The sequence below is a fragment of the Trachemys scripta genome, chromosome 1, assembly GCF_013100865.1.
Source record: "Trachemys scripta elegans isolate TJP31775 chromosome 1, CAS_Tse_1.0, whole genome shotgun sequence".
NCBI lineage: Eukaryota > Metazoa > Chordata > Testudines > Emydidae > Trachemys > Trachemys scripta.
Window position 1 is genome coordinate 88,607,887 of NC_048298.1, and position 141,777 is coordinate 88,749,663.

The 141,777-nt window shown below is 48.4% G+C and overlaps 4 protein-coding genes and 1 non-coding gene across 11 annotated transcripts in view; 1 reads left to right on the plus strand and 4 right to left on the minus strand.

Annotated features, from left to right (window-relative positions):
* Positions 1–1,551, plus strand: part of SHISA8 (shisa family member 8) — a 27,935-nt gene extending 26,384 nt beyond the window's left edge. The window contains exon 4 of the mRNA XM_034757552.1: positions 37–1,551. Coding sequence (XP_034613443.1) covers positions 37–419 — 383 coding nt within the window. The 3' untranslated portion in view covers positions 420–1,551. The remainder of the gene's footprint in view (positions 1–36) is intronic.
* A 13,804-nt stretch (positions 1,552–15,355) lies between these two features.
* SREBF2 (sterol regulatory element binding transcription factor 2) lies at positions 15,356–51,484 on the minus strand. 3 transcript variants are annotated; one of them, XM_034775201.1, is made up of 19 exons: positions 51,423–51,484; positions 45,215–45,598; positions 43,914–44,095; positions 39,028–39,174; positions 37,548–37,769; positions 36,039–36,153; positions 35,657–35,838; positions 34,554–34,746; positions 33,474–33,655; positions 32,053–32,326; positions 30,225–30,394; positions 28,565–28,733; positions 27,799–27,919; positions 25,383–25,492; positions 24,046–24,178; positions 22,797–22,965; positions 20,837–21,022; positions 19,453–19,564; positions 15,356–18,536 (listed from the first exon to the last, which is right to left on the minus strand). In XM_034775201.1, exons 2-19 carry the CDS (start codon positions 45,594–45,596, stop codon positions 18,316–18,318), a joined length of 3,270 nt encoding a protein of 1,089 aa, XP_034631092.1. In that variant the 5' UTR covers positions 45,597–45,598; positions 51,423–51,484; the 3' UTR covers positions 15,356–18,315. The 3 variants fall into 3 exon arrangements, with proteins under 3 accessions (XP_034631092.1, XP_034631075.1, XP_034631085.1); XM_034775184.1 differs by lacking the exon at positions 51,423–51,484 and adding an exon at positions 51,209–51,405; XM_034775194.1 differs by lacking the exon at positions 51,423–51,484 and adding an exon at positions 51,209–51,404 and having other exon boundaries at positions 39,034–39,174.
* Positions 51,485–60,170: 8,686 nt separating this feature from the next.
* CCDC134 (coiled-coil domain containing 134) lies at positions 60,171–82,184 on the minus strand. 2 transcript variants are annotated; one of them, XM_034775216.1, is made up of 7 exons: positions 82,032–82,184; positions 68,653–68,765; positions 66,400–66,521; positions 65,879–65,963; positions 64,103–64,284; positions 63,780–63,851; positions 60,171–62,596 (listed from the first exon to the last, which is right to left on the minus strand). In XM_034775216.1, exons 2-7 carry the CDS (start codon positions 68,753–68,755, stop codon positions 62,471–62,473), a joined length of 690 nt encoding a protein of 229 aa, XP_034631107.1. In that variant the 5' UTR covers positions 68,756–68,765; positions 82,032–82,184; the 3' UTR covers positions 60,171–62,470. The 2 variants fall into 2 exon arrangements, with proteins under 2 accessions (XP_034631107.1, XP_034631117.1); XM_034775226.1 differs by lacking the exon at positions 82,032–82,184 and adding an exon at positions 80,459–80,509.
* Positions 82,185–89,660: 7,476 nt separating this feature from the next.
* Positions 89,661–89,732, minus strand: TRNAD-GUC. The gene has a single exon. It is a non-coding gene; the product is annotated as a tRNA-Asp (tRNA).
* Positions 89,733–90,574: 842 nt separating this feature from the next.
* Positions 90,575–141,777, minus strand: part of MEI1 (meiotic double-stranded break formation protein 1) — a 56,526-nt gene continuing 5,323 nt past the window's right edge. The window contains exons 3-31 of one of the 4 annotated variants that reach the window (XM_034775150.1): positions 141,651–141,701; positions 139,646–139,719; positions 138,911–139,016; positions 134,881–135,084; positions 133,049–133,179; positions 132,388–132,502; positions 131,046–131,162; positions 130,107–130,206; positions 127,345–127,479; positions 125,711–125,825; positions 123,862–123,953; positions 122,525–122,666; positions 120,984–121,095; positions 120,559–120,619; positions 118,606–118,703; positions 117,645–117,819; positions 117,394–117,541; positions 116,582–116,866; positions 112,767–112,932; positions 110,811–110,915; positions 108,590–108,700; positions 107,788–107,969; positions 104,011–104,092; positions 102,859–103,049; positions 102,329–102,410; positions 93,694–93,857; positions 92,874–93,005; positions 92,327–92,442; positions 90,575–90,799 (exon numbers count right to left, since the gene is read on the minus strand). In XM_034775150.1, the coding sequence (XP_034631041.1) occupies positions 90,754–90,799; positions 92,327–92,442; positions 92,874–93,005; positions 93,694–93,857; positions 102,329–102,410; positions 102,859–103,049; positions 104,011–104,092; positions 107,788–107,969; positions 108,590–108,700; positions 110,811–110,915; positions 112,767–112,932; positions 116,582–116,866; positions 117,394–117,541; positions 117,645–117,819; positions 118,606–118,703; positions 120,559–120,619; positions 120,984–121,095; positions 122,525–122,666; positions 123,862–123,953; positions 125,711–125,825; positions 127,345–127,479; positions 130,107–130,206; positions 131,046–131,162; positions 132,388–132,502; positions 133,049–133,179; positions 134,881–135,084; positions 138,911–139,016; positions 139,646–139,719; positions 141,651–141,701 (3,638 nt within the window). In that variant the 3' untranslated portion in view covers positions 90,575–90,753. Of the gene's footprint in view, positions 92,443–92,873; positions 93,006–93,693; positions 93,858–99,299; positions 99,615–102,328; positions 102,411–102,858; positions 103,050–104,010; positions 104,093–107,787; positions 107,970–108,589; positions 108,701–110,810; positions 110,916–112,766; positions 112,933–116,581; positions 116,867–117,393; positions 117,542–117,644; positions 117,820–118,605; positions 118,704–120,558; positions 120,620–120,983; positions 121,096–122,524; positions 122,667–123,861; positions 123,954–125,710; positions 125,826–127,344; positions 127,480–130,106; positions 130,207–131,045; positions 131,163–132,387; positions 132,503–133,048; positions 133,180–134,880; positions 135,085–138,910; positions 139,017–139,645; positions 139,720–141,650; positions 141,702–141,777 lie in introns of those variants that run through there. The other 3 variants (XM_034775161.1, XM_034775142.1, XM_034775170.1) reach the window with 3 other exon arrangements.

The following is a 141,777-nucleotide window of genomic DNA, read 5'->3' on the forward strand; positions in this document are numbered from 1 at the left end:
CTGACTGCCTGCCCTTTGCTTTGTTTTCCCCTGCAGAGAGCGCACCGGAAGAATTCTACAAGCGGTTTCCCATGGTAGACATGCCTCCGCCTGGTCCTCTGTCCTTCCCACCCATGGGGCTGCATCAGAAAGACATGCCTCCCCTGCACGACAGCTGTGCCTTGGTTGGCTTGGCTACACCCGGGCAGAAGGCCAAAGTGGTGAAAACCAACACCCACCCACTGGTGGCCAGCCCTGCCTTCAAGGGAGGCTGGGACCCCAGCCATCACCATCCCCCTGATGTCCGCCGACAGATCTATGCCAACAAGCGCCAGTTCAGCGTCGAGAAGCTGCCGGAGGTCTTCAGCCAGACGCCCACCCACTATGTCCAGCCCTCGCGGCCCTTCTCCACCAATAGCAAGACTGAGGTCACTGTCTAAAAAGAACCTTCATCTTTTCTTTTTATGTCCCAGCAGCCTCTGGGGCTAACTGTCTTGCCAGTCCAGACCACCTGCTAGAGAAGTACTAGAGGTGCTTCCCCATTATAGCTGGTGGCACTAGGGTGGGTGTCAGGAGGGGCGAGGAAGGTGGGGGAATACCCACCAGCACAGGTGCCCACACCTCCTGAGAGTACGCGGATAACGTGCATGGTGAAACAGGCATGCATGTTGCCCTGTGATTGATGCACGGCTGTTGTTTCCAGTTCACCTGTCCATCACATCACACTTGTACCAGAACGGTCAATGTTGACGGGAGCCGGGGGACTCACGTCTGAGCCCAGCTGGCGAGGGGGAAGGCACCCCCCCCCCCACCCCGCGGGGAAGGACAACAGGTGGGAGATGTGAGACAAGCAATTGCAATAGCCATTAAGGTCCATTGGGTTAGCACATGTAACCCGTCCCCTCCCTCTGCCCCTCCACGTGGGTTTTAAACAAGGGCACACAACCACCAGTCATGCCAGTATAAACAAACTGTACAAAAGGGCAGCTGGCAAGGGCTCACAAGGAGTTTTACGTTTCCCTTCACTGCCAGCTCAGCTCGCTCCCCTGCACACGCTAGGCACCAGCGCTGCGTGGGGTTGGGGATTTTTCTTACACCCATTTTTGAATGTTTCGAATGATGGCCTGGCTGACCTTGCAGTTCTTGTTGCATTTAGCTCCCGCGGGCCAGGGCTGTGGGTCAGTAGGTGTATGCAGGGCTGCCCCTGCTGGCTGCAGAGTAGCAAAATATAGGTCCTACCTAAACAGTGACTGCTGGCTGAGGTTGGGGGCAGGCTGATTATTATTTTTAGTTTCTGTGGGACATTTCTGCCAGCAGGGGCAAGGCTGAGCACTGGCTTTGGCAGTCAGGCAGGGGCTGATGGGGGCCCGGTGGTTTAAAGGGGTGCAAAGCTGTCTCAGTGGGTAGGCTCTATGGCCTGGCTGCATCACATTTTCCATGGAGCCTTTCTGGCTGCAGCTACTGCCCAGCACCAGGCCCTGACGGTCACTCCTGCCAGGTTACAGCCCAGCAGAGAGTGTGGGGCTTGGGGTGGAGTTAGGGTGACCAGACGTCCCGATATCCACCGGCAGCAATGTGAGTGGTTTTTTTTTTTTTGTTTGTTTTTTTTTTTTTGCGCTCTGCCAGTGGGCTCCCCCCATGTGTCCCTATATTTCCTTCCCTTCATCTGGTCACCCTAGGTGGAGTTGTGGCTCCAGAGCAGAGCCTGACCTCTCCCACCGCGCTGGGTGTGATGGCCATAAGTGTCACGCGCTTCACTCCTTCCCCCTCAACCTTGTGGCGTTTCCCCCCTACGCCCCTGCCCCGGGCCCGGCCATGTTCCCCTCGCCACTCGTACAGGTTCCAGCACAGGCAGCAGTGCCAAGCTGGCCACTGGGCTTGCTACTAGTGCTGGAGCTGCTGGGCCTGTGGGGCTTCAGTCACGCCCCTACCACCCGTTATTGCACACACCGGCTACCTGTGTCACAGCCCCACCCAGAGGCTGCTGCCCAGCCCCATGGAACTGTATCCACAGGGTCTCAGGCTGGGTCAGCCCATGTCTCCCTGACCATGTTCAACCACTCATCATGGTCCACCATGGAGGTGGTCAATCTCCTTTGTGCCCACGCCGTTTAGACCCACCCCCGGCATAGGTTTGAAACGCCACTGCAGCTGTCAGCCTGGGGAAACGGCCACATTGCTCAACCCTTTGTAGGGGCTGGGCTTTTCTAGTCACCTGTGTGTTTCACTCAGTTGCTGCCCTTGTTGATTTTTGTTTCCTTAATTCTGCTCCATTCCTTTTCAAAAGGGCTTTGTACCACTGGCACGTGTGGCTGTCTGCCAGGCAGAGTGCTAGCCCTCTAAGGGTGCCACTCCCCTGAGCAGTCCCTCTCTGGAGCTATATTTCTATTACCTGGGCAAGAAGCACATGCTTGGCCATTGGCAGGGCCAAACCACAGATACACCTTACTGGTGGGTACAGGTGACGCTGGTGAGGTCAGGTTTGAACTGGGGACCTTCAGCACCAGAATAATGAGCCACTAATGCTTGAGCCAGAGGACAGCTCCGCTAATGAGCAGCAACAGCCACATAAACCTCTTAGCTGGACCAGCTACTAAAGGTAAACATGCCACACTGGGTTACCTTCTAACCCCCATCACTCCCCCCTCCCCTGCTGTTCATCTGTCCACAGGACAACAGTGAGCAGCAGAGAGACGAGCGGGAAGAAAAATGGAACAAAAACGTTCTATTAGTCCTGGCTTGCTTCCCCCCCTGCTGATTTGAAGTTCACACACAAACTTTAGGGCCCTGCAGGAGCTGACAAAGAGCCACCAGTTTTCCTTCCTGCTGCGTGCTGGTTGCTGCATGGTGGCAAAGGCGTCGGTGGGGAGGACCCAGTGCATGCCCTTTGCGCAATGCACTGAACAGCCTCCAACAGGCCTGGACCGCTGCTCAATCCTGGGGGGGCGGGGCCGTGTTAGCACCATGGGCTGCCTCTGCTGGCACCAGCCCATGCGGCGGGCCTGTCATGTCTGCTTCTGGCTGAGGTGCACACAGCCAGTGCAGACCACCACCAAGGGCTGTAACCCACTTCATGCTGAGGCCAGGCAGGGTGCCTACCTTCATCCCCTCGTTGAACTAGGGCTTCCATATTGTTTCTGATGCCTGGATATTAAGTGACTTTAGGCCTTGTGCCAGCCCAAGCCCTGCAGTGGGTGAGGCTGGGCTTAGCCCTGCAGCGCAGGCTGCCACACCACACTCTCCCCCGCAGCCCAAACGGGCCTTTTTTGTAAACCAAGGGGCTTTGCCTCGTCAAGGCCCACTTGGCTCTTGGCCTCTGCTGAGGCTGCGAACATGGAGGCCAATCAGTGCCAATTGCCAGGTGTGTGAGACAGAGAGCGCTGCGGCCACCTGGCCCCTCCGGCAGATGCTGGAATAAAGCCATTAACGTGTTTCACGTGGGCCACCAAGCAGCAATCAGCTGGCAAAGCTTCCAAGTGGGGGCTGGGGGTTGGACTGATGCCCCAAAGGGGAAAGGCTCCTCTCCCCCCTTCTCTTCATTCCAGCCCCGGGTCCTTTGAGCCACTGGACCCCTTAGCAATAAATACCACCCCCACTCCCAGGAGCCTGAGCGGTGCAACTGGCTGTGATGGGGCAGCGTGAGAGAGGGCTGGGTAGGACAGCCCGGCCCATGGACAGCAGAACCAGGGCACTGGCTGCATGAGGGGCAGGGCCGCATGCCAGGGGCAGGGCCACGGGGGCTCAACCCTTGTGTCCTGCCAGCCCTGGGTCATTTTTGTTTGTAAGTTCCACTTTCTCCCCCCACCTCCTACAGAAATAAAATGCCCCCGTTGCCAGACTGAGTGTGTGTCCAGTGGCTGTTGTGCATATGCAGACCTGGGCTCCCAGCTTGGGGGCGGGGAGTGTGCGCAGCATTTCTGAGGGACCCTCTTTCAGATAGACACATCCAGCCGCCCCTTTGCTTCTGGCAGCTTTAGGCCCAAGGGCTCAGCCCTTGGGCGTGGCCTTAGGCCCAGGAAGAGCTACACCAGCATTGAAGCCTTGTGGGCTTTAGTAAGGGTCAGAACAGGACTTCTCTGCCCCACAAGGGCTTGTGACACAGGGCCACACGGCCTCCTCTCCACCCTACTGGCTTGGGGCGGGGGAGCAGGGAGCACATAAGTTACTGCAGCCCTTCAGCCCAGCTGTGCTTCATTCAGTGTTTCTCAGCACTAGGCACCAGCCCCGTCACAGTAACACATGAGCAGCCTGAGGCTGAGGCGTAATGGAGCTGGGTCAGTGGGTGCAGTTGGGATGCTTCCCCCACGCTGATTGCTGTGGGGAAGTGGGACTGTGTCAGTGACTAAGGGTAGAGCTGTCCCTTCCCCCCCCCCCCTTATGTACAGGGAGGGTGATGCATGCCCAGCCTATTAGGAAGGTTGTAGTATGGGTCAAGGCAGAGATTTGCACTCTGGTCTCCCCTGTGACCTCCATAGGGCAACGGAGTCGTGGGCCTTGTGCTGTTCCCAAGGGCTCATTTGGCCTTGGTCTCAGCCCTGGGACGGAAGAAGACGAGCAGGCCAGCAAGCCCTCCTCCCCAAGAGCCGTGCCCGGAGCAGCGCTATGGGTCTGTGTGGCAATCAACACCCGACTTCCCCCAGCGCCAGCTGCTTTACACGCCCCATAACTCTGCTTCCCCAGTGCAGCGTGCTCGGCGGAGAGTTTCCACCCACTTGGGGCACCCAGGATTAATCATGTCCCCCAGGGGGTGGGTCTGTTCTTTCTCCGCTTGTGACAAATGGAGCAACACCCGCAGGGAAAGCATTCTGCATTTTAAACACATTCCTGCCAGCGCCAGCAACCCTTGGACAGATGCCTTCGAAGTCCCCACCCCCACACCGCAGCCAGCCACGGCCACATCAGCCCCCCTCCGAAGGAGCTCTGGCCATGGGTAGGAGCCAGCGCGTGGTCAAGCTGCAGCAGCTTTAAGCTCCGAACATAGAGAAGGGCAAACGCGGGGTTGCTGCTAATGGGAATGGACGGATCAGTGCAGAGTTTGTATGTCCTGGTCGAGCCTTGAGGGTCAACACAGGTGCAGCTACACCGATCACACAGCCCCAGTTCAGCCATGCCCGGAACTAGCCCTGCACGGCCCTTGGCTACGCCTGGCCCCTGGGTACTGTCAATCTGAGCAAGGGGTTTCCAGCTGATCGGCTGGGGTCAGGTTCCTCCTACGAGGTCCGAGCAGCAGCCAGGCAGCACTACAGCACGCAGGGGCCAGCTGGCTGTAACTAGTGTGGTCAGCTACTCCGGTGCTGTATAAACCCCCGTGTGCTTTTCATTTTCCATCTTCCGCTCCCGGGGGAATGACTGTTGGGAGCAGGGAGAGGTGGGGCGAGAGCAGTGACAGATTGGCTGGACTCAGGAGCCATCCTTAGCAATGTGGTAGGACACAGCCTCTGCTCGGTGCCATATGTAAACCTACATGGGCTACAGCAGGACGTGGGTCAGGTATGAACGTTCATCTGAGGCCCAGCTCACCCCCTGGGCCAGCACCAGCTTGGGGCCCAACCCATGGCCATAGTATCAGCTCACACCCTGCCCCATTGCCAGCCCAGCACCTGCTCACGCCCTGCCCTGCCACCATGCGGGCCCCTTGCCTGGGCCCCTTTAGATTACAGGCATCTAAGTCCCAGCTCCTGCCTTTGCCAGGGACAGCCTGAGCCCAGCAGTCCCCCACCATCAGCTCACCTCCAAGCCTGGGCTAGCCCATGCACACCCTAATGCAGGGCAGTCAGAGCTGTGTGGGGCAGGGCTGCGTGCTCCCGCGTGGCTGTGTGTATGGCTCCACGCTGAGCCAGACGCTGCTAGAAGCCTGAGGGGGATTAGACAAGGGGCAGGGGCAGTCGGGGGACAGGGAGCAGGGTGGGTTGGGCCAGGGGGTGGGGGTGCTCTCACCTCAGGGGCAGCTCCCCCCTCCCCAGCATCCCTGCGTGCAGAGAGAGTCTTGGCAGAGGCAACGCTGCCCCCTGCCTCCCTCCCAGCGTTGACCCGGTTCCCAGCACATTGGCCAGGAACCTCAGGCCATGGGAGCTGTGGGGGGGGGGGGTGCTAGAGCGCCCTGCCTATGCCTCCCCAGCAGGGAGAGGGAGGGAGCTGCTCCAGTTCCTCTTGCTCAGCCCGTCACCTCCGAGGGCTGAGGCGCCTGGGACCAGTGCAGGGGCCGGGTCATTCTCGGCCAGCATGGGGGGGAGGGCTTATCTGGACCCCAGGCAAAGGGGTTGTGAGGGGGGCAGCCCCCCTCCCCCCCCCCCCACACACACACTGATTCCGCCACCAAGCCTGGCTGTGATGCTGGCTCAGGCAGGCAAGGCAAATAGCCCCTGCCGAGCAGGCCGGTGAGTGTGGCTGGGGGGGGGGCAGGCAGGCAGGGGCGCTGGGGGTCTGTGTGGGGTACTCCTGGGCCCCAGGGGGAATGAAAACAGCCCAGGTCCCCCTCCTGCAGTGTTCTTTGCTTCCCAGCAGAAAGTGAAGGAGAAACAGGGGTGTGTGCAGGGCCGGCTCCAGGGTTTTAGCCGCCCCAACCAGCCAAACAAAACAAAAAAAAAAGAAAACAAAACAAAAAAAGCCGCGATAGCGATCTGCGGCGGCAATTCGGCGGGAGGTCCTTCGCTCCGAGCAGGAGTGAGGGACTGTCCGCCGAATTGCCGCCGAACAGCTGGATGTGCCGCCCCTCTCCGAAGGGGCCGTCCCAAGCACCTGCTTGGTAAGCTGGTGCCTGGAGCCGGCCCTGGGTGTGTGATTGGGAATGTTCATGGCATAGTTTGGAGGCATTACCCCCCAAATAGAGGTGAGGGGTGGGGGCCACATGGGATGCACGCCCCTGCCCCCCCATTTCTGTGAACACAGAGTTGCTGCAGCCCCACTGAAAAAAGGAGGTGCTGCTCAGCTCCCCGGACTTTGCAGGTGGACACGACCTTCTGGGACCTAGTGCTGGTTGAGCTCCCTTCTGTGTGCTGGGAGCCATCCTTCATTTTGTACAACAGTGAGTTGTGGGGCGGGGTGGGGCGGGGCAGGGGGGAAAGAAGGGGGTGGGATGCAGAGGAGATGGAGCAGTGGGGAAGGGGCATGGGATGGGGAAGAGGATAGGGGAAGCGGGGGCAGGGGGAAAGAGGCAGTTTGGGAAGGAAGGGGGTGGGATGCGGAGGAGATGGAGTGGTGGGGAAGGGGCATGGGATGGGAAAGAGGTGGGATTGGGGAAATGGGGGCCCAGGGTGCAGATCCCCTTGGCAGCAGCTGGGGCTCCCCTGTTAAGCAGGCCCCTCAAACCCTCACTCTGACAAACCCCACCTCCTCTGCCTCTGTACCATCCTCATGAGCCCCCCCAGACACCCTCCCCCCTGAGCCCCAACCACCTACACCCAGACCCCCACCCAAATGAACTCCACCTCCCCTGCACCCAGACCCCCCCCCCGCTGAGTTCCAACCACTTTCACTTGGTCCCACCTGCAGACTCCCCTTACCCCTGCACCTGAAATCTCCCTGTACATCCAGATCCCCCACTGAGCTGCCTGCACCCAGACTGCCCCACACAGAACCCTCTTACCCCTGCCCAGCCAATCACTGCCTCCCCAGCGCTACACATGACCTTTGTTGACTTACATCAGTCATAGCGCTCTTCCACCACTGCGCTCCAGCTTGGTTGGCGCTCTCTGCACCTGCCCTGTAATTGCCATCATGCCGTTGGTCAAGGGGATGTCCAGGGGGTGGGATTTGGTGGGGACTCTGTTCTGAGCTGCGGCGTGGTAAGGGGGCTGGGCCGGGCGGGTTGGATATGGGCCAGAGGGGCTCGGGGAGCGGTTGGATAGGCATGGGAGTCCATCTGGGGGCAGGGGTGTGGTTAAGGGTCAGGGCAGTCAGGAGACAGGTAGGGGGTAGGGTCCTAGGAAGGCAGTTACATTATGGGGGGTTATCAGGAGGGGGCAGTCAGGGGACAAGGAGGGGTTGGGGGTTCTAAGGGGGGCAGGAAGTAGGAGGGAGTGGATGAGGGCAAGGCCAGGGCTAGGGTGGGGCTCCCTGGATGCACACCCTAATGAAATGTGCTGTGCATGCCTATGGACCTAGGGTACCTCATTCCTCACCCTCCAACCATCAGCTGCCCCTGCCTTTGTTAACACACCGGTTCTCCAGGGAGGAGACAGCCGCATGGGCCCTTTGCATCACAACAGCTTCCTCCTAAACCATGGCAGGTACAAAGCACCTGACACTGGGGCACCTGGGAGCACTTCACCCGCCCTGGCTGAGCCCTTCACCGTGCTCTGCAAGGGACAGTCAGACGCACTCCACGGAGGAGGAACTTGTGGCAGGCAAGAAGTTACGTGCTATAGTCACGCAGTGAATCACTCTCAGGCCGGGAATAGAGCCCTGCTCCCCCCCATTAGGCCTTTGATGGAGAAAAGGCCCAGGGGAGGATTCTTCAACTCCCCCCCAAGGTTTGTGCGAGGCATAAGTATTGCACCGCGCCATACAAAGCATGTCCCAGGAGCAAGGAGCCATGGGGAAGGCACGTGCTGTTCTAATCAGTCATTTCTCCCTCCTTCCCCTTCCCCATCCCCCTCCTATCTGGATCTGTCCCCTGCCAATTCGTGGTGGCAGAAATCAAAGGCTGGCATTGGCACCAGGCCAGCACAGCGTTCAGGCCTCCCGGGAGCGGCTCAGTGCCCCTCACCCACACGTATCAGCTGCCAGGCAGCTGCTGCCCTGAGGGTGACAGCAGGACCCTGCCCCATCATCTCTATCAGGGCAGCTGCACCTTGCTGGTGGTTTCCTGCACAGCTGGGACTAGGGAGCAGCAATGAATCACCCCCCACCCACCCCCGCCAAAAAAATCCCAGCAACAGAACCGAAGTCAGAGCGCTTGCAAGCGCCCAGAGCAGCCTGTCCTCATTCTAACATCTTACAACAGGGAGTCCCCCAGGAGTATTAATCTTTAATAGCAGAACAGGCACAGACCCTCTGAACAAAGAGCGACATTGCGCCAACCTGATTTCGCTTCCTGAGTGGGTGGGAGGGGACGGGGGGGGGGGGTCTCAGTGGAATCCCACAAGAACGCTCCCGTCATCTCTTAATGAGAACGGCTTAGAGTTCAACGGCGCTTTCCATCCCACAGCGCCTGACCCACCGTGCAGAGTAGGCCGGTGTCCCGAGATGCAACCACCTCTGGGGGAGCAGGCTGCCGCCCTGCCCCGTGCGGTGCCGCTGCACAGCAGTTTGGAGCAGGAAGTGAGGTCTCCAAGAGAGCTAGCTGAGGGGCTCTAGGCAGACAATGGAATTACCAGAGCAGGAGACCGATGGCCAGTTCTGCAGGGCTAACACACCAGCCTGGTGAAAGTGCCATAAAATCTTTACTGGCAAGCCAGGGTCAGAGGCTGGGTCCCAGCTTGTCCCTACACACAGCACCGCTGGGAGCAGTGCCCCTGAATGAGCAAGCTCCTGCCTCAGTGCGCCTGAGCATGAACTGCCACCACCTCTTAGGAAGTACTTGGTTTGCAGCACAGCTCTCCCAACCAAGATCTAACCAGGCACCACCCTGCTTAACTTGAGAGTCCACAATCAGAGCACAGAGGGTAGGGCCTGGGCAGTCACCAGAGTTAGAACAAACAGCTACACACACAAATCTGGTGACCAGGGCTCTCCTACCATAATGGTGAGCCCAACCTAAAACTCAACTTGCACAGCTGAAGCATTATTCTGCACCCAACAACAGAAGCCCCAGCAGGGCCGGCTCCAGGCACCAGCCCTCCAAGCATGTGCTTGGGGCGGCACCTGGAGGGGGGCGGCACTCACCCGGGGAGAGCGGGGCCGCAGCCGGGCTCTCCACCCTCCTCCCGGCGCTCTGGCCGGTCGGGGAGAGCAGGGCCCTGGCCGGGCTCACCACGGGGGAGAGCAGAGCTGCGGAGGGTTCGCCACCATCCCCCGGCACTCCAGCCAGCCGGAGAGAGCAGGGCCCCGGCCACGCTCCCCGCCAGGGGGTGGGAGGGTGGGGCAGCGGGAGGCTTTTTTGGCTGGGGTGGCAAAAAAGCCAGAGCCGGCCCTGAGCCCCAGCTACATCAGCCTCCTTGGAGACACCTCCACTCCTCCCAAGCCTTTGCTAGTGTCCTGATCATTACTGCTCTGAAAGCCCAAGGGAGACCTGACTTCATGCTGGTGCAGCTCCAACCCCAGCTGTGTAGATCATCACTGATCCATTGCAAACAAGTTGGTCACTGCTGCAGGGCGTTCAGACATGCCTGTTACAATGTACAGCGCTGTAGTAATCAGAAACCCTGAGATGGGCATGGGCAAAAGCCCAGATTCGCTCAACCCATCAGCACACCGGTACCAGGCACAACTGCATTCTTATGTCCCTCAAAACCATCCCCAGAGAAACATCAGATGTAGCACAAGCTCTTCCTTTCATGGTAGTAGCATTGGAAGTCTTTAGTAGACCTGAGTAGGAAACTTTTCCCATTCCATCAAAAACTGGGATTTTGAAAAAAAAAAAAAAAAAAAATCAAGAGCTCAAAAATTTTCTTGAACCAAAAAAAAAAAAAAAAAAATTGGTTTGGGTCAAAGTGTTTTGGTTTGATTTAATCACTTTTGTTTAGTGGTACTATTAGTATAAATAGATACACAAAAAGTAGTTTTTAACTAGAAAACTGGAGCTTTTCATTTCAAAAGATGTCAAAACTAAACAGACAGTTGCAAAAAAAAAAAAAAAAAAAAAATTCAAAAATGTTTTCAAGTTGAGAAATTCATCAAAACCAGCCCGTTCCAAGAAAGTCACGATTTCAACAAATCAGCACTAACAAAACAAACAAACAAAAAAAAGTTGGTGAAAAATTCCCAGCTAGCTGCAGTCCTTCCTTTGCAGTGTTCACATGCTATTTCTTTGCTAGAGTTCTACTGCCCTCTGGTGGCCACAGACATAGCAACTGTAATTACCTTTGATACTCTCCCCCACCCCTCCACCCCCCTCCCTTGCTGCGTTTGTCTTATAACACGAGCGAGGCTCTTTCAGAGTGGCCCTTTTACCAGTACTTTGTGTTAGGGATGGTCTCTGCTGAACTAAATGCCTGCTGGATTATGTACTACAGCAGAGAGAAGTACTCTGTGTTGACCGATATATGCTGGGCTTATATATGTATTATTCACACCACATATTAATATAACATTTTTCACCTGAAGTGGCCTGTGGCTTCTTATAACCCTTTTCACTTATGCCAAGTATCCCATAATACCTGGCATTAGCTGACGTAAGTTTTGGCGTAAGTAGATAGGAAGACTGTCAGGATCAGGACATACGAGTGTTTTACCATAGCAAGAGATAGGGGGTTATTCTCATAGGCCAGTACTGGAACCTCCCAAAGGACAAGTGGTAAGTGTTCTATCCTGGTTCAAACCTGGGAGGTACTTTTACACCCCACCCCCCCTTGGTATGGGGAATGTATGTGTTCAGAACAAAAATATAAGCGGTACAGCCTAGTACCAGAAAGACAACATAGAAAGCGGATTGGTTAAATCTCATTTCAGCTAATGCACACCATAGCTTTTATGGTAAACAGATTGGTTATAAAACGAATAGCTTTTAGTGCTGTAACTTTGGGAGCCTATCTTCTCTTTAAGGTTAATTTAACAACACGGCACAAGATAGCTTCCTGGAAACTATCATATTGAGCCTTCCTCATCGGTGGCAGGTATAATAGGCCAGGGGAGGAAGTTGTGGAGTTTTGGGGGGGAAATTTTTGCTTTATGCCCCATGCAGGCTTCAGGGTGGCTGAGGAGGTGGTATGTGCTATTTCGCTTCCTGGGTTCATCAGTAGTCTCTCTGGACTCCAGGGACATTGTTGATGGACCCAGGAAGCTGAGTAGCAAATACCACCTCGTCAGCAGCCCCGGACCTGTATGGGGCATATCAAAAGTGAGAGGCAACTGCATGTGAGGAGGGACAGGGCTTTTCCTAGGGCTGTTGTTGCCCTGGGAAAGGAGAAGAGAGCAAGGGGCATTGTTGCCCAGTAGGGCGCTTTGTGTTGTGTAAGCTGGCCATAGCTGGTCTGTAAGAGTTCGGTGGAGGGAAAGGTTCTGCCCTGTTCCTTGTTAGTATAATAGTGAATATCCCTGCCTGGCACGTGGGAGATGGGGATTTGATTCTCTGATGGGGAGGATGTTGCCTTTCCAATGAGGAGAAAGAAATGCCTTGTCTGCCAGCACATTCCTCATTTCCTCTGGTACTCTGTGCCATGGCTGCAGCAACCTCATCCGAGGCACAGCATTGCTTTCGGGTGGGGGATCTGCTGACAAGCACCCAGTGGCTCAGCCTGATTGCGTCCATTTGCAAAGCGAGCCAGCAGCTGGTGCCTAGTTGCTGCTTGGTAAAGGAAAGTCAATGAGGTAAATCCATCAGGAAAAGAGTAGCAGGGAAGAGTAACAGGAATTCTTCCTGGGCGCCAATATCCGGAGGCAGCGTATTCCATCCTGGAAAGGGCTGAGTTTGGAATGTCTGGCCACTGCGCATTGAAAGGAAGGATCTGCAGGCCTGAGAAGCTGCAGCCCTGAAGAGGTGCTCTGAAAGCCAAAGGGGCCTTGCGTGAGTTTGTGAAGGCATGACTTTGAGGAGCATGTGGAAGAGGGAGGGTAGAAAGAAAGGATTGAGAGGAAGAAGGTGCTGAACAGCCCGTCAGTGAGGTAAAGGTCCCAGGCAGGTGTGGTGGGGGGAGCTGTGTAGCCCCCACAGGCAGCCTACTGAGACTTTTCCCTGCAGCGGCTTGGGATCGGGGAGGGGAGGTGCGGCAGAGGGACTCCTCCGATCTGGCCAAGGGGGGGGCACTTGGGACTCCTCCAGGCAGGGGTGACTCACGGCCCCAGCCGCAGGAGAGGGCACAGGTGTTGGGGCCTGGTCCTGCCCTGCAGCTGAGAGATTTCAGAGAGGAAGTCCCGAGTTACAAACCAAGGACTAGGCTGGAGATCATTTCACCAGGGAAAAGAGCCTAGAAAGCGCAAATGCTAATTGTTACTGTGTCTGGCTGCAGTTCAGAAACCTGCAAGAAATGCAGAGGTCTCTGTCCAGCTTTAGTGTGGAGCTTTTCCCACCACCCACACAGCACCAGTGCAATGGACATCAGCACCCAAGAGTAAACTGTCGGAGCTACAGCAGGTTTCTGAAGGAGAGAGGCACGTTGGCAGGTTGCACCTGACGTATGTACAAGTAGAATCAGACGCCGACTGCTGTAAAGCTGCAGAGCTGGCAAACGACTCTAGGTAAAAATCCAACCCAAGATTTCACCCAAAACTGAGACTAGCTCTTTCTTTGATGTTTGGGGGGGGGGGGGGAGTTAGCTACCGTCCTAAGGGCCCTCGCTCACCAACCACCTGCCACCTCATTTTCCATTTACACAGGTCCCAAGAGTCCCCAGCACTTGAAGAAATAAGGTTCCCGAGGGAAAGGAAATGCTGTAGTATCTGCATGGGTACAGACCCCAATAAGAGCACAAACGTACGGGGAGGGTTATACCACTACCTACTCAGGAAAAGAATAGCAGATGCACCCTGTTAAGATTGATTGACAAGGGAACTAAGTCAAATATAACAATGGGCAACTCCAGTCAGCCGCTCATATCTGGTTAAATCTCCCAGCCAGACAAGGGCTAGAGAAGCAATTTCCCAACAGTTTCTGGAACAGCTAGTTCTAAAGCACCCAAGAGCAGAGGTTACTCTTGAGTTGGTTCTAACACAGGAGTTGGTTTACAATAGCAAACCCACTAAGGAATAGTGATCACAAAGGCCCACATCCCCAAAGGCATTTAGGCTCCTAACTTTCATTGAAAGTTAGGAAAATAAATACCTATGTGAATCTGAGACTATTTAATTAAGTGCAACACTCTTAGGGAAAGAATTAGACATAGCACAGACAGCTTTAGAAGTCTCATTTTTTTGTTTAAATGAGGAAGCTAGTCAAAGACACAAAAAGGAAATTAAGACACCTGGAGTCTGCATGGAGGCTAGGTCAGCAACTCTAACAGAGTCACAGAAGTTAGGCATACCCCTAACCAAACAAGGAAGTAGGAAGGCAAGGAGAATAAAACCAGTATGGCTAAATGGAAACTTCAAGAGGTTATTTGAGTCAAACAAGCATCTTTCAGAAAATGGAAATCCAGCCCTAGTGAAGCCAATAACCAAACAAACAATGGCAGGTCAAATGGAAATCTGGTGGGTTACAAGAGAATTTTGAAGAATAACCGACATTAAAATGAGAAAAAAGTGTGTGTGTGACGTGTGTCTCTGAAGCAGGAAGCCTGGGGATCAATCTGCTTGACTCCCAAAACATAAAGGGAGAAATGGAGAGCAAAGCATTTCTTTGCATCAGTCCTCATCACTTAGAGGCGGTTGGGGGAGATGTCTATCCAAAACTGCTCTTCATGTGGCTAAGATGAAGCACAAGATATCCAAGGAGAAGAAGCCAGAACAATGGCTAGATTCAAGACCACCAATTCATGAGCTCCAGAGGATACACACTGTATTTAAAGGTATTTAAGACTGAAGCAGTTGAGCTGCAAACAAAAACATCCGCTTGTTAAGATCAGCTACTATAGCAAATGCTGTGCTTACCTTAAGCACTGAGGTGATCCTAGGAGTTTCATACCACCAGGACAACAGGTTGAAAGCTATAATTACAAATAAAATGAAGACGTAGATTTATGGGACAAGCCAGCAGGGCTTTCAAAAAGGAAAGTACAGCCCTCGTCAACTAGGAGTCTTTGAGCATGTGAACAAAACAGTGGATAAAGGAGAAGGCGTTGTTCTAATTTGGATTTTTAAAAGCTTTTGTCAGAAGCCCTTCACAAGGGGCTATAAAAGAAACTAAGGGATCAAATAAAGAGCAGGAGTAACAGGAGTTATGCAAAAGTTTCCCCTATGAGCATGTTATTTCATAATTGTCCATTACAGGGTTTTACACCTACCCCTGAAGCATTTGGTGATGACCACTGGCAGAGACAGGATCCTGGACTAGACGGACCACTAGTGCAATCTGGTGCGCTGTACTGGCAGGTTCCACAAGAAGCAGGAACCCCAAACTACCAGGAAATGCTGCTCTTGCTTACATTCCTGGTGTGGTGAGCAGTAGGAAGTCCTTCGAGGCAAGATTTCCAGCCTAGTTTAGCAGACAAGATGTCAAGATAAGCACTGGGGCTTGTAGATACTTCTATGAAGCGACTCCCCTTTAAAGAACTTTGGTGGTTTGGCCATTTCTAGTCCAACCCCTTTCATTGCGGAGTTTAAAAGCTATTCAGTTTTACCACTGCCAAAAGGCAGCATGGATGGAGGGGTGGGGGGGCACTAATAAATACACCATACACAGGGCCAGGTGGTACCATCGGTCTTTATTAGGCAACAGTTGCTCTCTAGCACTGGGACAGGGTACATAACTGGGCACCTCTCAAAGAGCAGAAATGGTTCCTTAGAGCCATCACCAGCTATAACTTTTACAGTGAAGTGTCCCTACTCCTAATATCAGTTGGATAAATAGACAGTTTTTTCACATCATCCATAAACACACCCCCCCCCCAAAAAATATTACAGTGTATACATGGAAAAAGATGGGGGGATAGACAGACAGCGGGTCCATAAATAACAGCACACAAACAGGCACAGAGAGGAATCTCACACCTGAAGAAGTGCCACAGGTGTAAAGAACAAACATCATGCATGGACCATTTGCACAAGGGCAGCCTGCACTGTCCTTAAGCTATCAGTACTGCCCTCGACATCTTCTAGGTGTCCATCCCACTCCCCCCCCCCCCCCCCCCCGCTAACACTCCGGTACAGTGTTCTGTTCACCTTTAAATGAAGTGACCAGGGGAGGAGATGGTTCACCACTTCCCATGAGTGCCTGGACAAACAGGGATGGGTGTGGAACTCCTCCCCTCCCTAGTAAAGTACTGTAGCCATGGCAGACCAACCAGTGGAGGTCTGAAATGACATGGAGGATGCCATGGGCAGATACATTCCTGAACAGATTAAAAAGTCTAGGGCTTTAGAGCAAGAAGCTTTTATGGGAGTAGTTTGTTTGGAAACCAGGGTCTTAGTTTCATCCTGCCTTGGAGGGTGGATGGGCATTAGCCTCTCCACAAACAAGCTGTATCTCTGTCCCATCTGACGAGCCAAGAAGCTGTGGTGCTGAGCCATAAAAAACAGCATCTGTTCTTGTGCCAAACTCCCAAGGTACTCGTATCACCACGTTATTGTACTCATGTGGGTTTAACGCAGAACCAGCCAACACGATCAACACATAGGACATCTCATGTACACTGATCTACCGAGATATCAGGAGCCAGAAACCAGAGGCAAGAAAGCCACTCCCGAGTGTCCCACTTATCATGGGCTGCTGACGCCAATGCGAAGCAGGAGTTCTAAGTGGAGCCTTTGAATGCATCCACCCACACGCTGGGAAGACACAAAGGACATTTTCTTTTGAGGAAATAATTACAATTATGACTCTTCCATTAAATGCCCCCCAAAAGGGGTGGGAGAGATGCGGGGGCAAGGGTGAGGCATTTCACTGCAGAATGCCCTGCGGTTCAATAACGGTGAGCATGGAACCACTGTCAAAGTGTGGTTTGATGGCAGGAGGAATTACGTCAGTAAGGTTTACATCTTAGCAAAGCTGTGGTGGACAACATTCCCAGGGTGTTTAGTTCTGTGGCATTTTAAAACCTTCGCCAGGAGCTCGCTGCAAAACAGAGGCAGAAGGTCCCACGTGTATTGTAACAGCCTTTTCTTTGCAGTAACTGAAGCTCCAACGGCGGTTGCTGCAGAAAACCGAATAAATCTAGAAAGGTTTAACAAAAATTTTGAGTTCTGCTTCTGCAATGAGACACCGTGCTGGGTAACGAAGGGCTGCAGGCACCTGCTTGGATAGGATTATATCCAGTACCACTGTATTTCTAGCTACACACAGCACACGCACACGGAGAGCAGCAGCAATGCGTTCCTGCCAAGCGCTAGCTTCCGTATTGCTGGTGTGACCAGGAATGATTTCACACAGTCTTTGGACAGAGGCAATGTGAACGGTGGAGCAAAAAGGAAAACTGGGTCACTCCCACACCCTACCCTCTTTCAAAGTCACATGACTTGGCATTAGTACACAGAGGATCCAGCCAGCTCCAGGATCCTCCAAACCGTGACAGACATCAGGTTTATGTAAGCTCCCTCCCATGGAGGCACATCCTGACATGCAGATCAGACTGACGGGTGTGCAGGTGAGGACAGACAAAGGGGCCTGGAGCTGGGGGGGAACCACCAGGTCTAGGATTTTGAGTAATGAAGTATCAAACCTTCTCTTTTTTAAAACCCGTTTTAATCTGTGCCAATGAAGAGGGCCCAGCAGGGACAGTTCTCTCCCTTCGTCTCAGCCCAGGTCTCTGCACATCCTAGGTCTCTCACCCACATGAGCAGCCCAGAAAAAAGCGCCCTTGTGCCCTCATTATGGATGCTGCTGATTTACACTAGAACTCTGCCCTCCCCCGGCCCCAACAGAGGCAGGAGGTAGCTCTGTGACCAGAGGGGGGAGAAGCACATGGGGCAGGGGGTGCTGAGAAGAAAAATCTACTGAAACTGTTCCCGACATCTTGTAAAGACACAAACATCCCTATAAAAAAAACTGTATAAAAACCACAGGGAGATTTCCTGGGTGGGGTGGGCTGGCCCCAAGCACCACCCCTCCCCCAGAGCTCCCCACACACGCAAAGTCTATAGAAAAAGGCTCCCATAAAAACAGCGTCATTAGCCCCGCCTTGAGAACGCGCTAGTGCTCTCCCCTCCCCATCCCAGCCAGCCCGGAGCAGGCGGGCAGCCAGCCTGCAGGTAGAGTTGCCTGAGATGCTGGTTTTGCCTGGGAGGGGGTTCCAGGTGGCTCCCCTGAGGGGTCTGGGAGAGGGGAGGGGAGAGCAGCCCCCGGAACACAGACCCACCCAGCACCAGGAAATGGCACTTTTCTATCCTCAGGGCTTGCTGACCCCTCCTCCTGAGCCGGCATCGCTTCTAACCCCAGCGAGGGGCAAGGGAGTGGGGGAGCTGCTAGCAGCCGCTGGCCTGGTTATACAGACTAGAACAGCACTAGCCAGATTCCAGTCCTGCCACCAGGCCTGAACGCAGCCAACCACTAGGAAAGCTAACCCTGGGCTAGTCCAGAGCCCTCCCCGGCCTAAGTGATTCCACTTGCATGGCCCTAATCTAGAACGGTCTGCTCTAAAGAGGGACTATAATGGGGGAGAGTCCAGTCTGATGGCTCACAAGGCTGGCTTTGGCCGCACGGCCCCTGGGCTAGGAGGCGGCAATAGCGGTGCCTCCGCTCAGTTTGACGATCATTTGCTGGCAGTCGTTGCAGGAGCGCTTGTCCCCCACTTTCTCCAGCGTGCGGGCTGCTTCTGCCAGCAGGACTGCGCGCTGGCCTGGGGACGAGAGGAAGGAGAGGGGGAGGTGGCGGCAGGCCAGGAGAATCGCCGTGGCTCGCTCTCTCTGTCCTGGCAGAGTGTCCAGCTCACCTGTGCAGGAGAAGAAAAAACATTGCAACCAAGCCTGGCATAACTCTAGCCCAACCCCGGCACTGGGGATCCTGTTGGTCACCATAAAACGCAGCCTTCTCCGGGCTGGCTGACCGCTGCGGAGGTCAATACACCACGCCTGAGTAGGATGATAGGAAACCTTCAGGGAGTTATTTTAAGGCAGCAAGGTGAGGTGGCCCAAACTACAGTTTGGCCAGGATCACAGCCTTAACACCCAGATCCCAGGGAAAAAACAGACTGGATCTATTACCAGGGGCCAGGCCCTCAGTTCCAAATTTAACTTGTGCCAATATTCGTAATCTCGGATGCTCACTGTGACCTGAGCAAAGACATTTGCTTGCTAAGAGGAATTTTTTTTTTTTATTTTATTTTTTTTTTAAGCTGATGACTTTTCTTTAGGAAATCAGCACTTTAAACTTTACCCTGATCTGTGAATTCCCGGCTTCCTAAAGGTAGCTCATTAGGTTACTTCACTCCCCTTAAATTCAGCTCAATGATGGTTTTTAAGAAGCATTTTAAGGCTTGCCCTGTGACCTGAAGCCCCGGGGCCTGGTTTCCGTTGCTAGAATATAGGCGTCTCCAGTGAGATGCCATCTTCTGCTGGAGTCTGTGTAGGGATCCCAGGCTCTGCTGGGATCTATTTCCCTGAACCAGAGCACCAAAGCCCCACAAACCCCAGCAGCTCAGCTACGGACTTCAGGAAGACCTAACAGATCCTGCAGCCTGCCTCCAACCCCTGCATCGTTCAGCAAGGTCACTGCCAACACGCACCATGCCGGGCAGCTCAGTGCCAGACACTAAGCCTTGCCAAATAACCCCCTGCTTGCCAAAGAGCCCACGGCACAAAGAATGCTACAGACCCCTCTCCCAGCAGGGAGCTTGTTCCCACACCGACCTTGTTTGCCGCTCTGGGGGGTGCGTCGCCTCAAGCTGTGCTCCAGCAGCTGGTGAGTGCGGGTGGGGCTGGCGCCTGCCATCAAGCGCACAGTAGCCTCGTGCAGGAACACCTGGGGGGAAGAGAGCAGAAGGCAACGATGGGCAGCCTCACGCTGGGAAGATCCTACGTCCATACTGCATATCCCATGCTGCCGCCACGTGGGACAGAGCTCCCAGCTCACAAGCAGGGACATGGTTTCCCCTCGCGCCAGGCCTCTGGCACTCCCTACTGAGTGGTCCCAAAATGAGGGCAAGAAAGGAGTGAGAAGCAAAGCTGTTACACTGCCAGGGTACAGGAGGGCGAGGAAGGGGCTGGGTGGAAGAGGCTGGCAGGAGCAGATCAACACAGGAACCAGGGCAGAAAATGGAAGAGGTGTGGCCTTATCTCAGAGAACAGGTCTGATGTCCTGGGAACAGAGCTGGCCATGAGAACCGGGACAGTGGGGTTAGCTGTTTAACACACGCTGTTTACACACATTTAGAACTAGACAGGATAAAGCTCTGCAGGTTAGAACATAAGGAGTAACCCTGCACTGACTAGGGACATGGAGTGGGAAGAGAGGGAGGACCCCGGATGAGACACGAGGGGTTGCACCGTACTTCTCAGCCACTGTTTAGCACATGGGTAAACAGAGTCCCACATTGCACAGACTCTTCCCCAACCCGGCTCTCCAGTGGCCCAGCCTGAGCAGAGAGATCACAGGAATTACAAATGGAAAACCCCAGGCCTTCACCTCCGTCCCTTCCATATGTCACACACATCCCCTCAGGACACTACAGGACTCTGTTCACAAGATGCTCCCTGGTGCTTTGTCCAATCAGTGAAAAGCATCCAAATGACAGAACCCAAGTCCTCCATTTATCCACAGAGCAGGAGCAGCATGGACAGACAGGGCATGGTTCCCTGTCCTACCCTCTGCCAATGGCCTCAATCCAACTTGCAGTCACCTCTAGGGACAGGAGGGTTAGTCTCTCATTGGCAATCTCAGCAGTGTATACCACAAAGGAGGCCAATTAACTAATATAGACACCTGCCCATTGGGAACAGGACGGATACTGCCAGCTCCCCACCCAGCTGTTGGAGGGGAGTGGCTCTCGCTCACTAAGTGCCTGGGGAAAGACTGAATGCTGTTGGAGATGTGAGAACTCCATGCGCTATCTCCAGCCCCTGGGCCATTCTGTCCTCTTCTGCACTTCAGGTTTACAAACTCAAGTGATGAAGCTTCTTTGGGGCGACTATTTGGAAGTGTGGTGCTGTGCAGAGCAGGCTGAAAACGAACACTGCTTGCTCTGTGGGACCGAGGGGAAGGCAGATGGGAATGAGAAAAGAGGCAGAACTTTACCTTGCGATAAGCGGGCCTGAAGCCATGGGCCAGTTTGCGCAAGCTGCCAAGGTCTCGCTGGAAACCCGTCAGCTCAGAGGCCGAGGCGTGGTAGGTCTCACCCAGGACCTGGCTGGAGTTCGCCTGCTTCTGCCACAGTGTGGTGCGGAGTGAGAGCAGTAAGTCACAGGTCAGCAGCTGGATCATCTGCAAGGAGCCCCCCAAGAGAGGACGGAGAAGATAAGTGACCCAACAGCTGCCCACTGCAGAGTGGCCAGGATTAACCATGGCTGGGAGCAGCAGTGCCCTCTAGCTGCGAGCAGGCAGAGTGACCAGCCCACCTGAGCAGAACCACTTTGCTAAATGCCTCGAGTAATTTTGAAGGGGAATTTAGTGCTGCCGAGAGGTGCCCAAATCAATGGCTCTGGGGACCAAAGTCCTCTCCTTCGTTTCAGAACAGGAAGGACCATTTCTAGAGGGCGAGTGCTGCTGACATGGTGTTATGGCTCTGCGATGTGGTGCCAGCTCAGCAGATCAGCCACCAAAAATCCAAAACAACCTTCAGTCACTATCAAGCTGAGCTGGATTCAAACCACCAGCCGAGGCAAAAGGCTCCACATTTGACCAGTCACCTGGAGCCATCCTGCCCCAGAGAGTTAGTTACTCCCGAGCCAGGCTGCCGTAACCTGAGACCCTTAAAGCTAGAGGCTGCAGGACAGCATGCCTAAAGCAAGCAAGCACTTGATGCGCCCTCCTTCAGCACACCACAACCTGCTCTGTATTGTTACACTGAATCACAGAAAGGAAATTTTGATGATCACATTTGGCTTGATCCATTAACCACATCAGTGCCCTCCACAGCTGCACAGTGACAGGCCGGCCCGCTTGCAGATGGCTATGGGAGAGCCACCAGTCCCACCTCAGAGCTCCATGGTGTCACCCAGGGCAACACCACCCTTAAACACACACTCTAGTTACACACCAAGAGGCTATTCCAAATGGAATCAGCAGCGCCAGGCTTCCTTGGCGGTCTTCCCATCCAAGTACTGACCAGGCAGTAGCTTACTGAGATCGACCAAGATCTCCGCCAGAGGCAGAATGCTACAGGCCAGAGAGAGCTCTACCACATGCAGAAAAGGGAGGCCTTGTCCCCGCCCAAGCTCCCTGAATCCCACCCGTTGCTGCTCCCAGGCAGGGGAGATGGGGTGTTATCCTAGCCATCCTTCGGAGAGTCTACCTGCGCTGCAGAAATGGAGAGTGCCTCTGTACTGCACTGCAGAAACATTGCACAAGTACTGCCAGAACATGCAATGCAACTACAATGCACTACAGCTGCCCCCCAGGAATAACAGAGGGCCAGAACCCAGCATCCCACATGTCCTGCAGGGAAGCCCGCGCTTTGCGGTGCTCTGAAAAGTAAAGATACGAGAGATGCACCGATGCAGAGAAATGGCTTTGTACAGTCTCACTCCTGTTCAGGAGGGGAACTAACCATTCAAATGATGTCAAGTGCCCCGAGCCAGACCAGAGTGGACATAAGCAGTCCCTACTTTACAGATTTATCAGTGGCCTCAGAGCAGACCAGAGATGGGGGCTGCTACGGGAACAAATCAATAAGGAGGTGACTAAGAGAAGGGGTGGCAACAGGCAAGATGACACGGCCAAGCACTGAGCTGCGACCATGTGCCCCCAGCATGGCACTACAACAGACAGTCACCTCCACACCAAGCAGGAGGGGTGGGAAGGCTGGATGAGGTGCCCATCTCTCCCTCTTCTCCAGTCATAAGCATGGGATTCTGGGGGGAAGGAAATCCACTCCAGCCTGGAGCAGAGCAGAAGTGGGGGGAAGTGTGACATTCCTTGAACTCCTCCACAAGGGCAGACGAGAGCGACATTCTGGCCTTAGTGAAAACTACATGGTAGTTCCCTGCAGGAATCAGGAAGGAAGCACAAGCTAGCAGAGGGCACCCTGGACCCTTACATTGTTGAGGCCAGTGTTAGAGACACCACTGCTCATGTTAAGGCTGTTCCACAGGTGGCTGCTGGCCCTCTCGCAGTGACCAAAGGAGCTCTGCTGCCCATCTGCCTTCCCCGACAGGGAGGCCTGCATGGCTTTGCATACATGGAAGATCGCTTTCACCAGGGCATTCCTGAAAGATAGAGACAGGGCAACGCTTTCAAGCAGTGCTGTGTCCAGGCCTGTCCAGCAGCTGCTCTAAAGCACCTTCCAGTTCTAATCAAACAAGCCTTGAGCCTCCAAGGACCTTTACTGAACCGACCTTAAGTCTTAAGGGAAATGAGTTGAATGGTCTCAGCCTTCTCCCCACCCCAATCGGTTCAGATCACAAAAAAAACCATCACATAATCAGGCATAAGAGGACTGCCAACCCGGAGAAGTTGCAGACTGGTATAGACTTGTGCAGCACAGGCAGACCCAAGGGCATGGGGGGCACCCATCACAAAGCCCGTGTCTGTACATGTGCTAGTAGTTCTAGGACCACTGAGGGCTTGTCTACACTTACAGCAGTGCAGCTGGGCTGCTGTGGCACTTAGCGAAGACACTATCTACACTGACAGGATAGCTTCTCCCATCGGCGTAGGTAATCCACCTCCCCGAGACGCGGTAGCTATGTCGACAGGAGAAGCTCTCCATAGCACTGTCTACACCTGAGCAACATAGTTATACCAACATACGTTTGTAGTGTAGACCAAGCCTGAGTTTCTGTCTACAGGAGCCCACATGCAGCTAGACGAAGGGGCTTTCATCAGTGAGGGGCACTGCTGCTGCTTTCAGTGTTATTAGGAAAGGTTTACATCCTTTCCCCTCACACAGGGCGTCAGCCTAGGGAACTCAGAGAGAAAGGACCCAGAAGAGGATAACCTTCCCCCACAATTTTTCGTTTAGATAGCCCGTACAGGGGGGTTACATTCCCACGAGACTTTCCCCAACCCACTGCCCAGAGATCTGCAACACAGACACTGATCAACATGAGAATGAACACTTCTACGTGTTGGACGTTTCCACATCATGCCATTGCATCAGCAGGCACTGAAGCAGTCTCCCAGCGTGACACTGCAACCACCTTCTGATGCAGCACTAATAGGGTTAGCCAACAGGACAAGTGTCAACATGTGCCTGGCCCCACAGAACATCTGCTTTCAATTGGGCCATTGATATAGTCATTTCTGGAAAGATATGGTGGTTTGACCAAGGTAAAAGGCCCACGCACTCAGACATCTCCAGGGATTTGGGCATCCGCTCCACTTCTGTGAAACGTGACCTCACGCCTGCATCGTCCCCTCTGAGCCAACTGATTGCCATGCCGATTGCCGCTGACCACCATCTGCACACCAAATCAGGGCCTATGGAAACAGTAAGACAACACTGCAGCCAGGGAAAGCACAAAAAACTGTGCCGAGATCATATAAGTAGAAGGATAATGCCTGATATTTCTAGTGCCTTCCACCTTGATGAATCCAGAAGAGCTTTAGGGAATGTATGGATAGAAGTTATTTCACCCAGCACTGAAATGCAGCCGTCTCTAGGGTGAAATGCCGCAACTTCTCGACAGCACATAATAATGCTACACAATAGGCTAGGAGAAGAAGTGAAGAACACTGTACTCACTCAAAACTGCAAGGGGAATTTTTGGCCTTCAGAACATAGTCAGCCTAGCCAGACTCTCTCCCTAATGAAGGAGGGGCATGGGATCTTCAGATGACAAGCTGTCAAGATCTCAGTTTTCCTCTCTCATCCAAAGAGCAGCTACTCCAGCAGCACACAGAATGCTCGCACATTGGTTCCCGCTGACTGAGTGGAGTTTACTGAATCACCTAACTTTGCCTTGAAGATCTCCCATCCGAGTACAGACCAGACCCAACCTTGCTAGGGTAAGGGTGTTTGCTTCTACTAGCCTGACCTATTTCCAGCTTCATAGACTATCAGGGTTGGAAGGGACCTCAGGAGGTCATCTAGTCCAACCCCCTGCTCAAAGCAGGACCAAGCCCCAGACAGATTTTTGCTCCAAATCCCTAAATGGCCCCCTCAAGGATTGAACTCACAACCCTGGGTTTAGCAGGCCAATGCTCAAACCACTGAGCTATCCCTCCAGTGACTGTATCACTAGCCAACCCTATTCCTGGGGGGGCAAGAGGTCTTCCCCTTGTGAGATCAGAGAGTCCTGCCCACTGCACTTGTGTGTGTGTATGTTGCACCCCTTTGCCCTGCACCCATTTGCTCTCTGACAGCTGGAAGCTCTCAAGTGCAGGAGTGGTCCTTCCGAGGGTTTGGAAAGTGCCTATCACATCTTGGGCACTGCAGCAACATACACAGCCACCACAATCCACTCCGTCCACCTGAAGTTGCCAGTGGAGTTTCTATTCCGTGGAGCTGAACTGCTGTAGGTGGTGTGCTGCTGAATAGCTCTGTCCCAGCCCAGAAGGGGCTGCACGTCAGCAGAGGCTGATTCCCCTGTAGTTAGTAAACCCCCAAGAAGACGGGTGCTTCAGAAGCTGGGCTATCATTAAGACTCCCAGAGATGGAGCAGCTTTGAACCACGACACTCACCCAGGGCTGACTTCAGCACCGAACTGCTATTGAAAGGTGGTGTCCCGCTTCCCATCGAGTCCACAAAGGAGTTGACTAATTTCAGGTACTCCAAAGCACTGGAGAATTCACTGCAAGCACAGGCAAGACAACGACATTCACTAGGCAGCAAGGCATGAGATGCCACATTTGCAGCGTGTGACAATATAATCTGGATGAGTCGCATTCATAAGCTCCACTGACCCATTAGGTTAGTGAGTTAGGGGGCAGGTACAGGAGTTCAAGCTCGGAGTAGTGCTGCTTTACTACGAGCAACCTTCCCCCAGCCTGGAAGAATACGACTGGGTCAAGACGAAGCCGGCTGGGTACGTCTACACTGCAGCTGGGCGTGTGCCTCCCCGCACAGGTAAACAGACTCATGCTAGCTCGGGCAGTGTGGACATCACAGCTCTGGTGGAGACTGAGACGGACACTAGCCACGTGAGCTCAGACCCAGGGCTCGGGCAGGCTTGGATTTAGGTGGCTAACCTGAGCTTTCACCGGAGCCGCATCCACCACACTTCTCTTTTTAGTGCACTAGCTCGAGTGAAGCTAGCTTGTGTCTGTCTACCCATGCTGAGACGCGCCCTCCCAGCTGCAGTGTAGACAGACCCATCCAGGTTGTGCTGGGCAGAGGAAGAGAGGCCAGGTTTAAGATTCACCCAGAGCAGTGAATTAACCTCCGGTGTAATTGCAGAGATGTTTGCACTCAGGGTCTGTCTGGACTTCAAGCTGGCGGGGGTGCGGGGGGGGGGGGGGGGAATGGTGTTAAATGTCCAGCTCGAGGAGACATACCCATGCCAGCTCTGATCGAGCAAGCACACGGCATACAAGGGGTTTCCTACCCTGAGTACGATCCTGACTGAGACCCAGGTGGCTAGCCCCTCCCACCACTGCAGCTCCCATTCTGTTTTTAGCATGCTAGCTCAATCAGAGCCGGTTCAGGTAGGTCTCCTCAAACTGGGAATTACTCCTTACGGCTTCAATGTAGTCAGATCCTCAGTCTCCAGGGGGCAGTGTTAGCTAGTGCTTCACTGTCAGTGTCATCAGGGCCAGGAGTACACTCAATATTAGCCCCAAGGTCTCAACCAACATGCTCTACCTGCTCTGTAAGTCAGTTGATAGGTGGGAAAACACAAACCCTAAAAACGCAATTTATTATGGGAAGGACTAGTTGGAACGAACAGAGGAGAATTACTGTGTGTAACAAGTGACGTTTATGGGAAAGGCAACATTTGCTCTAACATTTTAATTAGCACTTTAAATTTTATAGATGCTGTCTGGAAGCTGCCAGCCTTCTCTCCAGTATGACACCTGCTGACATTAGGTGAGACAATATTACGAGTCCTTTATAGGCTCCTTTCCATGCGTGGCTTCCAAGACAATCTGAACTACATTTCAGCAAGTCACAAAAGCTATCAAATGTTCTCAACCTTGGCCAAAGACAACAGCACATGTTGTACTTATCCAGTTCCTTTGTGTCTGTCACAGAGGATTTGGGGATCCTGTCCATGGAAAATGTATTTGTATTAGGAGAGACCCCTGCCAATTAGAGACATAGGGCTACCTTCTCACAGCAGTCCACGCACGGTATACAACACCTTGCAACCTTTCCGCTTCATTAGCAGTAGCTGGTCATACATCGATTTCAATGAGCTGGATCAAGTTGTTTGTCACCCACTGGGACTATACCAGTACTTAGATTTACAAATAAAAACGTAACTAAACCTGCACTATAATAAAAACTACACTTTTTCCTAACTGATCGGGGGCTGGGGAGGGGAGAAGTGTGGTGTCCTCTTGGACCAAAGCCCTCTTTTGGGGGGCAGATCACTACAGAACTTCACAGATTTGAGAGAGACAATTAGGACTGGTCTAGGACAAGGCATGACCATAGTTCAGTCCTAAACTAGACAACTCAGAGAATAAAAAGCAACTCTTTGCTTTCCCTCAGATGTGGTGACAGAGACCAATGACAAAGACTGCAGCCAAAACCTGCTCTGCCACTCACACATCTATGTATTTTGGTTTGGTTTACACTGCTGGTAAATGCAACTTAACATTTTTTATTTAGCTATCAAGATACCAACAAACAGATGTTAGGCATGGAGCTGGTGTATGTCCCCAAGTCTCTCTCCAAGTGTCTGGGCCCAAAACTGTTACAGCTAAGTTTTCTCCTTCAAATTCAAGTGGCGGGGGGTTTGGCAGGTCCTGAGTTCAATCCCCACTACTGATCAGTGGCCCTTATTAGTTACATTAGGGTGGTAAGTTTGATTGAAAAGATGTACGTTAATTTACTAGGAGCCCTGAGGACAATAACTATGAATGCAGCCCTTGATGCCCCAGAGTATTGGGTCCCCCTCATCTAGACAGTAATAACCTAAGCACTGAAACTCACCAGGGCTCCTCCTCCTCCTGTCCCGTGGACCCTTTCCTGGCCTGAGGCTTCACGAGGGAATCCACAGCTCTCTCCAACAGATTCTCACAGAAGGCCTGGTGAACCTGGGCTATGGGATCAGCTGGAAAAGAGAACAAGAGTCTTGCTCTTTTCTTATTCACAAACCCAAGCATCTCCAGACACAACAAGACCAGCTGGAGGAGGGAAGCAGACTCCAAGACAGAAACATTAGGAGCCAGCAAGAGGGATGTTCTTGAGGGACTGGTGCAGGGACCTAAAAGATCCCCAAAATTCAAACTTTTGACTTATTCAAAGTGACCCTCCACACCTCTGTTGGTTTGTTCATTATTAGTGATCTAGCTCTGCACAGCCAGCCCACAGATCCCAATCTGGAATGCAACTTCACCCATGTAAAATAACAGGTATGATACTGTTCTAAAGAGAAAGGACCATGGTTTTACCCCTCTTAGTCACTCAGCCCTTCACCTTGAGGGAATGCTGCTCCGTTATGTGATTGGAGAACAGAGGCGGGACTATGTGCAGAAACACAGCACACGATAGGAAATGAAGGGATTAAACTTGCCCTCTCAGCTGCTAGCAATGGAGGAAATCAAGTGATCTTGACTTGGGGGGTGTGCAGGAATTGGAGAAGCTCTGGGATCAGGTACTGTAAGCTGTCCCAGATATTAGAGGCGAGAAAAGAATTCCTGTGCAAGATGTTGGACGGTCATGCATTTGAAAGTGTCAGACACACAGTGGCTCTTACCTGGGTTCCTCGGGGCACAGTACAGACTCTCCTTTGTAGCAGCTTTCACTGTCCAGCTCCGTTCCACAAAAAACCTCTGTCCCAGCGGGTGACACAGCCAGCGCAGGGAGTCGGGAATGGCACTCCGCTCTGCGCTACACAGGCTCTGGGCCTTATTTAAGAAATAACCCTGGGGAGAAAGGAGAAGGGTGCCAAGAAGAGGGAGACAGACATGCAAACATCATGCATATGGCTCAGTGACAGCAAGCACAAGGGCAAGGTTCATTACAGGCCAGCGCATAAGAATTCCAATTCAGTGGAATTGTTGGGCACCACTGTGAGAATCAGGGGCCAAACATACCAGGGGGAAAACAGAGGGGTCTAAACCCCAACGAACAAGCAATTGAATCAGCTGATTGTATACAGTATTACTGTACTATAAAAGCATAGAGTAACATCTTATGAAAGCAGGTCACCCTGGTGATTAATATTACACAATGTGGAATTATGGATACTCGCTGATATTATGCTGTGTATGACCAAACAAAGGGAGAAACCTGTTTTCTCCCAGACAGGAGGAAAGGCAGCTACCTGTCTCCAGTGTAATTTAAGCAGCGTGGAATCAAAACAATGGAAGCCCCCTTGACATGCAAATCAGCAAGGGGATGGAAAGTGACTGGAACAGCAAGAAGCCTTACTGGCTTTTGATAACAGAGACAATGAATATTATGGGAGGCAAAAAGGCATTTGAGTTACCCATCCCTTGGGCTTCAAGGGGGTCAGAGCTCTTGAAAACACAGAACATTGGATCCTTCAAGCAAAGGGGTTGAAGTCTTTGGGAATTGAGTTTAGGTAAGGATTGTAACTTGCTGAAGTTAAGTTTTAGTCTTAGAAGCGTATTTTTTACTTTTGTTTGCTTGTAACCCTCTCTCTTTGTGCCGTATACTCGGTAACACTTAAACTTGTGTCCTTTAGGTAAACAAACTTTGATTTACTTTTACTATAACCCTTTCAAGTGCACTGATTGAAATAAGAGTGTCAAACCCAAGTTAAATTAATGAGCTGCAGTGTATTGTCTTGCTGAAGGAGCAACGAACTGAAGCTTCTGAGGGTGTTCAGTAAAGGGGGAGACGTCTCTGGGGAACTCAGGAGTTGGGGTTCACTGTTATCTGCAAGGCAAGGTTTGGACTGGCAGAGCCCCGAAAAGTTTGCTGGCAAGGCAGACAAACTGGTGCATCAGGGAGCTGTCACACAGCTTAGCTGTAGCAAAGCTCTCACTGGCTGAGGCTGAGAGGGGGAACATAGTAACGCTCGGTTCTGGGAACCCCAGCAGATTGTCACAGGGAGACAGTTTGGGGGAAATTCAGGACTGGGAGGGTGTTGGGGTCACTCTGTAAAAAGTAACCAGGTGGTAGAAGACAGGATGTGTGACCTGCATGCCTGTAGGCTGGCTGTTGTGTCAGGCTGTGAGCCATGGCAGCATAGCACTGAAGGCACCCAGAGCCGCAGGGAAGGTGGTGACCACCCCTCACTGGTCTGGGTTGAACCCCAAAGCGTCACAACCACCAAGACCTAACTATGCGCCCTTTGGCTAAACAGTGACTGACTGGAGATAAGCAGGCCTTCCCTGCTCAGAGCTCTGCTGGGAGGCACTGGGGGGAGAACAGTGGGACTCACTCACCGCCAGGAAGCCCAGCTTGCCTCCGCAGCGGGTTTTCAGGCCGACAGCAGCAGTCAGGTGGATCTCTGCCATCATGCTGGGTGGGATCTTCTCCTCTGCGCACTCAGCCAGATTCACAGCGCACAGGGCCATGTGCAAACCTGAGTAGGCCGAGCTGGATGGAAGTTTACCTGTGCCACGGAGAGAGGAGAAGAATTCACCTCTCCTATACAGTCACCATGCAAAACAGATCCTAGTGCAACTAATATAATTACCGTGTATCTCACAGCCTGCACCCTACACAGTCTGGACCATCTTGGCAGAAAAAGTTTATCGTGCCATAGGCATCATGACCCAGTACTCTGCGTACAGAGCAGCTACACCTGAACTTCTCTTCCTGGATTCTGTGAGCTACAGCCACAGCTCTGTACTTTCCCTGCTTCCCCACCCCAGCTCTCCAAGAGCCAAATAGCCATGGAAGGAGTCATGTGCTGCTGCACGCATCATCGCTGGAATAGCCAGCTTCCTTCGGGGCCCAGAACTGTACAGGTATTTGAATAGCACAATCAAGAAGGGTGGAGAATTGCTCAGGGTGGTCCAATGGGGCCTAACCAGCATTAATTGGATAAAATTGGCAAAAGGAAGCTTAGGCTACACATTAGGATGTGTCAGAGGTTTGTTAGACTGTGAATTATTCTACCAAAGGAAGTGGTGAAAGCTCCACTAATCACGTAACGATCCCCAAAAACTCATCAGTATGTGTGCACATACACGTAAGCAGAGTTTCAGAGGTGTACCACACCTACTGGCTGATGCAAGCCTGAGTGTGTTGGTGGTGGTCTCTGCTAATCTACTCCTCCACCCCTCTGATTTTAGGGTCTTCTTCCAGTGATTAGCTCGGCACCTGCTTCCACTTCCCTTGCTTAAGTGACATGAGTGAATTTGAACCTCAGGATCGCCACTAGCAACAGCGAACACTGACGAGACTCAGGTCCGTTCTCAATCTGCTGCTGCATGGGAAAGCTCTGAGCAGCAGCAAAGACTCCAAGCTGTCTTTCTGCAGACGGCATGGCATCGGTCCCTGCTGTTCATGTCTAGAAGATTGTCTCCACAACCGGAAGGGCTAGAAACAATGTTTATCATTTCCATGAAAGCTTAGGTTCTATAGCAGTTAATGGCAGCCACCTGGGAAAGCCTCTTGCTCCCCAGGAACAAGCTGATTTTTCAAGCCAAATGTACATGGATCACTTACTACGGAAACCTGCCAGGTGGACTGCGTCAGCTGTGTAACAGCATACAGCACTGCCACCCAGCAGTTCAGGGGAGGAGAGTCAGAGAAACCCCAGGTTTTATTTAAAAAACATGAATTTTAGGGTGGCATAACCAATCTGGAATTTGTCCAGGGCACCTGCTAACAGCTTACTCTTGCAAAATGTGCCCCGGGGAATTCTGGAGGCCATCCACGGTACAATTACAACTGAGTAGGGTAATCAGCTTACTACGTGGTTAACCCCCCACTCAGTTCGACACACTTCCACTTTGTGGTGTGGACAGGACCTTATAACAATGTTCAATCATGCCAACTAAAGCCCTGGAGGTGCCTTACAAATCACAGCACCCCAGAGGCGATACTATTACCCCTGGAGAGGGGACGCCTACTGAGATGTTCTTCTGGTGTTGTTCCTTTGTGACATTTCAAGTCAGTCTGTGTGTAACTTGTCCCTTGAGCTAGTAGCAGATTTGGGGAGAGCAGGACAAGGAGCCCTGCCAAGGACCCAATGAGAAGGGCAGCTACGAGCGTCCTCATTTTGTCAAGGGAAGACAGTTCTGTTGCAACCTCTGCCCTTACCTGTGATGTGGAGCTGATGGAGCTTGTGATATGCAAGAGCTGCATCCCGAGCACTGGTCTTGGCCTCCTCCTCAAAACCGGCAGCAGCCTCTCTTGCTCGCTGTCGCCGTGAAGTCCTCTTCAGTAGCCAGCGAACCAGCCCCAGCTTCTGCAGACTGTAGCGGATCACGTTCCAGGACAAGCTGCAGGCCAAGTCCAAGCGGGACGCAGGCAGCGCTCGGCCCAGAACTGACAGGCAGATCTGCAGATTTGATGCAGCAGCCGCAAAATCCCCCTGCAAATGCAATGGTGAATGGTTAAACAAAGATCATTTAAGCTGCTGAATGGGGCTGCATTGACAGCCCTTGAGACCACAGGACTCTATTTACCCCCAGAACATGTACAGTCTGAGCAGAGACAGTGCAAGCTTTTTCCATGCACCTCCACACCCATTTACACCCCCTTCCCCTCCCAAGCCCTGGAGCCTCCAGGAACCAGAAGAGTTAAGTCTCCATGGCCCATGCAATCTGACACCTCTCAGCTGAGTGCCAGTGTAGGGACTTGTCTACACTACTAAGTTTTGTCGTCAAAAGTTATGCCGCTTTAATTAAAATCGCTGTTGCATGTCCACACTAGCTCCTATGTTGGCAGAGTGCATCCACACTAGCAACTCTTACATCGTCACAGAGAGAAGTGCACTATGGGTAGCTATCCCACTGTGCAACTGGACGCAGGGTGCTTTGGGAAGGGTTTGCAATGCATCATGGGGCAGATACAGTGTCACATGATGCAGGTTTCTCAATCCCATTATTCCAGGGAGATCCTAGTAGATCGTCAGCCTCTTTTTCAACGGATGTGTGCGGTGGGAGGGAGAGGAGAGTGGTGTGGGACAGGGGAGACAGCAGGCTGACCGACCTATCCTGAGGAAGGGGGAGGGGGACACCCCCCCCACTTTAGCCCCCAGCTCTGCTCGGCACAGCAGTCTCTCCCGAAGCAGCCCGTTCTGCCTGCCTGCTTATGATTCTGTGATTCCCTCCGAGTTCTCCCACAGCCTCCTCAGCCCAGGAGCGGCATCCTGAGCGGCTCTGAGCTCTCCGTGCTGAGGAATGTCATTGCTGCCAAGTACTGAGCGGGAATGAAGACTGAACTCCCCTCTCCCCCCAGAGGCTGCCCTGCAAGGCAGGAGTGAGGCACAGATGCAGGGGCTGTAGATGGGAGGCTTACAGCGCTGCTGTCTGTGCTATACATGTTTAGTTGTTTGTCTCGTGCAGACTGGTGTCCTTTATCTGGCACCAATTCTCTCCCTGTTTTCCACTTCAAACTGCACAGGAAGGTTAACCCTAGAAATGCTGGCATTCTCCCAAGTGCCAGCCATCAGGACCGCCAAAGGGTTCACTGGGGGAAGAGCAGGATTTGCTCTGCATAGTGCGGGGTTGCTTTACCCTTGCCAAATCCAGGTCAGCCTGCTTGCGATGCCGCCAGAACATTACAGACGAGCGGGAGTGCAGCCGGGTCACTGGCTCCCCATGCACAAGGAGCTTTATACACACACTCAGGACAATTACGCCATTCACCAGCCACAGCAGCAAAGTGGGCATCATCCAGCCAAACCAGCCGCCAGCACCTGGCAGAAAGAGAAATACAGAGAAGTCAGCCGGGATAGCACAAGCTCAACAGGCAACATGTCACTGTGACCCCATTTAACGTCCTGAATCTTGGAAAGATTTGATTTTCTTCAACTGACTGTAGTTACTGATTTCTCGACATCTGAACACTGACTTAGAAGCTTGCAACGTCAAAAAAAAATCTCGCTTCACAAAGTTAATTTTAAAAAAAACAAACAAAACTAAACTTCCCCTTGAGGGGAGGACAGCGCAAGTGGTTCTAGTGAAGAACTGGGCATCCCAGGATGCTTGATGCCTGAAAGGAACACAGTAAGATATTAATTAAATGCACAAAGGTAAGCTAGTGCAACATGACGGCTGCACAGTTACAAGTCAGGGAACTGCAGAGGTCCCTATAGGGTTCCTGGCCCTGGTTAAAAGTGTAATTTAACACATCTGTGTAGGCTGTTAAACACACACCATAAACCACACAGTCTGGGAAGCATGGCCAAGTTAACATTGTGGCAGGAGCCATGATTTCTGCACTGATTTTCACAAATGACTTGATTTGTAAATTATGAAAAATGACCAGAGAAATAGCTCTTTGAACTTCATTAGAAAGTTCACCCTTATGGAAATAGAAAAACATGACTTAGTTCAAAACTCCACAGCACCTGTCCAACCAGGGTAGTTTGTGGTGATGGGCTACGTACAGGTACCTTCTGGTAACCCACTGGACTGTTTGATTTTACTGCCCCTAGTTTTCCTCTTGTAAGTAAGTACTAATCATGTCAAAGCACTCACTAGTCTATTCAGGTCTCTGACCTCCCCCTTTGCCGGGGTTCTAGCTCACTACTACAATACTTTGTAAACAAAGGAGGCTTGATGCACTCTGAAAGTCTGTTTTTAAATGGTTACCTGACTCGATGGCCAGCACATTCCTTCCAGAGCCATGGTATACAGGGCTGTCTGATTCGGGCATCCCTCGGCCCTCCAGGAGGGATGTCAGAGGGTTGAAGGAAAGGCAGAGGAATGTGAGAGCACAGAGAAGTATTCGAGAGCGATCCACCATGCCAAGGGCCACAGGGGGAGAGTCGGGTTCGTCTTTAACCTTCACAAAGGGCAGGGATGGAGAGGAAGAGCAGGAAGAGATATAACTTTAAACACACTGTAAAACAGCAAGTGGGTGCGTGTATATGTGTGCGCACACATATGCATGACGGGGAGAGCACGAGTTTCAGCATATTTGACTAATGCCACCAAGAACTCTGGGGCAGCCATTTCTGGCTCAGTAAGAGGGGCCTGGAGTAGCAAAGTGACTAACCTTCCCTCTGGCCCCCATCATTTCAGTTTCTTTGATTCCTTATTTTAGGCGAGCACTAAGCTTCCATCAAAGCCACATGTAGCCACCTTGCCCACCTTGGTTGTGATGCCTACAAAATCCTTTTATCTGATGATAACTAGGCAGGTGGTGAGTTAATATTGCAACTACTCATGGGCTTATTGCCTGTAGAAATTAGGCACACAGCTAGTTTGTGTAAATACATGCTATTACTATTAACCCATCCTCCCTTCCTTCATCTCCTATTTCATCCATGTCATGTGTCTTGGCTTCAAGACTAAAAGTTCTTTGAGGCACGGTCTTTTACTACATATATATCTGTACAGAGCTTAGCATGATGCAGCCTGGCTTGGTTGGAACCTGTATGTGCCATTGCAATACAAACAAACAAGAGCAAGCATTTGGCTCTCCCCCTGAAGTAGAGCCCTTTTAGGTGAGAGTCATGTCCCGTCCAGAGAGTATCTTGCACCCTTTATGACAATCTGATTTTCCTCCCACACCATCCCTTGCCCTACAGAACCTCTCCGTTCCCTGCAGCCCTACCCTTCAGAGCTCTGTCAGCACTGCTCCTGAATGATAAGCAGCTGGCACTGTTGAGACTCACAAGGATCTAAAGTCCTGGCCATGACGTACCCCTGGAGAGGATAGCCCCCCTTGCTCTCCTTTTAACTACGATTACCTTTGCATCATCCAGGAGCGGGCTTCCCGGCTCAGAGTCAATGGAATAGGGGGAGAAGCCCTCCTGGGACCCCGAGTCAGAGGCCGGGGGAGACATCAAGAGAACGTTTTGGTTGAAGTCATCCATCTTCAGGTCCACATCGTTGTCCACGAGACTGCTCAAGTCAATGCCCTTCAGCAGCTCTGCAAAGATCAGAGATTCCATTTACTACACACCTCTTGACCATGCCCTGTGCCCTGCCCACTTTGCTCAGCTTGCCACAGAGATATGGGCCAACGCTGATGTTATTTCACATGCAATCTTTCACCACTGGTGCAAATGGGCAGGAGGAAGCACACGCTCCTGCTTCCTGACCCACTCCTGCCTGGCTCTGATAACTTACTGTTTTTCTGGTTAGCCAGCTTCAGAAGCATGTTCTCCTGTCTCAGCTTATGGTTGACCTGCTGTAGGTATTTAATGTAATCAATGGCTTTCCTCAGTACTCCAGATTTGTGCATCTGCATGGAAACAACACGTGTGGAAAGCAGTTTATAAGAACAATCACATAACCAGAGGCCCATCCACCTTAAGCAGTGCCACACTCTTCGCCGTGTGATATACAGAGAGGGTGGAAAAATGACCATCCAGTAGCACCAACACAGCCACTGAAAGGGTCAGCACTGAGGTCAGGAAAGATTACACTTTGAGAAGTGCAGAGTGGCTTGCTAACTAGAGGGGGAGTTACTGTGTCTGGGAACCAGAGGGGTGAATTAATATTTATTGGAAACAAACATTAAAAACAGTTTAAGAACCCCAATCAGAGTAACAGAATTCAGGTCTAGCCTTAACCAGAAAAGATACAAGTGCATAGCTAGTAAGTAAAGGGGCTCTCTTCAGGAGGAACACGCTTTTATGGATTAACACTACGACCATTTCTCACTCTTCCACTGGCTCACTAGGAGATCCTCAGCCAGTCCCATAACTTCTTCGTGCCTCAGACCTCCTAACCCACCTTCATCGGTAGAGTGAAAATATTTGCCTGCTAGGGGATGCTGCTAGGTTTAGCTTGTAAAGCACATGGAGCCGCTCAGACATACAGCTATGGAAGCACTGTGTATCGCCTGGTTTTTCAAATCTCAAGTTTCCCGTTTCCCCAGGCAACAGCTGATGACCTCACTAGCACCAGAAGCAATGTTAAGAATTGCAGCTCCCTTATCTGCAAGAGTGAGGTCAGCAAATAGCACGGATGAAAGGGCATAACCCTGAATTCGGGTCTTATTATTTGCCACCATAACACCTTTAGCATTTGAACCAATAGTAGTTCTCTCAAACCAAAGCAACAAGGAATCAAATTGCCCAGTTCCGTGTAAAAAAAATAGTTTTATATTTCTACAGCTTTCATTCCAAAGCTCTTTTGAGACAATTTATAGGATTCATCTACCCATCACGGAAATTCAGCCGCTTCCAGGTAGCTATTTAACAGCACAGTACAGTTAAGAAAGGAAGCAAAGACTACCGTATTGAAACTACTGGGGAACGGTGTAACACTGTAGTTAGCCAGGTTGGGATTTGACCAGAGAGTTATTTAACACAACTCTTACAAAAGGCCCAGAGAATCTTTAACCACCAAGACAGGTTAGGTCATGTGTTTTGTTACCTCCGTCTCCAGCAACAGTGCCCCTAGCATCACCGTGGAACACTGAGCCAGTAGTATTCTTATTCATGTGTTTTCCTTGGCAGCCTACCATCCCAATCAAATAATAATTAATAAAAACAACTACTACTAATAGCTTGCACCAGCTAAGGTCTCACCAACGAAGCAGTCAGACAGGATTCTTCTTATCTAACACATCTGGAGGTGAGAGGGCTGCAGACCACACAAGCTTAATGACAGCAGCTTTCATCTCTTTACCTTGGCATCTGTTCCCATGACCAGGTCCTTCAGCTCAATGATCTTGTCATTTATAGATGACCGATACCGCTTCTCAATGATGTTATGGGTCGTCCTCCTCTCTCCTTCTTTGGGCGGTTCCAGCTGCTTGACCCCACCAGGCACCTGTTTGAGGGGCATCTTTTCCTGTCCCATCATCATGGGCATCGTGGTCAAAATGGTTCCATTGCTGCCAACCAAGGTCTAAAAAGGCAGAGAACAAACAGCATTAAGAGTAACAGCTAAGTTACACACGATATATGTGCCACATGAGAAAAAGGAGTCTGAAAAACAAAGTGTGGAATCAGGAAATAAAAGGGTTACAGCGACCAAGGAAATACACTCCCTCACCTCAATACACACTCCATCCCCAACTCAAGGATAAGACACATTAGTAGAGCAATGCCATCAGCCATGCCAATATCTGTATGGAGAGGAAGTACTTTATTCTCCAGGATTGCTGACCTAAGACTTTTCACCAGTGTTGAGTCACTTTCATTTGAACATGTGAAAAACAAACTCAAGATTCTGCTGGCTCCCAAAATCCTTTGTACTAACCAATGGCTCTCCAAAACTACCTTTATACAATGAGAAATAAAGCTCTTTGAGAATCCCTTTGTGGGGGAAGTGAAAAAATGCATAATTCCACCACCTAGCAAGTATGGCCCAAGGCTTCTATTTTACTACCCCTTCAAATCTTTGTGCTGCTTGGCCAGATGGTCTTTTGCAAGCTAGGATAGCAACTCCTTTTTTAAAAAGGAGCCAATATTTTGACAATTCTATTTACAGTTTGCTCACAACTACCCAATAAAACCAGCTACCATGCCAGAGCAAGCCAATGGTTAATCTAGGCTTGTAAAGTTGTCTCCAACTGTGGATGCTTTGGGAGAAAAAGAAACATTCTCATCATGAACCAGTCTATGCAATACTAGAACCTTTCCAGGAGATTTTCTTTTTGAGTCAGTGATCTGTTTATGCTATGGAGCATGCCTGACAGTTCCTGTAATCGCTATTACAGTTAAGTGTCACTGAGGATGCTTTTCACATAGACACCTGTGTTTGAAATTTACCATGCCATCTGCCTGAATAATATCTAGTAGTAGCAAGTTTCACAGAGTATGCATTAAGATTTCTTTGAGCTATTTTAAGTTTGCTACCTTGTAATGATGAGTGCTCTCCTGTTCCAATGAGCTTTAAAATGGCAGTGGATTATTAGTTCATGTTCCTCTCCAGCTAATGCAGCAAAAAGGTGAACAGCAATCTACCCTTGGTCTTTGCTCTCTGGTCAGCAGATACTGCCAAAAATGCACAAATTGCATATGTAGCCTTGGTGGAAGAGAGAGGCTATTCCTCATCTCGGGCATGACCAGGACAGCACTCCAACTCCCTCCCATTGTCACTTATGGAGAGCACTAACAAACACTTAAAAGGAGAGGCAACAACTTAGAGAAAATGTTCATACCGGTACCTGCAGTGCTGTTGTCTGAATAGGGGTGGTCAGTGTAGTGAGGGCCGGATTATGAACTGCAGCCATAACTGGATTACCATCTGCCTTCAGAGTTGTCAAGACAAGAGAATCTGTCTTTATGATCTGAGGCTGGACCAGAACCTAGGGAACACAGCAGGTGAGCATCAGGAAATACATCTCCATCTCCAGAAACCACAAACTTGTCACATAACAGACCTATCCGACTGCATGAAGAATTGGTAGGTAGCAAAAGCCTGGGATCCGGAAACCCTATTTCCCTCACCCCACACCACCAGGACTTTCTCTGAATGTCAGAAGTCAGCGCAAACTCCACAATGAGACAACCTGTACGCAAGGCTGGAAGATGGGAAAGGAAGAAACAAGACTGCCACTGGTTTTCAAGTCATGTCTATTTCTATGGGGAAATGAACATGCAAAAATAAAAGGGTGGGTGTAAGTCTCCCCTCTGCAGTGGTTGCACCTATAACTGGCTCCCCTGAGAACATACCCTATTTTACTGGGGTGAGCACTCTAGCAGCCATTCAAATGCTGGTTTGAACACAGCATTTCCGGCCGTATTATAGACCACCAAGTCAGGAGGATGCGATGGCGGTGGCGAACAAACAGAAATATCCAAAACACAAGCCTGATAGTAATGGAGGTCTTTTCCAATATATGTCTGGGTAGTTAAAAGTAATACAGCAACACACAAAATCTCTAGTAAGTTCCTGGAACATACTGAGGACTACTTTTTATTTCAGAAAGTGGAGGTCATAACAGGGACAGCCATTTTAGATTTGATTCTTGGACACAGGGAGGGTTTGATTGTGGAGCTAAAGGTGGAAGGCAATTTGGGTGAAAAGTGATCATGAAATGAGAGATTCATGAGTCTAAGGAAAGGAAGGAATGAGAGCAGCAGCAGAAGGACAATGGACTTGAAAGAAGCAGATTTTAATAAACTCAGAACTGGTAGGTAAGGTCCCATGGGAAGACAATCTAAGGGAAAAGGAGTTCAAGTGATATGGCAGTTTCTTAAGGAGACAATATTAAAGTCACAACTGCAAACTATCCCAATGCAAAAGAAAGATAGGAAGAATAGTGAGAGGCCAATATGGCCCACCAGGAGCTCTTTAATTACCTGAAAAATCAAAAGGGAATCCTAAAAAATGTGGAAACGTGGATAAAGTGCTAAGGAAGAGTTCAAAGAAAGTACAGGCATGTAGAGACAAAATCAGAACGGTCAAGGCACGAAATGAATTCCACTAGCAAGGAACATAAAAGGCAGTAAGAAGAGGTTCTTCAGACACAGTAGGAGCAAGAGACAGACAAAGGAAAACGTAGGTCCTCTTCTTAGCAGGGAAGGAGAGCTAATAAGCGATGACATCAAGAAAGCTGAGGAGTTTAAAACCTATTTTGCTTCAATCTTCACTAAAAAGTTAATGGTGAACAGATACTCAACATAATATTGACAACAAAGGGGAAGGAAAGCAAGCCAAAATAGGGAAAACAGGCTCAAGAATATTTAGACAAGTTAGATGTATTCAGTCAGCAGGTCCTGATGAAATTCATCCTACAGTCCTTAAGGAACTAGTTGAATCAATTTCTGAACAGTTACCAATCATCTCCAAGAATTCATGGAGTATGAGTGAGATCCCAGCGGACTGGAGAAGGATAAACGTAGTACCTATCATTAAAAAGAGGAACAAAGAGGTCTTGGGGAATTATAGACCAGTCAGCCTAACTGATACCTGGCAAGATATAGAACAAATTATTAAACAATCCTTGTGTAAGCATCTAAAGGATAATAGGATTATAAGTATACCCAGCATGGATTTGTTAAGAACAAATCATAACAAACCAACCCAATTTCCTTCTTTGACAGGGTTACTGGACTAAGAGATAGGGGAAAGCTGTAGACATGGTATAGCTTGATTTTAGTAAGGCATTTGACACAGTCCAACATTAAATTCTCATGAGCAAACTAGGGAAAATTACTCTAATGTGGGTGCACAACTGGTTGCAAGACTGTACTCAGAGTAATCATCAACCATTTGGTGTCAAAATAAAGAGGTACCTAGTGGGGTCCCACAGGGGTCAGTCCTGAGTCCAATACAATTCAATATTTTCAATTAATGACTTGGACAATGGTGTAGAAAGTACACTTATAAAATCTGCAGATGACACCAAGGTGAGAGTGGCAGCAAGCGTTTTTGGCATACAGGATTAGAATTCAAAACAACCATGACAAATTAGATAATTGTTTTTAAATCAACAAGATGAAATTCAATAAAAACAAGTGCAAATTATTACATTGAGGAAGGGAAAAAATCAAATGCACAACTACAGAATAGGGAACAACTAGCTGGGTGGTAGGACTTCTGAGAGGATCTGGACGGTATAATGGATCAAATAATGGAATAGGAGTCAATGTGGTGCAATTGTGAAAGTCTAATAGCATTTGGTAACTGTTCTGCTCTACTTGGCAGTGGTGAGGTCTCAGCTGGAGTACTGCATCCAGCTCTGGGTGCCATACTTTAGGAAAGATGTGGACAAAGTCCAGAGGAGAGCAACAAAAACGATAAAAGGCTTAGAAAACTTGACCTATAAGGAAAGGTTCAAAAACTGGGCATGTTTAGTCTTGAGAAAAGATGACTGAGGAGAGCCTGATAACAGCCTTCAAGTAAGTTAAGTGCTGTTATAAAGAGGATGGTGGTCAATTGTTCTCCATGTCCTCTGAAAGTAGGACAAGAAATAATGGGCTTAATCTGCAGCAAGAGAGATTTACATTAGATACTAAGAAAAACTTTCCAACTATAAGGAGAATTAAGCTCTGTAATAGGCTTCCAAGGGAGGTTGTGGATTCCCCATCATGGGAAGTTTTTAAGAACAGGTTGTACAGACACCTGTCCAGGATGGTCTAGATGTACTTGGTCCTGCAGGGTGCTGGACTCAATGACCTCACAAGGTCTCTTCCAGCCCTACATTTCTAGGATTCCATCATTCTCACCTATGGCCTGAGAATTAAGGTCAGGTTTTACCTCATTTGGCTGAAATAATCAGTTAACCCAAACTTCACTCAAATTGAAGCCAACAGTAAAGGCTGGTTACCCTTTATTCTAAAATATTCTTCCTTGCTTTTCCATTTTTGCAGCTACTTCACCATTCCTGATCCTGGGTGGGACAATAAGTGGCATGATACTGTTTTGCTTAACCTCAGTAATCTCTTTCATACAGAGTGTATACCCTACGGTGAAGCACTTCACATAATAGCAAAGGGAGAAAACAGATCCCTTTACTCTTGTGGGTATATTTTCAGAAGAGATTTGATAAAAGATGAAGCAGCAGAGAAATACTGGATGATGTTCCATATGGCAGACATTCACAGTGGAAAATGCTCTAATAGCTGCATCGGTGAAATTCTAACAGGAACAGAAGAAGCACACAGGTTATTGGCAGCCTAAACAAAAATAGGAACAATTAGAAATCTACCATAAAAGACTGCTAGCATGAGATTTCCAGTTTGGTTTGGCTGACCAAAGCAACTTAGACACACAGGATAACGTGCAACTATGCAGCCAGACTTTTGATGCTTAGTCAAACTTGTGAAGTTTGCCCAGTGCTACATCTAATCATGCTATGTGACAAGACAGATATTCATAGAATATCAGGATTGGAAGGGATCTTAGGAGGTCATCTAGTCCAACCCCCTGCTCAAAGGAAGACCAATCCCCAAAGAAATCATCCCAGCCAGGGCTTTGTCAAACCTGACCTTAAAAACCTCTAAGGAAGGAGATTCCACCACCTCCCTAGGTAACCCATTCCAGTGCTTCACCACCCTCCTAGTGAAAAAGTTTTTCCTAATATTCAACCTAAACCTCCCCCACTGCAACTTGAGACCATTACTCCTTATTCTGTCATCTGGTACCACTGAGAACAGTCTAGATCCATCCTCTTTGGAACCCCCTTTCAGGTAGTTGAAAGCAGCTATCAAATCCCCCCTCATTTTTCTCTTCTGCAGACTAAACAATCGCAGTTCCCTCAGCCTCTCCTCATAAGTCATGTGCTCCAGCCCCCTAATCATTTTTATTGCTCTCCGCTGGACTCTTTCGAATTTTTCCACATCCTTCTTGTAGTGTGGGGCCTAAAACTGGACACAGTACTCCAGATGAGGCCTCATCAATGTCAAATAGAGAGGAATGATCACATCCTTCGATCTGCTGGCAATGCCCCTACTTATACAGCCCAAAATGCCGTTAGCCTTCTTGGCAACAAGGGCACACTTTTGATTCATATCCAGCTTCTTGTCCACTGTAACCCCTAGGTCCTTTTCTGCAGAACTGCTGCCTAGCCACTCGGTTCCTAGTCTGTAGCAGTGCACTTAGGACGAAAGAATCCTATGCAGGACTCTGCACTTGTCCTTGTTGAACCTCATCAGATTTCTTTTGGCCCAATCCTCTAATTTGTTTAGGTTCTTCTGTATACTATCCCTACCCTCCAGCGTATCTACCACTCCTCCCAGTTTAGTGTCATCTGCAAACTTGCTGAGGGTGAAGTCCAAAACATTCCAAGTGGTATGTTCACAATGAGGAGCTCTTTTGCCTGGGCTAAATAAAGCAAGATGTTTTTGGAAAGATTTGTTAGAATCACTTTCCACACCCAACAACTCAGGATCCCAGAGGAAGCCCAGCACCAATCAAGCAACTAAGCTTCAGCCAGCCCCACCCGCCACACCCAATTCCTGGATCAGTCAGCAACCAAGCCTGCTCCTGCCTTATCCTCCCTGATGGAACCTGGGGAGTTCTGCAAATTGTGCCCTCCACACTGCATTTGCTGAGGGCACTAGGCACACCCTTCTTTGCATATTCCATATTTTTACTTACTGGAACTTGCTGGACCTGAGGAGCAGCTACTGTCTGGACTGTGGCAGGGGTTAGTGTTTGGATGGTGCCATTGGCAGCCTGTGTGAACACTCTCTGAGCCTGCACAGTCTGCACCTGCTGCTGGATGGTGACTGGCTGAACTTGGGAGGACGTCACCAGGCTCTGAACCTGAGGCTGAAGCACTGAAAAGAAGAAAAAGATGTGAGGGATAGCACAGCAGAGAGGCGCTCAGTCTGGGGGTTGTGAGTGACACCCAAGAAGATTGTAAATGGCTGAGTAGGTAACTCATGGCACCACCACTACCTTGTGAACTACCTTACAAATTCCCTTGATGGCACTGGGCCTAGCACATAAGAATCTGAGATGCACTGGGAACCAGCTGAATGGCAAGAGCATGGGAGGAAGAGGTTGGGCACCCTTTTATCTGCTGAACGTTTTAATTATATCAGAGTCTCTGGCCCAGCCTTCCCTACTATGCTGCCATTAATACTCCCTGTGACTTATCCCTTGCATCAGCTCTTGGCACCTGAAATGAGAACAGAATCTGATGCCTAAACAATAGAGAACTATAATGACTGACCTTAATGAGAGCTCATTATTTTTATTAGTTTAGCTCCTTGGGGCAGGGGCTTTTTGTTCTGTGTTTGTACAGCACCTAGCTCAGGGGAGTCCTGGTCCATGACGAGGGCTCCCAGGCACCAAGGTAAGATGATTTCCAATTAAACCTTCTGGGAAGTGCCCCTACGCAGCAAAAGCATTAACTGAGTACCTGAATCCTCATACCACATGCTTTAGTCCCTTATTTTATTGCCCTGGATGCACAGCCACAGCGGGAAGACGGCTCAACCTTCTAGTGGCAAAACATACTGCCATGTGGGAGAGAATGAGAGTTCAGGTCCTGGGTTTATCCTTTGCTCCCACAGCTAGCAGCACTACAAAAGTAAACTGTGACAATTTCTAAAGCACCTACAAAGCCCCCCCAAGAAGCCAATGCCAAGGATTGTGGGGCCACGTTTGAGGCGAGCAAGTGTAGATGAGTCACAAGTAGATCATACGAAAAGAGTTAGAAACCCACACACTAGAGTTTTCCTGTCTTGCCCATTGAGTCGCAGTGACAGTACACTTCATTTAGACTGAAACTCTTCATGCTGTACCGGCGATTTCTCAAAGACCAGGTCATAAATTAGAATTATTGGGCAAACAGCATCCTCTAGAGCCATCATGCCTACGTTTTCTCTGGAAAGTAGCTTTTTTTCGTGCCTACAATACAAAAAACAGCGTTCTGAGCCCCCAGGCGCTACCTTGAAAACTCGTGGCTGCGTTCTGGTATATCAGCGGTTGCTGAATGAACCTGGTCTGGGGAGCAGAGCTGAAAGTTGGAGTAATCATCACCGTTTGCTGTTGGAGCTGGGGCTGGAGCTGGGGACGAGGCTGAAGGAGGGGTGCAGACCGCTGAGGGGCAGGTGCTGTTGCCTGGGGCACTTTGACTTGCACAGCCTGGAGCTGGGGAGAGGCAGCGGTGGATGGGAAGGACTGCAGCTGTGCCTGGCTGTATGAGCTCTGCAGTGGATGGTCCAAGGTTCCACCACTGCTACTTCCACCACTGCTCTGGAAGGTGCCACATAACTGCTCTGAAAACAGATCCGGAAACTCCCCAACCTGGTTGCTGACGAACTGCAGCATCTCTGAAAAGAATAAGAAAAAATTTTAAGTGCTATCCTCATGCCATTCCTCCACCATCATTAGGTCAGGACTCAGAAGCTTATGTGAGCATGGGAGGGAGGAAGCAGAGGTTCAGGATGATCCAGGACCGGAATAGAAGAGGCTACATGACACACGCTTAGTAGTATTTGCAGACAGCAAGGGGTCACATCTGGAACAGCGGTGGGGAGGAGGTTGCTACAGTCAGGAGGGAGATGCGGAAGAGCTGCATAAGAAGAGTCTGCAACAGCACCTACCCATGCTGAGTCTGATGGCAGCCTGTTCCGCAACTCCCACGCAAACAAGAATTAATAAAGCCATCTCCAAAACGAGCACAGACATTACAAATCCCACATTTTAATACAGCTGCCTTCCAAGACAATCAGATGTCACATAGAAACAAAACAATTGCAGAGCCCCACCCAACAATTACTCCCCCACCAAGCTTTTAGGGAAGCGTAAGGGAATAAATGGTAGCTGTCTCAATAAGCACCTCAGAAGTGGGGAAATTTGGACAAGAATTCAGATTACGTTAAAGTTTAAGCCTAAGGGAAAGACAAAAGCCTAGCGGAACCATCATCCTACAGGGCTTTGGTGAGAGGAAGCAATGCCCACATTTAGTTCTTAGATTGATTTTTTTTAAAGGTGTTAATTTAAAAAATAAACATGCCTCGTGATCTCCTGCAATACATGTCCCTTCTAACCAGGCTAGAGTTCCACAGCAACCATTAATCTAATGCAAGCATTGATCCATTAACAATGAAAACAAAGAATAAGACATTAGAAACGAAAGCATCACTGCTCCCTAAAAGGATCTAACCTAGAGATCCTTCCATTTTATCCTGCAGAGTGCAACAAGCCCATAAGGCTGCCTTGGTGGCTAGGTAGGGGTGTAGGGGGAAAAAAGAGCTTTTCATAAGAGGTTGGCTCAGTTTGTACAGACACAGCAGAAGGGCTCTTAATACTCCACATTTATACAAGACTTCACTCCAAAATGCCACGTACATATTAACTAATTAATTTTCACAGCCTCCATGGCAGAAAAGCAAGTAAATATTATCCAGCATCTTTGCATCCTCTATGCCTTTTACCATATTAATCTTCCTCACTTTTCTCACTTCTACCCATATCAGTAAATTGATGGGATAAATCCCCAAGAGTGAGAATAATCTATTTTAAAGAAAAAAACTGTCAAGTCTGGGAGGCCCAAATGGATTCTCCGCCCCCCCCCAGCCTAGTTATACATTGAGAATAAGTTGATGTTACTTTGGCTGCAAGAGGCCCAATAATTTACTTTCCATCTGCACATCAACTATCTGAGGGAAACAGCTACCAGATGGTGCAAAAGACTAATAAAACTAACTGCGGTTTTGGCCAGATGAATGAAGGACATACATTTTTATGCAACATCCAATGAACCTGTCACAAAATACTATTGAAGCACGTAGGAAAATGTCAAGAGAATTAAACATTTGTAAATAAGGATAACATCTACAGCAGTGCTAACGTGGATAAAATGACAAAAGATATTTATCCGCATAACCTGTCAAACTGATCACCCGCTGGGGTCAGGAATAAAATACCCACCATGCTTATCAGTGTAGTCTTACACAACAAGGCTTTTCAGTTTCCTCTGAAGAATCCATCAGTGGCTATTATTAGAGGCAGGAAACAGGTCTAAATTGGACTCAGTTTTGTTCTGGCACAGTAGTTCCTATTTAGAAGCTGATTTTCAATTATTTTGTATTAAAGAGCATTTATTCACAATTCTGAAGTTACGGACTTGGAATCTTAGGAAGGTGTTTTGGTTTTTTTTGTTTTGTTTTGTTTGTTTTTTTTAAATATATTGCTTCATCAACAAGTCAAATCCCACTTTTATCAGTAACCGAGTGTTGTTTAACCTGAATCTGACCAAAAAGTCAAACGAAAAAGCCCCAAAGGATGAATTTCAGGACATTAGGCTGCATATGGGACAAACACATTTTCCAAAAACTATATAGCTTTACTAGCAAAAGTACAATGAGAATAAAATAATACAAAGAAGTGTAAGAAACACAAAGCCAGATGACAACTCTCCTTCCTAAAACCTATTTGCCAAAGCAAAGAATGAGAGAGGAAACCTGCAAAATAACCACGCAAACTGCATAAGCCAGAAAATAAGATTTCAGGACTATGGAAGGCTGCCAACAGCTAGCAACTAAATGATGAACCTATTATTTTGCAAAGATTATATGTGCCCTTATGTGTTTGAAAGGAGTGAACCACTAAAGAGGAACAAGACAAGTTACTACAGAATACAGTTCTAGGCAACTCAGTACCAGTAAAATGTCAACAAAATGTTGTGACATTGAGTCCAACTATGATTTAATACCACACTCACATCAGTGAAGAAGCTGAGCTCTTTAACAATTAAACAATTATATTTGAATTATATTTCTCTCTCCTCCTTGGATGGAGACTGGAATTTGATTTTTCTATTTAAATAAACAGAAGTTTATTTTTAAAAATAAATCTGTCCATTTCAAATTTAATTTTAAATAATCTATTCAAATGATTTCTATTAAATACAAAAAAATAACATTAAACAAAACTTTGCTGCCAAGTTTTAAAGAAAGTCAAACCACTGAGCTTGTGGAAATCAGTGGCTAAACACTTAGAACCACAATTTGTTGAAGGAAGAAAGGCTTCCCTTACCTCCCTCAACGATAAGCTTCTCCTTTGCTTTGAACTGCATTTAATCATGAGTGCAACCAGAACATCTGACTGCAGACTGATTAGCAATTGCATCTTGCCTCAGTGTCCAAGAAGTTGCATCCCATGCAGCTCCTCAGGGAGAACATATATTATTTATACTCACATGGAGTAACACTAAATCTTCAGTGTACATCACAACCATTAATTACTGTAATTAAACCTTATCACAATCTTATAAGGTAAGAATATGATCCCATTTTACAGACTGGGAAGCAGAGAGAAATAACTGATTTGCCCAAGGCTACACTGCAAATCAGTTGCAGTTATTACTCCAGGACATCTGACTCAAGCCTGTGTTGCACCCATTAGACATTCACTGCCTCAGCCACATGCACCCAAGGCAAAACTGGTGAGAAAAGCAAGAAAAGGCAGTTAGCCCAATAGCAGGCCAGGTTGGCAAATCTCCACTGTCTTCTGCAGGTCAGTTTTCATTTTTAGCCCCTGGGGAGTCAACAAGAGCGGTTTGTCAAGCAGTAAGTAATTAGCTCTCATTTGTTCAAGATAAGTTTTTGGTTGCCCCAGGTTGCTGGAAAGTAGATTCCCCTCCTCTGCGGCACTGCCCCACCACCCAAGTTCTCTACAAACATGAAGAGTATAAACACTAAGGAAGAGATGGAAATGTTTAGAGTGATCCAAAGAGATGTAACAAGGAGCAACAGGATGAAACTGAACAAAGGGAAAACTTCTCTAACGGTAAGAAGAAGAACAGGAGTACTTGTGGCACCTTAGAGACTAACAAAAGAAATCTAACGGTAAGGTACATGATCTGTAGAATAACCTCTCATAGCAATTAGTGGAAGTCTAATCACCTGAGTCATTTGAAACTGACTTTGAAAAAGCCCTGGGGAATATGCTGTTGGAAACAGCCAAGCCTTGATTTTAGCAAGGGTGGTACTGGGAGAAAGAAGATGCGACTTAATTGGGCTATTCCATCACTAATTTATTTGATTCTAAAAAAGATATTTTTAATCCCTATTACTGCAGGGTAGTACTGGCAAGAAGCTAAAAGCAAGAACTAGAAAAAGGGACGGGACCTACTAGACCTGGGACTGAGCACCTGTCCTAGACTGAAAGGGCACTATTCTAATATCTTCCATATACGGTATCTAAGCGCCACCCACAGTGAGTCAGTCTCTCTAAAAACCTTTAAAAAAAAAAAAACAATGGGTACAAGTTAAACAGGATTGTTCATCAAGTGACAGGACTGCTCCCACACATCAAAGTAGCAGCATTTTTAGATAGAGTTCCACATTGTAAACTCTTAAATAAGTGTCTTAAACTGACAGAGTGGTATAAATGCTGCTCTGAGACACAGTCTACACACCCAGAATACAACAATGTAGTCAGTAGGGGTACAGGAAGGAAGCAAACAGGCACACCTTTATCCCCTAAGGAAGTTCCCTGACGCTAACAGAAAGCAGGTTTCTAGGAAAAAGCAACAGAGTCCTGTGGCACCTTTAAGACTAACAGATGTATTGGAGCATAAGCTTTCGTGAGTGAATGCCCACTTCGTCGGATGCACCCATGAAAGCTTATGCTCCAATACATCTGTTAGTCTATAAGGTGCCACAGGACCCTCTGTTGCTTTTTACAGATCCAGACTAACACGGCTACCCCTCTGATACTTGACAGGTTTCTAGGGTGCAGCTACTATGCTAGCCATATCATGTCAGAACTGTTTCACAGGGAGGCACACAGGATGCTGTAGGCACATCATGGGAAGACCAGTGAATAGGACACACATGTTGCATGCCTGCCTGCGGTGGGATGGGGACAGTTTCACCACACATGACTCATATCTGTAACAGGCAGACATTCCTAGGTGGGCACATAAATGTTGTCTAGGCAGGCACATGTATCCAGGACTGCAGGGGTGGCCTCACATCACACACACATCATAAGAGGAAGTGACATATCTAAAGGAGCAATTTTACCACACACACTGCAAGTCTACTGAATGATTTTGCCCCACTAGATACTGTGCAGGTGACCACAGGCTTGCCACATGTACATCACACCTATGCTACACACCCCAGAGTGGATGGGCACAGAATGGCCACATGTGCATTAGTGAACCCCACACATTTCATTCCCCTGCCAACTACTCTGTAGAGGAAGACACAGGCTTAAGCTGCCACACGCATCACTCTCCCCATCAGAGAAAGGGGGGGCCACAAGCTGGCCATACACCCACTACATACTTTAGAGGGCAGTGGGCAAAACTTGAAATCACACATGCTGAGGCCACCACCAGAAGCAACCACAGCCCAATCACACATCAGCACCTCTCTCCACACACATGACAGTGCCCCCTGGTATGCCCCCCAGTGAGATAGGCACAGCCTGGGCATAGGTCAGTGCCTCCCCCCCATGCACCTACCACGTAAGAACATAAGAAATGCCATGCTGGGTCAGACCAATGATCCATCTAGACCAGTAGCCTGTCTTCCGATAGTGGCCGGTACCAGAGCACCAAGAGACACATCCAGAACAATTACGGAGTGATCCACCCCTGTCGTCCAGTCCCAGCTTCTGGCCGTCAGATGTTTAGGGTCACCCAATACATGGGGTTACAGCCCTGTCCATCCTACCTAATAGCCATTGATGGACCTAGCCGCCATTAACTTTAGTTCTTTTTTAAACCTCCTTACGCTTTTGGCGTTCACAACATCCCCTGGCAATGAGTTCCACAAGTGATTTATGCAGTGTGCGCACCCACCCCCAGGCACACTCCAGAGGGGTTGGCACAGCCCCGACTCCCCTATGTCAGTGCCCCCGGGCACCCCCCAGAGGGGCGGGCACAGCCCGGGCTCCCTGCCCTGCGGACTCCCCGCTCTCACCGTCGATGTCCCCCAGGGTGAGCTCGTCCCCCAGCTCGGTCAGGGTCTCCATGGCCTCCATGCCCAGCTCGCGGCTCTCCATCCCGACTCCGCACACGGGCCCGCCCCCGCCGTGCGCCCAGCGCCTCAACCCTCACCCGGCCGGGCACCGCCTCAGCCCAGGCTCCCAGCACCCGCCGCTGCCGCCGCCATGTTGGGCCAGCCCCGCCCCCACCTGCGTGCCAGGAGCCAGGGCCGCGCGTTTCCTCGGCTTGTTGTCAATGAGACCAGGTCTCCGCCGGCCAATCAGCGGGCGAGGCGGCTCGTGGTGTGATTGCGCGTCAGCGATCAGCAGCTGCGATTAGCATACGGGGCTGAGCCCTGCCTCCTTCCCAGGTGGAATATTCATGAGGGGGCGGGGACAGAACGCTGATTAGTCATTGGCCCGAAGTAGGATTTAAAGAGACAGGACGAGTCAAGGTCTAGGGTGAAGTGGTCTAGGGTGGGTGCGTGGGCTGGCTTGCTCAGCAGGTGTGGTGATGGCAAGGGAGGAGGAGGTGGGCTGGGCTGCAGGTGAGATGATAGCGAGAGAGGGGATGGGCAATGGATGTGGTGATGGCAGGGTAGGCCACGAGTGTGGTGAAGGTGTGGGGGGAACAGTGGGTGTGGTGTAGGCGAGGGAGGGCTGAGTAGTGGATGTAGTGATGGTGAGGGAGGGGGTGGGTAGCAGGTGTGGTGAAGGCAGGGTGGGCCATGGGTGTGGTGAAGGTGGGGAGGAACAGCGGTTGTGGTGATGGCAAGGGAGGGAGTGGGTAGCGGGTGTGGTGAAGGGGAGGGAGGGGAACAGTGGTTGTGGTGATGGCAAGGGAGGGGGTGGGTAGTGAGTGTAGGGAAGGGTAGCGGGTGTGGTGAAGGCGGGGAGGACACTGGGTATGGTGAAGGTGGGGAGGACAGCGGGTGTGGTGATGGCAAGGGACAGGGAAGGTGAAGGGGTGGGAGAGGGACGGGGGAATGGCAAGGCAAGTGAGAAGCACAGATGTATTGCCAATCTGAAGCATTCAAAAATCTCAAGTGAGGCCCCCAATATAATGACAACAGGGTAATTTTGGCCCAGTAGCATGCCCTCATGGCCAGAGCTACCACAGTGCAGCACCCAGTAAGGACACAGTAGCTTGGATATGGTTTTTCAGCATGGCTGCTCATGCCCAGGCTAGGCTAATTTAGGTGCCAATCACCAAGTTAATGCTGCAGTGAAAACTACCCAAAATGAAGAGTAATTCCAGTGAAGTCAGAGGTCTTGTTGTTGCCATTTTGTTCTCAATTTTTATTGTGAGTCTCCTAATATTTAGTGTTTCACTTACTGCCCCAGATCCTGGAGGCAAGTGATTATGTGAGAATCTCAGCTTTCATATAAAAAGGGTAAGTTTCTAGACCTCCTGGTAGCAGAGAAAATCTTGCAAATGTGACCTGAGTGCATGAGTGCTGACTCCGTGGGTACTCTGAGGCTAGAGAAACCCTGGAGAAAAAATAGTGGGTTCTCAGCACTCACTGGTGGCCCTGCCAATCAGTTGCGCCTCCCAAACAGCGGTGTGCAGGAGATGCTGGAGGGGAGGAGGTGGGGCAGGCAGGGGTGGGGCCTTGGCGCTAGGGGTGGAGTGGGGCGGGGCCTGAGGCAGAGCAAGGATCTAGCCCCCCTGGGGGAAATGAGGAAGCTGGCACCTGTGCCTGAGTGCTCCTAAAGGCTCAGAAACCAGAAGTCAAATTAATTTTTTTTTTTTTAATTCTCATGATTTTAAAGCCAATCTCTGTGATTTTTTGGGACCTGACTCATGATCTTTGAATACCTGGGGCTGGCAATAGTACATTGGGGTTTCACTAGAGTAAAATAAAAAGAACATTAGGCCCTCTGGCTGGTTAAGGTTAAACCAGCTTCATGCAGCTGCCTGTGCCTCACCTGGTCATGGTGAATTCCACATGAGCCTCCCATAGGTCCTGAAATACACATGTTCTCTGTATAGTTAAAAACCCCTTTCCAGGCTCACCGCAGCCTTTGTATTATGAATCACTCCATTCTCCTGGCTCTTCTTCCTAGCTCTCCAGTCATCTCTTGTTCCCTTCTGTCACAGCTCCTCTTCTATCTAATTCAGCACTCCATACTGGATCATCTTCTTTGCTAAGACCCCTTTTTCTGTGGAGTCTAACCACATTCAGTTCGCTGCCTCTGATCTTTTCTAACTTGCCTTTTCCCTCATGTTCCCAGGAACACCCCCACCACTTAGGCTCTCGCTAAGTCCTGTTTCTTCTTCCTCTTAATTATCACCAGAATCCACTCTTTCCTTCCTCAAAAAGAAGAACAGGAGTACTTGTGGCACCTTAGAGACTAACAAATTTATTAGAGCATAAGCTTTCGTGGACTACAGCCCACTTCTTCAGATGCATATAGAATGGAACATATATTGAGGAGCTCTAATAAATTTGTTAGTCTCTAAGGTGCCACAAGTACTCCTTTTTCTTCTTTTTGCGGATACAGACTAACACGGCTGCTACTCTGAAATCTTTCCTTCCTGTTCCCACCATTAAAACCATGGTCAGTTCTTGCCCTTATTGTTGTAACCTTCTCCTCTTCAACCTGTCCAAAATACCACTAGTAATGTCGTCTTTATCTCCTTCTGCTCCATAGGGATACCTTCCTATGCTTGTGGCTTCCTGCCTCAACACATCCAATTCAAGCTCATGTTAATATGCAAGGCCTTATGTAATTCCCCACCTACACCTCTGCTCTCACTTTCCCTTTGCAACTCCCCACCCACCCACCATCTAAACTCTTCCCAGTCCTCTTACTTTACTGTTCCTTTTTTCTGCATTTCCCCCTCCCTCAGCTCTATATCCTTCTTCCCTACTACAGTATCTCCCGGTCATCCTGTCAGGTATCCTCCTCCAAATCTTTGTCCATCCATCTCTCCTCCCTCTTTTCCTCATTAATAATCCCCACATCCTTCCCATCCTGAATTGTTGCCCATGCCTTGTGTTGGTCATAGTTTGAGAGTCAGTTCTGTGGGATAGAAAACTTAGATCTAGGAGTAAAGTGCTGCATAAGCTTATAGCTCTATATGAAAAAATAGTAACCATAATTAGAAGTGAAATAGAGCAGGCATTTAACAGCAGCTTTACACAACAGTTCAGGACAAGGAGTGAAGACAGTAGCATTCAATTGAAATTTCAGGGGGAGTTTTGATCAGCACAATGTAACTTCTCATTAAAATGTAGCCCCAAAGATCTGGCTAACACCCTACTTTTATGGAAAGTGCCATGAGCTCTGTTTAGAGTTCTGATGATCATTAGAAGTTAGAGCCTCTCTGTTTGTGTGTCATCTAAAAGACAAACACAACACTGCTCTTCTAGCACTATTCTGGGGCATTGGTTTAGTATAGACCCTAGAAGATGACCACCATCAGTTACAAATAATACTTCCTGCAGCATCCTGGTCTCCCATCCAACTACTTTCCAAACCAGACCCAGCTCTGCTTAGTATAATATAAGATGTGAGGTGATCACACCACCAGGTGGCACAGCCACCCCATTCCCTGTATATGACACAGCTGAAATTTAACCCTGCAAGACCAGCTGTTAGCACAAGACACGTGAATGGAGACATTTCCAAAATGAATTCCTACCATGGATTCTCAGCAGTGCAGATGGACCATGTTTGACCAGAGCAAGGAGACAGAAATCTTACCAGGCAAACCTCTTCCCTTGCAGAGTGGAGCAACCAATCTGTAACATGAGTAGCTATGCAAAAATGAGACCCTCTAAGACAAAGGGTGATTATCAAAGGGTGATCCTATATTCAGTCATTTGCAACTTCTCCTTCTCATCTGTTTTCCCAACTCCTCTGCATTGTGTCCCAGGAGGCAAAAAGAACATAAGAACAGCTATACTGGGTCAGACCAAAGGTCCATCTAGCCCAGTATCCTGTCTTTGGACAGTGGCCAATGCCAGGTGCCCCAGAGGGAACGAACAGGTAATCATCAAGTGATCCATTCCCTGTCACCGAGTCCCAGCTTCTGACAAACAGAGGCTAGAGACACCATCCCTGCCCATCCTGGTGAATAGCCATAGATGGACCTATCCATGAATTTATCTAGTTCTTTTTTGAACCCTGTTATGGTCTTGGCCTTCACAACATCCTCTGGCAAGGAGTTCCACAGGTTGACTGCGTTGTGTGAAAAAATACTTCCTTTTGTTTATTTTAAACCTGTTGCCTATTAATTTCATTTGGTGACCCCTAGTTCTTTTGTTATGAGAAGGAGTAAATAACACTTCCTTTTTTACTTTCTCCACACCAGTTATGATTTTATAGACCTCTATCATATCCCCTCTTAGTCGTCTCTTTTCCAAGCTGAAAAGTCCTAGTCTTATTAATCTCTCCTCATATGGCAGATACTCCATACCCTTAATCATTTTTGTTGCCCTTTTCTGAATCTTTTCCAATTCCAATATATCTTTTTTGAGATGCGGTGACCACATCTGCACATAGTACTCAAGATGTGGTGGTACCATGGATTTATATAGAGGCAATATGATATTTTCTGTTTTATCTATCCCTTAATGATTCCCAACATTCTGTTCACTTTTTTGACTGATGCTGCACATTGAGTGGATGTTTTCAGAAAACTATCCACAATAACTCTAAGATCTCTTTCTTGAATGGTAACAGCTACTTTAGGCCCCATCATTTGATGTATACAGTTGGGATTACGTTTTCCAAGGTGCATTATTCTACATTTATCAACATTGAATTTCATCTGCCATTTTGTTGCCCAGTCACCCAGTTTTGAGAAATTCTTTTGTAGCTCTTCAGTCTGCCTGGGACTTGAGTAATTTTGTATCATCTACAAATTTTGCCACCTCATTGTCGACCCCTTTTTCCAGATCATTTATGAATATGTTGAATAGGACCGGTCCCAGTACAGATCCCTGGGGGACACCACTATTTACGTCTCTCCATTCTGAAAACTGACCATTTATTCCTACCCTTTGTTTCCTATCTTTTAACCAGTTACCAACCCATAAGAGATTGGATTCCGATGAGGGAATAGGTGCAATGATTTGTGGAATGCTGCTCATGGCATCCTCTGAGCAAATGCATGTTGGTGGAAAGTCAGATACAGATGCCTGATCTACACTATGGGGTTAGGTCGAATTTAGCCGCGTTAGGTCGATTTTATAATGAATGCGTCTACACAACCAACCCCGTTCCGTTGACCTAAAGGGCTCTTAAAATCAACTTCTGTACTCCTCCCCGGCAAGGCGAGTAGCGCTAAAATCGACTTTGCTGGGTCGAATTTGGGGTAGTGTGGATGCAAATCGATGGTATTGGCCTCCGGGAGCTATCCCAAAGTGCTCCATTGTGACTGCTCTGGACAGCACTTTGAACTCCAATGCACTAGTCAGGTACACAGGAAAAGCCCCGGGAACTTTTGAATTTCATTTCCTGTTTGATCAGCGTGGCGAACTCAGCAGCACAGGTGACCATGCAGTCCCCCCAGAATCGTAGAGCGTAGAATGTTTCTACGCTCCCCCTATCATCTCCGTCCCTGAGGTTATCGCAGATTAGAAGGCGAAAAAAACACACTCGCGATAACATGATTTCCAAGCTCATGCAGTCCTCCCGCACTGAGAGGGCACAGCTTAATGCATGGAGGCATTCGGTGGCAGAGGCCAGAAAAGAATTGAGTGAGTGCTAAGAGCAGAGGCAGGACGCGATGCTGAGGCTAATGGGGGAGTGTAGCGGGGTGGTCCCCTGCTCCTGCCTGTAAGGGCTTAAAACAGCCCTGGCAGAGGGCTGCAGCTCTAAAAGCTGGGCTGAGTGGGGAAGCAGCCACAGCTGGGCCATGCCCCAGCTGGCCTGTATAAAAAGGTTGGGAGCCAGGCGCTCAAGAGTCTCTCTCTGCACTCAGAGAAAGAAGGGCCTGACTGCAGCAAGCTAGAGAAAGAATACCTGAGTGGAGCTGGGGGACAGGCTGAGGGGCTGGGGAGCTCCAGCCTGAAAAGTCCCAGGCTGTGGCCCAGTAGGAGGCCAAGGGGTACTGGGGATTGCAGAGGGCAGCCCAGGGGTAGGCCAAGGCAGCAGGTCCAAACCCCCCTTGCCAGTGATGAGTGGCCTATCCCGCAGTCTGCCCCAGGGAGTGGGGGCTAGTTGGTGACTGGTAGTGGCCTTATTCTGAGGTGAGGTAGGGATAGTGGGTGGGGGTTCCCTGGGGCGGGGAGACCCTAGTACTGAGGGGTGTACTGCCAGGGGGAGCACCCCACATAAAAGGGCTCTGGGGTCCGGGAGAGACACAGGGGCCAGAGGACAGCTGGACCACTGGCCTACAGGGGGTGCCCCAATGCTGAAATGAGCTAATTCCCGGAGATGATCAGCAGGAGGCGCTGCAGGGGTGAGTCCGTACTCTACAGGGAGCAAACGGACATGATGAAGCATCTGTTGGGGGAGCAAACGGACATGATGAAGCGTCTGTTGGAGCGGCAGGAAAGCCAACAAGAGCACAGACCCCCACCGTATAACCAACCGCCTCCCCATGTTCCATTGGCGGTGAGCTGAGCGGGCTCCATACTTGCTGTGGTATGGCATCTGCATGGGTAACCCAGGAAAAAAGGCGCGAAACGATTGTCTGCCGTTCCTTTCACGGAAGGAGGCGCGACTGATGACATGTACTCAGGACCACCTGCAACAATGTTTTGCCCGTATCAGGCATTGGGAGCTTAACCCAGAATTCCAATGGGCGGCGGAGACTGCGGGAACTGTGGGATAGCTGACAGGATCACAACTAGCCAGCTGAGATTCAAGAAGTGGGGGCTGTGCCATCACTGCTGACTGTTGGTCCTGCTCATTCCTTTCTAGCTTCTATACCTTCTTGGTAAGCAAATACTCTGTCAGGCTTTCCTGCCACCTTCCATCTCCACCTATGATAGTAGAAGCAGCAAGCAATAGAACTAGCTGGCCATATGCTTGGCTGTGGGAAGAGCTGGCATTCAGAGGGCTGGCACACATGAAGCTGTCTGTTGTATCAAATCCTGCATCTTTGCTGCAGTACAGACGCTGGTGCAAGCAGTGGCCCACCTCACATGGGAAAGTCTTCCTCCATCCCCCTCGCACCCAGGCTCTGAAGGATCAGGCCACCGGTGTCCCACTCAGATGCCAGGAGCAGCTTGAGAGGCAAACATAAATTAGCTCAAATTGAAACTTGACCAGGGATTTGTATCCCTGCTTTTGCAAGAGTTATCAGATCTTCAATGACCCCGCACTCAGGTCTCCATTTCATTATCCATTCAAAAGATGGTGCCTCCAGCAGCACAACCAAAGCACCATGCTGGGAGGGACAAGGTCAGTACCAAGCACAGGTAGGAGAGCACTACTTCCAACTTTGTTTGCCTTGGTCCCAACCATAGAGGACCTGGATTTCAGAGGTGCTGAGCTCCTGTAGATTCCATTGAATCAGTGCCAGTTGTGGGTATTCAGCACCACTGACAAATCAGGCTAATAGTGATCTGGCATAGTCTTATTTCACTTGTGGGCTCTGAGGCAATCATAACCCAAGGTGCTACAGCAGCTGGGCACCATCATAATACCTTTATAGCCTATCCCCACCCTTGCTATCATCTCTCATTCACTCCTGAGATGTTAGCTCCTGCTTCCATTCTTCCAGCCTTCATTGTCCGCTTGTTTCATTTTCAAACAATCACATCCTTGCTCTCGCCTGTGCTGCCCCTCACATTTGGGACCAGAGCCCCATAAACATCTGCAAGGTCACCTCACTGTCCACCTCCAGCTCCCCCTTGGAAACTCTTTTGCTGTGTTGCCTACAAAAAACTTGCCAACAGGCTGCTGGTGAGCTGAGAACACTTCCCGTCGTGCTGATCAATATTGTCTTATTGTTTCCTGGTATTCCTCTCCCTCTCTCTCTACCCATCGTCTCGTCTTATACTTAGATTGTAAGCTCTTTGGGGTAGGGACCATCTTTTTTCTTCTGTTTGTACAATGCCTAGCACAATGGGGTCCTAGTCCATGACTGCAGTACAAAATAATACCTGAACGTTGGTTCCTGGAGCCCCATCCTTTCTTTGGGAGAGGGAGCAAAGGTATACGTACGAAGGAGAACAGAACAAGGAGAGATGCAAGCAACAAATCTCTCCCCAACTGCATGAGAAGCCAGCAAGGAGCAGGGGTAAGTGCAGGCCCTGTGGGTTCTATGTCTTCCCCAGGAGAGGTCTGATGGTGCATAACAGGGTCTGATCTAGCATGGCAGCTACAAGGGGGCAGATTTTAGAATGTATTTAGTGCTTAAAGATGCAGGTGGTAGGCACTAATGGGATTTTCAAAAGCACCTAAGCAGGTTAGTCCCCTGACTCCCACTGAAACCAATGAGAATTAGGTGACTAGCCTGCTTGGGTATTTTGAAAATCCCACTAGGCTCCTAAATACCTTTGAAAATCTGGCCCTAGATGCCAAGGAAGGTTGGTGGAGTGAGGGAAGTTGCATCTGAAGAAGTGAGGTTTTTACCCACGAAAGCTTATGCCCAAATAAATCTGTTAGTCTTTAAGGTGCCACCAGACTCCTTGTTGTTTTTGTGGGAAGAGAGTACCATTAAAAAGTTCAAAGTTATAGTACTGCGTATGTTAAATGAGACATCCCAGGGGTATTTGTGTCAGTCTGAAGGTGGTAGTTGTGGGACAGAATTTTTGGAATATAGACACAGTATATTTTAGAGGAAGATTCGTCTTTAAAGTGCTACAGTAACTAATTTAGCAGGTAACCAGACAGGATCAAGAGAACTCTTCCAATTGTATCTCAGCACCAATCCAGCCTCCTAAAATGTAGGAGGTTCTCAACAGGCCCAATACCCATTCCCACCACAGAGACACCCCCAGGCATGCCCTGATTCAAAACAGCTCCCATTGAAACACTAACAAGATACAATGGTTTGATTTTAAAAATTCTGATTTATTCAAGAAAAAAAATGGCTTCCCCTTTCAATGCATGTCCAAGGAACAAAACAAATGTAACTGGCTCTTCATTTAAAAATAAATGACATTTCCCATCTCTGGCCATGTAAAATAGCCTGAAGGCAGCAAGTCAGACTACAGCGTCCCCTGACCGAGTCCCTTATTCCCCACAGATGGATAATCCCCCAGCAAGAACAAGCTAGGGCTGTGCGATTTGATCAGCGACTGAAAATACATCAAAAACAAATCTTGGGAGAGTAAATTTGAGTTCTCATGCTCAAGACAGCGAGGGGCTGATAGCGCTAGCTGGAGCCAGGCGAATGCTGCACAAGCTACTCATGCACAGCTCTGCCAACGGCCATCAATCCCAACTTGCAGCATCCCCGGCTGTTCCACTTGTGAGCCCCTGTGCAGTGAGTACCACTTGATACAAAGCCTCCACGCAATTTGGCTCACGTGCAAACATCCACTGGGGACTTGGATGAGATCCATCAAATTCATTTAACTGGCAACCAGCTCTGGATCTGGACTACAGCGTTAGCTGCATTGAGCCCAAGGCTGGATCACTAACCTTTACCTTACTGATGACTATTTAAATGAACATCAGTCAGAAGCCAGCGTATTTCTAGTACACTTACAAGAACATGTCTGTATGGAATAGCTGCACATGCAAAAGAGAAGGCTTGTTGCTCTGAGCCAGTAAGGCAGCAGGTCAGTAACAGTGCACTCACAATAACTCTGATTGGACGATTAAATCTACAGTCGGTTGCTTGGTCCAATGGAAAGAATCCATTTTTGACAGAACACATGATCATCATCTCTTTCTTCCCACTGTTTATGTAGTGGCAGGTCAGCCTGCCACGGTGATCTAGTAGGAGGGTATCTTTTCATTTGAACACAGCAAAATAAAGGTAATTAAAAAAAATCCACAACCCAAAGCACTAGGTGAATTTAGTGAGACTGAAAGTGCCAAACTGGGACCCATGGAGTTTGAGGTCCCCTCTTTATCCACAAAACAACTACAGTAAAGATAGTCACAGCACGGGCTTTGCATCCCCCACAACAACGTGCCTCAAATCTGGAGCAAATGGGATTCTCTAGGGGGAAGGTGGGGAAGAAGCGTTCTGCCTCCATAGCTTACTCAATCCTTGGTCTTTTTGTCAAGGCTCCCACTGAGTGCCAGTGGCCATAGTGATTGTCATGTGGGCACCTGTTTGCCAGGAACTGAGCCGAGACCAGAAACCACAAGTTCAGCTCATGCAAACCACCAGCATAAGGAGACTTTTTTTGAGGCGGGGACAGTTCAGGCTGAGTCTTTACCCCAGATCCTTTGCTGGGAGGTCTTATGGTGACGTTACACTCTCAGGAGCCCGCTCAGTCTGTCCTTGCAAGCACAGCAGTCCCCCTCTCCTTCATCCCCCCCCACAAAAAAAACCAAAACAGACACAACCTTTCCCCCTGCAGCCCTGTGAAAGCGGGCTGCCTCCCCCTACATGGGTGGGGGTTCACCCCGTTGGCTCTCTCAAATCCAAATCAGCCAATGGTCTGTTTAGATTTAAAATTATGTTTCTTTAATAAAACAGCCATTAGAAAGGAGAGATCTGATTGGTGGATGGAGGTTCCAATAATGCAAGATTTGGTATAAGTGGCAGGGGAGGGACTAGCTGGCTAATTGAACCATACAAAAGTGCCATCACCGTTGGAGCCGCTGAGTTACACCCCCATTTCCAGGGGGAAGGGAGCATGTTTAATACATGATACATTGTATTTCTCCAGTAACTGAAGGTTCCCAAGGCCTGTGGGTATCTGGTCTAACCACACACCCTACCATGCTTTCCCTCTGACCAGTATAACTATGCAGCTTGCAACAGAGACCTGCCCAGTATAACTATGCCCTTTATCCTGCATTGTGGTTCCAGGGGGGCAGGTACCACTCTAATCCCTCCCTGCCTCCATGCAGTCTCATTGTTAATATCAACAAAGCCCTACAATGCATGCACCCAATGGATGTTCTCTGCCGGACCCTCTGTGTGCCAATGACTATGGAGAGCTTCCCCACAGGGGGGCTGTATCCAGGAGCTGCGTCCAGTCCCTTCTCAGGATTCAATCCAGTCCTTGTTCGATACACAACAGAAAAAAGGAAAACAAAAACTATTAAACAAATTAAAGGTGACCCGCCCAGCCTTCTCCTGAGGCTGCTGAGGGAGTAGGACACTCTGCTTCCAGGCGCGGCATCTCCCGCCAGCAGGGGTCTCAGCGATGAGGTCGGTGCCAACGCTATAACTCCGACTGCGAGCGTGAGATGCGGGGCCCCTTGCGGATCTCCTTCCGTTTCTCTTCTTTCTTTCTCCGTTTCTCCTCCTCTCGCAGGGCCTTCTGGAACGTGTCTGCACTGGGGAAAAACTGAGAGCGCAAGGAGGAGCTCAGCTCCGCACGGGTGCAGACAGGAAAAGCAATCCCAGTGCCTTAGCGGTCTCGGGAAGCCTGACAATGTTCATTAATTAAATCTCTTAAGCCGTAAAGGGGGGAAAGTCTCCACTCCCTTCTGCCAGTTGTAGCCTTACTGATGTCAGTGGAGAAATCAGGTGATCCAAAGCCCATGAACAGATTCCTGATGACTCCCGTGGGCTTTAGATCAGATACTAAGCAAGAGGCAAATCGGGCCCAATTACTTCTGTGAGGCAGGTACGACTGCCCCCATCTTATCGATGGGGACATTCAGAAATAGAGAGATTAAGCGACTTGCCCAAGGCAGTCCCATAAGCTCAGAGTCCCGACTCTCCTAGCCACACAGACTGCAGAAGGGGCCCTCAACTCTGAGGCCGTGCTGGGGGGGAGTGGAGGTTTTGTTTGTGCTCTTTTTGTTTTGTTTTGTTCGCTCTCAGGACAAAGAGAGAGACCAAGCAGGTAACCCAGCTCCTAAACAGATCCTGAACTGATACATCTAATATTACAGAAATTGTAAGTAATAGAAAGGAAATGCATTAGATTATCTTTTGTTTTAGCTCATGAATTTTCCCTATGCTCAGAGGTAATTTTATTCCTGTTTTGTAACTGGGAAGCAGAGTCAAAGGGGAATCCTCTGTGTTTTAAATCTTTTTATTTACCCTGTAAAGTTATCTTCCATCCTGATCTTGCAGGTGTGATTCTTTTACCTTTTTTTTTTAAATAAAATTCTTCTTTTAAGAACCTGATTGATTTTCAGTGTCCTAAAAACCAGGGATTTGGTCTGCGCTCACTTTGTTGACCTATTGGTTGGTATACTATTCTCAAGCCTCCCCAGGAAAGGGAGTGAAGGGGCTGGGGGGGATATTATGTGGGGGATAGGGCTCCAAGTGGCCCCTCCCTGAATGGTTGTTTAAATCACTTGGTGGTGGCAGCAATACTGTCCAAGGACAAGGAAAGGAATTTGTGCCTTGGGGAAGTTTTTAACCTAAGCTGGTGGAATATAAGCTTAGGGGGTCTTTCATGCGGGTCCCCACATCTGTACCCCAGAGTTCAGAGTGAGGAGGGAACCCTAACAGCAAGGGATAAAGGTGGAGGAGGAAACATGCACAGGGATTGACTTGTGGTTTTGCCATTTTACCTCAGAATGGTCGGTTTTAAAGGGATTCTGGTAATCCGGAGATTTCTCACTAATTCCCAGCTCCTGAGCCATCTGTGGATCAAAAGAAAGTCAGTGCTGGAGAGCATCTCTCACCCTACTGCTCCATGCCCTGCCCCACGTCTCTTATTCCTCCCTCTCCTCCAGCCCCATCTCTCCCCCTCTCGACTCTCTTCTCTCAGTTCCCTTCTCTACCCATTTCTCCAGTCCAATACCCGCAGTCATCCCCCCTCCCTTCGGCCTGTCCCCTGCCTCCAGGGGGGCCGGCCATGCCGGGAGTCAGGATGATAAGCGCAGAGCCTTACCAGTCCGAGCACTTGGGAGTGAGGTCCCTGATCGAACACGCCCGTCTGGTTGCAGAAGCTGATGCCCCAGCGGACCAGGTTGTTCCAGTTGGAGTTGCGGTCAAAGTAATGGTGGACGATTTTGGGGAAGCGCAGAACCACGTCTCCAAAGAAAGCAGTGTTCTCCACCACGTGGGAATAGGCTAGGGGCGGAGTCACAGGGACAGTCAGCAGAGGGTCTTGTTGCACATGCACATGTCCACTTCCTTCTGCATGTAAGCCAGCAGAGATCACCTTCCAGCCAAGAAACTCTTGGCGTGGCCCCTACTTGCGTGGCCAGGCCAGGGGGAAAGCCCTCCTCTTAAGCTGCCAAAAGGACTGCATAACAGTCCCAGTTTAAGTGGTGACATGCAGGATGTGCCCTCAAACACAGCAAGCCCTGGGTGACTGGAGGCTTCTAATTGTTTACGTCTGCTCCAGTCAGCAGACGTCCCAACGAGTGGGCACCCCTGGCTGGGTTTGGTTCAGCAGGGCGCTAATAAACACGGCAGAAGACTGCGCTTTCCTACTGACAGAGATGAGGGATGGAAGAGCCTCACCCTCCTCAGACCTGGCCAATGCAGGATTATTCCATACACTACCAACTTCAGGGGCCTCGTCTAGTCTAGTTTTAAATAACTCAGATGATGTGGCCTCCAGCACTCATTCCCCTTGGGAGACTGCTCTCCTGTATAATAGACCTAGGTGTTAGGAAGTGGGTTTTTATACTCAGCCCAACTTTTCCCTTGGTCCATTTCTTGCTTTTAAAGTCAGTTATAACCCCCTTTGGTTCACCTTCCCCCTCTGCTTGCCGTTTACAGCCTACAGGTACTTTAGAAGGTTTGCATAACCTCCATCCTCCCTCCCGCCATCATTTGGCCAAATTCTCAAAGACAATTCAGTCATCCCACAGGGCTGAATTCATCCCTCAGATACCAATCTGTGCATCTCTCTCTGGGTGGGAGTTGTCTGATGGTCTTTGTTTCCTTCATAAATCAACCCTCCAGCCATCATAGATACTGGCCCATAGGCTGTGGACAGGATAAAATACAACTCTCCCCAACCTTGGAGTGATTTTCTCTTCTGAAACCATTACTGGCCAGCAACTGCTTAAAAAGAGGGTAATTGACAGAGGTTCTTGTGTTCCTCTACAATGTATGGGCTCTCAATCCTCATGCTTCAGGTCATAAACTAATCATTAGGTGGGGTCAAGAAGAAATTTCTTCCTCCACATTCTGTATAGCATTGCACAAAGAGATGCATTATGGGAGGTTTTACACCTCCCTCTGAAGCATTCAGCATTGAACACTGTTGAAGACAGGATACCAGACGAGGTGGCCCAATCAATTTTTTTGGTCTCCAATGTCCTCCCTGTTCAGCACACTGGACAGAATGCCAAGTGCTTACTTTTCATCAGCCATGCAGAAGAAACAGCCAGATTCTGTTCTGCCTCACAGATCACTGGGAGAGTCCCCTGGCTCCACTCCCATCCCAGGATCTTCTAAATGCTGGCAACAATGATGCAGGAAGCAGGACAAAGAGCCAAGTGAATGAGAAAGGGTTCCCAGATTTTCATAGATTTTTAAGGCCAGCAGGGACCATTAGATCATCTAGTCAGACTTCCTGGACAACACAGGCCATCGAATTTCCCCCGTTACTCCTGCACTGAGCCCATTTGAAATGGCAAATGAGAGGGAGAGAGAAGTATGAAAGAGCACTGGAAGCGGAAACTGGGATTAAAAGGAGAGGAAGTCCTACCATCCTTTAGCTTCTCGTCCTGAGGGAAGGGCCCATCTGGAGGCACATCTGCGGCTATAAGGACAGCCCGGGAGTCCTCCAGCACCTGAACATTCAGAAAGTGAACTCAGTGAATCCATCTGCCTCCCAGATCTGATGTTTCTCCTGCCTGCCCCAGGCGTCCTGCCAGCTCCAGGCTCCTCTCACTCCCCCTCCTCCTTTTTGCTGGTGCAGTCTGCCCCGACTCTCCCACCCTGTTTTAAAACATAGCCCCGCCCTCTCACGCCCAGTGACCTTGGTCCAGTTCCCAACCCCACTGCTCACTCTTATCAACCCCCTTCTTCTCCCCTCCTCCCCGTTGTCACGTTCCCATTGTGGTGCTCTGGGCTGGGACACACCCTCAGGAACATGGGATAAGGATTAGTTGTACTGAGCCCTCCCTGCTTAGACATTGGTGGGAGGGCTGGGCTCCCAAAGAGCACCCAGCAGCACCCAAAGCCCCGGAGGAGGGATGGGGGCGGCAGTTAGTGGGTGACGCTCACTTTGAAGAGTCCCTTGAGCATGATGTCGATGATTTTATATTGTTGGTTCACGTCGTTGAGCTCAATCAGGTTCTTCAGAGCGTTCATCTGGTCCTTGCGCTTCACCTCAAACAGCTTCTTATCTGCAGCTCTGTCAAGGATCGCGCCCACTGCCCAGACTTCACTGCTGGACCAGGCCCTGCCTCCTGACAGCATCGCAGAGTCCAACACTGAGGCTCCTGAGGTTACGTCTACATTGCATCTGGGATCGAGTCTCCCAGCCCGGGAGCACATAGTTGTGTTGGCGGTGCTCGCGTTATTGTGCTCAAAATAGCTGTGCAGAACCTCCCTGCCCTCCTATGCTGGAGAGCCTGAGCTGCAACATCACTGCAGCATCTACACAGCTATTTTTAATGCACTAGCACGAGCCCTGCCAGCACATATTTGTGGACCTGGGATGGGAGGCTCACTCCCAAAGGCAGTGTAGATACACCGTTAGGAAACACACACATACACACACACACACACCCGCCCAGTCTCCCACAGACAGGCCACTTCCCTCTTTCCCAGAGCTGGGCTCGGCCCCACGATCTCATTTTACGGACTTGTAACAGTTTTTCCCTCCCACAACTCCAAACTCAACGATTTCCAGCTGAGATGCACTGACCCATGCAGTGTTCCAGAAGAGAGACCGCCCAGCCCAGTACAACCAATCACTTATGGGGCCTCCACGGTGTCTGAGGGCAGGGTGTAAGTGACTGAGCCTATCCGCTCCATCAGTTCATAGATGGGAAACAGGAGCAGGCTTTTAACAACCCTGCAACACAGACATCTGCCAACAACCCCCTTGGGGCATTTAATAAATACTAAGCACTTATATCGAGCTTAACATTTACAACCCACTGATAGGACTGGCAGTCCCGGAACAGCCACTCTGAACTCATGTTAATTCCCAACCTCTCCTGCAATACACCAGGGGCTTTGAGCATCCTGCAATGCCGATTTGATTAACCCTTCACCAGGAGAGGCTGGCACAGACAGGAAGGATCCATGTCAGCTGCTGATGCCCAGTAAGAATGACAAACACAGAAGAGACATAGACCAGGCTGAGTGAAATCATGTACAAAGCAGCCCCTCACCAATAGCAACAGTGTCAGGCAATCATGGTGAGATAGCCCCATGCATTCATAGTGTACGTTGGTTAAAGTTTTAAGCTAAAAGTCACTTCAACTAGGCAATTATTTTGACTGGTTCCTTGAGGGTTCACTTAAAGGACAGCACTCCAGATTGTCACACTCCAGTGTGATTCCCCCAAGCTAAGAAGAGAGAAGTAAGGTCCAGGTCCTCAGCTGATGTATACTGGCATAGCTCCAGGGAAGTCAATAGAGCAGCACCAAACTCACCAGTGCATGATCTGGCTGAAAAGTTCAGTCACTTTACCTGACGAAGAAGTAAGCAATAGCGTCTGGGTGGTGTATGCTGATTGGTAAGAGAATTGCCTGGCTGAGCTCTAAGACCTGGAAGGAATAGGACCTTTTGGCTTTGATCCCAGCCCTGTGGGAGATTTGGGATTATTTTTGGAGAATTCATATGGACTAAGACAGGACAAACCCCGACAATTCCTGCAAGAATCTCACTGAGAGTATTTGGAAGCGGGGAGAGAAAGTGTATTATGGGTCACTGTACTTTTCTCCCTGGGAGCACAGGACAGGTCACCACACTGTGGCTGAAACTCTTGTCTAGAATACAATCTGTACCTACTCTGCGCCAAGCTGAGAATCTGCCTCTATGCTAACCAAGGATAAAAGAATGAAGCGAAATGGGTCTTATATAAGCAAACTACTGAGCCTAGATAAATCCTCCCTACAGAAGAGCAAAGATGTGCCAGCTCAGCAGTTCTGATGCTATCCCATAATCAGAGAAATCAGAGTCAGGGTCATCTAGTTCATCACCTATCGCCTGGCTAACACAGGCTTGGTCTTTGCAATTCCTCTTCTCAGCCCAGCTCTACCTGATTCAGTTAATGCGGTTCCCACCATTGCCCCTGGAGACTGTTCCCCAGTGTGTTAGATCTCACAGTGAGGAAATAGTTCCCAATATTCAGTCTGCATTTTCCTTAGTTCACATTATCTGTAATTCTAACCCTGAGGCCCCCTCAATAACTCCTTTCCCTCTTCGGTGCTTAATCCTTCTAATACCTGTCAACTGCTCTTGCAGTCCTCCCTCCGCCCGCCCTCACTCACAGCCCAAGCGCAGGCCTGGAGAGAAGGATACAGATTTCCAACCCAGAGTCTATGCTCTGTTTCTCTGTGTCTGAAGAGCTGCCCCTGGACAACATCAGTGTGAAGAGAAAGGTGCAGACCCGGAACAGATCCATGTCTGAAGTCCTGGATCAGAACAAAACAACAACAAAGACTTCATGAGCTGGGTAAGATGTACAAACCTCCCCACACATCCCAGTGCCACGTGCCACACAACCCTCTGACATCCGGAGCCAAATAGCATCCCCAGGACAGATGACAGGGTTCTTGTTGAAGAGGCTCCTTCCTCATCAGTCTTATATCCATTTCCCTATCTTCTCCCCACTGCACAACAAGTGCATTAATAGGGGGAGGCAGGGCTGCCATTTCCTCTTACGTTTCATCCAATAGTCACTGGCAGAAGCAGGATGGTGGTCAAGATCCATCAGGAACCTAAGACTGCCCAGCACAAGAGATGGATATCAGACTATATGGGACAGGGCTCTGACCCCGTTCACCAAATCCAGTTATTCTCAATGAAGTCTGAACTCCGTTAAACCTACTCTTCAAACTTGCCTTTAGCAACGGTGTTCTATGCTACTCCCTAAAGCCACTTCGGTAAGAACTTCCTCCGAACTTCCAGCCCAAACAGTTCTATGTTTCACTGCAGGGTGTCACTCCCGTTCCTGCCTCGGCATTAGCTCCTTGGGGGTATTATCTATGCTGTCCTGTTAGGATCCCTCCATTTAATCACCTCAGCAGGGTAGGGAGGCACAACCAACAATTATAATTCAAAGGGGGGGGACTCAGCTCAAAAAGTTTGAAAACTGCTCAGGGTGCAGGGAGAGGGATAGCTAGGGCCTAGGAGCTGTGTGCAGTGAGGCGTATAACTCAGGGTGCACGGAGAGGGGTAGCTAGGAGCTGTGTGCCGGCAGGGGGTAGCTCAGGGAGTAGCTAGGACAGGGGTCCCCAACGCGGTGCCTGCGGGCACCATGGCGCCCACCGGGGCGTCTAAGTGCGCCCGCATACTGGCTGGCAGATAAGCATCTGCCGAAATGCCGCCGACAAGCAGTGTCATCCAGAGGGATCACCGCCGAAATGCTGCCGATGCCTACTGACGTTGCCGCTTGTCGGCGGCATTTCGGCGGATGCTCGTCCACCGCCACAGTCCTCCATGGCTCGTCGTCTGGCGCCCGCCAGACAAAAAAGATTGGGGACCACTAAACTAGGACCTGTGTGCAGGCAGGGGTTAGCTAGGAGCTGTGTGCAGTGAAGCATGTAGCTCAGGGTGCAGGGAGAGGAGTATCTGGAGCTGTGTGCTGGGGCGGGCACACCTTGTTGCAGTCACTGCTCACCGAGGGCTCTGCTGGCCCTGGAGCGGGACCCCCGCCTGGGCGGGTCTTACCAGCTGCCTGAGAAGTCAAAGGGGGCTGGGAGCCTGCCACAACTCTGGTGACCAGCAGCAGCAGGAGACAGGGAATGCCGCAGTTTCCCACTCCATGGCACCAGCCAAAGCAGCAGCTGCCCCGCACTACCCAGCTCCAGCCTCCAACCTGGCCAGGGGGCAGGGTCTAGGGGGACTGCAGGAGAGAAGAAAGTGTGTATATGTATGTGGGTGTGGGGGGGGCAGGGGTGTGTGGAGCTGCCCTCAGGACTGCCTCACTCTGGATAAGGCACTGCAGTTTGGAGGGGGGGGGGAAAACGCCCTCCCGAGGCCCCTCCCCCACAAATCTGCCCATGGTCTTCTGGCTTCAGCCCTACAGGGAGTGCCACGGCTCCCGGCTTCAGCCCCGCAGGGGGCACCAGGGCTTGGTTTAAGACCCTGCAGCTCCTGGCTTCAGTCCCGTGGAGGACTCTGGAGCTCATGGCTCCCAGCTTTAGCCCCACGGGGGGCACCAAGGCTCCAGACTTCAGCCATGGCCCCCGCTACCCCCCTGAAAACAGCCTGCGGACCCCAGACCCCTCCCGGTTAAGAACCACTGCACTAGTGTATGTGGTAAATAAAGACAGGCACTGTAGGATCTGCATAACAGAAATCGCTCTGCGTGGGGGATCCAGTCCCTGAACAAGAAAAGAGAACGCCACCATATCAGATAGAAGTGGTCCTGCCTGGAGTGCTAGATTTACAGTAATCCCTCAAGTAGGGGATGAGAGAGACGTCAAGGAGGGTCAGAGAGGTCCACATATAAGTCAACATGTGCCTTCTCTCCAGGCACAGATTTCTTGGCACATATCAGGATAGATACGGTCTACAAAGAAAAACAGTCCCTGGTTATTCAGGTGCTGGGATTGAGAGCACTCTCAAGAGTCTATTCCGCTTCTCCAAGGGAAAAGAACATTACTTATGGAGAGCAGCAGAGTCACCCAAACCACCCCCCTCCAGGCCACTCCCTCCAGGGACAAAGGCTCACAGTTGACAGGACTAAAGTTTTTATTGCAATGTAACAAACACTGCAAGTCAATTCTTTCTGAATAGGTAATTTGTCCAACTGAAACAGGGGATCTGCACTGGTAGCTGCAAATCCCAGAACATGAATCATTGGGTAAACCTCTCTCCCATAGGAGTCAGAGTCCCACCACGCCAGACTACCAGGTTCAGAGACGCTGAGCGCAGCATGAGGGAGAGTTACAGAGCAGACAAACTGAAGGCTGCAATCAAATGCATGCTTTTTGCTATGTTTCTGAGACCTCTATGGCCAAGGGCAGCACCTGCAGGAGCTAAAGTATCAAAGTGATCACATCCAGTATTATAAAATGTAAGGTGCTTTTTTCAAATCCTGAGAACGTCATGGGCCCTCTCCAATTCAGGAGCTGAGCAAAGGCTGCAAGGAGAAATGTTCTGGTCCCAGTGAAAAGTAGATGCACTGCTTTAGGCACAATACTGCACAATACACAACAAAGAGCCTAGTCCTTGTGAAAAATTTACAGTGGAGATCAAAGCTATGGGCTCAAACAGAGTGTTTGCAGAGCCTCCTGCAAATGAGAGCGAGGGCCAAAACAGAGCTGGGATAAGTAGACGCAAATTCCACCACGCCAGAGGCAGCTGCTGAATTTCGGTGATTCTCCTTAAGGGTTTTGGATCGAAGGAAAAGGAACAGCCTGTGGACTGAAAGATCATCAGCTGTCACTTGGGATTCAGACACCTGTTTGTGTGCGACTCTGTGTGTGTGTCCTTAGCAACATCCTTGTCTGCTCCCGTGTGATGCTACAGCCATAAGGAGCAGACTGACCATGGCTGATATGTCAGAGGGATCTGGGTGGAAAGGTCTGTGGCAGCTGGAGTCAACTAGTCAGTCCATTGGGAGCTTCCAGCCCAGACTGTACAGTGAATGACCAGGCTGCCAGCAGCTCTCTGGAAAGGGGATGGGAAGAATTCCTGCCTGTAACTGCCTTGTTCTGCTGCCCAAGGTGGCTCGGCTGGGCCCTCCTTCTCCTGCTGCTGAGAAGTCTTGGGCAGAATCTGTGGTGACTGTTTCCTCACAAGGGTCTCCAAAACCACAGACTCCTTTTAAGTGGGGCACAGTATGAAGAGACACTGGCTGGCTGAAGGGAGAACAGGGATATAGAGTGTGCAGCAGCCCCCTCTGGGGCAGTGGAGAGCCATCAGTGCTGAACCAACAGACGGGCAGCACTGCCGCGGAGAGATGTAAGCAGATGCACACATAGGTAACAGAGGAGTTGATGGGGACTGGGAGCAACTCATCAGCTACCTGAGGGGAGAAACAAGGTGGGGGGAAGAGAAACAGGGAGCCAGAGGCCAAATTGCCCAGCCTCATCACACTGATCCAGTGAAACAGGAGGCTAGTGGGACATATTGCACAGTTACAGCTCACACTGCTGTGATCCCACCTGCTCAGGTTCAATTCTCCTGTGAAGATGAGACTACAAAAAGCACAGATCCACCCAGACTAGACCCTCCTGGTTCAGATAAGTGAATCAGCCAGGACTAGGGAGCAGCACTGACAACGGGGAGGTCACTTGCACAAGTAGGTTGAAGTCCTGCTCATCCTGTAGCAGAGACCCTCATTTCGCCTGCCCAGAGAAGCAAAATCACACGAGAGCCTCAGAGGAGTCAGAGCATTTGGGCAGGTCTCCAGTGCAAAAGGTAACTGTGTCTGAACATGGCTGTCAGCCATCACATTCACTGACCCGGGGCTGACTTGTCTACATGCATTCAGCCCCAGGTTGGCTAACAAGCCTGCCAACAACTGCGCTGAGACATGGTTACATTTCTTAGGGTCCGTCTATACTTACCTCCGGGTCTGGCGGTAAGCAATCGATCTTCTGGGATCGATCCCGGAAGTGCTTGCCGTCGACGCCGGTACTCCTGCTCCGCGAGAGGAGTACACGGAGTCGACGGGGGAGCCTGCCTGCCGCGTGTGGACCCGCGGTAAGTTCGAACTAAGATACTTCGACTTCAGCTACGTTATTCACGTAGCTGAAGTTGCGTATCTTAGTTCGAAGTGGGGGGTTAGTGTGGACCAGCCCATAGCGTCAGAGAAGCTGACGAAAGCTGGAGCTGCTCACTGCCCTTAACAAGAGGGTGAGCAATGCTCCCATTTGCCAGCAGGTCTTCTTGCTCCTGAATGCTCCCAATGGACTTCTGACCTTTAACACTACCGCATAAAGAGCTGTTGTTTAAAGAACACTAGTCCCATATGTTAGATGGCTTAAGTCTTTGCATTTGCGTTTCCAGCCTAATAAACCCCGTTAAATCTGTCTGACTGACGTGCACACACATGTCTGTTCTATGCTGGGAAATTTACCCCCCCAAATTCTAACAGGTTCTAAAATTGGTTCACTAAATCAATATTAAAAGTGGCCAATTTCACAAAGCTGAAAACTTTGTTATGAACCAAATCAGCTGAGAGGAAGAATTTAATCAGAAAAATTTGAATGATAATTGGGAATTGTTTAAGAATACTTTACTAGATGCCCAAAAAGCCACAATTGAGGAGGAAGGCCGTATGAGTTAAAAAAATCGACCTGGTTTAGAGGGGAAGTGAAAGCAGCTATAAAAAAAATAGATAACAAATGGAAGAAAAAGGAAGTTGCATAATAATTAATATAAATCATAAGCTAGGAATTGTAGAAAATTGATAAGGAAGCAAAGTGACACAAAGAGAACTCTATGTAGAGTTGAGGACAATAAGGAGTTTTAAAAATATATTAGGAACAAAAAGAATCCTAATAATGCTATTTGTCCATTACTAGATGAAATTGGTAGAATCATCAATAACACTGCAGAAAAGGCAGAAGTCTTCAATAAATATTTCTGTTCTGTATTTGGGAAAAAAGCAGATCATGGTGATGATAACACTATTTCCTTTCCACTAGTATCTCAGGCGGATGTTAAACAGCAGTTACTAATGTTAAACATTTTTATATCAGCAGGTCTAGATAACTTACATCCAACAGTTTTAAAAGAGCTGGTTGCGGACCTCACTGGTTAATGTTGATTTTTCCAATAAGCCTTGGAATACTGGGGAAGTTCCAGAAGACTGGAAGAAAGCTAATGTGCCAATATTTTAAAAGGGTAAACAGGATGACTGAAGTAATTATAGATCTGTCTTTCTGACATCGATCCAGGCAAGATAATGGAGCAGCTGATTCAGGACTCAAAGAATTAAAGGAGGGCAATATTATTAATGACAATCAACACAGGTTTATGGAAAATAGATCCTGTCAAACTAACTTGATATCTTTTTTGATGAGATTACAAATTGGGTTGATAAAGATTAAAATAGTGTTGATATAGAATCATAGAATATCAGGGTTGGAAGGGACCTCAGGAGGTCATCTAGTCCAACCCCCTGCTCAAAGCAGGACCAATTCCCAACTAAATCATCCCAGCCAGGGCTTTGTCAAGCCGGGCCTTAAAAACCTCTAAGGAAGGAGATTCCACCACCTCCCTAGGCATTCCAGTGCTTCACCACCCTCCTAGTGAAAAAGTTTTTCCTAATATCCAACCTAAACCGCCCCCACTGCAACTTGAGACCATTACTCCTTGTTCTGTCATCAGGTACTACTGCGAACAGTCTAGATCCATCCTCTTTGAAACCCCCTTTAAGGTAGTTGAAAGCAACTATCAAATCCTGCCTCATTCTTCTCTTCTGCAGACTAAACAATCCCAGTTCCCTCAGCCTCTCCTCATAAGTCATGTGCTCCAGCCCCCTAATCACTTTTGTTGCCCTCCGCTGGACTCTTTCCAATTTTTCCACATCCTTCTTGTAGTATGGGGCCCAAAACTGGACGCAGTACTCCAGATGAGGCCTCACCAATGTCAAATAGAGGGGAATGATCACATCCTTCGATCTGCTGGCAATGCCCCTACTTATACAGCCCAAAATGCCGTTAGCCTTCTTGGCAACAAGGGCACACTGTTGACTCATATCCAGCTTCTCGTCCACTGTAACCCCTAGGTCCTTTTCTGCAGAACTGCTTCCTAGCCATTCGGTCCCTAGTCTGTAACAGTGAATGGGATTCTTCCGTCCTAAGTGCAGGACTCTGCACTTGTCCTTGTTGAACCTCATCAGGTTTCTTTTGGTCCAACCCATTAATTTGTCTAGGTCCCTCTGTATCCTATCCCTACCCTCCAGCATATCTACCACTCCTCCCAGTTTAGTGTCATCTGCAAACTTGCCGAGAGGGCAGTCCACGCCATCCTGCAGATCATTAATGAAGATATCGAACAAAACCAGCCCCAGGACCGACCCTTAGGGCTCTCCGCTTGAAACCAGCTGCCAACTAGACATGGAGCCATTGATCACTACCCGTTGAGCCCGACGATCTACCCAGCTTTCTATCCACCTTATAGTCCATTCATCCAGCCCATACTTCTTTAACTTGCGAGCAAGAATACTGTGGGAGACCGTATCAAAAGCTTTGCTGAAGTCAAGGAATAACACATCCACTGCTTTCCCCTCATCCACAGACCCAGTTATCTCCTCATAGAAGGCAATTAGGTTAGTCAGGCATGACTTGCCCTTGGTGAATCCATGCTCACTGTTCCTGATCACTTTCCTCTCCTCTAAGGGCTTCAAAATTGATTCCTCGAGGACCTGCTCCATGATTTTTCCAGGGACTGAGGTGAAGCTGACTGGCCTGTAGTTCCCCGGATCCTCCTTCTTCCCTTTTTTAAAGATGGGCACTACATTAGCCTTTTTCCAGTCATCCGGGACCTCCCCCAATCGCCATGAGTTTTCAAAGATAATGGCCAATGGCTCTGCAATCACATCCGCCAACTCCTTTAGCACCCTCGGATGCAGCACATCCGGCCCCATGGACTTATGCTTGTCCAGTTTTTCTAAATAGTCCCGAACCACTTCTTTCTCCACAGAGGGCTGGTCACCTTCTCCCCATACTGTGCTGCCCAGTGCAGCAGTCTGGGAGTTGACCTTGTTCGTGAAGACAGAGGCAAAAAAATTATTGAGTACGTTAGCTTTTTCCACATCCTCTATCACTAGGTTGCCTCCCTCATTCAGTAAGGGGCCCACACTTTCCTTGACTTTCTTCTTGTTGCTAATATACCTGAAGAAACCCTTCTTGTTACTCTTAACGTCTCTTGCTAGCTGCAACTCCAAGTGCAATTTGGCCTTCCTGATTTCACTCCTGCATGCCTGAGCAATATTTTCATACTCATCCCTGGTCATTTGTCCAACCTTCCACTTCTTGTAAGCTTCTTTTTTTGCGTTTAAGATCAGCAAGGATTTCACTGTTAAGCCAAGCTGGTCGCCTGCCATATTTACTATTCTTTCTACACATTGGGATGGTTTTTTCCTGCAACCTCAATAAGGATTCTTTAAAATACAGCCAGCTCTCCTGGACTCCTTTCCCCCTCATGTTATTCTCCCAGGGGATCCTGCCCATCAATTCCCTGAGGGAGTCAAAGTCTACTTTTCTGAAGTCCAGGGTCCGTATTCTGCTGCTTTCCTTTCTTCCTTGTCTCAGGATCCTGAACTCGACCATCTCATGGTCACTGCCTCCCAGGTTCCCATCCACTTTTGCTTCCCCTACTAATTCTTCCTGGTTTGTGAGCAGCAGGTCAAGAAGGGCTCTGCCCCTAGTTGGTTCCTCCAGCACTTGCACCAGGAAATTGTCCCCTACACTTTCCAAAAACTTCCTGGATTGTCTGTAGTATACTTAGACTTTTATAAAGTTTTGACTTAATACCGTGTGGCATTTTGAAGAAAAACTAGAATATAAAATTAACATGGCAAACATTCAATGGATTAAAAGCTGGCTAATCGATGAGTCTCAAAATATAACTGTAAATGGGGAATCATCACTGAGAAGATGTGTTTCTAGTAGGCATTTGTGGAGATCAGTTCTTGGCTCTATGCTATTGAACATTTTTATAAGTGACCTGCGAGACGACATAAAATCATCACTGACAAAATTTGCAGATAACACAAAAATCGAGGGAGTGGTAAATAATGAAGAGGACAGGTCACTGATACAGAGCAATCTGGATTGCTTGGTAAACTGTATGATGGGGTTCCAGAGTAACAGCCGTGTTAGTCTGTATCTGCAAAAAGAAGAACAGGAGTACTTGTGGCACCTTAGAGACTAACAAATTTATTAGAGCATAAGCTTTCATATATATATGCATCCGAAGAAGTGGGCTGTAGTCCACGAAAGCTTATGCTCTAATAAATTTGTTAGTCTCTAAGGTGCCACAAGTACTCCTGTTCTTCTTTTTTTTGTATGATGGGGGACTCTATCCTGGGAAGCAGTGACTCTGAAAAAGATTTGGGTATCATGGTGGATAATCAACTGAGCATCACCTCCCAGTATGATGCTGAGGCCAAAAGAGTTAATGCGATCCAGGATGCATAAACTGGGGAATCTCGATTTGAAATGGAGAGGTTATATTACCTCTGATATTTGGCACTGGTGCGACCGCTGCTGGAATACTGTGTCCAGTTTTGGCGTTCACAATTCAATTTTATGTTGATAAATTGGAGAGGGTTCTGAGAAGAGCCACGAGAATTATTAAAGGATTAGAAAACATATCTTATATAGTGATTGAGTCTATCTATTTAGCTTAAGAAAGAGAAGGTTACGGGATGACTTGATTGCAATCTATAAGTACCTATATGGGGGGGAAATATTTAATAATAGGCTCTTCTGTCTAACAGAGAAAAGTGTAAAACAATCCAATGGCTGGAAGCTGAAGTGAGACAAATTCAGGCTGGAAATAAGGTGTAAATTTTTAACAGTGAGAGTAATTAACCATTGGAACAATTTACCAAGATGTGACGGGGTGGACTAGGCCCAGAGGCCCCCAGCTAGAGGTCTCAGGGTCTTGCCACACTTGTCCCAGGTAAGGACCAGTGGAGAGGTCCTCAAAGCAGGCTAGAGTGGCTGCAGGGGAAGCAGCCAATCAGGGCCCAGGAGGGCCCTAGAAAAAGCTGCTACAGAGCAGCCAGAGACAGAGTAGTTCCTTGCTAGAGTTGGAGGAGTGTGGATGACTGAGGGAACTGCAGCACAATGGACAGCCCAGTGCTAATAGGGGCTGGGGAAGCAAGGAAGAGCTCCTGGCTGACTACTGGTCCTGAGCTTAGAAGAGCCCTGAACTAAGGGTAAGGCATTGGTGAAGGCTGCTCTCCCGCCACAGGCCACTGGGGAAGGGCCTACAATTGGATATCAGTAAACCACCAGAAGGGGACTGAACTCTCAAGAGGCCAAAACAGACTAAGACGGCAAAACCATTGCCTCCAGGGAAGAAGCCCTGGGGGTATGGCCTAATGGCAGAGTTGGGATTGGTTTAAAGACTGCGGACACAGTCAACCACGGGGGGTGCTCATGAGAGGTAGGTGCTGACCCCATTACACAAGGGTTGTGATGGATTCTTCACCACTGGTCATCTTAAATCAAGAAAGATCTTATGCTTTTCTAAAAGATCTGCTCTAGGAATTGTTTTGGAGAATTTTTATGGCCTGTCTTATACATGAGGTCAGACTAGATGATCACAATGGTCCCTTCCGGCCTTGGAATCTATGGAGCTGTATTGTAAACCAGGCTCCAGGTCATCTGGACCATTTGTACTGAGCCACCATCTTCAGCAGGCTCTGAAAATGGTTTAGGCCACCTGTAGCATGATTCACACGGCAGTTCCAAGGGGCTTTACAATCACATTAGCTAACCTGCGTTTCAAGTCGGTTAGAATTCTGTGGACATGTTTCCCACCCAGACCAGGCCACTGGTTTACAGGGCTTGGGGTGGAAATTTTCAGGTGATGCTCTTCTGTGTTTTCTCTAGGAAAAAATTCCCCTTGGAAGTTGGAATCTTTGCCTCACTCTTCACCATCTTAGGGATCATATGAGAGGGAGAAATTTGAAACACACATTCCCCACCTCCCACTGAAACAATCTTTGCTGACGCAGAGTTGTTGCCACAACCTCAGGCAGAGAGAAGGTTGGGAAGCAAAGGCCTATGTTGTTCCAGATGGGAAGCAGTTGCCACTAATATTCTCTGCCAGCTCTGTCCAGCTGGTTGGTTCAGCAGAAAATCCATTTGTCTGAATTGGTCGCCTGAATCTCCCAATTTAGATTGTTTAAAAAGCCACTATGAATAGCCTGGCTTTAAGAATGGTTACCATTTTCAATTCAATTAGAGGGGGGCAGAAAGCTGTAAATATTCTCCTGCGGTAACTCAAAATCCACAGCATCTGGCTAGTGCATGAGAAGAAAATCTGCAATCTACCTACATCTTCCGGATTCGTGTCACCTTGGTATCTGAGCTCCTCACAAGCAGTTAGGGATTTATTCTCACAACAACCCCAGGAGGTAGAGATGTATCATTATTCCCACTTGAATTTAAAATACACACACATATAAGGAACTGGGCAGAGAAATTAAGTCACTCGCCCCAGGTCTACAGAGAGTCTGTTGCAAAGCAGTGAATGGAATCGTCAGAAGTCTCTGGCTAGCCCTCTGCTTTAACCACAGACCTCTTTAGTGAAATGGATCGATTTAGGTGCCTTGTCCGAGCTAACGAAATGTATAAAAAACAAAACAGCATCAGTGGTGGAAACTATACAAGATATTCTCACTTCTTTACATCTGAACAGTGCAAGATATTATTAGTAACACAGGTATGGAATAATTAAATACAATGGACCTCAATGGTCCCTTAAAATGCAGATTAGATAGATTAAATATTCTGGGGCAGATCATCACATGGTGTTAATTGGCATCACTCCTATTGAAGTCAATGGAGCAACCATGATTTACGCCAGCTATGGATCCGGCCCCAGCATATTTAATTTTAGTGGCTTGTGTTCACTTGAGGGAAATCAGCAGCACCTTAAAAGGCTCATGTGTGGTACAGGTAACCCATGGAGCTTCCCTTTAAGCACGGCGGGAGCCAGTCTTTATCACACAAGGTGGTAATGGTGTGGAAATTGGATTAGCTCTCATTTCCCCAGCAGTTTTCTGAAAAACCCAGCCATCTGATTGTCATCCACACATCAATTACAGAACAGCAAGCATCACACAAGTAGGACATAATTCTGTCTCAATGCAGGCTGTGAAAAATCTTGAAAGGTATCTGTCCTTTTTAAGGACTGCTTTTTAATGACTAGAATAGGAGCATAAGAGTAGAGGGGGAGGGGGAAAATGAGACCATGATGTGACAGAGGAGAGAGCCCCTTTATGGAATGTGCATACTCCCTGTAATTGTTGTCCAGCACATAGATGATATGAGGATAGGTGCCATGTGTGGGTGGGTGTGAAGGAGAGATCCAATTACAGAAAATGTCAGTGTTTTTGACAGCAACAGAGTCTTTTATAAAAGTGACATGCTTCCAACACTGGAAAAAGGGAAAAGAAAATTACCTCTCCTAATCATGTCAGAGGGATTATCTATTGGGATACATCGAAGAGTAACTGCAGGAAAGATCAAAGTGATTTATAGACATTAATTAAAGCATCACAAACAACCCTGTGAATTCCACGTTTCTATGGGGCATTCAGCAGAGATCATCTGTTGGAGTCTAGCAGGCGTAGCCTATACCAGAGGCCATAGGTGCCATGGACAGGGGGGGAAGAAGGTCTGGTGGCCTTCAGTCCCTCATGTCTTTTTCTTGCACTCCTCTGCTCCTGAGAGATGCAGAGAAGCAGACTTTAAGAGAGAGGTGTATGAGGTCAGAAACAAGCTTCCTCCTTTGTGGTATAATAATGCAAAGTCAGAGGCATTATGGGGAGTTTAAGCCTTCATCTGAAACATCTAGATTTGGCCGCTATCAGAAACACAGGATAATAGATCAGCAAGGTCATTGGGCTGATCTAATATCACAATCCTTTCCATAGTTATAAATAGGACACCATTTTTTGCACACAACATATCAGACTAACATCTAATCAGAAAGTTACCCTCTTAGGCAGGAACAAAACCGTACCAGGTACCAGCCAGACTCCTCAATTAAGTATTGCTAGTAGTGTGAGCAAGGAACTGAAAGACAAAGAGGATCTATGCAGTGCTTAATTTGCATCATGGATGAGCACCAGCGCCTCTAGGCTTGGCAGTTCATAGACCCAGCACCTCTGGGCTTGCCCCGTCAGTTATGAAAGTAAAAAAAATTTCTTGAGCCCTGGCACCTAATTGTTTGAGCCCAAAACCTCTTTCATTACAAAATTAAGCACTAGATCTATGCCTAGCTCTGCCTATGACTCATGGCCTGCATGACCATGGGAGGCGGGGGGGGCACTCAACTTAGCTGTACTGCAGTTTACCCATCTGTAAAATGGGCATAACAACACAGCTACCTCACAGGGTGTTGTGAGGCTGGTCTATAAAGCACTCTGAGATACTTTAATGGAAGATGCTCTAAGTGACATGGAAAAGACCATCCAGCCCAGTTATTTGCTTGCATTTTATTAGCTTGATCTCAAAATAGCTCCCTGCACAGGACAGGTCCTCTGCATTGCCTAGTCTAGTAGGGTGGGTATGGCTTGTGGCCAGCCTGAAGTTAGGCTACCATCATTCTCCAGCAATCCACCCCCTCCTCTCCGTTAACCGCTCTGTGCCTAGCCATGAAGAACAAGCCAGGCTTGTTAACCAGGAGATTTCAGTCAGAGAGGCGCTGCGGGGCTGGCGCAGGGCCCCAGGGCAGCTCAGCGCCAGGAGGGCGGGCTACAGCAGAAAGCCACGTTCCAAGCCCACGAGAGAGCAACGAGCCTCCCCGGCGCTGGGGGCTGGTGCCACTGCACCCTGCAGGCCTGGCCGCTGTGCCGAGCCGGTCTCTCTCCCCGCCGGCCGGGGCTGAGCAGCCCGCAGCGGGCAGCAGCTGGCCCCGCGCCCGGCACGTGCGGGCAGCGCTCAGCCCGCGCTCCCCCGGGACCGGGCTGCGCCGCGATCGCACCTGCTGCGCGCCGGCCGAGCAGCGCCTCCCCCGCCCCGCGCCCTCACCTGCCGCCGGGGAGGCTCCAGCCTGCGGGGCCGCCGCTCACTGGCACCGGGCTGTCATGCCGCCGCCGCTCTTCTCCTGCCCGGGAGCGGGCTGTGCGGGCCGGCCGTGCGGAGAACGATCCAGCATGCACCGCTCGGCGATGTCACTTCCTGAGCCCGCCGCCGGCCCCACGAGCCGGGCCGGTGCAGGGCGCTCGGGCTCAGCCGCGGCGGAGCAGCGGGTTACCAGGGCAGGCTGCTGTCTTGGCCCGGTTTCACTGCACAGCTACGATCATATTGTTCTCTGAGCACACCGTGATTCCAATCGCCTTCTGGACTTCCACCTGGTGACAACACAGGCCACTGAATCTGGTCCACAATTTGGTGTCACACACACAGAGAGACAGACTAGGTGTCCCGATTTTAAAAGGACCATCCCGATGATAGGGGCTTTGTCTTATATAGGATCAGTGCTTAATTTGTAATGAAAGAGGTGCAGGGGCTCAAGCAGTTTTTTTACTTTAATTGACTGGGCAAACCCAGAGGTGCTGGGGCTCTGAACTGCAAAGCCGAGAGGTGCCATGGCTGCCTCAGCACAAATTAAGCACTGTATAGGACCCTATTAGCGTCCCCTCTTGATTTTTCACACTTCTTGTTGAGTCACCCTAGCACAGCCATACACGGTAATCTCACTAACACAGATGCGCTGTAGGATGCCAGACCAGCAAGGGCTGCATTTTGGGGGCAGAGGAGTATTTGCTGTATATTCACTCTGTAAAATCTTTTGGAGCCTTCAGGCAGAAAGACCCTAGAAATGTAAGGTGACAACTAAGAGGATTTTTTAAAAAACAAAATATCTTTGAAGCAAGATCGAACCAGTATCTATATACAAATGCGAGAAGTATGGATAATAAGCAGGAAGAAGTGGAAGTGCTAATACAACTATGACATTGTTGGCATCACTGAAACTTGATGGGATAATACACGATTGGAATGTTGGTGTGGATGGGTACAGCTTGCTCAGGAAGGATAGGGGAAAAAGGGAGGAGGTGTTGCCTTATATATTAAAAATGTACACACTTGGACTGAGGTGGAGATGGACATAGGAGATGGAAGTGTTGAGAGTCTCTGGGTTAGGCTAAAAGGGGTAAAAAACAAGGGTGATGTCATGCTAGCAGTCTACTACAGGCCACCTAAACAGGTGGAAGAGGTGGGTGAGGCTTTTTTTAAACAACTAACAAAATCATCCAAAGCCCAAGATTTGGTGGTGATGGGGGACTTCAACTATCCAAATATATGTTGGGAAAATAACACAGCGGGGCACAGACTATCCAGTAAGTTCTTGGACTGCATTGCAAACAACTTTTTATTTCAGAAGGTTGAAAAAGCTACTGGGGGGAAGCTGTTCTAGACAAATAGGGAGGAACTCATTGAGAATTTGAAAGTAGAAGGCAACTTGGATGAAAGTGATCATGAAATCATAGAGTTTGCAATTCTAAGGAAGGGTAGAAGGGAGTACAACAAAATAGAGACAATGGATTTCAGGAAGGCAGATTTGGGTAAGCTCAGAGAGCTGATAGGTAAGGTCCCATGGGAATCAAGACTGAGGGGAAAAACAACTGAGGAGAGTTGGCAGTTTTTCTAAGGGACACTATTAAGGGCCCAAAAGCAAGCTATTCCACTGATTAGGAAATATAGAAAATGTGGCAAAAAAACACCTTGGCTTAACCATGAGATCTTGCATAATCTAAAAAATAAAAAGGACTCATATAAAAAATGGAAACTAGGACAGATTACAAAGGATGAATATAGGCAAACAACACAGGAATGCAGGGGCAAGATTAGAAAGGCAAAGGCACAAAAAGAGCTCAAACTAGCTATGGGAATAAAGGGAAACAAGAAGACTTTTTATCAATACATTAGAAGCAAGAGGAAGACCAAAGACAGGGTAGGCCCACTGCTCAGTGAAGAGGGAGAAACAGTAACAGGAAACTTGGAAATGGCGGAGATGCTTAATGACTTCTTTGTTTCGGTCTTCACTGAGAAGTCTGAAGGAATGCCTAACATAGTGAATGCTAATGGGAAGGGGGGAGGTTTAGCAGATAAAATAAAAAAAGAACACTTTTTCACTTAGAAAAATTAGATGCCTGCAAGTCACCAGGGCCTGATGAAATGCATCCTAGAATACTCAAGAAGCTAATAGAGGAGGTATCTGAGCCTCTAGCTATTATCTTTGGAAAATCATGGGAGACGGGAGAGATTCCAGAAGACTGGAAAAGGGCAAATATAGTGCCCATCTATAAAAAGGGAAATAAAAACAACCCAGGAAAGTACAGACCAGTTAGTTTAACTTCTGTGCCAGGGAAGATAATGGAGCAAGTAATTAAGGAAATCATCTGCAAACACTTGGAAGGTGGTAAGGTGATAGGGAATAGCCAGCATGGATTTGTAAAGAACAAATCGTGTCAACCAATCTGATAGCTTTCTTTGATAGGAATAACGAGTCTTGTGGATAAGGGAGAAGCTGTGGATGTGGTATACCTAGACTTTAGTAAGGCATTTGATACGGTCTTGCATGATATTCTTATCGATAAACTAGGCAAATACAATTTAGATGGGTCTACTATAAGGTGGGTGCATAACTGGCTGGATAACTGTACTCAGAGAGTTGTTACTAATGGTTCCCAATCCTGCTGGAAAGGCATAACAAGTGGGGTTCCGCAGGGGTCTGTTTTGGGACTGGCTCTGTTCAATATCTTCATTAACGACTTAGATATTGGCATAGAAAGTACGCTTATTAAGTTTGCAGATGATACCAAACTGGGAGGGATTGCAACTGCTTTGGAGGACAGGGTCATAATTCAAAATGATCTGGACAAATTGGAGAAATGGTCTGAGGTAAACAGGATGAAGTTTAACAAAGACAAATGCAAAGTGCTCCACTTAGGAAGGAAAATTCAGTTTCACACATACAGAATGGGAAGAGACTGTATAGGAAGGAGTACGGCAGAAAGGGATCTAGGGGTTATAGTAGACCACAAGCTAAATATGAGTCAACAGTGTGATGCTGTTGCAAAAAAAAGCAAATGTGATTCTGGGATGTATTAACAGGTATGTTGTGAGCAAGATACGAGAAGTCATTCTTCGGCTCTACTCTGCGCTGGTTAGGCCTCAACTGGAGTATTGTGTCCAGTTCTGGGCACCGCATTTCAAGAAAGATGTGGAGAAATTGGAGAGGGTCCAGAGAAGAGCAACAAGGATGATTAAAGGTCTTGAGGACATGACCTATGAAGGAAGGCTGAAAGAATTGGGTTTGTTTTGTTTGAAAAAGAGAAGACTGAGAGGGGACATGATAGCAGTTTTCATGTATTTAAAAGGTCATAAGGAGGAGGGAGAAAACTTGTTCACCTTAGTCTCTAAGGATAGAACAAGAAGCAATGGGCTTAAACTGCAGCAAGGGAAGTTTAGGTTGGACATTAGGAAAAAGTTCCTGACTGCCAGGGTGGTTAAACACTGGAATAAATTGCCTAGGGAGGTTGTGGAATCTCCATCTCTGGAGATATTTAAGAGTAGGTTAGATAAATGTCTATCAGGGATGGTCTAGACAGTATTTGGTCCTGTCATGAGGGCAGGGGACTGGACTCGATGACCTCTCGAGGTCCCTTCCAGTCCTAGAATCTATGAATCTATGAATCATACAGAACATGGAGTGGAAATGGATCAAAACTAAATGACGAAAATGAAAAGATAACCTTCAAAATAAAATGTGTAGATTTAAAGTGTTAAATATGCACAGGCAAAAGGCTAGCTCAGGCCAGTGCTTGCATATATGGCTTTGCTCATTCCAGTGTTTCCACTGAGGTCAGTAAGACTGCTCACATGGATAAAACTGGGTCACTTCATCTGCATAAATGTTTGCAGGATTAAGTCCTTAAAGTGTGAACGCCTGCAGCTGCACCACCAAGTGCTGTGATCCATCAGCTAAGCAGGGCCAGTACTTAGATGGCAGACCCCAAAGAAACACCATCCACCATGGGGCAACTGTCATTGGTCTTACTGTTAGCAACATTGGGAGTCCCACTGTAGGCACTTGTAACACCATGTTATTTAGATCTGTTCTGGGTAGGAAGACATGATCCACAGTTAAATGTCTGCAGCAGTCTACCCAGCTCAGCTAACCCCAGTGAAGCTGAACCAACGTTCAGCACTAATGGGGAACTTTTCTAGAAAGAAACTTTTGTACACAAGACCTCTGAGTGCGACAAGCAAATTGAAATAGATGGGATGCAGAAAAGATCTGCTAAAGAAAGAGGACTACCCAGCAGAAAAACAAAGGAAGTTGTATCTGACTTTTTGTTCTGAAAATCATATAATTTCACTCAATCACTGTTTTAAAAAGCACAGTATATATGTAATATAATGCCACAGTCACACTAATATATCCCAACCTAGAAAAGTTATGGCTGTGGATATATTACAAAAAGAAGAGCTAGGTAGGTACTTGAGAGTCAGTGAGAAAAGAGCTAATGGGCCACCAATATTAAGGACCATGATTGGGAAAAAGTGCTTGTTGGGTTACTGGGTGAGGTCACCACGGAAGAGGTGAGTCTGGAGATAGTTCTATTTTACAGAGAGATAAGAAGGAAAGTCAGTCAGTGAGAGAAGAGGAGCACCATAGGCGGGAGGTGGAGCCCACCTTAGGGGAGGCTAGCCCCATCTGCCTATTCCACCTGCACTTCCCCTTCCACAGCAGAACTCCCGAGACCCCCTTCCCTTCCCCACGGCCAGGACCACAAGTCCCCTTCTGCCTGGAGGAGTTCCATGCACCCCCCTCTCGGCCAGAGGAGCCCAAAACTGGCTGGAGGATCAAAAGCCCCCCTGCCCACGACCAAAGGAGACCAGGACCAGCTGAAGCTTGGAGCCACCCCGGCCTGGCCCACGGGTACCCCAGGACAGCAACAGCCATGATGCACCTCCCATCTCTAGACCCCATCCCGCTGCAGGGAAAAGTCTCTCAACAAGCCATATGTGGGGGCTACACAGCTCCTCCCACAACACCTGCCTGGGACCTTTCCGTCACCAACGGGCTGCTCAGCACCTTCTTCCTCTCACAACCCTTTCATTCCACCCTCCCCCTTCTACACTTCACATGCTCCTCAAACTCATGCCATCACAAACTCAACCAAGCTTCCTTTGGCTTTAGAAGCCCCTGTTCAGGGCCGTAGCTTCTCAGGCCCGCAAGATCCTCCCCTTCAACACGCAGTGGCCACACATTCCAAACTCAGCCCTTTCCAGGATGGAATACGCTGCTTCCGGACATTGGCGCCCAGGAAAACTTCCTGTTACTCATCCCCGTTACTCTTTTTCTGATGGATTTACCTCATTGACGTTCCTTTACCAAGCAGCAACTAGGCACCAGCTGCTGGCTCTCTTTGCAAATGGACACGATCGGGCTGAGCCACTGGGCATGCATCAGGAGATCCCCCACCAAAAAGCAAAGACGCCACTCGCATTCGAAGGCAGGTTGCTGCGGCCACAGTGCAGATTACTGACCACTAGATGATCACGGCCAGCCGCCAGGTGACACTGCAGCCAAGTGGGAACAGCCCACTTCTGCGCTCTCGGGGCAGCCGCTGACCTCACCTATGGCCACAGCTATTTGGCGATCAGGGGAGGTCCCGGATGACTGGAAAAAGGCTAATATAGTGCCCATCTTTAAAAAAAAAGGGAAGAGGGAGGATCCAGGGAACTATAGGCCAGTCAGCCTCACCTCAGTCCTTGGAAAAATCATGGAGCAGGTCCTCAAGGAATCAATTCTAAAGCACTTAGAGGAGAAGAAAGTGATCACGAACAGTCAGCATGGATTCACCAAGGGCAAGTCATGCCTGACTAACTTAATTGCCTTCTATGAGGAGATAACTGGGTCTGTGGATGAGAGGAAAGCGGTGGATGTGTTATTCCTTGATTTTAGCAAAGCTTTTGATACGGTCTCCCACAGTATTCTTACCGGCAAGTTAAAGAAGTATGGGCTGGATGAATGGACTATAAGGTGGATAGAAAGCTGGCTAGATTGTCAGGCTCAACGGGTAGTGATCAATGGCTCCATGTGTAGTTGGCAGCTGGTTTCAAGCGGAGTGCCCCAAGGGTCAGTCCTGGGGCCAGTTTTGTTCAATATCTTCATTAATGATTTGGAGGATGGCGTGCACTGCACTCTCAGCAAGTTTGCAGATGGGAGGAGGGAGGAGGAGTAGATAGACTGGGAGGAGTGGTAGATACGCTGGAGGGTAGGGGTAGGATACAGAGGGACCTAGACAAATTAGAGGATTGGACCAAAAGAAATCTGATGAGGTTCAACAAGAACAAGTGCAGAGTCCTGCACTTAGGACGGAAGAATCCCATTCACTGTTACAGACTAGGGATCAAATGGCTAGGAAGCAGTTCTGCAGAAAAGGACCTAGGGGTTACAGTGGATGAGAAGCTGGATATGAGTCAACAGTGTGCTCTTGATGCCAAGAAGGCTAACGGCATTTTGGGCTGTATAAGTAGGGGCACTGCCAGCAGATCGAGGGACGTGATCATTCCCCTCTATTCGACATTGGTGAGGTCTCATCTGGAGTACTGTGTCCAGTTTAGGGCCCCACACTACAAGAAGGATGTGGAAAAATTGGAAAGAGTCCAGCGGAGGGCAACAAAAATGACTAGGGGGCTGGAGCACATGACTTATGAGGAGAGGCTAAGGGAACTGGGATTGTTTAGTCTGCAGAAGAGAAGAATGAGTGGGGATTTGATAGCTGCTTTCAACTACCTGAAAGGGGGTTCCAAAGAGGATGGATCTAGACTGTTCTCAGTGGTAGCAGACGACAGAACAAGGAGTAATGGTCTCAAGTTGCAGTGGGGGAGGTTTAGGTTGGATATTAGGAAAAACTTTTTCACTAGGAGGGTGGTGAAGCACTGGAATGGGTTACCTAGGGAGGTGGTGGAATCTCCTTCCTTAGCGGTTTTTAAGGTCAGGCTTGACAAAGTCCTGGCTGGGATGATTTAGTTGAGAATTGGTCCTGCTTTGAGCAGGGGGTTGGACTAGATGACCTCCTGAGGTCCCTTCCAACCGTGATATTCTATGATTCTATTCTATTCTATGATTTCTCAAGTCTCCCCATGACTATCACAGTTAAAATCGTAACAAAAGGAAAAAAGACAGGAGCCCAGCCTGCTGCCTGTCCGCTTTTCTCTCTTCCTCACCCCTTGACCAGCTGCCACCACGTTAGGCCAGGCGATTGTCCTCATGCCCTTGGCCAGAGTATTTCCCTTTGCGGCTTTCACTCTATGCATCCGAAGAAGTGAGGTTTTTACTCACGAAAGCTTATGCCCAAATAAATCTGTTAGTCTTTAAGGTGCCACCAGACTCTTTGTTCCCTTTGCGACTGTGAAGCATGCCCCGACGTGCAGGTCTTGAAGCTGGGCCCAGTGGCTGGAGGCGATGTAGAGGGTTTCGCTAGGGCAGGGGTGGCCTTGCGGGCTAATTGTCTCTCTGGAGGTGAAAATCAGCACCAGGATGGGAAGTGTGAGCGGAAGTCGCCATACAAGGAGGAGATGAGGAACGTGCTGGCCGGGCAAGGCATTTCTTTCTCCCCATTCAAAAGGTAGCACTCTCTCCCCGTCGGGGAATCGAACCCCGGTCTCCCGCGTGACAGGCAGGGATACTCACCACTATACTAACAAGGAAAGGGGCTGGGCCGCGCACTGCATGAAGCTACGGGAGACCACCTATGGCCAGTGGACACCACACCGTGGGCCCTAGCGAGCAACAACACCACTTGCTCTCTTCTCCTTCCTAAAGGCTTTGGTTGGCTGCAGCAACAGCCCTGGGAAACGCCCTCTCCCTCCTTACATCCGCTTGCCCAGCAGGCCCCCTTTGGGGGCTACACAGCTCCTCCCACAACACCTGCCTGGGACCTTTCCCTCACCGACAGTTGTAAACGTGTTTGAGGATGAGAAAAGGGCATTTGAATGGGAAAGAAAATAGATGGTATACCACTGGAGGTGTTTCAGGAACAAGCAATTAAGATAAAAGGTTTGGCTGTGGCCAGCAGGAGTAGCTGGAGGCTCGTGATAATGAGAGTGATGATCCATGACACATTCAGATGCTACCACAGTTCTGGAGAAGTGAGTCTAATATAGAGAAGTAGGGAATTTATTTCATTGCATCTACAAGTCTGTCAAGTGGAAGGAAGGGGCTCTGAGAGGAGGCTGCAGAGCCAGGGTTAATGTAAAGGGGTTACCTGTGTCTGTATGTGACACAGATCCCCCATCTCCACTATAAGGAGAGAGGAGCTGCCATGCTCTGGCTTAGGTAAGCAGCGCTCATGCTCCTTGCTGGTCCCTGTGCTGAGAGCTCCCCCTTCTGTTTCAATCTATTTTAAGTGTTGCTACAGGCTGAGACACCCCCTCCCCCCACACATACCACCTGGGAAGTGCTGTGGTGTGCTCCCAATGAATGCAAGTCTGACCGGAAGGGCAGGTTTCAGCCAAGCCATTTCTAACAAATGAATAGAAAAAAGAGGGAATGAAAGATTTTATTTTGTGATTGCTTTTCAACAACAGTAAACACATAACTTTTGAAAACCAGCTACCAACCATTTCTGTTATTGCTCCTCTCTAAGCCACTGTCTGGGAAAAAGGGTAGGAATGTTTTTTTCTCTGTCCATTTCTTATTTCTCTGCTCCACGTGCTCCCTCCTCTTGTTTCAGTCTGCAATGTGCGAGAGAGACACTGCCACTCCTCCCAGGCATCTGATGTTAATGGCATGAATGGAAAACCAAAGGGAAGGACAAGCCAGGAAAACCCAACTCGCTGTTGTAATTTCCTGTTTGGGCAGTGCTCAACACATGTTGCTGAGAAGCTACTACACTGTCCTTTCCCTAAAACTGGGTTCTGGCTGTGGGGAGCGGAACGGCTTTCCAGACCATGTTAAACTTAAAAACCTGGCTTTCAACTAGAGGATTCTCACTCTTCCATACAGTGACCCTCACATGCAGTCATTCATCACCATTCCTATTCAGATGCATCCAGAATCCTTTGTAAAAAACAGTGCAAGGCTTTATGGGCCTCCCTCGCATGGCAAGACCAGTTGCAACAGCCCAGAGGCAAGGAATAAGAGAGATGTCTCAGGGTGCTACCCCCTCTACCCGCAAAAAAGACAATTGCAGGGAACCTCACGGGGAATGGGATCAATACGTGCAGGTTGAGAACTTTTGTTCTGGGGCAAACCTCTGCTCCCAATATGGGATGATGGTGGAACCACTCTGGCAGGAATCCTGAGGGTGGCGCCAGCCACCCAGTGGGGGTTTTACTTAAAAGATAGATCCTTAAGGGGTGACTCCCATGTGACTGTCAGAAGCAACAGAGATGCCTCACAATCACTGCACTACAGGTGGCTCGCAACAGCATTAGCTTCAGCAGCACTTTGGACAGAGTCCCCTGCACAGGCATAAGAAAAGAGACAGTGTCTGGGGCTGAGACAATGCAGTGCAAAAAAGCCAGGCAGGCTAAAGCAGCTAATTTTTGAGAGAAGTAGCTACTTAATTAGGCATATACTCTAGGCTCTCTCATTTATTTCCCAACCCCCAACAATGGCAACTTTGAGCTAAATGACCCTTCTGGTTGAGAAGAGCTAGTTGTAATTGCAAGCAGTGCCCATCAACTCTGCTTCTAGCCCAGGCTGGGTGGGGGAGATGCTTGACAATGCCACAAGACATGCCTGCCCTTTTAACAAGGGCTAACAATAATACCTAGTCCTTGCATAATGGTGGTTGTTTTCAAAGTGCTTTACAAGCATCCAGTTATCTCCATGTCACCCTGTGAGGAAGGAAAAATGAGTAGCAGCACCGGTTAACAGATGGGAAAACTCAGGCAGAGAAGTTAAGTGAATCACTCGTCCTAGGGAGGAGTCAGTGACGGGGCCATGATCAGATGTTCCTGGCTCCAAGTCCTGTGCTCACTCCTCAAGCTGTCTCTGATGGACAAGCATCATCCCACCAGGACACCGTTCCCAGCACAGGTAGCGAGGGGCTAAGTATCATTAATACCTTTTCTGCACAATTAGAATTTTTTTCACCACACGATGCCCATGGCCAGTTCTTGGCATGAGGGTCCTGGCATCTGCAACAAGTGGAGATGTACTGAATACAGTCTTACTCTCATTCAGTCTTAGCTGGAAGATGGCATGGAACAACAGATTAAATATCACCCCTAGCCCAACTGCTACGCCTTGCTTAGCAATGTCCTTTACCAAGGATGTGTGTTTTGCAAAAGGATACACCATGTCCTGTGGGCTTAGATGGGTCCGGGTCCGGGTCCTGGCTTGGAGGCTCTCCAGCAAGGTCTGAATGGTCCCTTCCTGGGCTGGCTCCCTCTCACAACTCCCACTCTGAAGCTGAATACCAAAGGAAAGGGATGATTTCCAGACCAAAGGGCAACTAACTTGTTTGTTCCTTCACATCTCCATCCCTTACTTCCCCCACTCTCCCATCCATGGCAATGAACCCCACGCTCTTCTTATTACAAAGCTTGAGATTCCATAGGCAGAGGGGCTCATAGCAACATAAACGAAACAATCTGGGCACTGCTCGAAACGTTTTGCTTTCCTGTTCCACAGTATCTCCCTGACTGCACTAGACACAAACAGCCAAGCTGATCATCTGCAGGATCCTCCCCACCCCATTATCTTCTACCTCACAGAACCCGAAGCGTTTCCCAAGTCTCATAGCAAAAACAGAAGAGATTGTTTGCAGGATCCCCTTCTTATAACCTCTTCCCACATGCCCCCATTTCCCTTTTCCTCCTGGGCCTTGCCAGCACTCTTACCTGAAGTAGAAAGAGGCGTAGAGCGTGGGATGTGGCACCAGGAAGCTCTGCTAACTTGGCTTTTGCTGTTTCTTGGAGTATCTGGCTAATTTCACTTTGAGAAATAATATTGCTGCTCCGGTATCTCACAAACTTGACCAACAGGAAAAAGGGGCATTTAATAACAGAAGTCACACTGATTCCAGCGGTGACTCATCTACAGCTACACAAGGAAGCTGCACTTAACCAAAGGTGAGATTTTAAACCAATTTAGTCAAACCGATGCAAAAAGCTGTGCAAACACTCTACTTATGATTTAAATCAGGCTTAATTCAGTTTAGCTTTAGTCAATTAAGAATCAGTTGAAGCCTAACCAAAATAAGCCATCCTTAAATTGAAATAAGAGTATCCACACAGGGGTTTGCACCGGTTTAACTAAATCAGTTGAAACTGAAGTTAAACCAATGCAACTTTCTTGTGCAGGCAAGACTTCAGGTAGGGAAGGGCAGAGTCTTAGATCAGCTGCCATCATCTTTCGTTCAACAATATCTTCACACATATTTGACATGTGAGACCAGTGCTTCAACAATGCAGCAAAGTAAAGAAAACCACATATTCTCTTTTCTCTCCCCGTCCCCACGTATCATGGGAATGTTACACAGAGGAAGAACAGGGTGTATCCACCTAAAGGTCAAAATGTATAGGGGACTTCCCTTCTGCACTTCAAGATTATTAGTTTGTTGTCCAATTATGGGTCAAGAATACAGTTACAGAGTGAAAGCAATGGAAGTGTGCATGTTGGGAGGTAAACTTATGATGTACCATCCAATAACGTACACACCTGCATTGTACTAATACACAATCGATTCGCAGAACTGTCTATTCCTCCCCTGCTCACCAAAGTCATCAGCCTGAGAATTTCTGGACGAAGGAAGGAGTTCTCGCCGCCATCCAGTAGTGTGAAAAGCAGGAATCGATTCCAGGGCTGTGAGACGACATGGAGTGCTGGAGGAGCAAGAAGAGAAATCCATCACAGGTGGTTTTAAAAACCGCAGTGGCAGGGTGCTCTTAGGTAAGAGGAGTCCTTCATGCCAAATCCTTCTGTTCTTCCTGTGAGACACCAAGCCACAGGAGACAAAAGTGGTATTTGTTTTATATCCCTTCATCAAGGGAGGGTTTATCAGCTAGGAGACCAAAGGTGTAGCCTCTTCTTCAACCACTGCTTTCTGGTTTGGGGCCTCAAACCAGGACTTGAGCTCATATCTAATTCAGACACTGAAGTACTGGGGGTGGGGGCTGCAGTATCAGATAAGTATCTCAATCATCTTGAGATAGTAAACCCAAGTTGCCTTCTCCCCATCTCTGGCATTTGTACAAGCGATGGTTAAACAGATCTCCAGGGGCACTTTTCAGAAAGAAGAGGGGGCTATCCCTAGCCCGGAACTACAAGGGAAATCTAGGTTCTGCTCTCACTGTGAGAGATATTATCATCACCTACATATGGCCATGTGTTAATATTGTACACCTATAAATAATTACACCCCATTATATTATCATGGAGAAATCCTCTTACCCCTCCCCCTCTGCTCTTCAACTTATACTAGCCTTGTCTGCCCACTTCACCCACAGCCATCTTCATGCCTTCTTCCACACTGCCTCTACCTCTGGAAGTCTCTCCCCAGCCTTATCCAAAGGGCCACTACCTTCTCCTCTTTCAAATTCTTCTGCAAGGCCCATTTCTTTTGTGATGCCCACAGTGATTAGGCCAACTAATTAAGGATAGGATATGGGGCAGTCAGCTAGATTTGAAGGACATTTAGTAATGAAAACAAGAGCTCAGTATGTACATTTAGGCCTTTACTCCTGGGGGAATTCTGCGCATGTGTGGATGCACAGAATTCATCTGTCTTGCATAATTTTGTATTTTCCCACATAAAAATCATTTTGCCTAAGTGCTACAGTTCCACCTTTTGCTCATCAGAGGTCGCTGTGGTACCAGAACAGTCAGCTGCGTTCATGCCAGCTGTACTAGCGCCACAGCGGCCTCAGGTGGGCAAAAGGCGGAGTTGCAGCACTTCTTAGGCAAAATATATTTTATGTGGGAAAATACAAAATTCTATGCCCATTTCTGCATAATTCCCCCAGGAGTAGAAGTTCATCACAGCACCCAGCCTGTGGAGCCAGGTTAGGACAGAGTGGGGCACACAGGGCTGCTGGGGGGTCACAGACGGGTTCAGAATGGCTGGGGGGGGGCAGACTGGAGCATGGGTTCAGGAGCTAGTGGGGTGACAGCGTTGAGCCTGGGGACGGGGTGGGGGGCTGCAGAGACCCATGGGGATGAGGGATGCGGGGACAGGGGCAGAAGTGCCTGATTGAATAGGAGAGGTTTGGGGTCAGCCAGGGTCTGCATGGGGGAGGCTTCCCAACACCATAACAATCCCCACCCCCAAAGAAAAACCTCCCACCCACACCCAACACCCTCGTGGTTGACTCCTAGGCTCCTCGCTCCCTCAGCTCTTCCATGACCCCAAATCCTCCAAGCCTTTGCACTGCTGCTGACAGATGTAAGAAATACAGTTCTGTATTGTAATTTAAATAAATAACACAAAGTTCTGTCTTAATATGCCTCGTAAGGAATCTATCTGTCAAAAAAAAATTACCAGAATCTTTTTTTTTTGGTCTGTATTGTTACAGACACACTTGCTGACAGATATTTTGAAATAAATTACCAAAATAATTGTAACTGGCATGATTATATTGTGTTATTTTGACAAAATATACAAATTTGTGCAGAATTTTCATATATTGTGCGCAGAATTTTTATTTTTTTGGTGCAGAATTCCCCAAGGAGTAGACCTTGTCTACACAAAAGTTTGTAATGGTTTAATAAAACTAGTTTAGCTAAATTGACTAAAACCCCTGTGGACACTCCCATTTCAGCTTGAGTGGCTTATTTCAGTTTTGCTTAAGCACCTTCCTAATCTGCCTTTAAGCTAAATAAGCCTGGTTCAGACCAAAAGGAGCATCCACATAGCCTTCTGTACCAGTTTTAGCTAAATCGGTTTAAAATCATACCTTAAATCAAACCGGTGCAACTGGGTGTGTAAACAAGCTGAGAGTGTATAGAAAAACTGTACCCATTTGGTTGTCTCCCCACCTTTTGTAGGTCATTCACCTTCTTACGTTGTAAGCTCTTACCTGGATAGAGAGCATATCTTCCTGTGTATTTCTATAGCACCCAGCACAATGGGACCCCAATCCTGACCCAGGGTTCTGGGCACTACGGCCATAAAAACAGATCCATACTGTTTCCCCTTTTCTTAGAATTCCAAACTAGGATACTCCAAAACTCCACAGTTTGTGATATATTACACTGTTGCTGAAATGCTGAAACAGCATGTGATCTGTTTAATATTGAATCGGTGGAACCTCCTACTAATCTGCTCTCTCTTTTGTTCTATGGGGACTTTATCAGAGACAAACTTGGGCTATCGAGTGGCATTCATCTGTAACATCACATTTTCATTTACTAGTTTCCTCCCTGCCAACAATGACCCTTTTGTTTGATGTTCATTCATTCTTTGGTGTTCTCTCTCTGGGTATGTTTACATAGCCCACAGAAGCAGAACTAAATCATAGAACTAAAAATTAATGGTAGCTTAGGTACAAGTGATCATGAATTAATCGCATTTATAATGGGAAAGCAGCATTAAGTCCAGACCAGAAATATATATACTTGGTGCTTTATTAGGGCCAATTTCACAAAGCACTTACGAGCCAAACCAGCTGGAAGGAAGAATTTAATAAGAAAAATTTGAATGATAATTGGGAATCATTTAAGAACACCTTACTATAGATGCCTAAAAAGCCACAATTGAGGAAGAAGCCAGTGCTGGTTAAAAATGAACCTGGTTTAGAGGGGAAGTGAAAGCAGCTATAAGGGGAACTTGATAGCTTGATAGCAATGAATATAAGTCAGAAGTTAGGAACTGTAGAAAACTGATAAGGGAAACAAAGGGACACAAGGAGAAATCTGTAGCCACCAGAGAGAAGGTCAATAAGAAGGAGTTTTTTAACTATATTAGCAACAAAAAGAATCCCAACAATGGTATTGGTCTATTACTAGATAAAACTGGTGGAATTATCACTAATAATGAAGAAAAGGCAGATGTCTTCAATAAATATATCTGTTCTGTATTTGGGGCAAAAAACAGATGAAATAGTCTCATCATTAGATAATAACAATCCATTCCACTAGTATCTCTGGAGGATGTTAAACAGAAACTACTAAAGTTGGACATTTTTAAATCGCCAGCTCCAGATAACCAGAATCCAAAAGTTTTAAAAGAGCTGGCTGAGAAGTTCGCTGGACCATTAATATTGATTTTCAGTAAGTCTTTGAGTATGGGGAAGTTCCAGAAGACTAGAAGGATAAACAGAGTAACAGGATAATCATATGCCTGTAAGCCACATTGATCTCAGGCAAGATAACAAAACAGTTGATATGGGACTTGATTAATAAAGAATTAAGGGAGGATAATGTAATTAATGCAAATCAACTTTTTTCTTTTTTTGATAAAGACAATAATGTTGATATATTATACTTAGACTTCTTCAAGGCATGTGACTTTGTACCGCACAGTATTTTGATTAAAAACTAGAATAATATAAAATTAACATGACACGCATTAAATAGATTATAAATGGGCTGATAGGTCTCAAAATGTAACTGTAAAGGGGGGCAGTGGCGTAGCTAGTGGGGTGCAGGGGAAGCAGCTGCTTCCCCTAATCACATTTTTCAAAAGCGGTGCCTTAGGGGTTAACTTATATAGTGCCAGTGGGCGGGGCCTGCTCCTCTCTGAAGGGCAGCACGGCCGGAGGAACCATGGAAGGGGGGGGTTGCGGGCGCGTCCGGAGGAGCATGCCAGGCGGCCAGGTAAAGAGCGGAGACGGGCTGCGCGCACCTGCACTGCTGGGCCCGTTCAGGTCCGGAGCGCTCGGGCCGGGCCGGGGCGCGCGGCAGTGGGGGTTTGGGGGGAGCATGCACGGCAGCAGGGCTGGGCTGGGTGCATGCTGCCCGGCAATAGGGGGGCCAGCGGCCGGGGGGAGAAGTGGTGAGGGGGGAGGAGGCTGGGTGCCTTGGCAGCAGCCTTGGGAGGGAAAGGCTGAGTTTTGGCTGGGCTCAGACTCAGTGCTGCCAGCCGCCCCGCTGAGAACGTCCTGGCTCAGTGCACCCGCAGCGGGGAAGGGAGCAGAGCAGACAAGGGGAGGGGGCACTTGGCAGCCCCGGGAGCGGGAGAAGGGGCGCAACAGGGCGGCCCGCAGCGTGGCCAGCAGCCGCAGCCGGGGGAGGGAGGCGCAGCAGGGCGGCCTGCACAGCGCGGCCAAAGGAGCAGGGTGGGGGGCAGCACTAGATGGCCATGGAGGCTACCAGGTTATGGGGCACGCAGTGGAAGGTGCACACCTGCAGGATGGCGGCCAGCATCATCCCGTTCCACAGGAAGGCAGCGGCCGCCAGCAGCGCCAGCAGGGTAAGCAGCAGCACGCTGAACACCGACAGCGGGGCCCGGCCAGGCAGGGCCATCGCCGCTCCGGTTGGCTGCTGCTGCCCACAGGGTGGTGGAGAGGTTCAGGGGCCCGTCTATGCTGGCCACCGCATGGGAAGGGGAGCGGAGAGTGGCCGCCAGCTCCTGCCCAGGCCCGGCGGTGCCGTGGGACTCAGGGCGCGGGTGGCGGGCTGGGAGCCAGCTGCGCCTCTGTGCCCGGCCCGAGGCAAAGTTTGGGAGTGGGTGCAGCCATGGCGCTGGGCGCCAGCGGGAGGGAGCGTTACCGCGGCTCGGCGCCAGGCTCCCAGCCTGCCCAGGGGACGGGAGAACAGCCCCGCTCGGGGCGAGCCCCGACACCTCTGCGAGCGAGCCCTGCTGGTCCCGGCCTGCTGTGGAACCCCCTGCCACCCCGCCTTGTGGAGCCGTCCCCAGGCGCCTGAGCCGCGCTCCCTGCAGCAGGGCGGCCCACACAGCATGGCCAGCAGCCGGAGGAGCGGGGGGGGAAGAGGGGGGCGCAGCAGGGCAGCCCGCATAGCGCGGCTGGCAGCCAATGGAGCGGGGGGCAGCGCGGCCGGAGGAGCCAGCCAAGGGCGGAGGCGTGCTGAGTGGCCGGAGGAGGAGCCAAGGGGGGGCACCTTTTTTATGTTTGCTCCCCCTGCTCTTAGATCCTGGCTACGCCACTGAATGGGGGATCGTCATCAAGTAGACGTGTTTCCAGCGGGATTCTGCAGGGATGGGTTCTTGGCCCTAGGCTATTTAATATTTTTATCAATGACCTGGAAGAAAACATAAACTCATCGCTGATAAAGTTTGCAGATGACACAAAAATTGGGGGAGTGATAAATAATGAAGAGGACAGGTCACTGATCCAGAGTGATCTGGATTGCTTGGTAAACTGGGTGCAAGCAAACCATTTTAATATGCATTTTAATATGGCTAAGTGTAAATGTATACATCTAGTAACAAAAAATGTAGGCTATATCGACATGATGGGGGACTCTATCCTGAGAAGCAGAGACTCTGAAAAAGATTTGGGGGTTGTGGTGGTTAATCACCTGAATGTCAGTTCCCAGTGATGATGTGGCCAAAAGGGACAATGTGATTCTTGGATGCATAAACAGGTGAATCTTGAGTGAGTAGAGTACAGTAGAGTAGAGAGGCTATTTTACCTCTGTTTGGCACTGGTGCGACTGCTGCTGGAATACTGTGTCCAGTTCTGGTGCCCACCATTCAAAAAGGATGTTGATAAATTGGAGAGAGTTCAGAGAAAAGACAAGAGAATGATTAAAGGATTAGAAGACATACCTTATAGCGATTGAACTCCTTGAGTCTAATCTATTTATCTTAACAAAGAGAAGGTTAAGGGGTGACGTGATCATAGTCTGCAACTATCTACATGGGGGAACAAATAGTTAATAATGGGGTCTTCAATCTAGCAGAGAAATGTGTAACAAGATCCAATGGCTAGAAGTTGAAGCTAGACAAATTCAGACTGGAAATTAGGTGTAAATTTTTAACAGTGAGGGTAATTAACCATCGGAACAATTTAACAAGGGTCATGGTTGATTCTCCATCATAGATGATTTGTAAATCAAGATTGGTATTTTTCAAAAATATCTGCTCTAAGAATGTCCCCAAAATAATTCCATGGCCTGGGTTATACAGGAGGTCAGACTAGATGATCACAAAGGTCCCTTTTGCCTTTGGAATCTATGAATGGATCTAAGCAAGCCTCCTAGCCAAGGGTTAGTGCTCTAAAAACAGCTGTGTAGCCTGCTTTGAAGTTGCAGCTCAAGGTGGACCTTGGGCTCTGAAGCCTAGGGATGGCAGTGGGCTTCAGATCCTCAGCTCCAGCCTGACGCCTAGGGTCTACAAAGTATTTTTAGCGCTGTAGTGAGAGCCCCACAAGCCGGAGTCTGTAGATCCAGGAGTGACCCGAACAGCCCTTAATGCCCACTGACATAGGGTACATTGTCTCTCATCAGACACAGCCAATTCTGGTGGGAGGGATAGCTCAGTGGTTTGAGCATTGGCCTGCTGAACCCAGGGATGTGAGCTCAATCCTTGAAGGGGCCATTTAGGGATCTGGGGAAAAAATCTATCTGGGGATTGGTCCTGCTTTGAGCAGCGGATTGGACTAGATAACCTCCTGAGGTCTCTTCTAACCCTGATATTCTATGATTTAACTCACTACCCCCAACACTGTCATCATGATATTTATCCAAAGATATTGTGTAAGGCATCATATGAAAGCTAATAACATGCTGGTTATTACTATCACTGTAAAATGCATGAATTAATGTTCTATGTGAAGTTATGAATTCTCTCTAACATGATTAAGACCAGACAGCCTACCCCAGGGAAAGCTAATAAACAGGTCTGTCCTAGACAAAGGAATGTGGGTTTACCTCAATTTAGATATTAGCAGTAAACAAAGCTATCAAGTTAAACCAATGGGGGTTATCCTGATCATGAACTCAAGAGACAGAGAATTAAGATGGCTCCTGCATCCCACAGAAAGACAGGAGACTGAATCGCCAAGAGGCCTTCCTGACTTGTAAGACAAACACAATCCCCTTGAGGCTATAGGGAACACAGAAAGATTCCATATCCTTCACCTTAGGAGACAAAGGAACCAACTGGATCCTGCCAGAAAAAGCTGGAAAGACAACTGTGGGGGAGAGAGCCTACCTTGAACAAAGACTGTATCTTGCTAGATTAAGTTTTAGTCTTTTAGAGGCCTGTTTTCACTTTTATTTGCTTGTAACCATTTCTACCTTTATGCCTTTTACTTGGTCTGACTTAACCATAACTTTTGTTTAATAAACTTGTTTTACTATAAACCCATTCAGTGCTGTGGTTGAAGAAAGGATGTGTTTACCCCAGTTAAATTAAGATGTAATGTACTGACTATTTAACAGAGCAGCAAACTTAATATCCTCAGTGAATGTACAGTGATAGCTGCTGTGCACTGCAGAGAAACGTCACTTTGAGGAGCTGGGTGGCTGGAGTTCACTGATCATTACTTGCGAGGCAAGGTTTGGACTGGGAGAGCCTTGAGGAGTTTGCTGGTCAGGAAGACAGATTGGTGGGGCAGGGAGCTGACATAATCTAACCTCCAGCAAAGATCACTTTTGTTGAGGCAGAGAGGTAACGCTCTGGGTGTCCCCAGCAGTGTGTTACACCAAGGTCTGAGATTTGCTGCTGTGGGCTCCTCCTTGCTGGGTAGACGTACCCTCTGTGACTGATTCAAATGGGTCATGGAGCAGGGAACTTTTCTGTTTCAAGACTGAAGACAGAGCCCACTGCCCTGATTCAGGAGGCTGGAACTAAGGGAAACCTTCTATTCCACTGGCTCCACTGTAAGAAATCTTCTGCACGCCAGCAGAGCACACTGAGACATGGGGTTCTTGAGTTCAAATTCTGTGTTGAACTCTTGGTCTCTGGGAATGCCACCATTTCCATATCCCATTTCCCTGTGCCCCTAACCTGGGACCAAAGTCCAACTGGCAACCTACAGGTAAAAGGTTCCATATCCATTCTCGGCCCCTCAGTCACCTAGTTGTTCTGGCCTCGAGGAGTGGAACAAATGACCAGCAGGTGAAAGGTTCTGAATCCCATTCCCAAGCTATCTAGTCTTTTCAATCATAGCAGACATGAGGATGGGGAGCGTGATTTTTGTTCTTTTGAAAACCAACCATGGGATGGATTCATGACCACAGCAAGGGTTCGATTCTGCAGAGGCCTGGGTGTTCTGGCCTCAATCCAACAATGCACCGAAGCACGTGATTAACTTTAGACACACAAGTAGTTCCTTTGATTTCAATGGGACTGTAGCCACGGGCTTGACGTCAGACATGTGCTTGTTGGATTAGGGCCAGAAGGCTCAGTAGGATTGAGGCCCAAATGAGCAAGGACTGGGCGGTTTACCGATGCCCTGGTTCCTCTTATGCAGGTACTCCATTAAGACCTCCAGGCAGGCAACAACAGTCTGAGACAGCAATAGGTCTTTCTGAAAACACAGAGAAAAGAATGAGGGCGATGTTGTTGAGAGAGGAAAATTCAAGAGACAGGAGGTGCAAAAGGTGTAGCTTAGGCAAATTACACTTTTCATCGTCCTCAGGGCATGCAATATACAATGCACTTACAAAGCCAGCTCTGCACTCAGTTCACCATAAAGTCATATGAGGCCAGAACTTGGTTCAGAAATTATAAGACTGAGGAACAGTGTCCCAAGGGAAATGGTGAAAGCATGCTGGACTGGTCAAAGTCCTGGAGGATATATCGTATATAACAGCCCTGCACTGGCTGTGGTGGGAGAATATGGTCTAATGCTTCCTTACAGATCAAATTTCTATCATTCTGTAAGGGGTGAAGAAGGGGAGAAATTCCCTTGGGCCATGTTATTTGAGGTGTTTTTCCTCAGACTAATCTGTGTTTATTTATGTCTGTAAATGTACCTGGACCAGAAGGTTCTGCAGACTGACAACAAGCGAGAGCACCTGCCACGTGGCCAGTGGATACAGGGAGGCATCGTCCTCTGACAATGATGGCTCCATCCTGCTTTGGGCTGTAGGCTGGACTACGAGCACCAGCAGGGAGGAAGAGAAGTTCTGTCTGAGGATGGCTCGCAGGAACTGAAGGATACTGACTGCACACACAACTGCTTGTTATTACAACACAGCATTTCCCTTCCCCACCCCAACCCCATGAAACCAAAACCATTCAGCACCAAGGAACCCAACCCTGCACATGAATGCCCAGAGCAAAGCCTGACAGAGGAGAGAAGGAAAAGTTGGGTGGATTTATTTTCAGGACCTATTAAAGGGAGATTGCACTGGCTAGTGTCTGCAGGCATGAATGCCACTAAACTAAGTCCCCACACACCCGGCCCTGGAGCACCACCTCACTTGTTATTCCAACTCTTGCTCAGTTTCAAGCCCTGTTACCTAACTCTATGGTAGTTTCAAGAAATGAAAAAATATCCACCAGGGATGAACACCACCAAACTCATTTTACCTTTGCCCCAAGTACCCCAAATCTGTCGTGGACAAACATGGGCGGCATGTGAACCATCGGCTGGGGGAGGCTAGCCCCCAGCCCTGCCCCTTCCACCTGAGGCCACGCCCCTTCTGCACCCCCTCCCCACGAGAGCCGCCAGCCCCTGCCCCAAGCTAGTGCCCTCAGGACAGGACCAGAGTCCAGGAGGATGGGTGGCGCGGCCCTAGTTCCCCCAGCCCCAGAGCGCCGGGAGGGCAGGCAGCACGGTTACTGCACAGGGGGAGCCACAGAGCGGGACGCAGGAGGAGGGGACCTGTGGGTGGAGCATGGGCGGGGCCACGCCTGGCTGTTTGGGGAGGCACAGCCTCCCCCAGCCTATGATACCTGCCACCCATGTGGACAAAGATAAATGCACCAAAGGTGCCAAACTCCCACCTGCATGTTCACCTCCAGTACATCGGTCACTCTTATTTGTGTTCTTTTTGCCTTCGAATAGTCTCAACTTCTCTCCCAACATTCTCCCTATCTACTTTAAACAGTTGTGGAACTAGGCAAGTGCCAGTTATTGGTCCCAGGCAGCAGGAACATGACCCTAGACAGCCTCTGCATACCTAAGAGCAGTGCAGGCTTCTTCCTTCTGAAGATAACTGCATTCAGGACCTTTTCTACATCCAGAGAGATCGTCTGGTGAACCTAGGAGAATAAAACACTGGGTGAAAGAAGAATGAATAAAAGCCTGTCTCTGGTGTTGAATCAACAGGTTATCAGGTGGAAGACTGTCCCCTTAAATGCTCTTAATTCTCATAGATTCCAAGGCCAGAAGGGACCATTTTGTTCATCTAGCCTGACCTCCTGTATAACACAGGCCATAGAACTTCCCCAAAATAATTCCCACAGCAGATCTTTTAGAAAAACAGCCAGTCTTGATTTAAAAATCACCAGTGACGGAGAATCCACCACAGCCCTTGGTAAGTGGTTCCAATGGTTAATTACACTCACTGTTAAAAATGTATGCCTCGTTTCCAGTCTCAATTTGTCTAGCTTCAACTTCCAGCCACTGGATCATATAAGACCATTCCCCTGATAGACTGAAGAGTCCATTATCAAAATATTTGTTCCCCACAAAGGTACCTACAGATTGTAATCAATTATTTCTTTAGACAGTGTCCATAACTGAACATTTGGAAATATGTTACTAGGTAAAGATGACATGATTTCAGGGGTCAGATTGGAGAAGGAATGACTGGGGCCCAAGCTCCACTTGTTATCCTGCACTCTGCCTGGTTTCCCCAAACAGCTAGTTCAGGGATGGGCAAACTTTTTGGTCCGAGGGCCACGTCTGGGTGGGGAAATTGCATGCAGGGCCATGAATGTAGGGCTGGGGCAGGGAGTTGGGGTGCAGGAGGGAGTGTGGGGTGTGGGAGGGGGTGTGGTTGCAGGAAGGGGCTCAGGACAAGGGGTTGGGGCGCAGGAGGGTGCGGGGTGAGAGAGGGGGCTCAGAGCAGGGGGTTGAGGTACAGGAGGGGTGCGGCAGGGGGTTGGGGTGTAGGAGGGGTGCGAGGTGCAGGAGGGTCATGCAGGGGGTTGGGGTGGGGGGTGCAGGCTCTGGCCTGGTGCTGCTTAACTGGAGCAGCTCCGGGGTAGCAGTGGTGCAAAGACAGGCGCCCTGTCTGCCTGCTGTGGCCCCGCGCCACTCCCAGAAGCAGCCAGCACCACGTCCCTGCGGCCACTGGAAAGGTGGGAGACAGAGGGCTTTGCGTGCTGCCCTCGCCTGTGGATACTTCCCCCGAAGCTCCCATTGGCCATGGTTCCTTGTTCCTGGCCAATGGGAGCTGCAGGGGGCAGTGCCTACAGGCGAGGGCAGCGCATGGAGCCCTCTGCTCCCCTCCTTCCCCCGGGGGCTGCAGGGACGTGGTGCTGGCCACTTCCAGCAGTGGTGCAGGCTCCGCGGCGCCACAGGGATGGCAATCCTGCGGGACGGATCCAAAGCCCTGACTGGCCGGATCCGGCCCACGGGCCATAATTTGCCCACCCCTGAGCTAGTTGTTTCTACTAAATGATCAGCAGTAAAAGAGATAATGACCAAACCTGATGCTGGCAGATAAAGCGAACTCATTAACACCCCACGGAGGGCAGTTCACACTTTTCTAAGATGTTCTTTCCATCTAAATATTTGCAGACTTGGGGAGACAGCATGGCATCAGCTCTCATTCACAACCATAAAGGCAAAAAGCTCTGGGCCAGATGTGGCTGCTTTGCGTCACTCCAGAAGTACTGCATGAGCAGCAATGGAACAGTGGAAAGCAGCCAGAGAACAACAATGGCTCTATCCCTCCCCCCATTTTTAAGGAAAGCTTAAATTCTTCAGAAACTAATGGGACTTCCAGAGAAATACCACTGAAGAGTCTCACTGCTCAGTCTGATCTCTGATGACAGGTTTAACCTGTCTGGTCATTCAGTGACAGACCTGCGGGTGGCTATATTACAACAGAAAAACTTCAAAAACAGACTCCAACGAGAGACTGCTGAGCTAGAATTGATATGCAAACTAGACACAATCAACTCCGGTTTGAATAAGGACTGGGAATGGCTGAGCCATTACAAACATTGATTCTATCTCCCCTTGTAAGTACTCTCACACCTATTATCAAACTGTCTGTACTGGCCTAGCTTGATTATCACTTCAAAAGTTTTTTTTTTTTCTCTTAATTAATTGGCCTCTCAGAGTTGGTAAGACAACTCCCACCTGTTTATGCTCTCTGTATGTGTGTATATATATCTCCTCAATATACGTTCCATTCTATATGCATCCGAAGAAGTGGGCTGTAGTCCACGAAAGCTTATGCTCTAATAAATTTGTTAGTCTCTAAGGTGCCACAAGTACTCCTGTTCTTCTGATCCCTGAGGCATTCCTAAGTCCACCGCCTAATTACCTCTGACTGATACTAGAGAGCTCTCTGTGGCAGTACCCGTGTAGGCTGTCATTCCAGTCAAGTACTGCTGAATTTAAGAGAGAGGCTTACAAGACAGTAAATGCTCACATCCCAGTGATCAATCTGGGCTGGGAAAACCAAACCTGGGTCTCCCGAAAGACACAGCACAACATTAGTAGTCACCAGGATAACACAGTCCCTAGAGCCTTCACAACATCACAGTCTTGAAGAGTGTGTTTCAGAGGAGAAAGTGTATGTGAGACGACAAACTGTGACTGATTTGTCTCAAGGCCTCTATTCCTCACCCAGTATCTCATGATGTTAGGTTTGTAAGCCCTGAGAAGCTGAGCCTTTTGCAGGTTACAGATATATCCAATGGACAGGTTAGAAACACATCAGTCTTTCTATGGAAAAGTCCAGTGCTGCAAGGAATTACAAGGGGCTACACACCCATTAAGGGGGCCCAAAAACTGTGCATCCTTTCCTGGCCATACAGACTTAGGCCCCAATCCTGCACAAGCTTACTCACTTGGGTAACTTCACTGACTATGAGTAGCCCCGCTAACTTCAATAGGACTACTCATGAGTCAATTTCAGCATTTGTGTGAGTGTTTGCAGGATCAGAGCCTAAGTTCATGCCACTGAGGCTTTAACTCCATTTTATCACAAGGCACCGGCATATATATTTAGATGGGAAGGTCACCCCCTGCATTGGTGTTAGAGAATATTCCATTCACAGTTACCTGTAAGTCCAATAGAGAGCACCAACAAAATGGTTTATAATTTACAGAATGGTTGTTAGCCTCCTGAAAAGCACCTTTAAAATGTATCACTCTCTCACAGAGAATTTAGCTTTTTGGGGGGAAAGGGGAGTTTGGAGATTTTTCCCCAGGATCACCACCCTTCTCCTGAGCCCTCAAATGGTTTACATCTAAGGGCTTGTCTACATTACCCGCTGGATCGACGGGCAGCGATCGATCCAGCGGGGTGGCTGGGGGGGTGTCAATTTTTCGCGTTTAGTCTAGACGCGATAAATCGACCACTGAGCACTCTCCCATTGACTCCGGTACTCCACCAGGGCGAGAGGCGCAGGCAGAGTCAACAGGAGAGCATCAGCCATCGACTTTCCACAGTGAAGATACCGCAGTAAGTAGATCTAAGTACGTTGACTTCAGCTATGTTATTCACGTAGCTGAAGCTGCCTAATTTAGATCGATCCCCACCCTTAGTGTAGACCAGGCCTTAGCTAACCACCTGATAGGATTCCTAGCCCTCTGCCAGGCTGGGAGACCAGGAGACCAGAACTAGGAATCCCCTGCACAGAACAGTGCAGTAACTGCAAAGGTCAGCAGAGTCCAGACCAATGTGAATCATTTCTGCCTGTGAACGGGGATTTTATTTTAGCATGATGACTGTTCTCTCACAGCTTGGGTTCTGGCTTGACAGAATTCTAACCTCAGAGTTGTAATGATGCTGATGAACTAAGAGGGAAGCAGTCAGCAGCCAAGCAGAGCAGAGAAGTGCCTCTTCGGATGAAGATAAAGCAGGTCCAGAGCGACAGGGCCACATCCAGGTGAGCTCCAAAACCTTCTGGAGCAACTCCAACAAAGGCACACTAGAGAGCAGTACAGCCACCACTATGCAGGAGAAAAGGGTACAACAGGCTTCAAGAGTCTGCTGGGATGGCATAGAAGGAATCAGCATGTATGTGACACAAGTGATTTAAGCAAGCCACTACACTCAAGAGGCAACCAAAAAAACCCACAGGGCACAGCACCTCAGACCAGTGGTCAGTCTAGTCTGGCATTCCACCTTCTGCCACACAGATGTGATCTCTGATACAGCTAATAGAATAAACAGCATTAAAATAATCTAGTACGGTGGCCATCTTGATCTTCCTCTCTCTGCTATTATTTAATTTAGGGTAGAGCCTGGAAGCCCCATTCAGGCATCAGGGCCCTATTGTGCTAGCTAGCTGTTGTACGAACAAGTAAAACAAAGCTAGTCCCCTGCTCCACAGTGGCCAATACCTGAACCCTGAGGCAAAAAACAAAAACCATGCCCCAACCCCATAATGCACCTGGCCAACTGCATAATGCTGTAAATGGAAGGAAAAAACTCCTTCTTGACTTCCCCATGGAGGTGATCAGTTGTCATTGATTGCCCTTATTACCTTAGTTAGCCCAGCTACAACCACGATGAGACTAATTCAGTGAAATCATCCAACCCCACATCATTTGACACAATTTCACTTCACCTCTCTGTTGACTACATGTTGTTGTCTGGTGAAGGCTCCAATACAGGAAGTTCAAGGAAGGCTGCAGCAGCTCAACATCTCCTGGTCTGCATTTCCCACAGAGGTTACTGACTAGAAGACAGAACAATACATATCAATACACAGCACCCTCAGAAATATCTGATATAAAGACAATTCTGAGCAGCTCACTACAAGAAAGATGCCATTTAACTGGAGAGAATTCATATAAGAGCAACAAAGTGATGGATTGGCTGGAGGGATTGAGGAAAATTAACAAAACTAACACAGTAATTTGGCTAAACAAAGAGTACAAGTTAATGCAGCATCCCAGGTGTGCATGGTGCGTAACACATACAGACTGACTGGCCCCTGCAACAAAGAGATTATGTTCTATACTAGACAGAGTGCAGCAAGGGATGACAACAGCAAAACAAAGGGTTGGGGCAGAGAGCATGGGAGGATGAGGGGCCCAATAGTGATGGATTGGGAGATAAACTGTTACGTGTGTATATTGTTTGTTCATAACATCAAACATTTGGGGATGGTGTCTATCAAGAAGGCCTGGGAGAAGGTCAAGGACTGAAAGGCTAAGCACAGAACTGAGGGGAGGGATAACTCAGTGGTTTGAGCATTGGCCTGCTAAACCCAGGGTTGTGAGTTCAATCCTTGAGGGAGTCACTTAGGGATCTGGGGCAAAATCAGTACTTAGTCCTGCTAGTGAAGGCAGGGGGCTGGACTCAATGACCTTTCAGGGTCCCTTCCAGTTCTATGAGATAGGTATATCTCCATATATTATTATAACTGCCATATCAGACCAGCACCATGGTCCATCCAGTCCTGTATTCTGTCTCAGAGAAAGGCAGCACCAGATACTTCAGAGGAAAGTGCAAGAAACACCATGATGAATTGCCTGCCCATTTACTACCTGTGTTGCACTACAGCCTGGAGGCTCCAACCCCAGTATGCTAGGTTAGTACAAACATAACAAAAAGACAGTCCCCTACTCAGAAAAGCTGACAGTCTAAAAGGAGATGCTTCTTCCTGACCTCTTTAGTTAGCTGCTACCTGAGAATCTGTGGACTAGTCACAAGGAAAGTAGTGGAAGCACCAAAATGTGGATCTTTCAATGGAATAGCACCCCCGGGCAGCGGGCAGCGCTATTCCATTGAAAGGATAGCACCTGAAGAACACTGTAAAGAATATCCCTGCATTGGCCCTGGTGGGAAATAGGAGAGAAGGGAGCAGATGATCTAGTAACCTCTTTTCCATCTCTAATGTCTTTGATCACTGAGCAGCTTGGATGACACATCCATCTGCTGTCCCCACATGCACAGACAGGTGAAAGGGTATGTTCCAGCAGCCCAAAGCACATCTTTGAGGCCTGCCATGAAAAGGCCCATCTGATTTCATTTTCCTACATGCGGCTTCCCCTTCTCTGCCTTGTCTGCAGAGGGAGAACTGGAATAAACTGAGAAAGGAGGAGGGAGATTTTCTGCTCCTGAGGAGTGGAAACAGATACAGAAGTACACAGATGGGTTTCAGAAGGGAAAGAGAGATGTGACATAACTACATAGGCAAAAAGGAGCATCAGAGGTTCAAAATCTTGTCTGAAGGAGTCTGGAGTAATTTTCAGCTGTCTAAAGCCCTGGCTATTGCATTTCCCTCCAGCTACATGTGAGAGCTAAGCACAATACCCAGCCTCATTCTCTGGTTCCCTGTGGCTGCTGGAGGCTAGAAGTATCCATCACTTCAAACCTCATTCCCAGAACTGTGAGTACGGCGGAGACCATCTGCTCAGCCACTGGTGCAGGACACAGGCAGGCAATGCATTGCACATCAGCAACCCACTCCTGCCGCCTAAAGGGCACCAATGATGGACTCCATTCGCATCCAGTCCAGTCCCACCCAAAGGGAAAAAAACTTTGGCCTTGATGTGAGGTCTCAGGCAACAAAGGTGCTTTAAAGGCAGGAAGCAGAGGAAACAGTCTCACAGCTTGATCTTCATTTATATAGTACAGACTCTTTACACCACACTCTGGCAGTGGAAAGGGACCTTTAAGTGACTGTAAATGTGATGCAATTTACTGCCAGGGCAGAGTAACGGGACCTGCACTCCAACAAGAACCAGGCCCTTGGTCTCAATACAGAACCGCTGGGTTAGAGCACCCTGGGGGATGCAGAATCACATCCCAACAGGAAAAAAATGGATGCAGAGGCTTACCATGGTGAAGCAGCTTGAAGTCTGTGCTGTCCAGCTCTCTCTCAGCCTCATTCCTCAGCTGCACCAGGAAGAGAAGTCTCAGCAACAGAGGCAGGTTCTTGCTAGCTAAGAAAGGATATGAAGAGTTGGTCGACGCGCTCCATCCTCCTGCTGTCTGATAGGTACTGCACATTTTGGAGCTGGGGGGTGGGGGGTTGTAAACTGACTCCCACCATCTCTGCCATCCCAACCCCCTTGTTCACTCTAGATCAGGGCTGAGCTTCCTTCCCTTCAACAGCTGGGTCCCACCAACACTGTTCTAGATTAGCTAGAGAAGAGAAAAAGGGACGGGATACGGGGTAATACTTCCTCTCCCAGGAGGCCAGAGCCCCTTCAGCACAGAACCTGGATTTCACTTTCTTAGTGAGCCATTTAAGGGACTCTCTCACCTACATTTTTACAAAAGGGTCCAAAACCCTCTGAGAAGCTGGAAAGCATTTCTTTCCGTTCTGATGCTTTTTATCCAAACTGTTATCCGTCTTACGTAATTATGTGGCACCTCACACTCTAATATATTAATCCTCACAATGCCCCTGGGATGTAAGGGAGCATTAGTATCCCCATTTTGCAGATGGGAACCTGAGGCACGTGGTGACTGAACAACTTGCACAGGGTCACAACGGATGGCTGGGGCAGAGCAGGGAATTGAAACTATGTCTCCAGAGCTTCAGTCCTAAGCTTAACCACAAAGCCATCCTTCCTCCCCTGCCTCCACCTGAGTTTCTCTCTGCCGGGCAGCACACAGGTGAATAGTTACATATGTGTGTGTGTTTGTATGTGTGTCTGAGTGATATATGCAGGATAAATTACCATAGCCTTAGAAAAACTTTTCCCAATCCTGCTTAGGAGGTTTTCCTTTTGGGAGAGGAGATTTAACTGCTTTTTTAAAGTCCACTTGGGGTTCAGAGAACTTGAGCCCAAAGCCCTCTGGTTATTTATACAAGTTTTCCAGATACACTGCCCCTTCCCTGATTTGCCACAGACCTTGTCAAAGGGGCCACCTCCAGTGGGAGGAAAGAATTCAAGTCTCCAAGGCTCATTCGGTCGTTGGCTTCCCAGATGAAACTATGAATAACTGGGCCACAGCTAGCATAAACCGCAACACAAGCAGGTGCCTGTGATGTTAGGAATACAGGTATTGCAATGGTAGATCAGACCTCAGGTCTATCTCGCCTCGTACTCGGTCTCTGATAGTGGCCAGCACCAGATGCTTCAGAGGAAGGTGTAAGAACCCCTCAGTAGGCAGAGGTGGGATAATCTGCACCCATGTTGTTGCCTATGCACTAGGAACTGTCTTGAGTCCCACCAACTCATGCTGCATAGAGAACTGAACAGAAAAGAGATAGGAATGACTTTCAGCCACTAGCTACCTGAGAATGTGTCTACATGAGGACATGTATTGGCAGAACTCTACAGCTCTAGTTATACTGATGTAACTTCCCAGGGGCACATTCTTTTACCCCAGAATCAGAATGCCCTTTTTAAGTTTAATTTATACTGTTTTCAAAGTGACATAAGCAAACCAGAAAAGGCACATGGATTCTGGAACAAAAGTGTGTCCACACGGGGAGTTATATCAGTGTAACTGTAGGGGTACAGTACTGCCAGTAAATTTCTGCATGTAGACCAAGCCCTGCAATTAGGGCCTGGTCTACATTTAAATCTTATGCCAGCAAAGCTATGTCAGTTATGGGTGTGATTTTTTTTACTAGCATGAGCCCTAATGTAGGTGCTATGTATTTCAGGGAACTGGTATAACTCATATCTCCACTAGGAGAGTTTCCTACGTGGGCAAGGCCTAGATTAGAACCAGTGACTCTGAAATCAGAGGCTTTTTATCCTAGAGTTACCCCCTTGAGCTATCCAGTCCTTTCACAAATTTCAGGGTGTGGGTCCCTAATTACAAGTCGGATTCACCTTGTAACGTAGTGGAGCTGCTCTCCACTAGAAGCTTCTGCAGGATCTGTAGAAACTGACTCCGAAGGAGGTCACAGACAACAACATCCTCGTTTATTTTCAGGAACATACTCAAGGTCACCAAAACTTTGTGAGCCACTTCTGTGGTGCTCAAGCAGATCAGGTCCTGAGAGGGAAGAAGTGCAGACATTACCTTTCTGTCCTCATTAAGCAGAAGTCATTGCTGTTCACTATCATTATGCTACACTGGTTCCTAGAATGACACCCTAGCAATGTGGATGTCCAAACTAAGTTTGGCCATTAAGCAGAGTATACTGTATAACACAGGAAGGCTCTCCTCTTTGATAGCCACACACCTTCTTTAAGTGGGCTGTTAGAATTAAAGTATTGATATGTGGCTATCAAGTGCATGGGCATAGGAAGCAGTGCAAGCTGAAGGCCAAGAATTTTAAAAACAAGTGCCTGAAGTTAGGCACCCAAATCAGTGGCCTGAGTTTCAAGAGTGCTGAGCAGCCCGCCACTCTCATGGGGAACTGCTGCTTTGAAAAATCAGGCCACTTATGGTAGGTGCCTAAATATGGATTAATGAGCCTAACTTTAGGCACTTGTTTTTAAAGTTCTTGACCTAGAAGCCTAGCACATGTAGAAGCAACATAATGGATAAAAGTGATCAATTGTGTGATACATAAACCAAATATTCCTAGAATCACAGAAATTAGAAATGGAAAAGACATGTATAGATCATCTAGTCCATCACCCAGCCCCTCCCCAAGAATAGCCCTTCCTGGAGTCTCATAGCTAAATTCCCACTAACTCTGGCAAAGATTCAGCACAGCACTTAAGCACGTGCTTTACTTTAAGCATGTACTTCAGAGTTTGCTGAACAGGAAAGGACTTAAGTATGTGCTTAAAGTTAAGCTTATGTTTAAGTGCTTTGGTGAATTGGGACCTACAAAGAAACAGATTCAGAGAGAGGCCACATGAAGGATAGAGAAATTTACATATGAAGAGAGACTGAAAATATGGGGAGTGTTCAGAGAGGAGTACGAGGAGACACAATGCAAGTATAAATGTAATGAATGCTTCAGAGAAGGTAAATTGAGCGCTTCTATTTACCCTAGTTCGTAATACAGAACAAGGGGACATTCAGTGAAATAGAAAGACAACATATTTCATAGTGATAAAAGGAAATTCTTCACGCAATTACGTATAATTGCCCTGCAGAACTCACTGCAACAAGATATAAAGATTTTAATTCTATTAAGCAAGGATTAGATATTTATATGGATAATGAGAACATCCACAGTTACATTACAGGATAAAATATTTCCAAGAGATAGAAACCCTTAGGCTTACATGCATGAGCTGACCACTTATTTCCCAGGGTTAGGAAAAAACTTCCCTTATGAGCAAGTTTTTCCGTAATCTTCCATTATGGGGTTTCTTGCATCTTCCTGTGAGGTACAGGATACTGATCACCACAAGAAATAGACCAGTGGTCTGACCCAAAAAGTCCTTTGTTCTTAATGCAATACAACACCATTCCTATGAGCTACTGCTTATATTTAGTCTTGAATTCACTCCAGGGTGGCCTTCATCTGTGCAGGACAGGAATATAATCTAAAGTTGGCAGAATGTCTTCACTGTATGTGTTAAAATTTTTCTTTTTTTACTCAGGAGCTAACGGTCCCAAATGAAGCCACGCACCATCTGTCCTATCTAATCCAGAGTTTTAATAAGAACAGCTAAGCAAATAAAACATTTTGGGAAGGATATTCATTTTTGTCTTCCTGTGACAAGTCTTTTCATTTTACAAGAGTTTTAACTTGCCCTAACAGGCGGTGGTTATTTTTCTCATAAGCTTGGTTTATATCTGATGGAATATTTATGCCAAGACACTGGACTGTTTTATTAGCCTATCTAAATTCAAACTGATCATGCTGTACCCCTGCAGAGAGGTGAATTGCCAATATCTGTGATTTACTGTAGTTTACTTTAAAGCCTGAAACAGAGCTAACTTAATTTCCTTCTCTAGGAGTGCATGGCAATGAGAAAATGGGAAAACAGGAACATAGTATCATTCACAAATGATGCGATTTGTTTCTCTTTTACTTGTTTATACCTGTAATATTTAACTTGATTTTAGTTTGCTGGATGAAAGGTTTCAAAATTATTGTGAAAGATAATGGGGTAGGTAAGTCATCCTTTTAATTCACATTGATTTGTCAGCTCATCATTCACTTTCACTGATGCTCTGGAAATATCAAGCGCCTGAATATGGTTTAGTATTCTGGAACCTAGTCCCAACTGGTGAAGGATTTCTCTAAGAAATGGCCATTCTGTCTGTTGGCCCTTTCAGTAACTGGAGAGAAACAAATATTTTGCAACCTCCTAGACCAGGCCAGATGTACCAGCACTCCAAGCCCTGTGTATGCTGCCTTGTGTGTGCCTACTCATAATAAAACCTACCTCATTTCATAATTATTTTGGGAGGTTGCTTATCCAAGAGTGTGTTATTACTTGATCTGAAAGCTTAGTAGTTTTAGTAATGAAATAGGTCTCTATTCTGAAAAATATATAGTATCCTTATCAGGCTTGGGAAGAAATAACAACAAATCACTGACTTCAGTGGAGCTACACTGATTTACAGCAGCTGAGGGTCTGGCTCATTATTCCAACTGCTGGGAGGACCTTGCCTCACTGACCCCAAAGGCTTTTGATTTCAGTTTTGTAAGAGCAGCACAGGCAGGGCCGGCTCCAGGCACCAGCCTAGCAAGCAGGTGCCTGGGGCGGCCAATGAAGAGGGAGGCGGCACGTCCGGCCCTTTCGGCGGCAATTCGGCGGCGGGGCCATCACTCCCTTTGGGAGCAAAGGACCCGCCGCCGAATTGCCACCATAGAATGAAGCGGCGGTAGAGCTGCCGCCGTGATCGCAGCTTTTTTTTTTTTTTTTTGCACTGCTTGGGGCAGCAAAAATGCTAGAGCCGGCCCTGAGCACAGGGTGCTATTTACAGTCCTGGGAATCCTGGGAGTAGCACAAAGAAACACCTCCCAGTTAATAAATACGCTCCCTCAGTTCTAGTCTTTACATGCCATTATTAAAGCTCTTTATTCCTCCCTTTCTTTCCTATCCATCAATAGCCTATCACGGTCCCCACGTTAACAGAGCAGCTTTTTGCAAAGCTACCACCGAAGAGATTAACCAGCTGTGTGCAAGGAGCTCACAGTACATGTGAATTTTTTTGTACCATGTATAAACAAATGCAGTTACGCAGCACCTTTGTGATGGGTTTCACTACCTATCTGGGTTGCCGAAGGCCCTCCAGGCAGGTTGGGCAGGTTGCCCAGGTACAAAGGCCCACAATCCCATTTCCCATGTCAGGTATGCATGTCTGGTTTGTGACCAGAGCTTAATTTGTGCCAGGGCACAGCCTTGGCCCCTCTCTTGTCAGTGGCGGGCTGTGACATTTATAGCAAAGCATGTAATGCTACACTAGCACGCAAGGCATGGCCTCGCTTGTATGGTGTGTGCAGAGGGCACTCTGCGCGGAGGACACCATGTTGTTCTGCAAAACAGCCTCCTCCACGCAGCATGACCTTGCCGAATGGTGCCATTTTGTTCTAGGAACAGTATTATGGTTATTGCTTGAGCCCCAGCACCTCTTTCTTTACAAATCAGACACTGTCTGTGACTGCATATGCATATGTGAGACTGCTCGCTTAGACCCCAATTCAAGAAAATACTTATCCATGTGCTTAAGTGCTCTCCTGAATCGGGGCCACAGATGGCAAACTGTCCTTGTGAAAGTCACATACCAGTAAAATGAGTAAAACACTGGAATTGCCCTTCAGGATGTGAAGCAAAGTGGTAAAGCTGTTTGGATAATCAGGCAAGCCAGAGGAGAGCCCAGAGACAGCATCTTCAGTCTCAATCTGACTGTAGTCTTCCCAGGAAAACCAGAGCTGGAGGATCCGGCGACCGAATCTGCCCATAAACTCAGAGTAACGCAGGAAGAATTTAAGCAGAAGAGGATGATGAATATAGACCAAGCTCAGATCTGATGTATTCTCCAAGACTCTCCTTATGGCACATAGTGGACTCTGACAAGAGTGGAGAGAGACGGAGAGAGAGAGATATTACCATTAGATGAATCTGATGTGATGAGACCCCATTGTGAGAAGTGCAATTATGTGCCCTCTTTATGCAGCCTATTAATACCAACTAAATACAGTCCTTGTGAAAGCTGTTGAATCACAAAGTCTAAAAAACTCTTGTAAGCTCTGTTCAGTGCTCTGACCCAGCAAAAAGCCGTAAGGAAATGTTAGAAAGCCTGCTGCAGAAGCTGCTGATGCTCTCAGGAGACTGAAACTATGGAGTTTATAACAGCATTCACGTGCACTCCCAGGACTACCCATCATGCAAACACCTTCCCACATGGACACAACTTTATTCAATACAAGCTCTATCCCAAAGTGTTTGTCACAGTTAAATAACCTGAGAGTACACATGGTGTGAGCTCCCCCAGTCTATTCACTGACCATCACACACAGTCACTTTTCTGGGGTGGAGGGGAGAAAGTAAAAAACTTAAAGAAGCTCTGATCGGTGATGATGAAATCAGCTTTTACCGAGTCTAAGGCTTCGCCTTTGTCTTGACAGACTGCCAGAAGGTAAAGAACGGCTCTGAAGACGTAAGGAGGGGGACAGTCTCCCTGGTCCTGCACTGACAGAAGGAAATTTCTTATGGCTGAGAATAATTCCGCCTCTGGAACAAACCTGCAAACGAGGATGGGGAGGGGGAACAGTAAGGATGACAGGCTGCACCCTCTGGTATCTGTGTACAGTGCTGCCCCCTCCTCAACCACACGGCTTGGCTCACCTGTCTTCCAGGGCATAGGCACAGTACAAGAGGAGCAGGAGGCAATACTGGTGGCTACGAAGAGCTTCATCTGAACAGAAGGGATCTGGGGTTTCTGACAGGAGGGTGAGGCTTTCAGGCACACTGCAGTTTAACTGGGGCAGACTCCTCTGCAGGAGCTCAGACATCTCTTGCTCTAGAAACAAAACCAGCATGAGAAGGGCAGGAAGGACACAGGAATACCAGAGCAAAGGCAGAGAGGTCTGGAGTGAGGGGCACATAGTTCTCCACCCCAAAGTCAGGAGTATAAAATCAGGGAGGGATCTGGCTGATAAATTTATCCCCAGAGCAGATATAGTACAAGCAACAGCAAAGCATGATTCTCTGGTGCAGATCTGCTGTACATGCCTCAACCCAACCTAGTGAGACCATATCTAAAGATGAGAAGGGAGTTCTGCTTTCATGGCCCATTCAGTCCTTGGCTCTCTGCTGAGGCCATCAAGAGAGATACTAATTAGTGCCAACTGTGAGAGTGTTTTTTGTGTAGAAACCTGCACCCACCCAGAACTCGAGTGAGAAACCGACACACTCATTTCACTTAGGGCTTGAAATTATCGGTGCAACTAAATTGGGAAAAAGCACTCTGATTCCAGGAGACTGGGGTCCCCATTGAGAGTTATATCAGCATAACTATCACAGTATCTCTAGTATCCTGGCGCCGACATGGCATATCATGGTATAATTATACCAGCAATGTTATGCCAGTAAATTTCCCATGCAGTCAAGCCACAGAGATTGCTGAACCAGGGATGAATTTTTAATGGCTCAAGGCTTGGTTTTGAGTATGGAGTAAATATGTTTAGAAAAGCCCGATTTGCCTCCCTGGCAGACAAGCTAAACCAGCTGAAAAACCTTTAAATCAGGGGCAGACTGGGTCCACCCAATCTGAACCAGATTAAATTGTCTCCTTCATCAAACTTGCCCTGCTGGGAAGAGTCCTCCATCTTCTCTGCAGCTGAATGAAGGCTGAGGCACATGGTGTAGAGGAAGCTGGAACAGGCTTGATTCAAAGCAGGGTTACTTGAAGGGAGAACAAAAAGATATGAGAATGGAGATCTAGGCTGATGCATCTGCTCCAGGCTCAGGATTCTTTGTGTTTATTTGACAGGAGAGCATCAGCCTAAGGGGAAACAACTAACTGCACACAACATCTCCCTTGTCAAGACATGATACCCAGAGCTTGGGGCTCCAGGAGTCTCAGGAGCACCTCAGACATTTTGGGATGAATAGCAAACGGCAGTGAAGAGCTATCAGAGCAGCTATGTTCCAGGGGTTAACGCTGAAGAGTGGCAAAAAAATTACCTAAAAGAGTGAGAAGAACACAATCCCAGACATTTCCCTCCCTGGCTGTGAGGACTTCTCACAGAGACCCCTATAGAACGGGACCATCACATTATAGCCCAGTGTCTCCTGGGCAGCCTGCCCATCGATTCCCAGTCGCAGACCACCTCCCTGCCCAATCGCAATCACAAAACATCCCCGTTTTAACTATCACACCTGCTCATGTGGACAAGCGATACTAGGATCACAGCAAATGTATTTTTAACTGCTCTTGTAATGAGATGTAGCAGCTGGATACAAGGAGAGCCAATACCATGCAACTAGCCTGCTTACTGCACACTATTAGCAAGTGCTCCATAAGTAGAACCCTGCAAATCTGGGGGGGGATGACACAATCTAAAGGGGAGGACACATGACCGCCCCATATGTCTCCTCTGTCCAGTGACTGCTGGTGCCCAGCCCAGGGCCGCTACGCTCTCCCCCACTAGAGTTACCTGGCGGGGGCTCTGTCCTTCTTCCACTCTACTTCCCCACAACATTCGCCCGCTCTCCCTGGCAGCTGGGCCGGGGCGGGGGACAGGAGAGAGCCACTTCTCATGCTGGTTGAAGCTGGCCACTCTGGGTTGCCGACTCTGTGCAGCGCAGCGGCTGCCTGAGAGAGAGCCTGGTGGGGTCGTGGCCTGCCCTGCCCCTCCCCTCTGCTCCCCACCTGAGCCGGCTGCCGGGGACAGGGACTGAGTGAGCCAGAGTCCCTCCTCCTCCTCAGCATGTTTCCAGCTCACTTGGCCCCTGTCCCTGGCAGCTGGGCCCAGGCAAGGAACAGGAGTGGGGAGGACTGTCACCCAAGCCAGGCTCTCTCTCAGGCAGCCGCCGCTGCGCTGCCAGAGTAGCGGTTGGTCCCACCTGTTCTGCTCCCCACCTGGGCCTGGCTGCTAGGGACAGGGGCTAAGCGTGCAGGGGGCAAGTGCAGTGGGAGTAGGGAGCCCCTCTCCTTCCCCACGCCCCGGCAGGCCAAACAGAAATATGGGGGGAGGGAGGCACTTGACCCCACACATCCCTTTAGGTGTCGTCTATGTACGTGGGGCTCTATCCATAAGCTTCCAAGCTCTGCTAGAAATGAGCCAGCATAATGTATTTTGTTAGCGTTCTTACCCTCCCCATCCCTTCTAATCTCTGCACCAGTATTTATACAGATGATATGTTCTGTTCCTGAAATGCCAGAGCACCAATGAGATGGAACCTGCTGTAACATCTCCTCTCCATGGCATCCAGTGTCATCACTCCATCACAGCAGCACCATTCTATTGAACCTGCATACCATGTTCCTTACTGGGGATCTTTTAAAACAGTTCTGGCAAAATTTGGAGTTCACTTTTCCCTTACACCATCAGTTTCTCATCCCACCTCCATCCATCTAATTTTTTCCTTTTCAATTACGATTTAGGTCTTTCAACAAATGAAGGGAAATGGTGCTGGCCCAACTGAGCAGAGGGTATTTCAGATCCATTCGCATTTAATTCTGCTGCAAGACTAGGACATTTCCTCTTTTCTCAAATGGAAACTCTTGGTTTAGTTTCAATATAGAGGACAGTACCTTTGTCCAGTGCAGAATTTGGCCTTCAGCTCCAGGGCCAGTCGGATGAAAGAAGAGGATGCTAGAGAGAAGGCAGAGCAGGAAGGAAGATAAATACAGCATGAGAGCACAGAATGCAGGACCTCATGTAACAAACAACCATCCCTGGCTTTTCAAAGTACAAAGTTCCCATAACGGACCTAGCTGAAGTGCTATGCTATAGGGTAAACTCCTTCCAGCACCCAGCAGATCTTGTTTTTAACCCTGGGTTTTATCCTAGTTAACATAAGTGCAGATGCTAGTCTTACTCAAATAAATGGCTCTATGTGAAATCTTGCTAAGCTCTTTGCTTCAATCATATCCAGCAGCAGCAAGTTCCCCAGGTTAATCAGATTATTCACTGTGTAAAGAAGCACAGTGAATTACAATGTCAGAGTTCTGCATACCCAGCTTCCTAGAGAATTTCTCATGCATGCTCGGCACAACAGTGAACAGGGTGTTGAGGGAGGATATGAAAACCTCCATCAGAGCTGGGCTGGAAGTCCTTTCTGAGTGCTTCTGTGGGGAGAGGAAATGGTCAGCAAGCAAATGCCATATCCCTTTGTGCACAGGCACTGACTTTCATTTTTCTGGGTGGGTGTTCCACTCCTGCTCCACCCTGAGGTACCACCCCCACTCGGCCCCCCCCTCCAGTGCCCCACCCTTGCTCTATCCCTTCCCCTAAGGCCCCACCCTCACTCTGCCTCTTCCCACCCTCACTCCACCCCCTCCTCTGAGCACCTCTTGCCAGCCGCCAAACAGCTGATCAGCAGGGCCGGCCAAACAGCTGTGATTGTTGGGTGTTGAGCACCCACTAATTTTTTTCCGTGGGTGCTCCAGCCCCAGAGCACCATGGAGTCAGCGCGTATGCCTTTGTGGTGAGAAACATGCAAGCACACACAGGAGGAATCAGTGATCTTCCAGTGAGTCTCACAGTTACAAAGCTAGGCAAATGTGACTGAAGTCAAACAGCCCTTGTTCCAACAAGACTGCTGACAGCAAGTATCCTGCCTCAGATGGTGGCCTATGCCAGGTGTTTCAGAGGCAGATTTAACAACTTCCCTCTCTGAACAATTGTTCCTAACTGCAAGATTCTACACCAAGGATAAAAATTCTTCCTGGTTGCAGTTGTTAATCAGCTTCTGCCCTGAAGCATAAGACTGATACTGTCATTTTTATTCTACACAAAATCACAGTAAATGGTATTCCTGTTCAGCTACTGAGGACCCAGTGCACCAAAGCACTTAAGCGTGTGCTTTGATATCAATGGGACTTAAGCATGTGCTTAAGTGCTTTGCTAAATAGAGACAGACGTAAGCACTGAAGTGCTTTGCTCATTATGGCCCTACGTCTGTAAAGAGTGTAGTGATAGATTTGTAAGAAACACAGTACAAAGTTATGTGCGTCTGCTCCTTTTTTTAACCTTTATTCTTTGCTTCAGGGAGCTATGCACTTCAATAATGTCGTGTGGCTGCAAGTTCCACAGGTTAATCAATATACTGCATAAGCCTATATGAAAAGGAACTTGCAAGTTCTGTTGCTTGCCAGGTCAGTGGCAGGCCTTGAGAGAGGAGAAGAGGGAGAGTGGTTCATACATACATCACCTCCAGCAGTGGCAAAACCTGTCATTTATTATATCATTTTGGTGGGATGCTATTTCAGAGACTTTGTGGTCTGGAGACATTTGCTGTCCTCTCTATGGAACGCAGGCAGGGCTTTGAGTTCGTACACTCTACCTCTAGGCTTCTTGCTTTCGTTTCTCATAAGCCAAATAATTTGAGGATTGCCCAGCGTGAGACAGAATATGCCACAACTACACTTGATGCACTGGTTTATCCCTAATTCTCCTCTCTCACACAAATTCTTCTCAACAATCTCCCATAAGCATCTCTACTGCTTGGGTGTCCCTTATGCCTGAGGGACAGCGTGAGTTCTGAACTAACCCTACCAGGACTATGGGGATGCAAAGGCTGTCGCAAATCCTCAGCAGAAACTCAGAGAAGCTGCTCAGAGTATTCTCGCTCTCCGAGCTGGGAGCGGTGAAAACGTTTTCCTGAGCCAAGGGGTCGCTTTGACATTCCACAGCTAACCTAGAAACATACACATGGACATCAGAGAATGCACTCTCCTGCTCTCTGCAGAACCTACAGTATGTTACATCTCTAGAACCTGACGGACCCCAGAGCACGTCACACGCTGTATGTGCACGGATCAGACAGTGAAATGAGCTGTCTCGAGTGAAACCTGACCGCCATTTTGAGCCAGTGACACTACACAATAGTATCACAGGAGGGAAAAGAATTACATGGAATTCCTGCTGCAGGGCGAGGAGACAATATCATTTGGTTAAATGTACTTAGCCAGTTTGGAGTTGGCCTGAACACTGGGGCTAACGCCTCAAATTTTATAAAAATGCCATAGGGTATTTAATGATCATGAGTGGCCATGAACCCAGTTTTGCATCGCAATCCAAGACAGTATTATAGAATCACAGCGCCCCCTAATACCGTACCAAGACATTGTTTCAGCACAGACTAAAACAAGGGGACTGGAAATGGAATACAATCTTCCAGTAGTTCAAGTTTAGCCACCAAATTTGGATAGTGACCAGAAGTTGTTATTTTCCAACAGCTGTTCAGGGGTCTATATGGAATGAGCTAGTGGGTCTCAGGCAAGTTTCTAATGGGACAGGTGTGCATCACAAAACCATCAAAACTGGTACTGGGTCCCCCTTCTTTTGGCATCTCAGTGAAGCCACCAAGGATTAAATAGGCAGCTGGAGATTCTTCTCTCACTCTTAGAAGTGAGTCCCTCCAGATCTGGGCAGAGTCACCATGAGGGGGACTCTACTTTGCAACTTCCTGCAGTTTACAGGTTATGTGGCTAAACAGACAACTTGCGTCTCCAGTTTCAAGAGCACCACATTGACCAATACATTTCATTTTAAAAAATCATCTCTAGCCTCTGGCCAGCAGGTCCAGCAGCTGGATCGCAGAGGCAAGGGGAGATCTCCACTGACTGGATACATCCACTCTAATGGCTTAAAGGATTCCTCTAAGTAGTTTGGTCTGCTCTAGCATCTGGCTAACAGCTGGCAGACTCACCAAAGAGCAGCCCTTCCACAAGTTGAGCTGACAGAGCATATACTGTACTTTCACATCACGCTGAAGAGAGACTGTAAGGAATGTTAGCTGGGCACAGGGTGTGTGTGTGTGGGAGGGGAGAATTCACTCACCAATTGATTAGACAGAGCCAGAACCAACAGAAATCCCCTTATCTCCTCACCTACAAGCATTTCTGAAGCCTTCCACAGTGCTGAGCAGGAACTGCCCCTGTCGCAAAACCGCTTTGTTCTGAGTGCTGTGCCCCAGGTGACTCTGAGAGATTGAGAAGAGAAGATCACCCCGTTAAAGGACAGAAGCAGGGACATGTCCCCAAGAGCTTGTGTTTATATGTGAAACAAATTAACGCTCTCCCCTAAAATCATCTAACCAACCAGGGGTGGGGTGTGGGACAAAACCTGGAGCCAAACTCATTTCATCCACAGATGGGTTCCTTTCTGTTCAATGTTATTACCCATCTGCACTTCCCTCATTGAGATTAGAGACCGAAAAGGTCTGTTAGATAATACCTTGCCCACCGGACAATGCAATATATTGCCATGGGTCTAGCTGGTCTAGTTTTAAATGGCTCAAGTAATGAGGCTTCTACCACCTCTCTGGGCAGCTTTAATTTTCTCTTAACTCAGTTTCATCTCATTACCTCTCGGACAACCCTGAACAATTCCTCCTCCTCCTCAGTGTTTACATCATTCAAGTTGCCTGTAGATTGTTATATCCCTCCTTACACCCCAATCCTGCAGCTGACTGAATATGCAGACACCAGCTCCCACAGAGTCCCATGACTTCAATGTGGCTTCATGGGAGCACAGGAGTCTGCCTGCATCAGTTGTAAGACTGATGTTGTAAGACCAGGGTGCTAGTCATTTGGGTAAGGAAGGACATACATGGCTCTTTTAATCTTTCCCCATAAGTCAAACCCACCAGCCCCTTAATCATCTGAGTTGTTCCTCTCTGAATTCTCTCCGACTGGACCACATTTAAGAACAGTTACAGATTGGTGCCTTAGCAGTCTGAAAACTGCGTGTCCATGAGCCACTTTCCCATCTGATCTGAAACAACTTCCACCTTATAATAACCATTTTCTGCTTTCCCTGAGTCAAAAGAAGTCAACACCTGGTTTCTTTTCCACAGCCCAGTTCCCCTCTATTAGAGATTCACTAATGCTAGTGGAGCTAAGGAAAAGCAAATAGACTGACATCTAAGGTCTAACCAAGCAGCATGAAACAACTTCATAGTCCCCCATCAGATAAAACAAAAACAACAGATGCTACATGATTCAGACCATACACAATTCTTTTAGAGAAAATTCAGCAGCTACCTGCACAACCCTACATTAGCCAGGTGCTTCTTCTATTACAGACACATCTGTGACATAAACACACGTGCATATAGATCTAAAACAGGGGTTCTTAACCTTTGTGCTTGTGTTCAGCCACCTGTTATCACTCCTCCTCCTCAGATACACCTCTGGATCTTTGCCCAATTCCCCTTCATGAGAAGAGGATCGGATATGCAATCCAAATGATTGCTGGCAGCTCTCTTGGTGAGAGGGGGGGTCACAGCCCATGAAATGTGACCCTCTGAGTTTAAGGCAGAGTGAGAAACATCACTGGTAATAAACATGAACACAGGAAGCATGCTGTGAAGGAGCCTGAACATGGGGAGCTTGAACGCTCTTGGAGCTGAGGACACATGGCAGGAGCAAACTCAGCCCTGAGGGAAGGAATGTCTTGCATCACTTCTTAGCAAACCTCCCCACATTTCCATTGATCTGGCAGAAGCAAGAATGGCCTCCAGAGGGATCCAAACCCAGCCTTCCTCAACTAGAGAGGAACGAAGGCCTTTCCAGAGGAGGAGGAATAAAGGGAAACTGAGGGGATCCCTGAGGGCTACCCACCACCCATGGAAGAAGGGGGAAGTGTGAGTGTATGCGGAATCCATATGTCCAGCTATATACAAAGGCCATCATCCGCAAGGCCTGCTGAGAAGCAGCATGCTCCTCCTTGACTTACTGCAGGCCTCCTGATAATGGGTGGCAGTGAGAGGTCAGCGCACCGCTTCAGCATAGTCTCAATCAGTTTCTGCAACTCTACATACTGCACTGGGGGGCAGCTCAAGTGGTCCTTCCTGTGGAGACAGGGAGAAAGAACGACAGCAGCTGGGAGTTGGAAGAAGCCTCTGAACTTTCCCCATTGGAGACAGAACTCCCTAGAAGATAACATGTCGTAGCACGGTCAGCATGAAGGAAGACTTGACTGACAGCAGCACACGTTCACCAACTCGCTCCTGCCTTCAATCTGTAACTGGGCTGAAAGCAACTGTAAGCAGAGTCAGGATGAGCTCTACCCTGACATCTGGTGGTGAATTGTGGCGAGTTGTGGAAAAGAACTTCGGGGCTGATTTTGTTTGCATAGGCACACCCACCCCGCCTAGCATGAGCCCACAGCAGCTCAAATGGTCACTTTGGCTGCTGTGGGATCCCCAGTTTCTCTGATATTGGGGTAGGAAGAATAAAGTGTTGTTACCCTGACAATGTGAATCTAGGCCAGTGGAACTATTTTATGACAGAGGGACTTGCCATCAACTAAGTAGCACTCACTAGACAAGGGACATGGGTTCCAAAACCCAGTGAATTGAGGGAGGCTGGGGACAAGTATTTGTATCTGGTGGTGTGGGTGCCATTTGAGGGCCTGAAACACCAATAGCACTGCTTCCACTGTTGAATTTCAGATCTAATTTTGATTCCATTAAGAGTCTAGTTACAGGTTACTGAGCTGAATTCACTTTGGGCCAATAGTGCACTAGCACTGGGGCTCTCCTACTACAAGCTGAAATCACTAAAGAACTAAAATTACTAAGAGCTGAAATCACTGAATGCTGTGTTAACTAGTGGGGGGGGGGAGATATATTGCTAAGTGGCTGGCAGAGCGGAGCAGTTTGTGGGACAGTTGGAGCGGCTCACGGTAGGGCTGGTGGAGTGGAGCAGAGCAGCTGGCAGAGCAGAGCAGTTCACAGGATTGCTGGAGCGGCTTACGGTGAAGGCTGCAGCAGAACCTCATGGAGAGGCGGGGCAGTTGGCCTCGGACCACGTAAGGTGCCCCTTAACACCCTGCGCCCGAGACTTTTGGGTTGTTGGACTTTTGGGACTTTGGGTGATTCTTGGGTTGCTGGACTTTGGGTGATTTTTGGGTTGCTGGACTTAAGAACCAAAGGGAAAGAACACGGCCCAATTTCCTGGGGTGGATCTTTGCTCATGGTTTGGTCTATGAACCCTAGTTGTGGTGTTTTCCCAATATAATGCTGATGTCACTTACCTCATGTTATTAAAAAATTTCTGCTACACCAAGACTCTGTGCTTGCGAGAGGGAAACTGCCTCTTTGAGGTGCCCAGGGGTATGTGTAAGATTTTCCCAGGTCACTGGGTGGGGGCTCGAGCTGGTTTTGCATTACGTTGTTGGGAGGGGACCCCTGTATACTGAACCTGGCCCTTGCTGCTATCAACTCGGCCTGTCATAAGGGTTACACAACTGTGATGGATTTGGACAGACAGGAGTAGATGTGAAGAGGCCAATATAGATAAAACAGATGTGTCACATCCAAAATACATCTCTCCTGAAAGAAGCCTATCAGACCCTTTCCTGCTTACCTCAGAATAGCTGCCACAGCTTTCACAGCCTCTGCTGCTACCTCCAGCACCGGACATTTTACTGCCTCCACAAGAACACCAATGGCATCTTTACACATGGCTAGATTTGAGAATAACTTGATTTCCACTGGCTGCCTGAGAAGGGGAAACAAAGAGCAAATGAGTAAAGCTTTGTGACCACCCCTGCTTGAAAAGAGAGTCTGAAAAATAAGACCATCTCAGTGTTCTGTCCTTATTCCCCAAAAGACGCTAAGTCTTGCAGCTTCAGGCCATGCTACCAGACGTCACACAGCAAAGTCCTAGCTTTGTACTAAGCTAGTGACTCTCCATGGATTTCATGTAGTCTCCAAGCAAAACATTCATGCTGTCTATGAGTCTGTTATGGCTGGATCCCAGCACCATTCATGACAGGCAAATGTCAAAAGGTTTGGAGAAAAACCTAAGTGTGTGGATGGTTAACTGATTGGATCAGCAAACATTGGTCTGAAAACTTCAGGACAAACAGCCTCCCTACAAGAGAAAGAACTCACCTACCTAGGATTTCACACCATGCTCAACACTCTGGTACCTGAATGCCTACCTGAACATAGACATTTCTAAATAAGGAAACAAATACCCTGCTTCCAGAGAGGCTGGAAATGCCATGAAAAGAGTTTCTCTTGCAGTACTGTGGCACTTCTAATGCTGAATGGGGCCAGGAAGCATGGATGCTGCCATGAACTTGAAAAGTAATCTTTTAAATAAGAGCACCACATTGACCAATATATTTAATTTTTTTTAAAATCATCTCTAGCCTCTGACCAGCAGGTCCAGCAGCTGGATTGCAGAGGCACGGGGAGAACTCCACTGACTGGATACATCCACTTTTTAAGCCTCAGAAAAGGTTCTGGTTCTTGGAAAATGAGAGCTTTGGTTACCTGACCTTCTCATTGCAGAATACACTAGAGTCTTCAGTGCCACAGCGTTCATCCCTCAGGGACCTTTACCAATGGGGAAAGGCCAGGAGTAAGCATGACTGGGTGCAGAAGCAGTATTTGGTCACTCAGTGAAGAAAGGATTAACTCCAGCTCAGCACCCCACCCCCACCCCATGCCCAGAGGCTTGAGGTAAGAGCTGAAAGAAAAACTGGAACAGCTGCTTGGGAGACAGGGCGAGGAGAATGCTGTTGGAAAGGTTGGTCTCCATGCATCAAACCCCACCTTCTTTTATTTACTTTCTTATTTTGTTAATTAACTTTACTTTCTTGTTTGAAACACTAATCCTTGAGAAACGCTTCCCTACTTACTGGGGGCACAAACATCACTGCAGTAGGGCACTTTATGATGTAACCTTGCCTTGGAGGAAAGGTCTAAATGGCAGCATCTCTGTTTGGGTCCCAAACTATGCCCAGTGCTCCTCCTGTGCTGACACTCCTGCAGATGGAGTGCGCTGAGCTACCCCAGACCACCTGACCCTTTCAAAAAGTGACTGGATTCCTAAGGGATGGATTCCTGTGTTCAGCCACCCTTTAGCCAGTGACTATGGTGGTGTGGGGGAGAGGAGGTGTTACTGCAATGCAGCAACCCTCAGTTAGAGAGCAAGTAGAAGGGGAAAAAATTAGAGGATCATTGATGGGATCCCTTTCCCCAGCACAAAATAGATAATCTGAAACACTGTACTTCAAAGCATAGCAAACAAGAACACATACTAAAAATGCCATTAGTTTGGCAAGATATTATCCTCTCTTCCATTTGCAATGATTAATGCAGAGATGTGTACTGTGAGCAAGAACTTTTCTCTTCCCATATCCTGGTTTCTCTCCTTCTGACGGATCCTGCACTGCCAGCACCATCCTGTGCCAACAGCATCACATTTTTTGTTATTGGTACAGAAATGACTGTAATATCATGCCACAGAAATTCAGCTTGGGGAACTGAGCAAAAAAAAAAAAAAGGATGAGATACTGGGATGATAGAGAGGCAAAGAAATAAGGGGGGGTGGGGGATTAAAACCAGACACTACATGAACAGGGCCGGCTCCAGCTTTTTTGCCACCCCAAGCGGCAAAACGGAAAAAAAAAAAAAGACAAAGCTGATCGGCGGCACTTCATTCTTCTGCGGCAATTCGGCGGCAGGTCCTTCGCTTCCTCTTTTCCTATTTGGCGGCACTTTGGCGGCAGCTCAAAGAGAAAGAGAGGGACTGAGGGACCCGCCGCCAAATTGCTGCCGAAGACCTGGACCCGCTGCCCCTTTCCATTGGCCACCCCAAGCACCTGCTTCCTTCACTGGTGCCTGGAGCTGGCCCTGTACATGAATTCTCCTATTTTGCAGAAAAGAAGAGTGATGGGAAACGAATTAATATCTCAGCCTAGTGTTTCTTTTCTTTGTAAAATTTAACCCAGGTGACAGGTGTTGGACTGAAAGCCCTGGAGGTTGTGCTCTCAGTTTAGCCATAGAGCAGCACAGGCAATGTAGAGCTGCTCACATACGCTGACACAATCCCCTGGCTCCCCCGTCCTCTTCCCCACCAATGTGCCTCTGTCCTACCCTGGAAGTGTCCTTCCCAAGGCTGGGAGGACAGTTCACTCAGTCCCTCAGTTCTCTGCTGACACTGCCAAGGGAGCTACTGAGGGGCAGTTGTTTGGTAAGTGGTGCATGAGATGTGGATGAGTCAGTTTTATCTGAAACTTGCCCTCAGGCCCGTCTTTGGTGAACAGGTGCTCTCCCTTGCCTTCGCAATGTCCTCCAACTCAGTGATGTGTGAGCGAGCAGGAGGTCCCTTACCGTTTCAGTATTTCAGTGAACAGCAAAAGTCCCTGCTTGTGCAGCTCCACATTATTCAGCTGCAGGATCCCTTTCAGGCTCCTCACCACGGACTCGATGCCTGCAGAGGGGCATGCGTTCACAAGATGTCATCAGGGAGATTTTAACACACACACACCAAAAACCCAAGAAGAGTTATGATGGGGGTGGGAGATGAATTTTCAAAGGGTGACGAGGGTTGGAGGATCTGCTGACATTGGCAGGGCATAGGCAGCGGCAGCAAAAACTTCCCCATATACTCTGCTCCCTGCCAACATGCCTCAGCTTCCACTTGTAAAGGCACATCTACATTTGAGCTGGAAGGTACGATTCCCAGCTCACGCAGACATACCTGCACTAGCTCTGCTTGAGCTAACACCTAAAAACAGCAGTGTGGCTGTGGTGGCCCAGACGGCTGCTTGAGGTATCTACCCCAAGTACAATCCCACCCACTCCTCTGGGTACACACTCAGGTGGCTATCCCAAGCCACCGCCTACACCAGCACAGACACACTGCTGTTTTTAGGTACTGACTTGAACAGAGCTAGGGTGGGTACGTCTACACAAGCCAGGAATGATGTTCCCAGTTCAAATATAGACACACCCTAATGGTGAATTCAGCTTCTGTCTTCCTATGTCCTTGGCCTCTTTGTAGAGACTGCCAGCAAGAAGCCAGTTAATGTCAACAGTGCTGGTGGCTTCTGTAATGTGGACACGTGCCCACCAGGAACTGGATTCAGGCACCATAAACCCATGTCATGGAAGTCTCCAGACAAACATCATATGGGAATAATTTTCAGTTACTACCAATCCGGGACCAGTGACCTTGCAGTAAAAGGCTCTGAAATCCCAGCTACATCCTCAGTGTCCATGTGATATTACTCAAGCAATTTTGACAGGCTAGGAAGGACTGGGACCTACCATAGACTGTGTGGCACTTGGAAAAGAAAAGCCGCTCCTCAGTTAGGAGCAGCAGGCAGCAATAAACCGACCAGAGGAGAATTTCACTGGTGCAGAAGAGACACTCAAACAGGAATTCTGCAAACAAACAAATAAAACCATCCTAGTAAAACAGCATCTCCACCATGCATGGCACAACTGCCCCTAGGGGGCCAGGGAGAACAACAGAGGCTTTAACTGGGAGCAATGTCTTCTTGTTTCCACCCTACTGCCATACTAATTTAACAGTAACACTCAATAATAGTCCCTAGGGAAGAGGAGACAACCACCCACTACCTCTAGATGGTGTCCAGGAGCACTGATGAGTCCTGAAGGAAAAAGGGATTCCAGCTTTGCTCAGCCAAAGCGAGGATTACTGTGGAATACGTCTCTTAAAGAAGATAGGGAGAACGCAGAGGAAAATGATGGATACATCATCCTGAAAATAAAGTGACTAAAGAGCAGGAGGGTCCTGAAGGCAAGTGGGCTGCTCTCCTTCCAGTACATAGCTAGCAAGCAGCTGAAATATGGCTATAGATTTTGACATGATTTAAGGGCTATAAAGCCAGCTTTGTCACAGCAGCTGTGACCCCGCCTCTCAAACTCTTACACATCCAAAGTAGGGGATGCACAAAACCAAAGTGATTAATTCCTCTGCGGAGGGGAAATGAAAATTTAACATCTTCCTGGGTTGGCATCCTGGGCCAAAGTCTGAGCTGAATTACATCCTATGCAACCCCACTGAAGTCAGGGGATGATATACGGTTAATTCAGGCTAGAAGTTGGCTTGTTTGGGTTCTGCAGTTAAGCATGCCATGAGAACGCATAATCTACGCAGGGTTAGGCCAGGTTAATTCTTGGATGGGAGATTTCAAAGGAAAATTCAAATGCTGCAGGAAGTAATTAGTAATTTGGTAAAGGATGGTCTATGCTCTGAATCGCTACTGGACCAATGCCTCCTAGAAGTGCTATGCATTTGGAAGTGCTGTCTTTACACCAATTATGGATAATAAGTATCCTCATTGACACTTTTTGCAAGAGGAGTCTTAAACTTGATGACCTGCCCAAATTCCAACTTAGGACATTACATTCTGTCTACATAAAACTCCCCCTACAATTTCAACTAGGAGCTTATTTTTCACTTCTCTTCCTATAATACTGTTGGTGGGTTTTGTTGATGCAGAATGGCTGTTGTGACTACCCCAGAGGTGGATGCATTACATGGATTGAGGTCGATAACCTATGTGCATAAACTGTACAATGTTAAGGTACCCCCAGAGGGAAAGACACTGTAGAACTACAAGGTATTATTGTATTTCTTCACCTGGGATGTCTGCATGAATGAAGGCAGGAGCATATTTGATAGGAGAATGCACAAGCACAGCAGTCATACATTGAACACTTGCCACCTGTAGCATCTCATCTCTGGACAGCAACAGCTGTGTGGAAACAAAAATGAAGAAAAAAATCAAAACCACAGACTTGATTAGGAAAGAATTCCTTAGAGGGAGCTTGAAAAAGACCAATTTAAAACAGGCAAAAAGAAATCTCTTTAAGCAACATATAATTCCCTAGCGTAACTTGCTATGGCAAGATAAATACCAGGGCAAGTAACTTAGCAAGATTAAGAAAAACATTGAAGACGCCTATGACTGAGAATAGCTTTGTAATCACACTAGCCAGGTTAATGCTTACAAGGGCTATGTCGATCCTCATGCTTCAGCGTATAAGCTAAACAAAGCTGGGATCAGGAAGAAATTCCACTCACTACTGGTGCACTATTGAACAAGTGGTGCATTATGGGGGATTTCCACCTTCCTAGGCTGCATCTGACATTGATCAGTATGGGGGTCATAATATGAGACTACTTGAACCAGTGCAGCAAATAACTGTTCCTATTTATAACTCACCTCACGTAAGGGATAATTTGACTGGCCACTTGTACAAGGCATGTTGAGAGATGTGGTAACCCCTTTAGCAATTACCTTTTTGAGCACTAGCGGCAGTAGGTTCTCTCCCTCCAACAACTCAGTATTCTCAGAATCTGCCCCTCTTCTTGAATTGCTCATAATAACTGATACAAAATGGTCAGAATTCAGCAGCTCCTTTAGCAAACCTGCAAAGAGAGAGAAAGAACAAGCAGCAAGCTGGAAGTGGGGAGGATTGGGAGCTTCACAACATCCTGTCCTGAAACATGTCACTGACTCCTTACCCACTGCTGTATTCTTGACAAAACCCTTCTGCTTACATTCAGGGCCATACCCTCATGTATCTCCACTGTCCATCAATGCTTTACACACACACACACACACCCCATCCCCAATTCTCCTCTTTGCCATTTCTGATTCTCTCCATTCCCCGTTCCCTCTTCTATTGCTGGATCCTTTAACTGCCATTGCACCAGCTTTCTGGCACAACCTGATCCACTCCTTCTGCCTTTCGGATTCCTCACCTCCAAACCCTTTTTAAAGCACAGCTCAAAACCAGCCACTTCTCTGCTGCTTCCAGCCAGGGACTCAACCACCAGTTTCTCCCCCAGGTACTTACTAGTGCCAACCATTCACACCTCTTGCTATCCATTCTCCCGACCTGCTCTCACACCTACCCATTTAATAATCCCATTTCTGTAACTGCTACAAGTTTAAAGATCCTACCACAAGCAGCACATTATAAACATACAGTGCACATTGTTACATGCACTGATGCAAATCATAAACAAGAGATTTTGTAGGCGACACTCTAATGTAAGTTCAGAAGTGATGTAGCAGGGCTGTTGGAGTGAACTTTTGAAAAGAGCCATCTGTTACAAATGGCTGACTGCTGGATGTGAAAAGCAAGCAGACTACTGTTCCCCTTCTACAGTAAAGAGAGAGATCGCTGTGTGGTGTGCATTTGAGCTGTCTGAGTGAAGCCGAAGCCATCCTATGTACTGCATGACATCACTGCTCTATGCAAAACGATGGTCCTGACTGCATCACCCAGAAGCTTAGAGAAAACATAGGAGCTGACTCCGTGGGTGCTCCGGGGCTGGAGCACCCACAGGGGAAAAAATGGTGGTGCTGAGCACCCACTGGCAGCCCCCCATCAGCCCCACCTTCCTCCCCCAGTGCCTCCCACCCACCGGTGGGCCCCGCCGACCAGCTCCTCCCCCTCCAACCCTTTGCCTCCCGTCTGCCGCGATCAGCTGTTTCGCAGCATGCAGGAGGCTCTCAACGGGAAGGGGGAGGAGTGAGGATGCGGCACGCTTGGGGGAGGGGGCGGAAAGAGACAGAGCAGGGTGTGGGGTGAGGGTGGGCATATTGGAAAGTCGGCGCCTGTGAGAGAAAGCCAATCTCCATTTTTATTTTTCAGCCTGAACTACGAGACACTTCATATCTCCAGAATAAATCCAGCTACTTTACAAATCCAATCTATCTGATTGTATGTAGAGGTTGGAATCAGTCACTTTAACTTTAGGGGATTACTTGATTTCCAGGAAGATGACACAGTCAAATTGGGACAGGTCAAGCTACGGTGCAAGCTGGAGGCCTTCAGAGACAGTTTCAGCAGGTACCACTGGGGTTCCAGCAACAGGATGTGTTGCTTCCCTGGTTATAGTAGGAGGGTTTGGCAATGGGGCTAGGATGAACAATTGTTGTGCAGTAACAGAAGGGATCAGCAACTGTGGACAAGTACGCTCACTACCTACGAAATAGTCCAACCAGCTGAGAGTTTGCAAGTTCAGAGTTCTGAGGAACAATCCAGAGTCCAGCACACATTAGAACTCCCAAACTATCAAAGACAACCCCCCACCTTTTGTTTCTCTGAGGTGTCTTACCCATGCAGTTAACCTGCAGTTCCTTTGTCTGTGCATTCCCTAGGGTAGCCAGGAAGAGGTCACACAGCCTCTCTGTGAAGTGCACTGAGAGCCTTTCTGAACTAATGGGGGAAGAGTACAGCTTGCCGTAAAGATAGCAGACAGCAGCCTTTACACCCTCGTTGGGGTACATCAAGCCTGCCAGCAGGTGTTCCATTAAGTTACCTAGAGTGGTGAACAACAATGACCGCTTGTGAGAGAAAACACTGGTAACAGACATTTCTAAGTCATCCAGCAGAGGCACATTCCCTGCAAAAGCCTCCACAAACACTTTACAGACCTGGCCATGCAGGCTAGGAAAAGAGGTTGAGGTTAGGTTGAGATTAGCTAATGATGTTAATTGATTAGGAAAAGAGGGAAAGGTCAAGCCTTATGTAAGCAAAGTCAGGATGAGCTCTACCCTGACATCTGGTGGTGAATTGTGGCGAGTTGTGGAAAAGAACTCCAGGGGCTGATCTTGTTTGCATAGGCACACCCACCCCACCTAGCATGAGCACTCTGGCTGCTGTGGGATCCCCAGTTTCTCTGTTATGGGGGAAGGAAGAATGAAGTGTTGTTACCCTGATTATGTGAATCAAGGCCAGTGGAACTGTTTTATGACAGAGGGACTTGCTATCAACTAAGTAACACTTGCCAGACAAGGGACATGGGTTCCAAAACCTAGTGAATTGAGAGTATCTGGGGACAGGTATTTGTACCTGATGGTGTGGGCCCAAAAATACCAAATGTACCTCATCCTTTCTCTACTGTGGACTATCAGAGCTAATTTTAATTCTATTAGGAGTCTAGTTACAGGCTGCTGAGCTGAATTCACTTTGGGCCAATAGTGTACCAGTACTGAGGCTCCCCTACTACAAGCTGAATTCACTAAAGAGCTGAAATCACTGAGTGCTGTGGGGGACCTGAAAATATGTTGCTGAGCAGCTGGTGGAGCAGAGCGGTTTGCAGGATGACTGGAGCAGCTTGCTGGACAGCTGGTGGAGCGGAGCAGCTGGCAGAGCGGAGTACTTCGTGGAACGGCTGGAGCGGCTCACGGGATGGCTGGTGGAACGGAGTGGCTGGTGGAGTGGCTCGCGGTGCAGGCTGCAGCAGAACCCCATGGAGAGGCGGAGCAGTTGGCCTCCGACCATGTAAGGTGCCCCTTAACACCACTGCGCACCCCCCCCCTCCCACCCCCAGGCTGGGAGGTAAAACTCTGCAGATAAACTTTTTAACTCTGGGGCTGCACTGACCAGGGACCGAGACTTTGGGTTGTTGGACTTTGGGTGATTTTTGGGGATTGCTAGACTTAAGACCCTGAGGGGAAAAGGATACTGCCAAACTTACTTGGGGGTGGGCCTTTTGCTCATGGTTTGTGTTATGAATCCTGGTTCTGGTGTTTCCCCAACGTCATGCTGCATTGTTTCCCTCCTTTATTAAAAGGATTTTGCTACACTCAGACTCCGTGCTTGCGAGAGGGAAGTATTGCCTCTTAGAGGCGCCCGGGATGTGGTATGTAATTGTCCCAGGTCATTGGATAGGGGCTTGAGCCGGTTTTGCATTGTGTTATTGAAACGGAACCTCTAGATACTGAACCCGGCCCTTGTTGCTCAGACGGGCAGAAGGGTTACATTTTTATTTAGAGATGTGGGGCCACCTGCTGTGATTCTCTGAGGAGTGAGTGATGCTGTAACAATTGTTCAGAGGGGCTCACAATTAAACTATATAACAATACATGCGCCCACCCACCCCTCTACTCAGGGGCTGAGCATGCTCGCACCAACACTCCTACCTTGGGGAAGGGAGACCTGGGGAAGTACAACCACATGCATGTCTCCCAAGAGGCAAACAGAGCTCCAAATTCCAGTCCACTAAGGCTTGTCTTCAACAGGCCGAACTGGCCAGGAGAGGTAGAGCAGCCTTGTGGCTAAGCACTGGATAGGGACTCAAGAGATCTAGGTCCAATGCCTAGTTCTGCCACAGATTCGCTTTGTGACCTTGGGAAAGTGATTTAGTGTCAGTCTGTATCCACAAAAACAACGAGGAGTCCGGTGGTACCTTAAAGACTAACAGATTTATTTGGAAAGATAAGCTTTCGTGGGTTAAAAAATCCCACTTCTTCAGATGCATAGAGTGAAAATTACAGATACAGGCATATATATACTTGCACATGAAGAGAAGGGAGTTGCCTTACAAGTGAAGAACCAGTGTTGACAAGGCCAATTCAGACAGGGTGGATGTGGTCCACTCCCAATAATTGATGAAGAGGTGTCAATACCAAGAGAGGGGAAATTGCTTTTGTAGTGAGCCAGCCACTCCCAGTCCCTATTCAAGCCCAAATTAATGGTGTTAAATTTGCAAATGAATTGTAGCTCTGCAGTTTCTCTTTGAAGTCCGTTTTTGAAGTTTTTTTTGTTGAAGGATGGCTACTTTTAAATCTGTTATTGAATGTCCAGGGAGATTGAAGTGTTCTCTTACTGGCTTTTGAATGTTATGATTCCTGATGTCTGATTTGTGTCCATTTATTCTTTTACATAGAGACTGTCCAGTTTGGCCAATGTACATGGCAGAGGGGCATTGCTGGCATATATCACATTAGTAGATGTGCAGGTGAATGAACCCCTGAGGGTGTGGCTGATGTGGTTGGGTCCTCTGATGGTGTCACTAGAGAAGATATGGGGACAGAGTAGGCAACGGGATTTGTTATAGGGATTAGTTCTTGGGTTAGTGTTTCTGTGGCGTGGTGTGTAGCTGCTGGTATTTGCTTCAGGTTGGGGGGCTGTCTGTAAGTGCGGACTGGCCTGCCTCCCAAGGACTGTGAGAGTGAGGGATCGTTTTCCAGGATAGGTTGTAGATCGTTGATGATGTGCTGGAGAGGTTCTAGCTGGGGGCTGTACGTGATGGCCAGTGGTGTTCTATTATTTTCCTTGTTGAGCCTGTCCTGTAGTAGGTGACTTCTGGGTACCCATCTTGTTCTGTCAATCTGTTTCCTTGCTTCCCCAGGAGGGTATTGTAGTTTTAAGAATGCTTGATAAAGATCTCGTAGGTGTTTATCTCTGTCTGAGAGATTGGAGCAAATGCGGTTGTATCTTAGGGCTTGGCTGTAGACAATGGATCGTGTGATGTGTCCTGGATGGAAGCTGGAGGCATGTAGGTAAGTACAGTGGTCAGGTTTCCAATATAGGGTGGTGTTTATGTGACCATCACTTATTTGCACTGTAGTGTCTAGGAAGTGGATCTCTTGTGTGGACTGGTCCAGGCTGAGGTTGATGGTGGGGTGGAAATTGTTGAAATCCGGGTGGAATTCTTCAAGGGCCTCCTTCCTGTGGGTCCATATGATGAAGATGTCATCAATGTAGCGCAAGTAGAGGAGGAGTGCTAGGGGACGAGAGCTGAGGAAGCGTCGCTCTAAGTCAGTCATAAAAATGTTGGCATACTGTGGGGCCATGCGGGTACCCATAGCAGTGACTTGAAGGTATAAATTATCCCCAAATCTGAAGTGGTTGTGGGTGAGAACAAAGTCACAAAGCTCAGCCACCAGGCGTGCCGTGGCCTCATCCGGGATACTGTTCCTGATAGCTTGTAGTCCATCTTTGTGTGGAATATTGGTATAAAGAGCTTCTACATCCATGGTGGCCAGGATGGTGTTTTCAGGAAGATCACTGGGATGGCTGGCTCACTACAAAAGCAATTTCCCCTCTCTTGGTATTGACACTTCCTCATCAATTATCGGGAGTGGACCACATCCACCCTGACTGAATTAGCCTTTTGTCAACACTGGTTCTTCACTTGTAAGGCAACTCCCTTCTCTATATGTGTCAGTATATATATGTCTGTATCTGTAATTTTCACTCCATGCATCTGAAGAAGTGGGTTTTTACCCACAAAAGCAAATGCCCAAATAAATCTGTTAGTCTTTAAGGTGCCACCGGACTCCTTGTTGTTTTAGTGTCTGTCTCACTCTCAGTTAGGACCTCTAGATGCTACCATGATATAATGAAGCATGACTCACCGTGTTCAATCACCAATATATCAGCTAAGCCCGGGATGGCATCTGCCAGTTTGCCCAGGAGATTAAACATAGACAGGCTCCCTCTCATGGTGGCTGCCTTAGATAACTGGGGAGGGAAGAAAACAAACCACCAATAAGGATGTGTCCCAAAATGGGCAACACACACAAAATGGTGAACTCCCCTCATGGTGCAATGAACCCCTCGAAATGGGACCTTCTAAACCAGTGGAACCCCCTTAACTGTTCATATTTGTTTGTCCAGATAATTGTCCTTAAACACATCCACCAAATCTCCTGGCAGTAATCTCCTCCTGGTTTCTGCCCTGCTGCTGCACCCCCAAAGCTGATGTGTAGGTGGATGGGGGAGCTGGCTAACCTTCTCCCCATCTCTGCTGTCTCCCAAGCTTCTGTCCTCTGGGGAAGTCTAATATTTTGTGATGAACCTGGCAATGAAGAGAGCACAAGCGAAGGGAGCAGGCCTGCCAAGCAGCACCAGGTCTGAAAAGCTGCCCATATTATTGCTGCAGTAATGAAGGGAAAAGAGAAAATACAGAGGTTGCCATGGTGGAGGGATATGATGGTAAAAATTCCAGGGCAGATGTCAACCTTGCCAAAGTCATGAAGGCAGTGGCAACATTTAGGACATTCCACAAGAGCCCATTCAGAATATTGTGTAACTTTCCATATTTTCAAACTTGGGGGACCAAAGGGAGCAAGGAAATAATCTTTACTGACCTCTTTCTGGCTTTCATCCAACACACAGTGTACATACTGCTCCAACTTCAGCTCCACCACAAGTCGCACCAGAACTGAGCAGAAGTAACAGGATCAGTAACAATAACACACACCAGAGTTTACTCAGAACACATCTTCCACAGAGCTTTACTGAGCAGGTGGAGTATTTGTTTAACGCATATGTGGGTGCTTATAAAGCAGGATATTCCCTTTGCTGTTATTTGATATCCCTCCTGACCCAGCTTGATTGTTCTGCAGTGAAGTCATAATAAACCCTGCATTAGTGACTGCCATCTGTTTACAAGGATATTAACTTCCAGTCTCCAATTCAGTGTCAGGCTATCAAGTAAGGAAGAGATATCAGGCTGGAAAAGGATTAGTCCCTTGTTCAAAGCACAAATTCACTCAATAAGTAGTGCATAGGGTAAGTTTCCCACATTTCCTTTCTGAGATTAGATCAGAACACAGTTGATGACAAGATATAATTTGAGGGGCCCTCACCTAGTACTAGGCTCTTCAATAGTACCTGAGGGCCTGTTACAGCCCAAGCTGTAATAGCCCAGTGGACAGGGGGCTGACTTATAACTCAGGAGACCTGTGCTTGAGTCCCAGCTCTGCTGCCGGGTGAGTGCTACCAAGCCACTTTTCTCCCTCCATTTCCCCAAATGTAGGATGATGAAACTGACCTCTTTTGTAAAGTGCTTTGAGAGCTATTTACACCTGTTGTGATTATTCTGCGTATCGAGTCCTATTTCTACTGCTTGATGTTCCAATTGTACCTTGCCACCTCCTCAGCACCAATTAAGACCTATTATTTTTTGCTCACAGTAACTGCAAGAAAACCTTATTCCATCTGCCCTAGTGACAAGGAGGAGGTGGAATAATGGAAATCAACAAGAAACTAGGTTCACTAGATGCCATTTGCACATCATTTAGCCTTTACTAACAAAACAACCAGTGGGTTGCATGAAGCAAGACAACTGCTTTCCCAGTTAAAAAAAAAAAAAACTCTATATAACCTCTTGTGCCTGTTGGTCACCTCTTGCCTGATATGAAGAACCAAAACAATTTCTGACATGTTTAGATCACAGGCTTTTCATGGGTATAAGGAACATTCAGACTGACTTAAGAGGTAAAAGTTTTCCAGCAGACAACCAAACAGACAAAAAAAACTATTATGAGGGTAATACAAAGAAGATGGAGTCAGGATATATTGTTTGATATTATATGAATGGTTGTTGTGGGTTTATCTTGCTCCCATTGTGTAGTTTGTTTAGGGAATATGTTTTTATGGAACATACTTTTTCTGTTTATATTGTTAGGGTATTCAGTGACACATTAACAGTGAAGGGTGGTTAATCCTTTGAATAAGTTACCAAGGAACATGGTGGATTCTCCATCTCTTCATGATTTCAGATCAAGACTCTGGGCCTTTCTGGAAGATGTGCTTTAGCCAAACACAAGTTATGGGCTCAATGCAGAAGTAACAGGGTAAAATTTTAACGCCTTCGATATGCAGGAGCTCAGAATAGATGTTCTAATAGTCCCTTCTGGGCTTAAAATCTATGAAAACCTTCAGGTATGAGGCATCAATAAGTTAAACTGTTTTGGAGTCTGCACATCTCAGAGGATTAGTAATGTGACAAAGACACTTTACCTCTGTGTCACCATGTCAAATCCAGCCCACATTCCTACTGACTGAAAATTGATACCCTCTCTGAAGAGAGCTGGTTATTTTTCAGTTCAGCTCTTAAGATTTTTGTGAGAAAGACACCAGTGGTAGCAGAAATGCCAAAGATTAAATGAGCTGTGGGTGTGCTTCCCCCAAAAACAACTCTTAGGAGACTTCTCCTCTCACTGTGCATGCAAAGCACCCTGGCAAGGAGAGGGAACAGCTGCTCTCTTCAATTTGTGAAGTTGCTGAGACTCTCACTATCAGCATCCAACCAGATACAGTAGATTCCTCTTCCCAACCTGCCAGTGAGACTCAGAACCTCCCTCTCACCTTCAGTGGGTAGATCCAGTGCACTGCTGTCTTCTGCTGTATGCAACATCCCTGAAAGATCAACTCACATATAAACCACAATTACGTAATATGTCCCTCATTTGAGATCATCAGTGTTGGGGCTTGA

Coding starts and splice junctions, on each gene's coding strand:
- SREBF2 (XM_034775184.1), bottom strand. CDS start 51,290: ATGGAGAGCCGCGAGCTGGGCATGGAGGCCATGGAGACCCTGACCGAG. Junction 32,327..33,473: donor CTGACCTGGATTTGGCAAGG/GTAAAGCAACCC, acceptor TTGCATTTGCAG/GGGGATTTTGCGGCTGCTGC. Junction 28,734..30,224: donor GCAAGCTGGGCTTCCTGGCG/GTGAGTGAGTCC, acceptor CTTTCTCCCCAG/GGTTATTTCTTAAATAAGGC.
- CCDC134 (XM_034775216.1), bottom strand. CDS start 68,755: ATGGATCTGTTCCGGGTCTGCACCTTTCTCTTCACACTGATGTTGTCC. Junction 65,964..66,399: donor TGCTCAAGGGACTCTTCAAA/GTGAGCGTCACC, acceptor CTGAATGTTCAG/GTGCTGGAGGACTCCCGGGC. Junction 64,285..65,878: donor GGACGAGAAGCTAAAGGATG/GTAGGACTTCCT, acceptor CTCCGCCCCTAG/CCTATTCCCACGTGGTGGAG.